Genomic DNA, 144,179 nt, shown 5'->3' with positions numbered 1-144,179 from the left:
CGGTAACACACCAACAAAACAGTGGCTGAATAATAGCTATGTATACCAAAACTGAAAAATAATAGACACAAAATATTCAAAAATTGAAAATAACATTAAAAACTGAATAAAGTGAAATTAATTGGTAATCGTGTTTTTGAAAAATTATTTGATGTTCTTTTATAATAATTTAATAACACGACAGATACAACAAAGAAGAATATACATAAAAAAGTGGGCAACAACAAAACTTTAACTGAATTGCCTAATAAGAACAGAATTATTTAAACAAATCTATATAAAAAGAGAAAACCGTGCCAAAAACAATTTTTGAAAATAATATTTCATAATTAAATCACTAAAAATGTCACCAAAAACTATTCCTTTGCAATGCCCAGTTTGTGTAAACAATGTGACAAAAACTCAAACTAAGGTTGGATGCGGCATATGTGGCTTATATTACCACCCCACCTGCGCAGGTATCTCAACGAAAATGTTTGAAGTTCTAAATAAAACCCATGCAACATTTATATGCAAATCGTGTTCTAATCCAGTACCCTCTTCAAACACTGACGTCGACATTATAAAACGCATGGAAGAAATGAAGAATTCGATTGAAAGCAAGCTGGACAAGAATAAATCAGATATTGAAGAACGCATGAATAGTGGTTTTTTGAATTTGGAAGCAAAAGTTGATCGCCTCATCGGAAACTTCCGCAATGAGGTCAGTGAAGAATTATCTAAAATGAAGTCAGATGTAAGTCACTGCTATTCTGTTGTAAAAGAAGTAGATCGAGCAACAAACGCGAAAATGGAAGCATTAATGTCTAAGAACAATGTATTAGAAAGACGATTTAATCGATCTGATATTCTTATTAATGGACTACCGAATAAAATGGATAAAATTCATGATCATGTCATTCGAATAGCTCAGTTGGTTGGTGTTCATATTTCAGTCTCCGATATAAACCATTGCTGTTTTATTAAAAACCGTAAATGTATTCTTGTAAAATTTAATTCAGTTTACATACGAGACAACATCATGAGAAAATACTATAAATCTCATCCTATTTTGCTGAAAAACGTTGTGGAAGAGGTGTTGGGTGAAAGCGTTGTTGGTGGAGATGTGGCAGGTGAAGTTGAAAAAGATATGGCTGAAGATGGAGTTGGTGCAAATAATGGTAGTGGTAAAAGTGAGGCCCGTGTGTATTTAAGAGATAATCTGTCGCCAGCATCGCTTAAGCTGCAGTATATTTGCCGAAAATTATTATTGCAAAAAAAAATACAAAAATTTAATTTGAAAAATATGGACATTCCAAAGGCAAAAATACAAAAACCGGATGGATCTGTGGTTTATCTTAATATTCAACAATGTGTAGATCTTCTTGACGGTGGTATTGGCGATAAAGATGCATCTGGCGATATGAATAAATAGGTTTAATTAATTACTTGATTTTCGTAAATATTATAATTATTTTGCAAACATTACTTGGTAATTGTATGTAGTTACTTGTTTGTAGTTAAATATGGATTATTATGTTTCATTTTTTTATAGTTTATATACCGAAAAGTTAAAAAAAAAAACAATTAACTACACCACAATACCAATATATGATACAATTATAGTTTATTTAATTTTTCAATATGATCTCGATATAGGATTAAAAAAAAAATAATAATTAACAAATATAAATTAGTCTACTATGAAGAAACACCTATTATTTGCACAAAACTAAAATTTATTATTTATTATGAATTTGATTGATAACCTAGGTGATATAGCTCTTGATAGTGGAATTATCAATTCAACATTGGACCGGGGAAATTTTAATGTTCTGCATTTTAATGCACAGAGCTTAGTTCCTCGTGAAAATGGAACTAAATTTTATGAAATTAGGAATTTGATGGAAAATTGTTTAGTTGATGCTTTTGGTATTACAGAGACATGGTATAAAAATTATGTTACTGATAACGCTGTTCATATTTCAGGCTTTAAAGTTTATCGTAATGATCGTTTGTATTCAAGAGCGGGAGGAGTGTGTTTGTATATTCGTGAAGATCTAAGGGCTAGAGTTGTTTACAATAGTAATGCTCATATGCGTGATGGTGAGAATTCTGTGGAGGCTATATTTGTTGAGGTTTTCATGAATGGTGGGATGAGCATTTTATTAGGAGTTATTTACCTTCCCCATGGGAATATATTGGACTGTGAGGATTTGTTAATGGATTTGACATCTAGGTATACCAATGTACTTATAATGGGAGATTTTAATACGGATATTTTTTCTAGGGGAAATTTAGTGAGAGAATTATGTGGTCGTACTTCGCTCTCGATTGTTCATAACTCCAGACCGACACACTTCTGTACACGCAATCTGACTACATCACTTATAGATTACTTTTTTGTCTCGAACATAGACTTAGTCGGAAATTCGAATCAGTTTCAAGTTCCTGCACTTAATTCTTATCATTCTTTGATACAGATTTCTTATAATATATCAAGTGTTGTAAATTCTAGTGAGTTTTTCTATAGGGATTACAATAGTCTTGATATGGAAGTATGTTTTTCGCGAATGGGATCCATTGATTTTTCACCATTTTATTGCGATGTAACCGTGAATGGAAAGGCTAATTATTTTAATGCTGTTATGAAGAGTTTCTTTGAGGACAATGTTCCTTTACGCCGTTTTGTTCGATATGATGTCAATTCTTGGTTCAATGACTCTCGTATTGGGAGTGCAAAACGTGAGAGGAATGCGGCTTATCGTGCCTATATTATGAATAAAACGGTTGAAAGTTTCCAACACTTTCGTATTTGTCGCAACAGATTGAAATCGATCATAAGAAAAATTAGAAGGAGGGAGTGCATTAATTATTTTTCTAACTGTAATCAGAAACAATTGTGGACGAAATTAAGGTCTGTTGGGGTGCTTGAGGATAATGGGATTGATTTCCCACTTAATTTGGATGATTTCAATGACTTTTCATGTATGTCTCAACCAACGTCAACTGATTCTGCATTTGATCCCATGTCCCTGCACAACGTTGAAGGCTTTTCATTCAGTAATGTAACTGAGAATGAAATATATGCAGCAATTAACCAAATAAAATCTCATGCAATTGGGGTGGATGGAATTTCTCTTAAATTTTTAAAGTTAATGTTCCCAGCAATATCAAGACAATTTACACATCTCATTAATTTTATTATTACCACCTCTGTAGTACCTGACACTTGGAAAGTTGGTAGAGTTATACCAATTCCCAAGGTTAAATATCCAAAGGATATGACAGATTATAGACCAATAAGTATTCTCCCAGTATTCTCGAAAGTTTTGGAAGTTATTTTGAGGCAGCAGATGTTGGATTATTTGGATACATCAAGAAGGATAAATGACTATCAATCCGGATTTAGGAAAGGGTATAATACTACAGCAGTGTTACTTGATATAACTGAGACCGTTAGAATAAATTTGGATAATGGGAATGTGAGTGCTTTAATATTTCTTGATTTTCGGAGAGCATTTGACTCTGTCAATCATAATATTTTGGTAGGAAAACTTTTTAATCAATATGGTTTTAGCTCGTGTGGTTGCAAACTTATTTATTCTTTTTTATGTGGCCGTAATCAATTTGTGCAAGTAGGGACTTTAACTTCACAGTCTAAGTGCCTTAATAGAGGTATTCCACAAGGTTCTATATTGGGACCTTTGTTGTTCTTGTTGTATATTAATGACTTGTTTCAGAAATTATCTTTTTTAAATTGTTATACTTACGCTGATGATATTCAACTTTTGGCAACTTCACAAATTTCTGATTTGCAAATGTTTCAAAACCGTATTAATGAGGATCTTGGACATGTAGTGGAATGGTCTAGGGAAAATTATTTTGAATTGAACCCTGTGAAATGTAAAGTAATGATTTTTTCGAGAAATTTGGATGTGAACTTAAGAATAATGATCGATAATGTTCCTTTGGAGATTGTGTCCCAATATAAGACATTAGGTGTTATTTTGGACAACGATCTTTCATTTAATAAACATGTAAATCTTGTTATTAATAGAGTTTGTTTAACATTACGTGGCCTTTATAGTGTGGCTTGTTACTTGCCATTGGCTGTGAGACTTCGGGTTGCTGTTTCCACTTGTCTTCCACACTTTCTATATTGTTTGGAGGTTTACTCGGGCACTTCTGCCGCAAATATTTTAAGACTACGGAGATGTTTCAATAGGGTAATTCGATATATTTACAGTCTAAGTATTCGGGAACATGTTTCGGAATACCAAAAACTAATTTTGGGATGTAAATTTGACCAATTTATAAATATGAGAAAAATTTTATTTTTCTATAAGACAGTTAAATATGGAAATCCTTCATACCTGTTACAAAAATTTGTTTTTGGTAGTTCTAGTAGAACGCACACGATGATTATACCTAGACACTTCTCACTCGTTATGAGTCGTTCGTATTGTGTGACTATATCTAGATTATGGAATACAATGATTTCATATGAGGATCGTAGATTTTCACATAGTTTGTCAAATTTCAAAATGATTTTTCTATCTAATTTATGAAAGAATTTTGAATCGATATTTTTGCCAGTCGAAGCTGACTATGATACACTCAAACGGGTAAAACTATTAAAAGAGTCAATATTTAACAACACATCATTTTGTATTGCTCTAAAAAAATTTGTTTAAAAGTATTTAATTGAATACGCTCTTTTTATAATTTTAATTTGTTTATTTTACCATGGGCTATCAATCTTTTTTTTTTTTTTTTTTTTTTTTTTTTTTTAATAATATTTAAGTTTGTGCAAATAATAGGGAATTTCTTCATATTCTTTTTTTTTCTTTCTTCTATTTCACTAATTTTGTAAGTCATATAAATGTTTGTATTAATACTTTTATTAATGTAATTAAATTGATTTAGTTGTAGTCCTGCTAATTTTGGCCCTAAGGGCTTGCGGCATTTTTGAAATATAAATAAATAAATAAAAAAAAAATAAAATAAAAAAAAAAAATCGGGAGTATTTTCCGAATTGGACTTAATGACCAATTACGGACTGATTGCTAAGCAATTATGTAGCGTGAATTCTTATTTCTGTTAAATTTTATTTGGATACTAAAATTTTGAAGAGATTTAAGATGATTTTCGGAAGTGGGCCTTGTATATGGACCGATCGCCAAGAAATGTCTTTCTATAAGAATCTAATTTTTGTGTTGATTTTTGTTTCATACCAACTTTAAGAGTTTTATGCTCAATAAAGTGATTTTCCCAAATCGGCCTTTTATGGGAGGTATGGTCAATTATGAACTGATCCGAAAAAAAATGTAAATGTCACTCTTTTTAAATAAAACTTATTGGTAGAGGAATTTGTGGGGATATTAAATTAGACCACGGGAGGAAATTTGTATGATAGCTAGGCGAAATAATGGACCCATATCAAACAGTTTCAATAGGCATTGGGACGCAAAAAAGTGTATATGCCAGATCTCATCGAAATACCTTCAAAATTGTGACTTGTACTTTGCACACAAGTTTACATCGACAGACAGTAGACAGACAGATGAACAGACATAATTTAATCGACTCAGAAAGTGATAATGAATCGATCTTGAGTGTTGGACTAATATTTTTGAATGTGGTGTTGTAGGGTACACAAACATGTTCCGTTGTGTTGTAAATGCCCGTCAGTCTGTCGGTTTTGTCCGGTATTCTCCAGTACTGTTCTCAAGATCAAAAGCATGATGTAAACATTTTAATTTACCATAAATATTTACTCTTATAAAAAAATGGTAGGTACTTGTACAAAATATTTTTTATTACATTTTCTGTTATTGTTGTTATTGGTAATGTTGTTTCGTTTTATTTCTGTTACCGTTTTAGCCTGTCTTAAATACCCAGAGTTGAAACCGCTTAGCACCAGTTCAAACTAGAATTCCTACAAATGTCTTATGTACATCGTACGAATAAAAACTCCCAATCGCTACCAAATCCAAAATGAAGAAATAAAATGGAATAAAATAAAAACATAAGCAAGACAACGTAAAATAATAATAAAAATAATAAAAAAAATGAAAGCTGTTTTTAATACTCTCGTACAAGTCTTTTAAATACGAAAATTAGTATTTTTTAATATTAAGCCAACAGCAAGGCGCATAAATTGCCAAGAGCTGCGAATTGTTGGGACAGAGCTTTTAACAAATTCATTCATTTTAATCGAAGTTACTTTTGGCGCAAAATTTTAATGATTCTTTTTAGGTACACTTTTTCTTTGGTTTTAGTTTAATTTACAAAGTTATTGACTATATAAGAATTTATGAGCTTATCGTATAAGAAATCGATCGAAGTGGAGCATTTTTTGTCGATTAATAGCTTATTTACAAATATATTAATGATTGAGATAAATTGATGTTTGATTGGAAATATTAGTGATCACTGATCGAGCTCCTTTTCCCAATTTATCTGTTATTTAAGGCCAGAAGAGTTCACAAATCGAGCTCTTTTACTCAGCAAAACAATAATTTGCAATTTTTTTTTTGGCGTTTTACAATTTTTCAGTTTTTGGGGCGAAATGAGAATCAAAAAAAAATAAATTTTGAGCCTTTACTTTTACCATGGCCATACAAAATTTAAAGTTCCCCAGAATTTCTAAATTCGCTTATTAGAACATTATGACAATATGACATGATATTAATCCTTATGAATCCACTAATAATTATGAGATCCCTTTATGAAAATGTAAGAAATCTTTATCTAATCTATTGTTATTTTTGCCTTGTATCAGTTTCGTTAATCGGTTGTTGTTCCAGCTAAGTAGATGATTGGTCTGCTGTAGTAGGTCCTAGGATAATAGGGCTGCCCTCTGTGTATTTGGTTTAGCGGTGGAGAATCTTGCTAATCTTTGATTCCTACCTTTTTTCCAGTGGGTTGCGGCTGTCTGACCTTTGCCATGATGTTATCCCCTTTTCCAGGGGGATGGTGGTCAGGGGGTTTCTTGGATTGAATGATTAGAGGGGAGTAGAAGCCACTTAATTTATAAACCTTGAAAATGTTTCGTCCTCTGCCAGGGATCGAACCTAGGGTGCTTGGTTTTGTATAAAAAATATTTTTGGTCAGAAAAAATGTGTTCCATTCAAATTTGATTGATGATTTATGATTTTTTGAGTTAAAAATCAGAAAAATCCTGTTGTCAACTAAACGGCTATTAACATATTATTACAATTATAAGAATCTTTTTAATCGATTTTTGATCGGAAGCATTGGTGATCAATCAAACGCTTATTTACAAATTATTGACAGTTAAAGTTTTGTAAGGTTTTTCAAATAAAAAAATCCGATTTTTGATCAGAAATATTAATGATCAGAGATCACGCTCCTTTTCTCATTTAAAAGCTTATTACAGAGTTATTGACAATTTAAGATTTTTTGACTTTTTCATGTAAAAAACTGATTTTTGTTTTGATTTCATAGCGTTTTTCATTTATATAAAAACTATTTTTTTTGGTGATCAAACTCTTCATTTCAAACTTCAAAGAATAAAATTTGTCTATAAACTTTCGCCGATTGGCAAATATTTCGCTTAATTTTCCTCAAACGAATTCATTCATTTCAATGCTAGACTGCATAAACAAATGGTCCGATCAATGTTTCTGATTTTTTTGTTGCTTTCTTGATTAGACAAGACAAAATAAGTGTCAGCGTCTAACGTAAGGTTTAGTACTTTGCAAGTCAATATATAAATAGACAAAAAAGCAAATACTCAAAAAATTATTGAAATAACCAAACACAACAAATTATACGAAATCAATAAAATCGTTAAAATATGATGGCTTCAATTAGACTTACTCGTAATACGAGTACAACCATATTACCAACAAAATAGACAGCAAGAGAATGAGTATTGGTGTCTTGATCGGAAGGTGGCGGTGGTGGTTGAGCTGACAGATGTTGGTGGGGGTGGTGTCGAGGGTGGTGTGGTTTGTGTTGTTTGTATTATTATATACGTAATGATCAGCATATTAAACACTTGTTTTAATTGTTAATTCAATAATCAACAAAATAACTTTAAATAATTGAACAAGAAGAAAAAAAATTATTTAAAATAACAGAATTATTTACCTAGATATTTATTAATACAAAATATTCAGACTATAAAATACGACAACTTGGCTCGTATGTGCAAACAACAGGTTCTTTATGGCCTGGGAATTTAATAAAAAATTATAAATAAAAATAACAAATTTATGAAATGAAATGAAACTAAGTAAATATTTGAAATAAAAAATGCCTTTAATTCTATGGCTGGCTGAGTTGTATTTGAAAACAAAGAACTCAACGTCATTCTATTCTCCTTGTGGAAAATTTTATAGTGGTTATGAAACTAGATTTGGGCGGTTGAGAAGTATTAAGGTTTAAGACTTAATAACACAGTATTAGAAAAGTGAAAGAAAGGGGTTCCAATATACATAGCAAATCTGTTAGAGTCTATAGAGAACGGAAATACTTAGTTTTTCTCGATCACTTCGTTTTAGTGAAATAACGATATACTTAAAGTTATAACTTCAAAACGTCATAAATATGTTTTTTAAAAACTAAATTTAAAATTGTTTCCTTTGTTTGACAAATATGGGTTTTACCTTTTGCACAGAAGAAGATTTGTAAAAATGGATTGGAAAATGGCTGAGTTATTATATAAAATAAACAATTTTAAATTCAATTTCAAAAGAACATACTTATGATTTTTTGATGTTGTAACTTTAACCCCCATTAACACGAAGCCTGGTTATGCCTTAACTAATAGTTATACTGTCGGTTAACTATTAGTTAACACATAACCAGCCTTCGTGTTACTGGGGGTAAGACTTTTGCTAATAAAAAAGTACTAAACGAAGTGATCGAGAAAAACTATAAATTCGGTTGATACTACGGATCTGTTCCCTCTGTGTATTATTTTTGTAGTTAATAGGAATATAAAGAACGATAGAACTTTCGAATGGGTTAACAGTCAAACGAACTATCATACTGCGTACACTTTTGGACATTTATGATCAGTATACTCTGGCATCCAATCGAATCACGCAACTTATAGATGACTGTTTTATTTTTTGGCTTATCGGGTTTGTTAATAAACAAAATTGCCGCATATGGAGTAAGACCAATCCACAACAGAACCAACATACTTCATTACATCCAGAAAAATGCACCGTTTGGTGAGGTTTACATGCTGGTGGCTTCATCGGACCTTATGTCTTCAAAAATGATGCCGGAGCTCGCGTTACTGTCATTAGAGATCGTTACTGCACCATGATCAATAATTTTATGTTTGAAAATATGGATGACATTGATCCGGGAGAGATGTAGTTTCAACAGGATGGCGCTACGTGCCATACGGCGACCGCAACTATCGATTTATTGAAATCAATAACTTGATTTCGAGAAATGGACCTGTCAATTGGCCTCCAAGGTCGTGCAATTTGACATCTGTCGATTATTTCCTGTGGGGCCACGTTAAGTCACTGGTTTATGCTGATAAACCAGAAACAATTGATGCATTGGAGGCCAACAATATTCGTGATTCGGTGGTCATATGCCTGAAATTATTTTCAAATGTAATCCCATGTAATTTTTTTGAGTAATATTTACTTTTTCGTTCTATTTTTTTACAATTTCATGTTCTTTATTGAAAATTTGTTATTTCCTGCATTACCACCATTTTCCAAAATTCTTAATTTTCCTTATTTGAATAAAAATAAATGAAACGATTATAAAATTCAAACCTTAAAATTGAAGGTCAATATTTTAGCATTTCATATATTATTGATCTAGTTACATAATTCTTTTTAGAATACAAAATATAAAAAGCTTTTAAGTTGGGATTTTTTTACATTAACATATGGCTAATTGTAACTCATTTATTTGCCATTTCATAGGCTAAAAAACCTGTGAATTGAATATTAAAAAGAATAAATTAATTATATGTATTTCATTCCAAAATAAATAACAAAGCTAAACAAATAGTGTCAAATAACAACAGCAAACAACAATTAAAATTCCTTTAGAGTTCTAAAAGGTGGCGTCTAAGAAACAGCCATGACTTAGTACAACCAGCCAACAATTCTTAGAATTCTAGTTATATTCTAAAGACATTTATTTTATAAACAAATATTATTGAATTGTACTGATTCCAGTGCGTATAAATGACCCACAATGACGATTGATCGTTAGTACATTGACAGTTACAAACATATATCGATAATAAATCACGTTTAAAGCTTCTGACGATCATTTATTTATTATTGTTGTTAATTCAGTTTGAGGATTAACAAACAAACAAAATAAATAAAATTTAATAAATTCTATATAGTTATTTAAAAAAAATATATCTTTTTTTTGTTTGTCTTTATATAAATTAATTAATATACAAAAAACTAAAATATAATAAAAATGCATAAAATTTTGTTCGCACATTTTAAGTAAGTGCGTACGTATGTGTCTACATATTTATTTGAAGTATTATTTTTATCATAAACACTGCCTGAATGTTTAATTATGATTTCAAGTTCACTGTCAAGACGTTCAGAAATAAAAAAACACTGCTTCAAAATATTGTTGTTGCTGCTGCTGCGACAGTAAGTTTAGAATAATATGAGTTTAAGAAACAAACAACTGCACACTTTTGTAAAATATTAATTAACAATAATCACTAACAACAAGCCGAAATTATCAGCAACATTAATATAAAGTGTAACAATATGTCATTGATGAAATAAATGCCTCACACAAATCATAATCAAGCATAAATATGTATTGTACTTGTCTAACATTCCTAGTTTTCAGGTTTAGTAGCACGGCCCTAGTTTAAGTTTAGTTTAAACGAAAATTTACTTTTTGAGATTAGCTGTCGCAACATTTTTGTTATTGAAAATTTACCAAATCTGTTACCCCACACGGTTGCTTAGATTTGATAGCTTAATAAAATTTCACGTGGTCAGTGCTGAGGTGTTTATACCCTACACCACGATAGTTGGGAGGGTTAGTGCTTATGTTTTTAACCAAAATATAGAATAACTTTCTCAGTCAATTTGGCAAGTAATTTTTTTCGGCCCAATCAAACCATTATTTCAACTAGCCCTCATACAGATGCCCTCAAGAAATAATAATATTTAGAAATAAATCACGCGACTTAATTTCAAAGCGATCGGTCCATAATTGGCCCACTTCCGAAATTCACTTTAACGAGCATAAATCTCTTACCAATTTCTGTATCCACATAAAATTCAACAGAAATAAGTTTAATATAGGATTAAATCACACGAACTAATTTGCACCAATACTCGGATGTGACCGACAATACTTTCTCAATTGTTTTGGATTGATTTGTATTCACATGGAATCGTAGTTGGAATGGGGTCTAGTGGGTGTCCTCGATCCTACAAAATTAAAAAAAAACACTAATAATTCAGTTTTTGGAATTTTGTGCCAACAAAGCGTCATATGCGAGAAGTTTGCTTTACTTCTTTAATTTGAAAAAAAGTGCCACTGAAGCACACCGATTGCTCACCAAAGCTTATGGTGACTTTGTTCCATCGGTTACAATGTGCAAGAGATGGTTTGGGCGGTTCAGAAGTAGTGATTTTAACATGGAAGATAACGATCGCCCAGGCCAGCCATAAAAGTTTGAAGACCAAAAATTAGAGATGAAGATTGTTGCAAAACTCTACAATAGTTTGTAAAACCATTCCAGCAATTTCAGAACGTTTTCGAGCAGCAGGATTCATTCAATAGCAGGGAAATTGGGTACCATGCGAATTGAAGCCGATAGACCATGAAAGACGATTTTGCATGTCCGAAAGGATGTCTGAACTCATTACTGGAGATGAAAAATGGATATAATACAATAACCCGAAGCGTAAGAGATCGTTTGTGATGCCCGGCCAATCTGCCGAATCGACACCAAAGCCAAATATCCAATGCACTAAGGTAATTCTCTGTATTTGGTCGGAGCAAAACGGTCTATCTATTCTGAAATCTGAACAGGAACCTGTAACGAATGCAACTGATATGTTTGAATAGAGCATTGGCCGAAAAACGACTAGAATATGCGGCCAGACATGAAACTGTAATATTTCATTATGAAAACGTTCGGCCACATGTTGCAATACCTGTTAAAAAGTATTTATAATGAAGGTGTTGCCCGCTTTATAGTCCAGACCGTGCCCCACCCGATTACTACTTGTTTCGATCGATGCAGAACGCTTCACTTTGGAACATAGTATCCGATATTAGCTTGAGTCGTCCTTGTCCTCAAAAGATGAACAGTTTTTTTTGCTCGGAATCCATATGTTGTCAGAAAAATGGGAAAAACTCATAGCTAACAATGTCATATGAGTTCATCGATATTTCGAATATTGTCCTAGTTCGGTTGCTATTTAAAATCGGGAAAATCTTCTTATAACTGACTGAGATATAAACAAAAACCACTAATACCTTGCTTGACATAAATATACACAGCCTCAAAAGTGAGTAACCACCAGTGAATTTTTTGATATTTTTAAGATCATAAAAATCATTATAGTACGACTTAAATTTTTTTTCAGAACCGAATATATTATTCAGCCCAATCATCAGCAAACCGAAACTTTTAAATTTTAATCGATGGATAGATTTTAGGATATGCATTATCTTAATAAAATCTAATAATTTGTGGTGTTTACTCATTTTTGAGGCTGGCAAATATTTGCTCAAAAAGGCGTAACCACTTTTTTTTAGCACAAATTTGTTTGACGTGTTTACTCTTACAATAGTTTTGTAAGATCAAACAGCATCAAATAAAATAAAACAAATTTTTTTGTTTTGAATAATTCTAAGAAAAATGAGTTTCTGAAATAAATAATAGAATTCAAATATATTTTATTTAGTGGTTACGTCTTTTTCGTCAAATATTTGGTAGGTGTGACCCTACCTTAAGTCATTAACATAGACAATATTGCTTTCAAATGAAATAAATTTCAAAGGCCTTACCAATGAATATAAAGAGATATAAATTCGGTCTGAAAACAGATTAAAATCGAGAAAAATATTTTTTTAATCGATTTTTCTTTTCAATTTTTATCTTAAAGTATGTATAGTCTAGCCGAATATAACACTCGTACTTGTTTTTTAAACATTTGAGTTTGAATTTTGACCTAGGGTGATATCAATAATTCAACATAGAAAATTTTATGTTCTAATATTGTGCAGAGTTTCGAAGTAAAGTGGAACATAAACTATGAATTTTATTATCTAATAAACTAACTACCGTAAAACTGAACCTTTTGATGATCGATTGATTATGTAGTTTATGTTATTTAGAAACACTAAAAATAAAAACCCACAAATCAACAAATAAATAATTACAACTGTATTAACAGATCGTACACATTTGTTTAATTAATTATGTATTTATATAGTTTTTACAAATAAATATTTAAACAATTTCATACTAATAGCAACTACAATATAACAACAATACCACGAGTAGTAGTAATAATAATTTTGTTATTCATTCGTTTAATGTTAATTATTCTTAATAAATAAATATGAAATAAATTAACCATGATACGAAGCAGGTGACTCTGAATGTTATTTATTTTGTGATGGTTATGTATGACTCTACTGTTGTTGTTGTTGTTCTAAATGATGTTGCTAGTTTTCTAATCATCTATTAAATATTTTTAACCAAAAAGGTTGCTTGCTCGCTCTGTTGTAAATCTTTTTGTTTATTTTTATTATTTTTTCACTACTTTATTTTGTGTTTTTTATTAGTAGTATTTTTATTTGTGTTAAAATTATTACGGAATGTTGTTGTAGTATTTTTTCGCCGTTTTCTTATAGCTGTTGTTGTTGGCTTTGTTAACGCCAAGTGCATGGTCTTTAACTGCTTTAATCTAGTCAGAGTCAGTTTTTACCGGTACTTCTGTGTGTTTGTTTTAGTTATATTTTTTGTATAATGCTTGGTTTTAATCTAATACATACTTGTGTTGTACTTTACACTCTTGCAACAATAAAATTAAGAAAAACCGTTGAATACATTTACATTCGTATTGCTTATTTTGAATGTTGGAGTTCGCAGCTAAAACGATTTAGTCTTTTTACATTGTTGCTGTTATTACAACAAATTAAGCTTAACAATTTTAAGGTAAAATGCACATTATCGATTGCTTTGTGAGAGTAAAAAGTGCGAGTGCACAGCGCATGTGCAACTTATAGGTTTGCTCACATGTAATTTGATGATCGATCTCAAACCAGGTTGTTAGGTGTTTGAAGCGGACAGTAAATAATGAATTAGTTAAGCATTTGAAAATAATATCTAGTATTTATTTATGTAGGTATTAGAGTAAAGAGAGGATTTATTTTTTTATTTACTTTAATGTTTGAACACAATTGCAAATTTTATTCTAACTTGGTAGTATATTGGTTACTATCCAGTTGGCCAGACAGTCATAGACGAAATTTTCTTCGATGTTGTCTTCAGGATATTTTATAATTTGTCGTCTATACACTGATGCTGAGGACAAGTATAAAACAAAGTTGCGTATTTTGTAGTGTTTTAAGCGACATTGTTTATTAGCTAACGACAAAATAATATTAAGGATGAAGTGAACACGCAATTGCATTTTGTCGCGTTTCAAGCTACATCCACCACAATATGAGCTGACTGACTTTGTCGTCAGTGAAACTATTTTGAGGACGATATGATCGACAATTGCATACAATTTGTAATGTTTCAAACTCTATTGACGTCCATTACAAATAGTTAATAATTTTAAAGGCGCCAAATATTAAATTATATAAGTATTATAAATAATTAATTTAATAAAAAAATTAAACAGAAATGCCCAATGTAGAAAAAATAAAAAAAAATATATTTTTCGACCAACGAATTAAAAATATTTTCGACGACCAGATTGTGGTAGTGTGCACTATATTTCCATTGGTGACAATATGAAGATTAGGTTGGCCCTTAATAAACGAAAGTTGGATTTTGGCCAATCCCACCCCCAGTCGGTGAACATTGGTAAAAAAAATCATAATGAAAAAATGTTAGGTAAATCGGTTGGGGTTAAGACTTGCCGCAAGCACTCTAAAGTTTTGAGATGCATTTAAAAGGAGAAAAGATGTATTTTTTCAGTTTTTTGTAAAAATTTTGCTATTAAAAAATTACTTTTGCAATTTAATTTAAAAGAATAGAAATGTATACGCAATTGTCGTTCTAATGAGACATAAAAAACAGAAATTGGTCAAAAAATGTTAAAGTTATTAAATATTCGCCAGGCCATTAACGTGTTTCAGGCAACTAGAACAAGAAAGGTAGGAACAACATTAACATATTTTGATAAATATTAAAATAAAGGCTCATTTTTACTTAAAATATATCCATATTTACTTGTATATGAGTTTTTGTCTTCGTAGGATACCGTTAACCTATTCGCAGGTATGATCAATAAAATAGACATTTTTTAACGACAGTTTCAAAACTCCATTTTTAAATTTTTAAAAATTTTCTTAAACAAATTTCAGAATTTTATGATCATCTCATTGAAATTTATTGAGAATATAATAGGGAATAAAAATATGAAAAAATTATGAAAATATCTTCTATAGTTTTTATTTTAGGTAAATCGGTTTTATTTTAATTAATCACTATAATTCTTCAATAATTTCAAACACATATTTTCTTAAAATTATCTTTATAATATCACGAAATTTGATAGATAGAGAATATCAATCAGAGTCACTTGTTATCGCCTAGATGATTGAATTTTAATCCTATGTTTTTCAATTAATCGAACGCATAAAAGTATTTGGTCAAATAAATATATTTTTTTATATTTCATTATTGTTTTGATATATTAAGGCCTTAATCCAAAATCTATTAAGTTATTCCATTTTGTTAAATATTAAAAGAATATTAATTAATCGAAAAAATACTTTTTATACCCAAAATCAATATTTTGTCATTCCGTTTGTAACACATCGAACTATTCATCGCAGACCCACAAAAGTACACAGAATAAATTATATTTGAAATCAAACATTTATCACACATTGTACTGGTTTCAATTATTTCATAATTGAATCAAGTATTCATGTACTTAAAAACAAAATTTTCTTATATTTTCTATTGAATTTTGAGTTTTGTTTGAGCAGTCATATACATATATGTTGATTATGCGGCAATCCTGATAAAATTTCTAAGTACATACTCTGAAATTATACTGTAAAATATGGCGAAGAAGAATCAGGTAACATTTGACCGTAGTCCCCATACAAGGTCCCCCTCAGAAAATGACTTCAACATTCATCATTGTCTTATAATAATTAATATCGAGATGAAATTGGACTTTTTTTTATATGATCGTAAATAATTCTACCAACTTTTGTGAGGATCGGTCCATTAGTGAACCTACGCCCCATATAACGCCTATATCAGACAAATATTTTATTGTCACATATTGATGCTGGGTATACAAGATTCGGCACAGCCGAATATAATACTCTTAAATAATTTTTAAACGAATGATAACACTAACTTTTGATTTAAAGCCAATATAAAAACAAATGTTCATAAAAATTCAAGTATGGTTTCTGTATATAATATATCAATTAGGCAATTCTTCAATACTTTTAAAGCTGATTTTCTAGAACACCGGCAAATACAAAACAATATTTTGTATACGACACCGAATTATTCTCAAATTATTATGCAATACTGATTCTATTACTTATTTGAGGTTTCCAACAATTCGCTGTATTGCCATTGCATAAGTTGTTCAATAAATAATTAATTATTTATGATAAACAAATAAATTTAAAAGGCTACAGATTAATAATTTATTTAACAAATAAACAAACAAATGATGCTATAATTTAATGATGAATAAAATAAATAATAAATTTTCATTTAAACATTTCCCATCGTTTAAAAAAAACACTTTAATGCATTAACATAAAATTATTGATTAAAATATAAAAATTACTTTAACAAATATTACGTGATAGAGTGTTTTCAAAAACGAAAAGAGAAATCTTAAGACTTTATTAAAAATTTGCATATTTTTTTTTAATTGTGTATTTTTAACAATTCTCAGTTTAATTATTTATTTCGTTTTCTTCTAGAATTGCCTCAAATTCGCTTTTTTTGTTGTTTCTTTGGGGATTGACGCATGCGTGCGTGTATGAATATATATAGAAGACGTCAATTATGATTGAGCATTGTTTGGATTTACTGTATATTTGTATATCAATCAATACTTGCTGTTTATCTTTGGAATATTAAAATATTTGCTACAATAAAATAGTCAATTAACACCAGCTGTATGGCCAAGTACAAACATAATGACCTAAATTACAATAAATCAATTTGATTTTTTCATATGTGAAAACATGTTAAATATATAGTTAAAAAGTTCTTTTTTGAACTAAATTGAAAACAAATTGTTTTGAAAGTGTTATATTAATACACTTGCAAAAAATATGATTACTATTTTTATACCTTTCACCTTCGAAGGGTATATTTAAGTTTGTCATTCCGTTTGTAATTTCCACAATATAATTTTTTTCCCTATAAAGTATATATCTATATTCTGGATCCTTATATATAGCGATTAAGCCATGTCAGTCTGTCTTTCTGTTGAAATCAACTTTCCGAAGCCCCCAAATACACGATTCATACATACACTATTCATACATCAATATCTCCGAAACAACCTCGATTTTTGACTTATTTTTGACCTATATCTGGATTACTAAATCATTAATATAGACGATATTGATATCTAATGATAGATATTTCAAAGACCTTTGCAATGACGTATATAGTAAGTTGGACCTACAATGGTTCAAAATCGGAAAAAATATTTTTTAACCCGATTTTTTTCGCTACATATTAAAAAAAGAATTGAAAAAAATGTTTAATTTAAAAAAAAAATTTTAAATAATTCGAAAATTTTTTTTGGGAAAAAAAAATAAATTTTGTTTACCTAAAAATATTTAAAATTTTTATTTTGAAGTATAATTTGGAGATATATGATTCGGCACAGCCGAATTTTATTGTGAATTTTTATAAAGTACAAAATCACATAAATTAACTTAAGGGCCTGATTCAGAAACATGAACTGAAAATCACTTAGTTTTTCAGTCTTTTTCATACAAAAATTTTAAAATTGCAAAATCTTTACGGTTCCAAAAATATTCGGTTTTTTAAATGGGCAACTGTTTTAGATTTACAATAGATGACGTATCTTTTGGACACAGTTTTTGCTTTTAATAACTTATGTCATTTTGAAGGGTACATATCTGTCATTTATTCTCACTTATTTATTGAACATTATAGTGTAAACAACAACGTTTTTTTTTTGCTTCGAAAATGTGGAATTTTGTACCAATGAATCGTCATTTGCAGAAAACTTTGCTTTACTTCTTTAATTTGAAAAAAAAGTGCCGATGAAGCACAAGAATTACTCACCACAGCTTATGACCAGCGGTTTCAACGTGCGGGAGATGGTTTGTGCGGTTCAGAAGTGATGATTTTGACAAGGAAGTTGGGTTTTCCGGATAATTTTATTTCCCGGGAATGAAAACATAACCGTAGAAGGATGACAAAGATTGCAGAGGGCAGCCAAACAAGTTTGAACACCGAGAATTAGAGGCATTACTCCTTGAAGACTGTTGTCAAACATAACAAGAGCTTGCAAAAGCATTGGGAGCAACTCAAGCAGCAATTTCAGCAGGGCAGCAAGATTCCCGGGAAATTGGGTACCATACGAAATGAATTCGAGAGAGACCTTGAAAGACGATTTTGCATGTCCGAGATAAATCATTACTTACGATTAAAAATAGATCTAACGATAACCGGAAGCGTAAGACAAATATCCATAGAACTAAGGCAATGCTCTATATTTGGTGGGTCCAAAAGCGTCCTACATATTATGAGCTTCTGAAACCTGGCCAACGCCCAGAATATACGGCCAGGCATAAAACCGTAATATTCCATCATGACAACGTTGTTGCAATACCTTTTAAAAACTATTTACAAAGAAGTGGTTGGGAATTTTCGCCTCACCTGCCTTATAGTGCAGACATTACCCCGTCCGACTACTATTTGTTTCGATCGCTGCAGAACGCTCTCTCTGAGATATGTTTCACTTCAGAACAGAGTATCCGGAATTGGCTTGATTAGTTCTTGGCCTCAGAAGATAAGCAGTTCTTTTGGTTCGCAATCCATATGTTGCCAGAAAGATGGGAAAACATCATAGCTAACAATGGCCAATACTTTGAATGAATTTATATTGTACAAATGTTTCAAAATAAAAGCTAAAAAATTAAAAAAATCTCGCATTTTTAAGTCATACACAAAATATATTATTCTTTTACCAGCCAGGACCAAATGTGGACTTTATTGGAAAACTTAACCCTCTAATGCATAAGCATGGCCAAGACACTCATAGCAAAAATGTAAATAAATGCAAATATAACTGATTTTTCATTTCAAAACCTCTTGTAACAGTTGAAAAAAAAACGTACTTAAATATTTTTAAAAGCTTTCAGAGTTTTTGAAAGCTTTTTGTCGAAGTTAATTTTACTGCGACTTCTACTACATACCAAAAAATGCATTTTCGAGGCTTCCAAATATCAGAAAGAGTAAAAAATTTTGCTTTTTCTCCACTTTTAAAAATAAAAGTAAATTTTTTACATTTTCTGAAATTTGGGAGACTCAAAAATTATTTTTTTGATATGCCGTAGTGTAAAATTTTTTTTCTATCGAAAAATTGTTGTCCTTCCAAATCGGCACACCCTAATATACATAATGCTTATATACACTTCAGGAGACTCACAAACCACTGTGCGTTGTATATTAAACATATTTATATTTATTAGAAATTAAGACTTTATTAAAATATCAATATCAAATGACCATTCACCAATTGTTTAATATTATTGCGATTTATGAATGTATGATAAAACTAATCATCTTTATATCCAACTGATTTATATAATTATCAAGATTTCCGCTTCTAAAAATTCAAGAAAAACTGTAAAGTTGTTAAAACTAAATTATAGACTGTGTTTTAAATAGCTGTGAACAAACAAAATATGTATATTGACAGAAAACCGCCTGCAAACAAATACAAAAAATTTCTAAACAAAATTAAACGTATTGAAAAAATTTGAAACAAAGTGAGATTTGTTGAACGGTTGTATATAATTTCTGAAAATTATATGTGAATAAAAACGGATGTTTAACACAAAAAACACCTTAAATAGAGGGAAGTAATCTCGTACAGTTGTGAGTTGGCCCAAAGTTTAGAGTTGTATTCTATTCATATTCATATATTGTAGATATAGATTTTAATATTATGTTCATTTGTGCTGTTGTATGATCTTTTTTACCAATACATCCGGTTGCGTGTGAATTTAATTGAAATATTGTTAATTTTCGTTATATGTAAAAAAAATAATTCTGAATTTGAACAAAAAACAAATCTATAGTAGATGCAAAATTAAATATGCAAAACGGTTTTTAGTCATTTATGAATGAAAACCCAATATGTATATGAAACACCGACGACTTTCAATTGTAAAATAAATAAAAAATAAAACAAAATTTTAATAAATAAAATGATAAAAAAATCATTCATTCATATCAAATTTGAAAGTAAAATATAATTTAAAAGTTTCAGCAAGTATCAATCACCGTTATTTATTTATTTGTTCATACATTTGAGTTAGGTATCTACGCCATAGTTTTAAGAATGTGATGATCTTTGTTTACAGGTTTAGCAAATAAAATTTGTAAATTATTAAACTCTATTTACAAATCAGTTTTAAACTTTCCACTCTAATTCTCGTTTTCTCAGTGTTTAGTTTAGTAAAACAAATGTGTACCACCAACAATTATCAAATACTAATTAAATTTAGCAACTATTTATTAATTTGCAATATCAATAATGTTATTAACAAACCAAAAGTTACCTTTTAAAAATTAGGGAAAAATTTAACAAATCTAACAACGTTTAGACTAAAAAGCTCATTTATCAAAATAATAAAATAAAAATATTAGCGAAATCCATCTACTACTAGTATCAAATAAACAAACAATACTTGTATAACAAATAAAATACTAGTGGTATTAAATAATCCAAAATAAATAAATCAAATTAACTTCATCATTTTAGCGTTTATTATTTGTTTACTTAAGTAAACAAAAAAAAGTGTAAGAAAACGATTTAACAATTAATCAAATTTTTTGTTTAACAAATTAACAACAATTGTTTAATGGACACTTTAGTTATTTCTTTTATTTTTTTGGATAAACAAACTGTTTATTAAAAGGCGTGGTTAAATAAATATATTTGTTTAATGGAATAATAATTAATTTTTGAAAATGTTTTTTTTTCACAAACTATTAATTACATTTTAACAAAATTCGTTAAGAATGATATTATACAATAATTCATAACTATCTTTATTACTTATGTCTAAAAATTGGGTAATGTTATTCTATGTTGAAATAAAAAGTCGACTTTTAGACTTTTTTCGATTTTTTAAAAAGATCGCCTTTTTGACTTTTGGTAATTTATGAAAAGTCTTTGGACAATATATGTGTATTCAAAGTATTGGTCATTGTTAGCTATGGTCCTTTCCAAGAACAAATCAAGGCAATATCGGATACTTTGTTCCAAAGTGAAACGTATCCCAGAAAGAGCGTTCTGCATGGATCGAAACAAATAATAGTTGGATGGGGGGGCATGGTCTGGGCTATAAAGCGGGTGAGCCAAAACTTCCCAACCACTTCATTCTAAATACTTTAACAGGTTGTCATGATGGAATATTACGGTTTCATGTCTGGCACGGTACACAGGTTTCATGAAATGGTCTGGTCATATTTCTGCATCTCATACATTCCCACCAAATACAGAGAATTACATTAGCGCCATCGATATTTGGCTTTGATATCGATTCGATCGATAGATCCACTTTTCATCGCAAGTAATGATTCAGTGCAAAAAATGATTTTCTTTTATAGCGTTCAAGCATCATTTCGGACATGCAAAATCGTCTTTCAAGGTCTATCGGCTTAAATATATAGTAGCGTATAGTAGCCAATTTCCATACCCCATTATGAAAAAAAAAGTCAACAATGTTTTTGATTTTGCAAAAAAAAGTCAACAATTTGATACATAATTTCAACAGATATCCAACTCGCATTCCACTAAGCGACCAAAAAGGTCTTCAAGGAAAAGATCTAAGCTTTCTTTTGAAAAAAGTCAAAAAAGTTTTTGATTTCGGAAAAAAAATTTAAAATTTTTTTATATTTTTTTAATGTTTTTTTTTCGAAAGATTGAAGATAGCTATCTAATCTATTTGGTACACATTATGCTAACAACATTAGGTAATAAGTTCTATGGATGAGAAAAACACCTATTTGGCCAACTCTAAGAGTTCTCTAAAGACCTTCTTGAAAAATTGTGTCTGAATTACTATCCAATAGGGCTGCATTTTCATCCCGATCAAAAGACATCGATTTCAAATGTTGCTTCACTTTACATAAAATCCCCCATATATAAGATTACGAAACGTGTGCAAGAATTTACTTATGACAGCCAATATTGAAAAATTAAGGTAAAAAAGTTACATGTAGAAAACAAAATTTGAAAACATTGTTATTTTGCATCAAAATGTGTAAAATATGTTTTTTTCTCTCGGAAATGTTAAATTCTTTCTTTCGTAATTTTTAACACAAATATCTTTAAAACTACGCACAATAAGGACTAACTATTACTAATATCAACTGAAATAACGCAACACGTAGCCTTTTAATAAAAAAACAAATAAATTCCAGGAAAAATTAAAAAAAAACCAAAAAAATAACTGGTATTAAAAAAAAGTCAGAATAATACTTTGGTGACCTTCAAATTGTGATTTAAAAAAATAAAATGCAACAACTAAACAAAAATTAAATTTAGGTACAATTTGTTGGGGGTTTCCCATTTCAATTTATACCAGTTTTTTACAATCTGGAAAACAAATTTTTCCAAAGAATGCGTATGCTAAATAGTATTGTCATACACTGTATGTTTCAAATAGGAACTTAAATAAGCTATTTCTATTACAAATTGTTCTTTATTTACTTTCTAAGGGATTAAAAATCACAAATTAAATTAAGAATAAATATTTTAAATCAATTTGGATTAGATTTGAATTCACAAATTTGAAATCATTCATAGGTTGAATGTATTTTATTATGAATTAATTAAAAATTTTGTACTTGTATATCAGGTTATGTGTCAGTCATTACTAAGGTATTCAATTAATCGGGTTTCTGGTTTAATCGGTTAATCGAGCAAATAATTAATCGAGGTTTAGATTTATTCGGTTAATAATCGGTTAATTTAAAATTATTCGATTAACCGAATAATTTCTTTTTTCATTTTAAATTGAAAATACTACTACGAATTTTGTGTACAAAAACATAAAAAATAGCAATTTTTGTAAACATATCGCATATTTGCTGCAACAACGCCATAACTCAAAATCTGTATTTTATGAACTGAGTAATACAAAATATGCGCTGTTCTATAATCGTTCATATAGTTTCATCAGTTTTCAAAAAAGGCAATTATTTTTTGTGTGAGAATGCTTTTTGTTGTAAACATCAAAATTAAAATTCATGTTTTCTCGTATATATGATAAGTAAAAATTTTGGTTAAATACAGATTAGAAAGATATTAACATCTACTATTCATATTTCTGAAATAGCATGATTTGTTGAAAATTTATTTAAGAAATAGTAAAATGTCATAAAATATTCAAAGACGTTTTTCTCGAAACGACTTTTTTGAATTATGACGTTGTTGCAGCAAATGTGCGATGTGTGAGTTTTTAGTGAGATCTTCCGAAATAATCTTTCATAAAAAGATTTTTTTCTTTAGATTTAATAAAACTGTTCTTGGAAAAAACTCTCTCGCTGATTGTATATGTTGGAGAAATCAAAAGCATGATAAAGAATATTACTTTTTGGAATGTTTTAGATATTGATTAATTTAATAGTTTCGTTTAATTATGATAAAAGACTCATTTCAAAAAAAAGTTTCGTCTATACATGTAAATGCAAAGTTTTAAATACATGTAAATTAAATATGTCAGTTGTTATACATACTCACTAATCATGTTTATTGGATGTTCAAAAATATCTAATTTTAATTTGAAGTTTGTATTTGAATTGAAACGGAAAAATAAATACAAAAAAATTGTTTAAAGTGCCAAAAAAAGGAATTTCGGTTAATCGGTTAATCGACACAAATTAATCGGTTTATTTGTTATTTGAAAATCGGCAATTTCAAATTATTCGAACAGTTAACCGTCCAAAATTAATCGGTTAACCGATTAACGGTTAATCGATTGAATACCCTAGTCATTACTAAACAATTTCTATGTAATGAAAAGTAAAATGCGCAGTATTTGCAAGTCATTACCAATAAAATTGGTGTAACCAAATTTTCGTGAAAAATTATTTTTGGTGAAAAAAAATGTAAAAGAGTTTGTATATTTTTCTCGTTCTTTCAGAACTGCCCTTTGTTTATATTTTTCTGCATGTAACATAAAGCGATTTACTTTAATACACAATACCAAAAAATACAAAAAATAGAGGTCATCAAAATAGGTATTTTTTGTGAGATGATTTCATTGTTGGATTCAAAATTCATTCCTCAGGTTTGGAAACAAGAAATAATCACTCGGGGCTAAATATGGAGAATAGGGCGGAAAAGGGAGCATTTCATAGTCCAATTCTTATAGCCCTGACAGACATAGGATTTGTATACTTTACTAGCGTAGTATACTACATGTGTGTCAACCTATACTATAATTAAACCATTAAACACTATGGTGTAAAGCTGGTTCGTATACTATGAATATGTACGTAGTATACATATCGTGGTATAGAAACCACATGTCTGTCCGGGCTATTAGACTTTTACCATTGAAACTGCTCATGTGTGTACGATTTTGTACATCCGATTGTGAGAAAACGCGGCAGCCATCTTTCGGAAATTTTTCTCATACCCAAGTTATCATTCAAAATTTAAACCACTGAGCCATGTAAGATGCCTATGACTTCCATAATCTCTAGCACTTTCGGGTGTAGACACCTCAACTGAACTATTGAAATTGATGGCGCAGAGTTCCCATAGTATTTATTAAGCTTAGCCTTTATTTGAGTGATGGAGAAATCCTCAAGTCACGCTGCAGTCTTCTATCAATAGCTGTCAAACAAAAAATAAATGACGCAAGTTGTTCAAATTTTGACAGGAGTCAACTGATAGATGCCCTTTGAGTAAATGAAAAAAAGCACATTTTGCTTTTAAAATTTCAATAATTTATGTTCGCGAATGATTTCCGAAAGTGTGCCTTATTTGAGAGCAATGAGCAATTATGGACCGATTGCCATAAAATTAGATCGTGTGATTTATGTCTATATGAAACTTATTTATGTTAAATTTTTAAAAGATTTATGCTCGTTAAAGTGATTTTCAGAAGTGGGCCTTATATGGGAACTATGACTATGATCTGATATACAACTTCTTATTTGGAGCTATAATAATTATTAAACATTTATGACCGATAAATTCCTATTGCTAGAGGACATTTGTATGGATACTAGGTGAAATAATGGACCGATTTCAGCCAGTTTCAATAGGCACTGACTGTCATTGCAAATGCATGTGCCAAATTTGATAGAAATATCTTTAAAATTGCGATCTGTACTTTTCCCACAATATTTTCCCCCGACTTGACTAGCAATAAATATGTTGGCAATAAAGCAATAACGCCGGCAGAATAACGGAACAATATTGCATTTTGCGTTACTTATGTTAAGGCTATAGCTAAGTACTCTGTTCAAAATTTCGTGCGAAATGCTGTCAAACTACATATCAAAAATATTTCGAATGAAATATTTGCAAAATAATTTCGCAAAATCAGTACTCTGTTCTTTTTGTGAAATACATCTGGCAACTTTATTTACACACGAAATAACATAAGCAGCACTTCTTTCGCACGAAATTAAACCCAACAGCTGATCATTTGTTGTATATATGTAAAATTTTTCGCACGAAACAACCATAATTTTTCTCAAATAGGGAATTATACATAGAGACGAGACACTCAGTTTTGTAAAAAAAAAACAAAAAATCATATGTCTGATACAACAATAAAATACATATTTTTTTTGTTGCAAGAGTTAGGTTTTTGACAACAGACTTAGGTTTTTGACAATGACGTCTCGTCTCTATGACCCCTTTCACACTAGGCAATTTAGTTGCGCAAGTCTCTTGTGTTTGTAGATGCCAGAGGTAATGTCGGGTTAAGGAGAAGAAAATTTTACATGCTGTTTTATTGTTGGGCAAAGAACTTGCGCAACTAAATTGCCTAGTGTGAAAGGGGTCTATGTTACCCTTGGTACTAAGATTATGGGAAAAAGTATTTACATATGTTAACAGGAGTCAACAATTTCTGCAAATAATTTTTTTTGATGATTTTAGTTTAGTTTTTTGAAGTTTTCTTTGAAATTTCAAACACAAATTGACAACCAAATTTGGCATGTTTTGTGCGCAATAATTGTCAACGAAAAACTGTTGACAATTATCGCCAGGTACGAAATAAATGCGTCTTCACTGGAGATAACATAATTCTGAAATTTGCTGCATAAAACGTAAACAGCTTATCACTGCCAATAAAGCAGAAACGCTTTTAGTGATACTAATTAAATATGTATCACAAAAATTGTCTATGATCTAATAAAAGGTACAGTTTTTATTAAATAGCCATTTTTTTACTTATTACAATAACTATTTTTTATATATTTTTTCCATTTTGTTAAATTACAAAGAAATATATTTTCTCAAAATAAATTTGTCGTAAACAATTTACTATTTCCCAATAAAATGAAATTCACTATTTCTTTGAATTACTCATTTAACATGATTATTCCAAACTAAATTTCCTAATGATATTGTTTTTCAGATTTTTGCAAAATAATTCTATTTCAGCCCGAAACCAACAATATTTGATGTGAAATGTGGAGAATGATAAAAAAAAGCAAAATAGCTTATCACTGCCATAAACACAGCAGAAACACTAAACATTACTTTTTATCTAAGAGAGATAAACAAAATTAAGAAGAAAATATGACTGTTTTTTTATATTTTCTATTTAACAAAAATCGCATCACATCAGGTTGACTCTTTTACGATTGTAGCCATATCTTCTTTTGGCACTGAGCAGCAAGAGATAAAGAGTAAGTAGTAAAAGATAGATGTAAAAAGATCTTGCCAAAGTAGACGAAAAAAAAAAATAATAAAATCATTGTATGATTGGCCAATTTGCACAAAAGAATATTTCTACCGTCAAGCCGAACTTTTACGAAACCCATACACTGACATTTTCGGCTAAAAAAACAAAAAGGTGAGAAAAAAGCTCATGCTCTTCTTACTCACACACTAACGGGGCAACAATAAACACGAAAAACCGTAATAAACTGTTTCAACTCTTTAGCGCTCTCTCTGTCTGGGCTTTGTTCAAACAGGATCTGAACGTATATTACGTTGTGACAAGTTTTAAACCAACATCAGTCCAAAGTGGTCGCAACTTAAAAAAACATCGCTCGCTGTGGTACTGAAAAACAATTCGAGACAGCAAATTTAAAAAAAACACACTAGAAAAAACCTTCAGAGTTAAATAAACCGAATAAAAAAAATTAAATAAATATACTACGAAATACATTTACATGTATTAACGAAAAAAATTAAGAGCAAAAAAGTTGTTTTTTTTTTAGTTATTTTGTTTAATAAATAAATTTGTTTACATTTTGTTTATAGTATAGTGTAAACGCATACTGCTTCACACACACACTACTACTTGTACGCCAAGAGCAGCAAAAAGTTTAAACTTCGAAAATACAAAAACAGTAACGAATATTTGAATTTTGTTGAACTCAACTTGCGAAGTTGAATTTAGTATTTGAATTTAATACCGTTTTGCAACGTTTTCGAGTTGGTCGTGTTTTTACAACTTGCTCTTCAAATTAAAACAATACAAAAAAAAAACTGTTCCGTGTTCGAAAATCAATTAAAACAAAACATAATAAAAATATATTTAAAGAAAATTTGAAAGCGGCTTTTTAAAAGAAATTCAATTTAAAACAAAACAACGTGAAATAAAATTTCCAAAACAAGTTTTATAAAAAATTCTAATAAATTATAAAAAAACAAAATAAATTTTTCTTAATAATTTTTTATTTTTGCAAACAAAATCAAACGGAAATGTAAATCACTCGCCCCCAATATTACTTGATATTAAAACTCAAATTTATAGTTAATATAAAAGAAATTTCGCCGTAAAAAGTTATTAAATAAATTGATACATAAAAAGTGCTACAAAATCTAAATTATTTAAACTATTTAAAACAATTATAAAATAAATAAATAAATAAATAAAAAAACAAATTAAACCAAAAATTCTAATTTAAAAACAAATATTCATACAACTTAAAGCTCTAAAGGAACACAACTCATTTTTAAAATTATACTACTTTTACAAAATATATAATTTATTTAAGGTAAGTTCGCCAACAATAACATTTAAATAATATAATAAACAAATCTGGAATAGTTTTTTTTTTAAGTATTTTCTCATTAAAAATTAATTAATTGGGTTTTGTTTCTCGTTCGTTTACTTTCAAACCAATTTAAAAGTGTAATTAACTTCTAATCTCATTGACTATAAAGGCATATCTTAAGAATTTTTGTCAAAAATTAAAAAAAATTCAAACAAAAAAATGTTAAAAACATGTTTAATTGTGAAGTTTGATTTGTTTATGCTTCGTTTAATTCTAAGTGAAGTGGTTTAGAGGTGACCAGATTGATAAAAGAGAAATAATTGAAAAATTTTGAAGATTTGTTTTGCGATTTAATCAAAATAATTTTAATATTGAAATGTAATTAGGTTTGAGAATGATTTGAGATCAAAATTCATAAAATTACTATTTTTGTGATTTGAATGATTAGAAAGATTATTGGATTTTATATTGAGAAAACTAATTTTTTTTCATTAAATAAAATTTTATTTTAGATTTGAGAATAATTTGAGAAAAAATTTTACATTTAATTGAGCAATATAAAGTATATTTCAAACATTTTCGAAATCATTAATAAATATAAGGCAAATGTAAAGTTAAATGAAGTTAATGATTCAAAAAAAATTTAATTTTATATTGGGAAAACAAATTTTTCAAATTTTATTTTAAGATTGAGATTAAATTCTTAAATCTAATTAAGAAACATTAAGTACATTTCAAACATTGTTTATTTGAATCAACCTCAAATTGAATTAAAATTATAAAATTCAAATTTAATTTTATATTAGAGAATAATTTGAGAAAATACTATATCAAATAGAAATACAATAAACCTATTTCAAACATTGTACAAATTAATATCAAACTTAAAATTAAATTATTATGCTTGATTTTATATTGAGAAAATAAAATTTTTCAAATGTTTTTTCTAATTTTTTTCTAATTAACAAATATTACTAATATTTCAAATATTGCTTATTCGAATCAACCTCAAATTGATTTCAAATTTAAATTTTATATTAGAGAGTAATTTGAGAAAATTTTATGTCAAATTGAGATATAATAAGCACAACAAGATATCAAACTTTATTAAATTTAATTATTTTTGTTATTTAAATGTTTCGAAAAAATACAATTTTTCAAAGGTCATTTCAAATGTTATTTTAGGTTTGAGAATAACTTCTAACATCTAATTAAGAAATATTAAGTGTATTTCAAACACTGTTTATTCGAATCAATCTCAAATTGAATTCAAATTTAATTTTAGATTAGAGAATAGTTTGAGAAAATTCTATAGCAAATTAAGATATAATATAATTTATTATTTAAAATTTGATTTTAAGAAAATAAAATTTTTCAAATGTTATTTTTTATTTTATTTTAGGTTTGAGAATAACTTTTAATATCTAATAAGTATATTTCAAACATTGTTTATTCGAATTAATTAAAATTCTTAAATTCAAATTAAATTTAATATTAGATTAAAGATTAATATGTGAAAATTTCAAACATTGTACAAATCAAATTTTGAAATTCTATAAATACTTATTTGATTTTACATCTTAATCTTAATTTCAAAAAATTTTGGTTGATGGTCTGGTTCTTAGATTTGTTCTTATTTACTATATTTTAAAAGAGTCTCTATTGACTCAAAATCGAAATATTAATAAAAAGTGGACTTGGCTGGTTTGCACGCTATGTTAACGATATGTTTAATTTTATATTTTCAAAATTTTGTCTTTATGAATGTTGGATGATTTCTATGATTGGATAATAATTTTTGATTAAAAAAACTAAACAAAATTGTTCAAAATGTTTTTCATATTTTAAATTTAAATTATGGCTTAAGAATAACAGTTGATATCGAATTAAGAAATAATACTCATATTTCAATATTTTTTTAAAATTTAATTCAAATGTGAAATTAAAAAATCTGTTCAGATTTCAATAACCTTTGAGAATTACATTTGATAAACAATGTACACAAAACATCACTTTACAGAATGAAATTAATAAATTTCAACATTACCCCACTCAACTAAAAAAATGTTAAATAAAAATTTTGAATTTTTTTAAGGTTTCTAAAATTTAGTTTAGTTTAACTTACAGTCTGTTTTTTGAAGTTTACTGAATTTCTAAACGACCGAATCGTCAACAAACAGATGTGTGACAAATTTGTATTTTCTAAATCAAAAAAGTTTTAATTTTTCATAATTTCTTATGTCAAAATTTCAAATATTTTATGAATTTCGTTTGAATATTATAATATTCTTTTAATAAAGACGAAAACAAAATTTTTTTATTTAAAAGTTTTATAAGTATTATAATTATAGCTGTTTAAATAAATATTCACAAATTTAATTAAAATTGGTTTAATTTTTTTTTGTGTTTTTAATCAAAAATTTAATTTTATTTGAAAAATGTGCGCAATAAAATTAGTAGTCAAGGTTTTTAAAGACTGTAGATTGGTTTAAAATGTCAACTGGTTTGAAATGCAGGCTAAATATGCATAAAGATTAATTGCAGTTTAAATGCCTAGATTGGGCAGTTAAAACAGGTTTAGCTGTTTAATGAAAAATATAGGATAAAGCATAACCTTAGGTGCAAAATAAAAAAAACAGCATCCTTCCTTTATTCCTTTTGAAATTTCTCTAAATGTAAGGGCAAGTTAGGGGATGTCATAATGTTTTTAATATAATAACAAATTCCAAAGGCAGCAGGGGTGTACAATTTCCACTTTCTTGTCTCTATTTAAATTCAAAATCACAGTAATTTCTAAAATTAAAATGTATGGGGTTCTTTTTTTTAAATAACTGTTCTAGACCTTTATCATTTTTTCTAAAACATTAACTTTCTACAATAGACAATCTCGAATTGAAAATAATAATAATAAAAAACACAACAATCCCCATAGTCTCAAAGATAAAAATCTACGAAAGTACTAAAATTCCCATAAAAAACGTTCTAGCGGAAGTTTTCAAAACAACAAAACTATATACAAATATTGTTTAAATTTACTACTAGTAAGTAAGTTAGTATTATAATAATCATTAATAATATATATATACAATATTTTTATAAATTTATTTGTTAAAACAGTAGCTGCCATTAGAATTTTCTCACAGATAAATTATAGTTTATGAACAAAAACAAACAAATTACTTTAAACAGATAAATTAAAAAAAAATAAAAACACAAAAGAGTTAAGTTTTGCTTGAGTAAATAAACAAACAAAAAAGAAGATTAATTTAATAAAAAGAAATTATAAGGCCAATTTAAAGAAGTTGTTGGCTTCTTGTGTTGTAGACTTTTATTATAATTATAAATAAATTAGGGTTCTTATGCATTCTTTAGAATTTTTTTTTTTTTTGTTAGAATTTAGAAACTATTTAGTTAAACATAATTAGCAATAATGATATAATCTAAATTAGATTTTTTATATTGTATATTTCTATTATTATTGTTATATTGTTTAATATTATATATTAGCTTTGACATGCAAACCACTAGTTATTTAATACAATTAATAAACGTTGAAAAAAATTTATCATAAATAAATTAAAATGTTAGATTTGCGCTTTAACAAAATTAAGATCATTTAAAAACTAATTACATATAGACAAAAATAAAACTAAGTTTTGCTTAGGATTAGCTAAAATTTACTAGATGACATAATATGTCAACAATATTATTGTTTACTTTCTTCGAATCTGTACACAGAGAAAAACAGTTTCGTAGTAGCAACCGAATTTGTTGCCAATCGAATGATTCGTTTGCCCACATAGAATTTTTCGGCTCTATCAACAGAAAATCAGTTAATAAAGATGAATTTCGGTTTAAGCAAACCAAAATTTTGTTACCCCTTCTAAAATTTGGTAGTCACAACTGTAAAATTCATTAACTGAGGTATAATCATTCGATTGGCAACAAATTCTGTTGCTACTACGAATCTGTGTAGAATGTATATAAAAGTTTAGAATTGTGTTTTAGTATTTATTGGAATCTACTGATGTGTTTAAATTTTTGGCTAATATTTCTCTAACATTTCATTTTAAATAATTAAATTCCCCTGTTTCCTTGTTTATTTGTGTTCACTGCGTTTTTTATCTGATAACTGGTGAGAGAGAAAAAAAATGAACACAAAATTTAATTGAAAAATGTGTGGAAAACACACTTTTGTGTTGTGTATTTTTTTTCTATACTCAATAACAAAAGTGAAAAACACAGAAATATATGTATATTATTAACCTTCGCTTTACCAATACCCACCCGGGTGACCACATCGTTTTTATTGGATTAATATTTTTTTTAATTTTGTTTCGATTTAAATGAAATTTGTACTCACTGAACAAATTTTAGAGTTCTATAGAATTTAACAGAAATATTTTAAACTTTTTATAAGGTTTTTTAAATTTTTTAAAATTTCGTTCGTCGCATATATTTATAGAAGTGTAGAGTCACCCGGGTGGGTATTGGTAAACCATGAACATAAAAAACCTTTGGTAAAGCGAAGGTTAAGCTAATTGTAATTTAAGGTGACCAGAGCCGTAATTGATTTAATATTCTGAAATTACTAATTGTCAAGGCGAATTTATAACAGGTGGTGGCAGTGTCCAAAGCGAATTTATATACCAGATGGTGTTGGTGGCGAATTCAGGCAAATAGGAGCGAATTAATTAATTTTTTATATATGGAGTTTGACATTCTGATTGTTGTGAATGTCAAACTCCATATATATACAAAATTATTGAATTCGTTCGTATTTGCCTGAATTCGCCACCAACACCATCTAGTATATAAATTCGCTTTGGCTGAATTTGCTTATAAATTCCCAATGACAGTTGCGAAATCAGGCGAATTCGAGCGAATTAATTAGTTTTTTATATATGGAGTCTGACTTTCGGAACAACGCTCTCATTGTTTGAAATATATAAAAAGTTAATGAATTCGCTCGAATCTGCTTTTGCCACCAGCATTTATAAATTCGCCTTTCTACTATTAATCTCAGATATAAGGGAATTAACACAGCACTAGTTACTAGAGTGTTTGCTTGTTTGTTTTTTTAACTGTTGATGAATCACTGGACCATTGGACACTCTGACATGGGTCACTGAACTTACCTAAACGAACTTGTTCCATTCCCATTTGTATATAAAAATTAATTAAAGATTTTAGCGTATTTAGATCAATTAAATGATATATCCACTTCGCAGTGGAGAATATTTAAGTCCAGTTTAGCCGATGGTTTTTAGAACCTAAAATATTGCTTAATCTAAGACTTTAATGTGATGTGTATATAACGAAAGTACATTTCGTTTTAATTGAAAATACGGATACTTTTCTTATCCGAAGGGTATTGAAGGGTTAATTTCCTTAAAAATATTATCTTTGGAAATCAAGAAATATTACGAAAGTTCAGTAAAAACCCAAATAGAAAAAACAATCAATTCCTTACATACATACATATATATTCAATTAAATGTATGACATATGTCCTATGAACTCTTCAGTAAAAAACATAATACAATGGGATTTTGGTGACAATTTTATTGCAAATGTCGACCCATTTTTATCACAAGGGCATTTAAGGGATCATTTCGATTAATATATTTTTTTTTTGGAAATCAAGTATTTCTAAAGTGTCAGTAAACACAAACCGCTAAACACTTCATAATATCGGATCTGGGTGACATTAACTTTCAAGTTTGAATTACATTTAAGTTAAAATCAAACTCGTTTTCAATTTTCAAATGTGTGACAATGATTTCATAAACATTTGTGAATAATAGCCTTCAAAACAAAAATGATTTTTGAAAATTATTTAATAAAATGGTTTATGCAATTTATGCAATTTCTTTATCTTCAAACCTTATTCCCAAATGGAATTAAATAATAAAATCCCAGCTAACTTTCATGATTGATATCAAATTGCGATTCCGTAAAAATGCAACATTTTCTCTAATATCAAAAGTTTGAGAATGATTTATTAAACATTTGAGAATAATAGCCGTCACAACAAAAACGATTTGATAAATATGTAAGAATAATAACTAGAGGAATAAAATGGGGATTATATTCCAAATTTGATAAAATTCATTATTTAAAAAATATTCTCAATCTCCAACCTAATACATAGTCAGGTATATTTCAAATGTAGATAGCAAATTTGCTAACATATGTAATATTAAATAAATGTTTGTTATTTAAAATTTTTTGTATTCATAAGATTTTATTGAAAATATTTAACAAGTAATTAAAATATATTTAAAGTTATACATATAATTATACCTAATATTATATACTAATAATTTTCAATTGTATTTACTTCATATTTTTATTAAATTCTAATTGAAGTTTAAAAAATTGATATCAAATTAAGAAAACACAATTGAATTAAAAATATTAAATTTAAGCCTCTGTTTAGGTTTGTGAAATAATTAATTTTGCAAATTTTTGTTTATTGAAATATTTTGAAATTTATTAATAATACGTATGAGTAATATTTTTTTCTTAATAAATACAGATTTATTTAAATAATAATAATAAAGAAGTCTGCAAATAAGTGCAAAATTGTAATTTTCTCCAAATTTAAATTTAATCTTTATTATTATTTGGTATTTTGACACTTGACAAGTGCTTTCGAAATTAAACACTCACGACGTATGAGTAATATTTATTTGTTTAAAATATTTATTATTAAAAAGAAAAACAATTTTGGGTGGTTTTTGCTTGTAGTATTTATTTAATATTTAGAGTTAAATTATATTGTAGCTATTATTTTGTATAGAAAATGTTTAATGCTAGAATAATATTTTTGACCAAAGGCATAAATAAGTGTGCAAAATAAAAGTATTTATTTATTAAATCAAGAGAACTTTTAAATTTTTCTAAATATAAATCTAAAATAAAAAATGTATGTATTTAATCATATAAAAATGTCAATTTCTTAGTATAAACTGAGGCTTTGTAATACAAATCCCATCTTACCTATAAATTTGCGTTTAAAAAAGGTCTTTGCTGACATTGTAAAAGGTTTAAAAAACCAAATTTTATTTAAATCTATTACAAAATTCATTGTATTATCTTAACATTGCCTGTAATAATTGATTTTAGAAAATATTTAATTGAAATATTTTGTTTAAAACAATTTTCTTCAAAACCATTTTATATTCCACCTTATTAATAAATAGCGCATTATATAGTCTGTGATTCACGTTTTAAAAGTTTAAATTGTTTACCATATTTTCATTACTGATTATTACATTTTTTTGTGTAAAGTACAAAAGAAAACAAACTCTAATCGATTATTTAAATAAACCTCAACTAAATTTAGCAATAACTCATGTCTACTGCACTACAAAATATTGATTTTAAAAATTAACATATTTTTGCGAGACATTTTTTTTTCGCTTTTTTTCAATTTAGAACAATTTTTTTTGTAATTTATTTTGTTTTCGGTTTAACCCATGAAGGAAGTGGACAATTAATTAACAACACAAGTTTGTATAGTACAATAGTAATTCATTGATAAAATGAAAAATTATTTCAGATTTTGCTATTAAATATGCATATGGAAACAAGTTTCATTCATAAAAGTAGTAAGTATATATTTTTTTTGAGGAAATACGTCATGTTAGCATTGTTCTTTTGTTTTAAATAAATTTTGTTTTATAAAGGTGTGAAAATAAAATATTATTTTTTTTAGTTTGAGATTAAATTTATGTGAGAATATGATGATAATTTTGATTTGTCTTTTTAAATACAAATTAGTTTTTTGAATATAAAAAAATATTAAATTAGTTAACAAAACAGGGTTTCATCCATAAAAAAAACTATTTATATCATATAAATAATGACCACCACATACCTTTTACATTACCCATTAGTTTCCCACTACATCATGTTTAGATAACCAAAGCTTATTAATTCAATGCCCACTTTCTCAATCCTTAGTGTTACATTTGTAACCACATAATGTAACAATTTTTAAATTATCCAACAAAAAGGGATTAAAGGCATTTTCTTTCATTTGAAAAATGTTGCACTTTTTCTGCCCTTTTTGTGTTGTTTTCCGCCAAAAGGCAAAACTGGAAAATTAGTAACATTTAATTTAAAAATATCACCCTAAAAAGGCAATAAATGTAACATTGTTTGCTTTAATTTTATTTACGGAATCAAAATGTCACCTTTTAATTCAACTGCCATTGAACAACTGTTACAATTTCCATGTTTTTTGCTCTACTGTTATTATAAAACTGGTATTATTTTGCAAGGCTAAGGACAGTATATTATGTAAAAAACCCCATTCCTTCATTATGTGTTTATATTTAAGAGATTTTTTTTAAAACTCTTCCATAAATAAGTGTTACAAATTATAAAGTTTAACACATTCGTGTCCCACACATATTGTGGCTTATTAATGTTTGGTTTCTGTTAACTTTTGTTTAAACATTTAATTGGTTAATCATTAATTAATAAAACTTTTAAAAGACACACCTCCATTGTTAACCAATTCACATAAAGAAAAACAACCTACACACTTATTTTTTTTTACATTGTTCAAGCAAGCTTCAGCAAGTGCGTCTTAACCTACTTTAAGCCACCAATAAAAACTGGACATTTAATAAAACATCATAAAAAAATATTAATAATTATTAAACACATTAAATAAATCTGCTCTTAATTAGTTAAAAACAAGCAATGCCACAAAAAAAGGCAGTTAAAGTGTTAAAAGCATTTTTAACATAAAATTGTTATTAAGAAAAAAAAATTCCTTAATGAAATAAATAAATGAATGAACACAGAAATTGTGACAAACAGCAAATAAAAAAGAAAGCGGACTCTGTTGTATTTAAAAAATTTTAATAATAAAAAATATTATGATTATTATTAATCATCGTTATCATCTGGCAAATGATAAGGCGAAAAGATCTTCATTTTATTTACAGACAAACAACTGACGTCACATTAGGCCACATAAACCTCTGTCTGTCTTAAGATCAGGGGAGGATGTTTATGTCAAAATCAATGCGACTGCAGCAGTGTGTTAAGAAAATATTTGTGCAAAACAGCCTGCTGCTACAAATAATCAAGTTATCAGCTTTTATCTGAATGATTAATAACAAGTGTGCTGTATTATTTTTATTTTAATACAATATAATGCTTAAAAATAATCATATTTTTTATCTCGTGTTAAAGGAAATTGTTTATTTGTTATTTAAACAAAGTTTGTTTTTTTTTCTTTAAATAAAAATAAAAAAACATCTTCTAATAATGTCCTAAGAGTTAAATTAATTTTTCGTTATATTAATGTTAATTGTTTAAGACAATTTATTTGTAAATTCAATTAACAATTTAGTTTGTAAATAAATTATTGCATGTATATATATTTATATGTAAATACGGTTCATGAAAGTGCCAGACACTTTTCGTTTCTTCATTTCCTAATGACCGTCTAGGAAATGTTGAGTCATGTACACGAGGTTTTAAAAAATGTACACAAAATTCTTGTAGTTCGAAGGACCATACGAATAATGTTGATCTTGGTAATTGCGGTAGCTCTATAATGTAGACAAGGTATGTAGGGTTCAGGTTGATGCAAAATTTCCCAACTACTTCATTCTAAATACTTTTTAACAGATATTGCAACATGTGGCCGAGCGTTGTCATGATGAGATATTACGGTTTCATGTCTGGCCGCATTTTTCAGCCAATGCTCGCTTCAAAGGAATCAGTTGCATTCGGCACAGGTTCCCAGTGATGGTCTGGTCAGATTTCTGCAGCTCTTAATAGATAGGACCCCTTTCTCCCAATATTAAAAAACTGAATGGATATTCGCTTTGCAGAAACAAACTCGAATATATGATTTTTGACTAATTGAGGCATATCAACTATTTACATGTTTTATTTTATGAATTACTGAAAGCATTTCCATTACATTACGCAAAATGAAATAAATTTCCTACTTTTATTTTGCCATGAGTGTAATAAAAGTATTAAATAACTGTCTAACTGCAATAAAACATTTCAAATAATAGACTTTAAAAATAACAATTTTAATGTCAACACAAAACTGATTCACTATAAAATAATTGTTTAAAACAAAATTGTTGTTAATGACAATTTATAAATAATATTTATTTATGCTCTCAGAGAACTTATTACATTTAAATTAAATAAATAAAACGTACAGTAAGTAAGTACTTTAAAAATGTTGTGAAAGTTTTTAAATAATTCAACAGAAAGAATTTTGATAAAATGATAACTCTAGGAAAAACAAGAAAATAGAAATCAAATGTTGATAACAATATCAATATCAGTTCACAAGAAAATTTACAAATCTTGTGTAATAAAATAAAACAATGAAATATGTAGTTTGTTAGTTAGATTTTAAAATAATTATGAACAATTTACGGCTAAAATGATTACTTCTTTGTAACAAAATATTATTTTTTATAATATTGAGTTATAAACATCAAAGTTTGGCATCATTTTCAGATCCATATAAATTACTGACGTCATTTGTTAGCAGTATCTGTCTGTGAGATCTCCTTTGTGTGCATTTTTCTGTTTACGTCTCACATCTTAATTATTTAAACGTTTTATTGTTTCAAACCGCAAATGCTACCTATAAAAAATTCACGTTTTTTTTAAACCAAACTTGTGGTTTATTCAGGTGATTGTTAATAAAACAAAGAAATTATATAAAAAAATATCAATTTGTTATAAACCAAACAAAATTTACTAGTCTAAAATGTTGGAAACTGGATTTAAAATAGTTTAAATTTTATAAGATGAAATAATTAATTCATCATATAAAATGGGAAATGACTTAATTAACGTCAATTGTGTCAAGTATTTAGAAAAGTTATTATAAATTATACGACTTAAGTACAATTAAAAGGTTTTTGACATATGAGTTAATTTAGTTCTTCAGGAAATAAATATAAATAAATGAACTTTTTTTAGTAAATAAACTATTTATTTATTAATTACATTTATACGCTTATTTACATATTTTATTTAAAAACTAAGATTATCAGGCTGTTTGTTTTTGTTTATTTCAATCCTTTCCCTCTCTACTGTACAAACAAGGTTGTATAAAAACGTAGTTTTTGCACTAAGACAGAGTTGTGCATTGGAGGAGTTCAGTATTTAGGGTGAGTGGAATGACAACATTTCAAATGCAAAATTGTTAACCTTGAATTGGAGAATGGAGTTGATTTCGGCCAAACTCATTTAATTTGTGATCAGACTTACAAATATTATTATTAATAGAAAATTTCTCTGCAATTTGCTTAGGAGCCTCAAAAAGGTGTTTTTTAACATGTGTAATATTTTTCTGTTAGAATATATATAAAATACATTTTTGCAGGTTCCCCTGTACTTCACATATTTATCTCTTTTTTTACTAATAGATAACAATTTGAAGTGGCTTGTTAAGTATTGTGGAAAAATCACTTTTTTTAAATTCACACAGAACTTTTTTCTGCCATGTAATTGTTAAGATTTATAATTAGTATTTTATATTTAAATTTATGTTAAAAAGATACGACATTCAGCGGAACCAAAAAAAAGTACCTTTATTATCTTGAATTGTTTGAATTGAAGAAATCGAAAAAAAGTGTGGCAAAAATTTTATTTATTTGATTGATTAAAAGTAAAATGTTAAAATTATTAATTATAGATAATGACAATGCGAAAAGTAATATATGTATGTATATTTGAAATAGAGAAATAAAAAAAAATCACCCAAAATAGGATTAAATTAAATATTTTTAAAGAACTAATATATACAATCTCAAAATAAAATAAATTTTATATCTTAAACATTCCGTTACACGCGTCTAGACTGGATTTTAACATATATTGCAAAAAATTTCAAAATTATGTTATATCCAGTGAAGACGCATCTTTTTCGTATCTGGAAATAGTTGTCAACAGTTTTTTGTTGACATTTAATGCGAACATAAAATGTCAAATTTGGTTGTCAATTTGTGTTCGACATTTCAAACAGCAAAAGATATTACAAAAAGATAAAATAAAGTAAATCGTTTTTTACGTCTTTTAAATAGTGTGTTAACATAAATACGTTTTCCTATAGCCTTTGCATAAGTAAACCAATAAGATATATTGTTCCGTTATTCTGTCGGCGTTTTTGCTTAATTGCCAACATATTTATTGCTAGTCAGTCGGGGGGTTAATGAATTCACTAATTCCTTTGTACTTCAAATATATTAAATTAATTTCTTTCAGAATTAATTCTTTCTTTAGTCCTCATTGAATCATTAAAGGTTTCTTGAATTCAAAATAACTTTTAAAATGTATTGAATAATTAAATTTTTTTTTGATTCAAATCATTCAATTCAATACATAAATGATTAAAAGCAAAACAAAACTGAATGATAAAAATAGTTTAATTCAATCTGTATTAGATTTGAAAATCACAATCATTCAAACGTTGAATGCATATTATTATGAATTAATTCCATTATGAATTTGTTCAACAATGAATGAATTCTATTTAAAAAAAAGTATTTTAGTGAAGCTTAATAATTGGATGTTGGGACTGGATTTATGTAATGAATGGCTGACATTATTAATTCCGAATTAAGATTATATTGAATGAATTAATTCGACAATAAGCCAATATCCGATATAGCAATATCCTATGTTCTCTGATTTAAATTAAAGAAATCTGGATCCACTAGGATTTGATGTCCGATTTTTAATTTGTACTACACGATTCAAACAATGGAAAGATGGTACGGTGGAACTCCTGTGACATATTTGCTACTCTCAGATTTACAAGATTTGTTGTATAACAGATTTTTCTGTATAAAAGTTTTACATATTGAAAATAGTCTGTTTCTCAGTTTCGTTTATAGAATATTACGTGTATAACAGATTTCCAATACAAAATTTTGCGTATAACAATTTTTTCTAGAACATTTTATATTTAATAGTTTTTTTATATATAACAGTTTCTTTATGGAAACGTTTGGGTACACCAGTTTTTTTAATATACAAAATTTCTTCTATAACTGTTTTGTCTATGGAAAATGTTATGTATAACAGTTTTTCTATAGAAAATTTCGGATATAACAGTTTTTTTTATTGAACATTTAGAGTAACGGTTGTGTAGCTGCAATATTAGTTTAGCGGTTACGGTAACATGCATATCAAAACTAGTGTTTATAAAAAACCGACTTTTTAAAAAACCGGTTTGTCGGTTAACCGAAAAATGGCCTTTTTTAAAAAACCGGTTTTTCGGTTAACCGACATTGAAAAAACCGGTTAAACCGGTTAACCGTCATATATGTGTAGAAAACATAAAATGTACAATAAAGTATATACAGCTTTAAATTTTTTAATTTTTAGTAGTCAGGAATGGTTGATATTAAATAACTATAAATATACAAAAGTGCTAAGTCCATTTATTTTGTAAAAATTTCAAAATTATTATCTCAGTCAAATAGAAATGAGTATAAATATGTTACTAAATATAAAATACTTGTTTTAATTATTGGTTTATTCATTAAATTTCAACCAAAAAATGTAAATCACTGTTTTAATTTAATATTTGATAACTTTGAAATTTATTTTCACCTCTACTTTCTGATATGAAAGACAAAATGTTCCAAATCCCAAAAAAGGACCTATAAGATGTAGACGCACTTCCTCTTAGCTGTGATTATTTGTTATTATAAAATGGTCAGATTCAGATTTCATAAATATTTCAAATAATGAATTTTCGAACGTTTTTTTTTAATTTCGAACGGGATTTAATTTTAATTTTTAATAGTTTCATTATGTGCAAAAAAGTTTTTAAGTAAACTCATCGTCCTCTATTATTTAGAATCATTGTAATTCTTAAAAATATTAATCTAAAGAGGTTTGTATTGTAAATCAGCAGTTTAGGTTTCAAATCAGACCAATAATGTGTATATAAAATGCACAAAAACGTTAGATTTATCAATTTTAGTCCCAAATTTTAAAAACCGGTTAACCGAGTGATAAAAACCGGATAAACCGGTTAACCGAAAATCAACATTTTAAATTAACCGGTTCGCAAAAAACCGAGATTTGGAAGAAAAACCGGGTTTTCGGTTAACCGGTTAACCGGTTTATAAACACTAATCAAAACTGACTTTAAATTATGAATCGCTAAAAAAAAGAATATTTATCAATTTTAATTAATTATTACTTGAAAAAGTCAAATACAATATTAAATTCACAAGAAGAATATGGCAAAAATCTTATCTTAAAAAACAGTAAAAGAATCAAAAGAAAATACACTCGAACATGTCCAATCAGATATAAAAGAACCTATAGTTAGTATATACACAGAACAGACGTCGCGTCGAGAGGTCTACATTTATACCACAAAAATAAAAGTTAATAAATAAAGTAAACATTTTGTTTAAATATAAATAAACATGACATGATTGTTAGTTATTCATTTAATAAAAAAAAGAGTTAGAATAAACGAAATACAATCTTAAAATAAAACCCAAACACGTGGACTTAAGTGAGGCCAGATTAATGACTTATCTTAATATTAAAATAAATATATAAAAATTATTTATATTTAGAGGGTATTTCTAATCTTTAACAGACAATAATATTAAAAGTCTTCGTATTATCATTTCTCCTTTGAGTGGTTTTTAATATTTATTTTTATAGTAGTATCACGTGCCCTTTTGGCCCTGAAAAGAAAGCGTTAAAGAATTGGATTTTAAACAGTTTTCAAATTCCAGAAAAAAAAAGTTTTAATTAAAATATTTAGTTGAATTGTTATAGATAAACATGGTTTTTTGTATTATCAAACTTCCTGTATGTCTCGTTTCTATAAAGTTTAAATTTAAAGGTTTTTTTATTTGCTATATTTTTTTTTTAAATTTCTATCAAATCAAAATTAACTGCAATCACTGTGTTTGAATCTCATTAAGTTTTGTACATAGTTGTTGACTGTATGACTAGGCGTTTAAATTGTTTTATTAACACGATTTTTTTCCCCCAACAATTTACATTTTTTATGGTTTTTATGGTCTGATTTTGTTTATTTGTTTGAAAAACAGTACAAAGTGTGTGTTTGTTTCAACACTTGAGTAGACGATTTTATACTGAATTGAATATGTATTTGATAATCCTAATAATAACATATTGTATGTTTAGGGATTTCAAGTTTTTGTTATTTGTTTAACTACTTATATTATTTTATTTAATGGTTCGTTTAATCAATTTCATATTAAAGTTTTGATTTTAAACAGCCACTGCCAATTGATTACTTATTTATTTATAACTTGATGTTTATATCAAATATAATATGAATGAAGACGGAAAAACCCAATTATGTTATTACTTATTTTGATTGCAATCTTTAAAATATTAACTTTTGTTAAGTATTTCATTAAAGGGGTAAAGTATAAAATGTTAATTTTGTGATTGGCAGCAAGAAAATAAGAATCTAGGTACTTGGAAAATATTTATATTTGTAACTAAACTATAGCAAAACAGACATGGCCCTATGAAGATATTAAAAGTGCTGAACATTACATAGACATAGAGAGAAAACATGTTATTGTTTTAACATAGTTTTTTTTTACTAATACATTCTCACCACTTAGGTTTTTGACAACTGAGTTAGGTCTCTGACTGGAGAGTTTCCGATCTATGTGTAAAGGGAGAGCCGAATATGATAATTTTCTTTCTCAGTTGCAATCCGACTGAAGTTAGTTGACATTCGTGTTGTTTGCAAGTCAATAAACGATCATGTTTTGTCCCTGGTGGCTATGAATGCCGACCACTGATTTAAAGCAAAGAAAAATACAGCCTGTCACATTAGTAAATTTATTGTAAAGTTGCGTACGCCTTTATCTTGTCCAGATTACCAAGCTGATCGTATATTTACATACATATGTATGTGCCTGATACTGTTCCATAAACAGGCTACTAAATATTTAATTAAACATACGGCATATATAAATAATAATCATTTGGATTATCAACCTACTTTCCGTAATAATTAAATTTATAACTTAATCCCTTCCTCCCATAAAGAAATTGAAACAAAACTGCAATTTTCATGTGATTTTTATGGCACTAAATCAGTAATTTTTTTATGAATGAAGTGGTTCAAACGTTAATCTAATAATTTTTTAATAAAGAAATTTGAAATTGGATTAGGTAATAATAATAAAAAGAGTTTAAAATCAAGTTAAGTAAAAAGTATAAATTGTTGAAAAATTTTCCAAAATAAACGATTTTATTCAAATAATTCAATTCAATCATGTGAACAACAACAAATTTATTAAACAGGTTTCATTATTTGTTATTTGTTTATTTAACAAAATTGTTTATTGACAGTTAGTTAATTTTTAGACAAAAAAATAAATTTGAAACGATTTATTGAGGGTTTGATTTGAAATCCGGCTTTTGGAGAATTATCAGCATTTTAAAGTATTTCTGTCTTGTTTTTATTATAATGTTAAGATTAATTATGCTTTGTTTAATAATAATTTAATTATAATCGAGTTTTTAGATTTTTAAATTAATTTCTATCAAAATTATTGCCTACCGATTTTTTTTTTTGTGAAATATTAACAGTCATTTGTCAATATTGTTTTAATTGAAAATTTAATGTTCAGAATTAAAATTTTTAAAATTATTTCAAAAGAAAAAAAATTAAGGGGGAGTAGACATTAATAAACATGTATAATATTTGATGAAGAAATTAATTAAGTAATTTGTAAGACTGTCTAGAATTTTATAAATGATTCCAGGGATTCCTTAATTAACCATAGGTCTCCACGTAGCAATTTTTATTGCTAAGCACAAGCAAAGACAGAACAACAGCACAGCCATTGCAGATTGCGGTCTAGACATCGCAAATTGTATGGGAGCAATCAAATTTGACAATAGAGTAAGATATTTGACATTACAGAAAGCACTATTTAAATAATAATAATATTTTGTATAGAAAAAGTAGGCGTGGCTTTTTATTTTTGAACAATTTATTTCAAAACAAATAACATATAAATTTTTAAGTGTATGTCTACAATTTTATAAGAATCAATATTAAAACCTCATTCAAATTATGATTTCCTTTCTCAATAACAAAAATTTGATAATCTAGGTACTTGTAATTATTATAAGCTAATCAATAATGACATGTACTTTTTTCATTTTTTTAATTCATAAAAAATTTTGTTTTTTAACCAACTTATAGGCTTATAAATAAAATTTTAAATAAAACTTATCTACAACAAAACTATTTCAATTACATAAAACAATTTGCTGTCATCTAAAGTATAGACCACACTTAACTAAACATTGGACTCGTACTCCAAAAAATTTAAAACTTCTCAATATCATAATATATAAACCAAATGGCCCCATTTATTAGTCAGTCCAAACAAACAAAAAGAAAAAAAAAACACCTTAAACGATTTTAATCTAAGATACTACAAAAATTTCAGCACAAAAAAAATGGCCATAAATTAAAATCGTTGTTTTGATATTTATAAAGGAAATACACAATGAAACAAATATTTTATATGAAATTTTTAACACGTTATGGCAGAGATTTGCTTTAACTTTGTATAATTAAAAATTTATTACCAAAAATCAAAGATTATTAGAAAATAAATGGTCAAGCTAAAGGAAATGCCGAAATCAGCTTATCTCTCACAATTTAGCTACAATTTTGATTAGGGAAAGCAAAAAAAAAACAAAACTTTGATAACAGTTTATTAACTTAAATGGCTGGGGAAACCCTTAATCTTAATAATATTTTTGTTTTTAGTTAAAAATTTTATAAAATTCTGCTAATTTTTCCATTTCATTAAATTTTCCTTTAAAAACAATTTTACACCGGAAGTTTAGCTAGTTTTAGTTTGCGGTTTTATTATTTACTTAATGTATATAATAAAATATATTTTTTTTTATACTAAATTAATGTTTTTAATAATTAGTTAATTTAAAATTGTTCAAATACTTTGTACATTCTAATCTTTAGCTGAAGGTCTTTTTGGTTTTATTAAATAATTTGTTGAAAATTATTAAATGCAATATTTTGCATTAAGGTTTTAATGCAACAAAACAAAAAATATATCTATATAATTTTCAAGTTGCAAAACATGTATTGAAGAATTTGGTTGAATTAACCCTTGCAGGGTCGCACTTTAATTGTTTGACTCATTGCTAAGTATACAATTTTCTTTTTAAGTTAAGCCAATATGTTCGGCTCCTGGTGGCTATGAGTGCCGCAGTGCCGCAGTGGTAAATTAGTAAATTTATTTATCTTATTTTATAATTTTAAGAATTATAAAATTTCCATTTTAAGTTGAACTTTCGAAATTCTCTAATAATTGGATTCCTGAAACATTTATTAATAATTTTAAGAGTCACTGCTTAAAGTTTAGCATTAGGTAATGCATAAAGTAATGAGTGGTTACAAACAACATAAACAGTTTTAAGTAATAATATTTAATATCCATTGCCTTCTGGGAATTGTTAAAAAAAAACTAGTTACTCGTTCAAACTTCCAGCTTTTTTCAAAAAATAATATAAATAGGGACATGGGGCAGAAAAAGGGCAACATTTTTGCCAGAAAAGAAAAGTATGTCTTAAGGTGTGCCCTCTAAGAAATGCATTTTAATATTTTTCTAAGAATAATTTTTAGAATTTCCTTTCCGTAGCACAAATAATTCTATATAAATATTGCATTTTAAGTTCGAAATTCTCTAATAATGAAATCCTAGAATCGTATATTAATGATAAAATATGCAATAACTGAGGGTTTAGCATTAGTTAATGCATAAAGTAATGAGTTGTTATAAACAAATTAAGAATGATTCAAATACATAGATTTAATAATATTTCAAGTAATTGCAAAAAAAGCATTGTCAGTATTAAAGTTATATCACATTTTTTAAACCGTAATACAAATTAGATCAACAAATACAACATCAGAAAGCTTTTTTCAGAAAATAACATAAAAGGGCAACATTTTTGGCAGAAAATAAAACGCAATAAGGATTATTATAATAATAATTCTCTGTAAATATTCCATTTTAAGTTAAACATTCGAAATTCCCTAATAATGGAATTCCAGAAGCATGTGCTGAAACTTTGGGATTAGGTATGCATAAAGTAATGAGTTGTTTTAAACTAAAATAAAAATATTCAAATACAATTAGTGTTTATAAAAAACCGACTTTTTAAAAAACCAGTTTGTCGGTTAACCGAAAATTGGCCTTTTTTAAAAAACCGGGTTTTCGGTTAACCGACATTGAAAAAACCGGTTAAACCGGTTAACCGTCATATATGTGTAAAAGCATAAAATGTCCTATAAAGTATACACAGCTTTAAAATTTGTAGTTTTTAGTTGTCAGGAATGGTTAATGGCTAAGTCCATTTTGTTTTGTAAAAATTTCAAAATTATTATCTCAGTCAAATGGAATTGAGTATAATTTTTTTACTAACTATATGATACTTGTTTTAATTATTGATTTTTTCATTAAATTTCAACCAAAAAATATAAATCAATTTTTTAATTAAATATTTGATAATTTTGAAATTTATTATCACCTCGACTTTCTGATATGAAACAGAAAATGTTACAAGTCCCAAAAAAGGACCCAAACGCACTTCTTCTTACTGTTTATTTGTCATTATAAATCATAACAAATATGTAAGTAATAAAACTCCATTATCAGATCTCATAAATATTTCAAATCATGGATTTTAGAACGTTTTTTGTCTCTCCTGTAATATTTCTGAAAAGGACTTTGTACACTAAGCTAACGAAGATTTATATTAACTTCTAGAATTATGCGGAATTTAATTTTTAATTTAAATTTATTCTGAAAAAGTTTTTAAGTAAACCCATCGTCCTCTACTATTTAGAATCATTGAAATTCTTAAAAATATCAATCTAAAGAGGTCTGTATTGTAAATCATTAGTTTAGGTTTCAAATCAGACCAATGATGTGTGTACAATGAATATAAAAAATGCACAAAACCATGAGATTTCTTAAGTTTAGACCTAAATTTTAAAAACCGGTTAACCGAGTGATAAAAACCGGATAAACCGGTTAACCGAAAATCAACATTTCAAATTAACCGGTTCGCAAAAAACCGAGATTTCGAAGAAAAACCGGTTTTTCGGTTAACCGGTTAACCGGTTTATAAACACTAAATACAATGCTGTAAGTAATATTTTAAGCAATAGAATAAAAAGAATTGCCGGTGTAAAATTTATTTGGCAACATTTTTTTTCCTTAATAAAAATTAGAACAAAAACTTCAACATCTTCTTTAAGCATAGATTATTAAAAAATAATTCATTCAAACATTCAGCATTTATTACAAAAAAGAAAATAAAGAAGGGCATGTTGGCAGAAAATCGGCTATATTTTTCCTAGAATAGAAAACGCCATAAGGAATTATCATGTCTTAAGGAGTGCCCTATAAGAAAAACATTTTACCCTCTAACCTGCAAAATTTAAAAAAACTAAAAAAAAGTTGTCCAATAATTTTTTTTAGTGTAATAATGACCCAATAAATTCAGAATAGCCCTCAGAAACTAATTTGCAAATTAAATTTAGGAACCAGGTGGAAAGCTACCATAACTAACAAATTTTTAACTGTTGCTACAACTACTGCTTCAAAAAAGTGTATGTAGCGGTAGCAGTAGAATTTGTCTTTTTTCGTTTTCTTGTAGTCAAAAAAGAAAATCTTCAGTCATAACACCAAAATTTGTAAGAATTATTCGATTTTATTCGTCTCAGATGTTCGTGTTGCTAACAGAAAGATCGTGTTTTCTGTGTGTATAACAAAAAAGCCGAACTTTTGTTTACAACACGACCAACTTACAGAAATATACATTCACAACAACAACACATAATATACTTTTTTGGATGAAGATTTTTATTTTTGACTTATTTTATTGCTACCTCAACTGCTACTTAGCTGCTACTTCAACTGCTACTTAACTGCTACTTCTTCTACTACCTCAACTGCTACTTCTATTACTACTAAATTTTAAAAGTAGCAGAATTAATAAAAAACTAATGACTGCTACATCAAAACTTTTTCTTTTTTAAGGTAGCAATAGAAAATAAATTACTCTGCTACTTTTAAATTTTTCTTTTATTAGTACTACTACAACTACTGCTACCAAAATGTGAAGGTAGCAGTAGTAGTAGTAATTATTGACTCCGAGTTTTTATTAATTTTTTAAACTAGACTACTTGTGTTTTTTCGTTGCTACTGCTACTTGTAGTCTAGTTTTTTAAACACTGAAAAAAACTTGGAAATCTATTAATAATTGAAATCCAGAAGCATTTAAATAAGCAATCGCTAAAAATTTAGCTTTACTTAATGTATAAAGTAATGAAATATAATTAAAATAAGAACAAATCAAATACTCAGGAAATATTTTAGGCAATCAGAATAAAAACCTATATTTTTTCCATTTTTTCCAAATTTTCAAAATTATTTTTGCCTAACCCCTTAAATAATTTCAGTGTGAGTAATTTTCATATTTGTTAAAATAATTATGTACTAAACGAGTGAGCCACACTTTTCTTTGTGTAATATTTTGTTAATTATAACTTCAAAATGTTTTCAAATTAATTTCTTATAATTATTTATTGTTTTTTTTTTGTTTCTTAAATAATTAAACAAGTAAATTAAGCATAACTTTTAAGTTAATGGAAGATTTTAAAATAAAAACAAATTGAGAGCTTAGTTTTTCATCTACAGCTAATGAGTATTTTCAGCTCTGTAAATAATTGTTGTGTCAGTATTTTTAATAATTTTGAAAATATAACGTTTTTTTGTTATATTTAAAGCTTACAATCTTTGTTAGAATGTCAGTTAAACACAAAAATTATTGTGTTGGTTTCTTTTTTTCATTATTTACTAGTACAATTTTTTGCAAATTCATACTCATAAATTGAAAATTTGGGTAAAGTCTAAATATGATGTTTAGTAAAAATACCAAAGTACTTACTAAGGTTTGGAGATAAAAAATCTAACAGTATAGTTTTGAAAAGGTCAACTCTTTTAAAGTAAACTTCTGCTTTGACAACATACTAAATAATAATAAATTAAAAACTACAAATTCTAAGAATAATTTAAAATAAATATTGTATATTTTAAACAAAAGGAGTGCCTTTGATAATGATAATGTTAGATTTTGAAGAGCAAAAATTACATAAAATATTTCTATTATCTTTGAGAACCATGAATCATATTAAATAAATATTTTGTTTTATATAAATAAAAAACTATTTATTTTTAGTATTTGTTTTTAAACTTTCTAATTAATTAAATTGTTTAAAACAACAAACATTTTGGATAATAATGTATTGTATTTTCCCCCCTTTGGTGTTACAATAATAAAAATAATCTTATCGTAATACATTTCTGGGATTTTTGTATTCTTTGTGTATTTCCTACAGTTTATTCCAAATATTTATTTCTTTTTTTGTTTTAATTGCAAAAAAAGTATTTATAAGACAAGTACGTCTGTGTTTTTAATTTATAACGTTGAACTTTATTTAATTATAACAGTACACTTATAGAAATATTGATATTTAGTTAATAATTTTGATTCATGACGTTTCTAGATGCAATTTTTTTTATTGGTATCATGTTTATCAGGCGACAATTTACAATTTGATTTTCAAATACAGTAAAATATGTTTAATAAAGATGGTTAAATATTGGAAAATTTTAGGTGGATTTTAAATTTATAAATTAAAGATTAATTTGTACTACTTTGGCTTTTTAAAATAATAAAAAAAATTTAGTTAAGGTTTTAAAACTTTAATCTTGAGCTCTTCACTCATAATTACCAGAACTGTCACAGAATAGGTGTCAATTTACTCCTGCTAGTGGTTCTCAGAGTATCCCACCTCGTATGTAATTCTATGTTGGATCCATCTCTCTTAATTTTGAAATAAATAAAATTTAATATTTAATTTTCGTTTAACGAGTCTCCACTGTAAATGCATAGTAACATACAAGTACTTTTTTTATTGGAAAACTCAACGTAATTAGTACGAGTGTGCATTGGTATGGCATCGCAGGCTCTCTCTCTCGCTGGTTGACTGGTTGTACGGCTAAATTGATAAGATTTTTTGCTATTGATATCTCAAGTGGTTGTTTAACTTAGATTTTTTACGAGTTGTTTGAATTTGAATTTGCTATTTGTATAAAATCAAAATCGCACACTTTACAATTGGCCGGTGAAAAAAAAACACACACACTTACTTACACCTTCACTTTGGCTATAAAGCCAACAACTACACAAACAAATTATTAGAATAAACTGTTTTTTTTTTATTTTGAAATTCAAAACCAATTCGGAGATAATTTATAGTATTGTGATTATTTGTTAGCCATATCGGTGTAAATCATTTCTTTTTTTATTCGGTATCATTTCTGTTTATTTCATTCAATTAATTTTGCCCGTTGTTGTTGCCCTCACTTGAATTTTAGTAGAGCTGTTTTATTGATTAGGGCCGATTTTAATGGAATAAATTTGTTTAAAATTCGCATATTGTCGCAATTTCTTGGCATTGTGCATTTGGCCAGCTATTAGGGTGGCAAACGGTAGTGAGAGTTTTAAAATTCAAACAAATTTATATATAAAAAAACAAGAAATAAATACAATATTAAATATAAAGACCAACACCAAGTTTTTTAAAAGAAATTAACATTTTTGGTATTATTAAAATTATATGTGCATAAAACAAAAATTCCAAAAAAAAAAGTTTAAATAACAACGAAGTAACAAGACTAAAAGAAACTTTAAGTTTCTTTTGGGGTTTTAAAACGCAGATTGCTGAAAGCTGGTGTGTTAAAATTTTTAATTAAGTAAGATTTACAAAAATAAAAAAAAAATATTTTTAAAAATTAAGTCATAAAAATTTATAAATAAAATGTGTGGAGTTTTAAACAAAATGTGATAATTAAAAATAATAACTATTAGCTAACATCACAGAATCATAATTAAGTGGATTTTACAAAAATTGTCTTAACAAAATAAGGAATATATTTCAAAATGAACCAGGAACTTAGGCAGGACTCGAACCCAGCTACCTCTTTGAAATGTTACTATTTATACAAAATTTTTAATGAAATCCAAAAATACAATTCCACAATATTTATATTTTAAAGGCCTTCTTCATAATAAATTTGTTAATTTATCATAGGTTTATAATACAAATTTTGTATGGAAATTGTGTTTTATTAATTTTTTATAAATTAAAAAATGTATTATGAATATGGAGTTAAATCCTTTCTAAAAATTCAATCATAAAACAATTATTATTTAATTCCTTTTAAAATCATCTTTGTTGTAAAGCGGCTTATTAATTTAAACCTTTGAAAATCCGTTACAATTTCACTATAAAAAAAACATCACGCTTAACCTTTTGACATGTTGATGATAAAATTTTTGTTTTTATTAAAAGTGAATTAAATTACAATTGTTTTTGCTTTTTATTAACATATTGCATTTTAACAAGTTCAGCGACACGTTTAAACACTACAGGCCAGCGATGTAAAATTTAGTACTATTGGTAGTATTTGTTTTACATAAGCGACATATTAGTACTTTTTTTTAATATTTTCAAAAATATGGCCCTATAATTAGCAAATTTACTTTTTCTCTACTATTTTTATACAAATGTAAGACATTTATTTGAGCAAAGTTCTATTAGACCTCTTATTATTATTAAAGTTGCTCCAAAACATGGTTGGTTAATGTATAAATATAAATATATAATCCAGGGGCATAAAAGCATTTGCTTTTATCAATTTGGTAATATTTGTCTTCTAAACTCTAGTTCATATTGATTCAATTCCTCTTCGATTTAAAATTTTTCAATCCAAATCCATCAATTATCATCTTTCAAAAACTACTTGAAGAACCTCAAGAAGAAAACTAATTATTCTTTTGACAACTGAGTTAGGACTTTGACAGGAGAGTTTCCGCTCTACCTTCATAGATAGACCTAACTCAGTTGTCAAAGACCTAAATGGTTAGAATGTATTATTAATAAAACTATGGGAAAACAAAAACAACGCTCATAAGTGTGATTATTTTTAGGAATTTTGTTGTTTCAGTTTTTTTCTAGTTTCCGCTCTATGGAAACCACAAATTTCAAAAAATTTAGTACTTTCTTTCTCAAAAAAAGTACTCATTTCAAAATCTCAAATTTACCAAGCCTGCTACAGACATTGTCTGGCTGCATTCTTCCCACAAATGATGAGTCATTGTAATCAACAAAATGAAAAACAAAAATACTTTTTTAAGTACAATTTAACAAAAAAAAACAAACTTGAAATTGAATTGTTAAAACACACGTGTTTTATTTTGGTCTGTACTTAAGAAAAGATAAATAAAATAAAGTAAGAGTGCAAAAATTTCAACGAGCTGAATTTTAAATACGTTATATTAATGAGAGAAAAGGGCTTCACATTAAAAAATAATACATATTATTTAATATCAAATGGAAAGTTTTGCGCAGCAGAATTAAATAATTAAGATAATAGCTATATTTTTGAGGAAAGCGAAGGATCTATTTACAAAAATTAAGATATTTAATTTAAAAGAAACGAAATAGAGCAAATTTTAACGCAAGAGAGCTGACTTCACTTTAGACTATTTGCTAGAGCAGTGGTCGGCATAAACATTATTGTCTATTGTAATCGGACCAGCTATTCATTGAATAGTTTATTTCAAAAACCAGTCAAGCAACAACTTACTTCGAGTAAATCAAAATCAAAACTTCCTAGCTACCTAAAATTTACTTTAACAAAATTTATATTTTTTCCTATGAAAGTTATACATTTATGTAACTGTTTGATAACAAATAATATCTATAAAGTTTGCACTTGACTGGTTTCTGAAACAAGTAACAATCCACTATTGTAAATTTCATACGAAATATTCTAATTTTATTAGGAACTTCAAAAGTTAAATGACAAATGAACTTTTTAAAGAGTTTAACATGATATTCATATATACATATTTGTTCTGAAATAACTATTCCTCATCATACACTCGTTCTACAGTACATTCTGCTTCCGTTCTAGGCCAATATTCGCATACAACTCATATACAACCAATTAGGGTTTTAGAGCTTTTAAATGTTTTATTTTTCCCACATTTATTGAGATCTACAATATTTATGAAAAAATTAGATTATTATATAGAATAAAACCTGTCAAGCGCTGTCACTTGACTTCTTTCTGCACTAATCATGGATTTCTCGGCTTTGCTTAACCTTAATAGGGGGCAGTATTTAATTTTTTTTTGCATTAAACAATGTATTTACCTTTACAAAACATTAATCGCCCAATAACTCAATTCTGGATTTTTTGTGGCTTGACTGGTTTTTGAAATAAACGATTCAATTGTGATTTATATTAAATTCTATGAACTTGTATTGGTTAAAGGTAAATAGCCGATCAACATCTGCCCTGTACAGTTAGGAATAATCTAATAAATAACATGATATTTGAATACACACACGCAGAGAAAAAATATAATTGGGCATGGTTACTGTAACCATTTAAATAGTGTTTCAAGATTTTTAACAATATTATAGTCACAGTAACTATTTACATGATTGTGGTAACCATAATATGGTTAATTTATGATTCACATGATTGTATCAACCATATATATGGTTACAGTAAACAAGTATATGTTTGTGACAACCATATTTATGATGAATAATTTTATCATAATATGTTGTTCTCAGATTATGATGAGCCTCAGATTTTGATGAGCCAACATAATATGATTCATATGAATAGTTGTCACAAACATATATTTGTTTACTGTAACCATATATGTATATGGTTGACACAATCATGTGAATCGTAAATTAACCATATTATTGTTACCACAATCATGTAAATGGTTACTGTGACTATAATATAGTTAAAAAAACTTGTAACAATATTGAAATGGTTACAGTAACCATGCCCAACTATATTTTTTCTCTGCGTGCAGATAATTTCTGATTTAACTCAGATAAAGTAAAAGAGAGATTAGTAAATATTTCGAAAAATTTACAGGATCGGAAACAAATAATATTGTTAGTAAATAGGAATGCCAATTCCGAAATGTATATAAATCCCAGGATTTACTATTATCCCGGGATTGATCTTATATATTTTCATAAGTATTTCTACATTTGTTGCCTGTAAAATTACTGAATTGTAAGTTAAAACTTTTTGCCTATTAGTTGACAATTTGTGGAACAACTTTATATTTAATACTAAATCAATAACAAATTTATAATACACAATAAATAGCTTAAGGAAAAACATGTTTTAAATTAACCGTATCTTAAAATCACCTTCTTATACTCAGGCACCCTTGAAAAAAAATATGTGTTATTTCAAGAAAAAATAAACAAACATAATTCCTTTAGATCTTAAAGAAATACGTACTTGTCCAATTTAAATTGACAGCAAATTATTAAATAATATTGATTGCGATTATAGAGTTTTATTGCTATTTCTAATCAATCATACACCGAGTGAGTGAATGAATGTATTTGTATAACAAAATAAATAGAAATAATAATAAAAACAACATAAATGCGTCTAATAGTGACAAATAAATAACCGCTACTTTGTTAGTAAATATTTATTTAACACAACAATATTGGAAAAAAAAATAAAATGAAAACAATTAATGATCATAACTTCTAAACGGGCTTTAGAAATAAAGTATTGTAACTAGAAAAATACACACATATGTACAAATATTACACAATAAATTTCCCATTTTAGTATAATTAACATTTAATTGTTCAAAGCAAATAGAAAAAATGCAATTGCTAACAAACTTTTACATATGAAATATTTGAATGTGAGCTCAATTTTCTCAAACACATGTGACTGATAATTTGATATTTTAAATAAACTGCTTACTAGTTTTCATATTTAAATAATAAGATAAAATATAAAGATATGAATAATTTTCGTAACTACTCATCAAATTACAAAGCAGAAGGTGTTATAGCAATTACTAGAGTTGAAGAAAATTGAATTTTTTAATCAAATTAAATGGATTTTCCATTGCTTAAAAAATGCAATTTGTTTATTTCATAAAATGGCACGTGTTGTTAAATAAAAATATACCGTAAATTTAATAGCCTATTGTTTTAAACAATAAATATTTTTATGATTTTCTAAAAATTTTCGTATGTGAACATTTTTAATATGTTTTTATGATTATAAAGGTGGATAGTGTGTGAAAAAGTTTGTTGAAAAGCTGTAATTAAATACATATTTTTTATTATTTTGTTAAATAATATGAATATTAAATAATTCTAAAGCTACAAAAGCAAATGCTACGAGTACAATTATATGTAAAATGTAGATTTTTTTTTAAATACACTCAAGAAAAAATGTAGCAGGTACAGGTTCATTTCGAATCAATATTTCCAAACCATTTTTTTAAATTTTAGTTAATTAAGTTACTAATTTAAAAACCCAGAAATACTTTTTTAAATAACAGCAAATGTCAATACTGAAATATTCCAAAGTACTATTAACTTTAAAATGACTTTACCGAAATTATAATTTTTAGCGTTCTCGTTATATTTAAACCAGTGGTCGGCATCAAAAAAACTTGAGATATGATGCTATCAGATCAGCTATTACTAATATTTTATTTTCTTATTTGATAAATTTTATTAACTTCGTTGATATTCGAGTTGTTTACAGCTAAATAACAGATCATGTGTAGCACCTGGTGGCTATGAGTGCCGACCACTGCTTTTAACCCTTGCTTGGTTAAAAAGAATTCCAGAAATCATTTTTAAAATGTCAATACTGAAATATTCTAAAATAGCATTAACTTTAAAATAACGTTACCAAATTAATAAACTTTAGCATTCCCGTTATATTTAAACCAGTAGTCGGCATAAAAAAACATGGGAGACCAGCTATTAATGGTGAATTTTGTTTCTTATTTGATAATTTTTATGAACTTTGTTGACAGCCAAATAACCGATCATGTTTAGCCCCTGGTGGCTATAATTGCCGACCACTGCTTTAAACCTTTGCTTTGTTAAAAATTATTCCAGGAAATCGTCTTAATCACTTAAGTTAACAATTTAATATCTCAGTTTATTAAAGCAAAATCTATATAAATTTTTTTCTCTTAAATTTCATTGTAATTTTTGTTTCACCTGAAACTATAATTAGGTTTTTTTTTTATAAAATAAAACTTAATTTTGTGTGACTTCATTAATTTGTATAATTGCTATAATTTGATTTAATGGTTTTTATTATTATTTTTAATATAATTGAATAAAACTAAACAGCCACAATGATTGAATTAATTAATTTTGCATGTTTTAGAGTAAATTGATTATATAAATTTTTTGGGTTTAAATTAGAGTTCCTACGCGGGAAAAATTTCCCGGGAATTCCCGGGAATATTTTTTTGATAATTTTCGGGAAATGTTTGTCGGGAATTTTCGGGAATTTCTTCATAAGTTTTCTTCTAAAAGTTACAATTTTCAGATTCGTTTCGATGGCCAAATTTGTTGCTAATTGAATCATTTCATTATATCCATAGATTTTTGTGGTTCTAGCAACAGGCAGTTAGTTGGCAAAGAAGTATTACGGTTGAAATAACCTATTTTTTTCACTCAATGAATCTAATTCAAAGTTTATACTCTTAAAGGAATTATTAAGATGCCTAACTTTTAGAGATATTCAATGAATATTATTCATATTTAGAGAAAGTAGTAACAATAATAGTGGTTCAAATTTGTTTATCTACAATCAGATATGAAAAATGTCTCTATCTACGCGACAATACCGATAAAATGTCACTATTAAATTAGAAACCCTATGCTGGACCAACATTTATTTTATACTTTATTCGAAAAAAAAATTTCTGGTTTTTGGTTTAATTTAGTGTTGAAAAATTCCCGGGAATTCCCGGGAATGAAACGATTTTTTAACTTCCTCCCGGGAAAGAAAAAAGTCCGGGAAATTAGGAACCCTAGTTTAAATAGCTAGCTATATATGTATAAATATGAAAAGATCTAATAGCACAAGCTTTTTAAAGTATTTATTTTTATTGTTTAATAACAATAACATATTTGTTATAGAACAAAATTGATTTCTTTTAACTTGATTATAAATTCCAAAAATTTTGCGTTACGCTTCAATATTTTTTGAAAAATGATAAAAGACCTTATTAATGTTATAGTTAAATAAATAAAGAAGTAATAGTTTCAATACACAGAGAATACAGATTCGTGATAGCAACCGAATTTGTTGCCAATCGAATGATTCTACCTTAGATACCGAATTTTACAGTTGTGACTACAAAATTTTAGAAGGGGTAACAAAAGATTGGTTGCTTCAACCAAAATTCTTTTTTATCAACTGACATTCTGTTAATAGAACCGAAAAATTCTATGTTTGCAACCGAATCATTCGATTGGCAACAAATTCGGTTGCTACTACGAATCTGTTTTCTCTGTGTACAAAATAATAAATAAATAGTTAAGTGTTACACGTCGAACCTTTACACCCAGCGAATTCAAAGAAATTCCACTTCATTAGAATTTTGAAGGAATATTGATTTAGTATTATTGGCAGTAGTTAGTAGCAACTAATGTTTTAGATGAAGAAACTTTTATTAGCTTAGAACTAAAAAAAGCAATAGAAATTATAGCAGAAGTGATGCTAAAAACTATGGCAGACTGTACTAGCATACTGTACTGTAATAGCACTAACAAACAGCTATAACTACTATTATCATCCCTATAATTTCCACAAACTTCAGCACGTGAATTCATAATGAAAATTACAGCAAACCATGTTTTTAAGCATATTATTATTTATATAGTTTTTATTATTAACAATTATATTTGGGTATAATCTTTTTTTGTTTATAATCATATAAATTGATAAACCAGAAAAACAAAATGATGACAACAATATGAAAACTAAATAAATAAATATTTTGAACATGAACTTGAACTATTATAACTAAATATTATTAACAAGTCAACGGCTTTTCAGTTGAATGCTTTTTGCCATGATTTTGGCAAGACAAATTTTTTAAAATTATAAATTATATACATATGTATAGGAATAACAAAATAATAAAAATAATAATAACAACAAACCTATGTATACATGCAATTTGTTTAAAAATTTTTAAACAAAACAAAATATTAATAATAATAATAACTACAAAAAAGAATATACCGCCAATTAGGGCTAACGAAAACAAAAAAGAAAATGAAAATAATATCAATCAAAAATATTATGACGTTTTCAATTATTTCGTGAGTGTAATTTAAATAATAAAAAAAGAGGTTTTAATAAAACTCCATACATTATTGTTTTGGTGATCATTCATTGTTAAGTTTGATTTTTTCTCTTTCTTCTTAAACAAAAAAGTATAATTTTATTGTAATAATTATTTTTAAATATTGCCGATTTATTAATTTATTAATTAATGTTTTTTGTTTTTCTTTTTCATTATAGAATAATAGCAATTTATTGTAAATAAAACCAAAAAAACACACACATACAAAATGACTGGGTTTACCAATGGAGGTTTTGAAAATGATGAACCTGTTAAGGTAAGTTTGATATAAATTATGATATTTTGAAAAAAATCAAATCAAAAAAATAAGTAGAACAATATTTAAAAGCAACTAACCCACTTAAATATATGAAAAATATAATAATAGTAGAAATAGCAATAAAATTTATGTGAAATAATGTAGTAGTATAAATAGAGCTTTTTCATAACATTTCCACTATAAACTTGTAGTAGTTTATTTTGTGAAACCAGTAGCATTATTGTCGGTCTAAAGTAATTGTTATATCTGTAGTAATAGCACTATTTACTTGTAGTAGTTTATTATGTAAAATCAGTAGAAGAATAGTAGTAGCAGTAGCAATAGTATTTTTTAATAAAAACTGAAGTATTGCTAATAGTTTTGATACAAAAAAACTAATAGCAATCAATATAGTAGTGTAATTGTAAAATCATTTAACCTGCAGTTCCCGCAGCAGTAACAGTGGCTGTAGTAACAAAATAGTAGCAGTAGCTTTATTAGTGTACTTGTAAGATTAGTAGCATAACATGCAGTTTCGATAGCTTTCAGCTGTTCTAATATTTCCGCTATTAACTTGTAGTAGCATTATACTTACTGTTGTCTAAAGAAATTAATGTATTTGTAATAATAGCATTTCCTTGCAGTAGTTTATTATGTAAAAACAGTCGCAGAATAGTAGCAGCTGTAACAATTGTTGTACTTTTGATAAATTCAGAAGTAATGCTTATTGTTTTGATATAAGTGGTTGTAGTAACGAAACTAATAACAGTCGATATATTAGTGTAATTGTAAAATTACTAATATAACCTGAACCTGCAGCTTCAGCAGCAGTAACAAAAAGTACACATAGCAATGCGAATATGTTGTAGAACTTTAATATATTTTAGTATTTCCGCTATTTACTTTATTCGTATACTAAATATTGCTCAAAATTTAGAACATTCGTTCTAAAATTATTTTCAAATAAAACGAAGATATTTTTCTACATGTCGAATATAGTAATACTAAAAGTTATAGTACATAATAATAGTTGTTGCATTTAATAGTCTTTTTAATGCTATAAATATCAGATAATATTTCTATAATAATGAAAGAACTATAATTTAGCTCTTTATATTTTTATATTTGCTCAAATCTTATTTGAATGATATTCGGCTTGGCCATACTTCCCTCTCTTAAACTACTTTTAACTGGCCTGCGATTTCAAACACAATTTTTTTTTCTTCTTTTTCGACATTCAATTTTTAATGGCTCGTGTTGAAATTAATGTATTCTGTATATTCTCTTTTCTTATATATATTTTATTTACCTCATAACCATAAAATAAAATCCAGCTTAAACCAAATCACGTGAATATTGAGTGTATAAAAAAATTGGCTTTAAATTTTTTTGTATTTTTTTGTTGTTGTTAACGATTATTTGAGCCAATACAACAAAGTTTATATTAACCACTTGTTATTTCAGCTTTTATCTTTTAAAGAAAGTAGAAATTAATGTTTGTCATAAAATACGCATCAAATGAAAAAAAAAATAATAATTTCAATAAAAAGGAGGTGTGGTATTTTATTTAAATTACGAAAAAATCTTTTCCTTAGGCTATTTATTTCATGAATTATAATTCAATAAGAGTTTTTGACATGTTTTTTGAGGTAACATTTTTTTTTTGTTAAGAATGGTTTTGTTTTTTTTTTGCAGAAAATTTAAATAAAAGTTTTGTAATAAATACATGCAAATGTATAAAGTGACATGAAAAGAAATGTATAATAAGGAAGAAGATAAAAAACATTAATATGGTTTTGAAACCAGAAATATAAAAAAAAAATCAGGGAGATACAAAGGCAGAAAATAGGGTAAACAAATAAATGTAAAGGAATGAATTTAAATATGGGTTATAAATAGTTAAATGAAATATTTTTAAAGGCAGTAGTATTAATAGCAACAGCTATTGTAGTAAAGTACTTTAATATACAATATTTACTAAGAATATATTAATATTATTAGCAGCATTAGCGCTAATAGCAAATTATCATAGTTAAGGTTTACATAATAATAAATTTACTATGAAAGATTATTGGTAGCATAAGCTATAGATACAAATTTTGCAGCATCATTGGTGAATGATACATATTGTAAAATGTAAAATTTTGAAGATAAGTCTAAATATAGTATTAATAGTGATACTAAATAGTTGGTATTACTATTGCTAAAATATTAGTAGCAAGTAATATTAGTAACATTTCATAAAGTAGTAGTTGTACTAGTGCAATAGTAATGCGAATATATCGTAGACCTTTAAGCAGAAGTAATATTTCTAATATTTTTATACTTATTTGTAGAAGTTGCTTCTCTAAAAACAGTTACAAAATAGCAGTATCATAAAAACATAAGTAGTAGCTTTATATAAGATGCTGTAGTAGCAGTAACTATATTGGTGTACTTGTAATATTAGTAGCATAATATGTAGTTTCAGTAGCAGTAACATATTATAACAATAGCAGTCGTAGAACTTTAAGCTGTTCTTGTATTTCCACTATTAAATTGTACTTACAGTATTATATTTATAAATATAACAGGTGCTATAGTATTAGTTATATTAAAAATAATATTGAATCAATAATATAAAATTCTAACCTTAAGACTCTCACAAAGCTCTGTAAAAGTAATATTAAAATATGTATTGTATGTATGTACATTTATAGAACTATAATTTAGCATTTATAACAATCTTGATGGTGCATCTTCCTTTATGAATTTTAATTAATTTTGTAATAATAATAAAAAATTCATTTGGCACTTCCATCACCACCAACAACTACAATTTGCATAAGTTTTGTACTAATAAAATACAACACTATAGTAGACTTAATGTCTGCTTCCTACCGTTTTAGGAAATCATTAATTTTTCCCATAAAGCTTTCTATTATAATTCAATAACAATTTGTTTGTTTTTTTTTCACATTTCAAACTTAAAATTGTGTAACGAAATGGAAATAGAATAAAATAATTTAAATAGACAGTTACACTAATCACATCTTTCAAAACAAATCTGTAGTAGTTGTTACTAAGAAAAAATAAATTCAATTTAAATGCTGTTCATAAATATTACAGTTGAAGGTAAACTATTTTATGAAGTTTTTTTTTTTTAGAAAATTAATTATAAAGAGATAATAATCTGGAGATCGCTCGCTAGCTCGTTCGTTGACATTTTCAGTATAATTTTTTGTTTTGTTTGTTTGAGTTTATAATAATATTTAAATTGACATTAACTAACTTAGACAATAACATGATTTATTTAATTAATTAAAATATTCCAATAAATTTCATTTAATCTTTAAGTGTAGTTAATTATTAAATAAAATGTCAAACTAGGTATTTATTATGTATGATATTTAAATAATTTATAATTTGTAGTTAAATGATAAAATCATTTTAGGCATTTATTTATTGAGGAATATTTATTATTTTAACTGAATTTGGAACATTTCGAGAAAAAACATGACTAGTAAAAATATGTTGACACATAAATATTTATAACTTATAAATAAGTAATAAAGAATATTTATAGCGAAACGTATAAGGAAATTAAATAGCAAGCAATAAGGCTATTTTCTAAATAATAGAAGCTGTATTAGTTGTGTTAACTATTAGTAAGACAAAATATGTTAATATTATTAGCAAAATGTAGAAATTTCCTAAAATATTGACTGTATTAAACATTTTTAAATTTTAAGGAGAAACATACTTCTATTTTCCTATAGTAGTATTAGAAGCAATTACTATAGCAGTAATAAAAGCGAGAAAAGGAAACCCTTATAATAAATATTGATAAATATAAGTGCTAATATTATTTGTAGCAGTGCTAATATTATCAGCATCATCATTTTGGAAGGAAAATATAATAACTTCCCGAAATTGTGACTATTCTAAACTGTTGGATTTTGTGAAAAAGCCTCAAAATAGAATGATGTAGGTAGCAGCAATAGTGATGCTAAAGATTTGGCATTACTATTGCTAAAATATTAGCAGCAATATTTAGCTGTAGTGGTAAAAATAAAGCCTATAAAAAAACCTTAATTTAAAAACCATTTCCTCAAACTGTGACTATTGTCTGTTAGATTTTGGGGAAGTAAGTATTACTAGTACCAGTTGCTATATTATTAGTAATTAAAGCGCGAAGAGTAATAATAATAAATTTACTAAGAAAGTGCTAATATTATTGGTAGCCTAAGATGAAGGTTGAAATTCGGCACCAGCATTGGGGTGCGGAAATGTTGAGTATTATAAACTGTTATATCTTGCTTAAAGTCTTTGCATAGTATGACGGAATTAGCAGCAATAGTGAAGCTAAAGATTTAGTATTAATATTGCTGAAGTATTATTAACAAAATTTAGCTGCAGTAGTATAAATAAGCCAGTATTAAACTTTAATTTAGAAATAGTGTCAGTACTTTGAAAGCTTCATTTTCTTATAAGAATCTGGTTAAAATAAGGTTTTTAGTTACTTAATCACTATTTTAATATTTACAGAATTAATATACAATATATATCAGCGGATCTTATCAGTTTCAATTAGTTTTGATTTTATAGTTGTTTATTACGTCTTCATTTGGAAAAATTTCCTTTTCTTATCGTTAAACACTACAGAAACTTAATTCAAGTTCATGAATTATCACAAGTATTTACAATTTAAGCTATAAGGAGTTATCTTTGTATATTGGTTTCATGATTTGTTGGTTACAGCGAAAATTAATGGTAATTATATATTATAAAACATCTAAGGTCTATTAGCATACCTTCCCAACTATCAACCAAATATCACAACACACAATACTATCACAAGAACCCCTTTTAAGTCATGTCAATAGAAATCAATTTATTCTTAAAATAAATACCAAAAAAAAAAAATAGCACCAAATCAAGATTACAAACTTACAGCATCTTCAAGACATAAACTTAGCTTTTTCTTAAGAAAGCAAGCAAAAAAGATACAAAAAAACCAAAGACAAGACAATGTAAGACCAGGCATATTCTGTTTTAAACCAAAAAAATATCAAAGAAAAATTATAAAAATAAAAATTAAACATAAATTTGCCTCAGGCTAAACTGACACAAACATTTGAAAACTACTCAAAGACAAGACAATAAATAAAGAGTTTGTAAAATACATATTTAATACACAAACAGAAATCTTTTTTCCTTCTCCACAAAACGTTTTTACAAGCCAAACTTTAATAAACAAGATTTGATATCAAATTGGCCACAAATTTAAAAAAAAAATAAATAAAAGTACATAAACAAGTGAGAGACACACGACAGACAGACAGACAGACAGACAAATGGACAGTGCAAATCCAGGGGACGGACATTTTTATGTTTGCCAGCCAGTCGAACGAAGTCAGCACGCATTTCAACACGAGTTTAAAAGAAAAATTTTAAAATAAACTTTGAAATTCACAAATCTCGTGCTTTAAGTCTGCCATGACAACAACAAACAAAAAAATGCTGTAAAAGAGGGGTTTGGCTGGCTGAAAAGAAAAACTTGTATTATAGTTAAACAAATGCTGGCTGGCTGGCTTATGTTTGTAATCTTTTAGGTTTATTGTATGTATAACACAGAACTCTTAATATATGTATGAATAAATATTGCAAATAAAAGCAAAAATGTTGCAAAAGTCTAAACATATTTTTGCGGTCAAACAAACAAACTATGAAAAAAATTAATAAGTCAGCTACTTACACAATCTGCAGCACTGTCTGTATGCTTGCTGCCTGCACTCATGATATGTTTCTAAAAATAAACATTAAATACGATACGATACCAATAAACCAAAACCAGCTGGGTATTTGAGATTCATTCTAAGGAATAAACCAGATTTTAAATATTGTCACAGAGAAAGAATTAAATCTTTATTAATTTTAAAATATACAGAATAAAAATCATTTTCAATTAAACCGCCTTCAATAACATTCTTAATTGAAGTTAATTACAAGTTTGCTTTAAACCACATTAACAGATATTTTTTTAATATAATTTTTATTATGTTAACCATTTTAGTGATAAAATAATAGATAATTGTAATAAGATTTTAATGCAATACTTTTGTTAAAAAGAATTTCTTTAAACTCGCGAATAAATCTTTTAAAAGCTCTGCTTTATTCTTGAACCCTATTCTATGCACATTCTATCAGACACAAATGTTTATAAACATTATTGCATACAAGCAAAGTGTCTCCACTCAAACATATTACATTAATGTTCTGCAACATTTTTGTAAGATTTTGATTTTTTGTTTATTATTGAAATCGTTAATATAAACAATAATCTACCGTACATTTTTTTCCTGTTTATTTTATTTTCAATACATACTTGCTTTATAAATAAGTAATATGAAAAAAATGTTTATAATTTTTTTTCTAAATTTAGTTTCTACTGGTTTAAAGTGGTTATTATTAGTTTTTGGTTTTTTGTTTAATAAATTATTAATATTTTCTGCTCTCACTCTCGGGGACTCTCCCTGTGTTTATATTGGTGACTTGTTTGTTTAAAAACAATTTTTTTTATTTAATTTTTTCTCTATTGACTTGAAAAGTTTCAACTAAATACTTGAAAAATGTCCATAAACTTGTTGAACACAAGTGTTTAATTTTTGCATATATTTTGTTTGTTTTTATTTTTTATATTTTCATTTGCCAGAGTTTTAAAGAAATATTTTAAATAGTTTTTTTTTTATTTTGCCTGACCAACATATTAATGACATACATTTAATGAACAGGTAGTTAAAGCGGCTGGAATTTTTGATGGCTTAATACTTGTGTTATTGGGTTAACAATTGGAGGATTGTTTATTATTTTTGTTAAAAGCCCTTAGGAATTTATTTATTTTTTGGTAAACTGGGTCAGGACCCTAAATTAAACGATTCATTACAAAGTGTTTAAATATTTTTTTTAAAGAGCGATCCGTTTCAAATAAGTTTTGTTGTTACTTAATCACTTGTTTCATATTTACAGAATTAATATATTTTAGCTGATGTAGTTTAAACTGGATGTTATCAGTTTTAATTAACTTTGATTTTATACTTGTTTATTACGTCTTTTGTATATGAATTGTTTGTCATTTGAAAAAGTTTCCTTTCCTTATCACTTAACAATATGGAAAATTAATTCAAGTTCATGAATTATTACAGGTATTTACAATTTAAGTTATAAAGAGTTGAGTTTATAGATTGGCTTAAAAGTCAACAGATATTTGAAAAATCACTATTGAAATAAATTTGAAGTATTCATAATTTTCAAAGTTTTCTAAAATTTAAATAAGTTCCTATATTCAATATTCTATTTAAGGTTGATTTAAAAAAAAACATTTCTAAAATTTTATGAATTTTATTTAAATTAATGAATTTCAATTTTGATTAATTCGTTTTTTGTTATCAAATATTATTCTAAAATCATTCTAAAACCTAACGACAAGCCCAGCTTATATAATTATTTACAAAATTATTTCATGTTTTAAAAGAAAACTATACAAATAAGTAATTTTAAATTTGAGAATTAAGCTTGAGAACAATTTGAGAAGCAATTTATATCCCAAGTTGAGAAGACCATTCTCAAACGTTTATGAAATTAATCTTAAATGTTTGACATTTGAGAATGGGTTTACTTTCGAATTATTCTCAATTTTATATCAAATTTTTAATGTTAGCTGGAAAGAGATAAAAAAGATTATAAAAATTGTTTACCTCATATTAAAAATGTACGTTTGCGACACTTAAGGGTTTTATTTACAAAATTAAACCACCAAAGTACTTAAATTGAAATGTTTCATTATTTTCATTCTAAGGGCCTTATTGTCTAAATTCTGTGGACAACTGATATATTTTTATGGAATTTTTATGCCGGGATTTAGAAAATAAGTATTTTTTTGGATGAATAATTAAATATTTGTTCGGTATCAAAATAATATTCAAAAAATACTTTTTAAACCATTCATTCTAGAAAATTCTGTTATACACAAAACTGTGCATAGAAAAAGTGTTATACGCAAAATTTGATATAGAAAAAACTGTTATACAAAAAATTTTCTACAGGAAAAACAATTTTACAAAACAAATTTTATATGAAAAACTGTTATACATAAATTTCTTTAAAAGAAAAACTGTTATACGCAAATGTTTTTATAGAAAAACTGTTATACACAAAATTTTGTAAAGTTCTCTACAGAAAAAACAGTTATACAACAAAAATTTTATAGAAAAAATTGTTATACATAAATATCTTCAAAATAAAAACTGTTATACGAAAATATTTTTATAGAAAAAAGTGTTATACACAACATTTTGGAAAGTTTTTTATAGAAAAAGCTTTTATACAACAGAATTCTATAAAAAACTGTTATACATAAATTTCTCCAAAAATAAAAACTGTTATACGCAAATGTTTTTATAGAAAAACTGTTATACATAACATTTTGGAAGGTTTTATATAGAAAAAACAGTTATAGAAAACAAATTCAATATAAAAATCTGTTATACATAAATTTTTCCAAAAGATAAACTGTTATACGAGATTTTTTTTTTTTGGAAAAAACTGTTATACATCAAATTTTCGAAAAAAATGTTATGCACAAATGTTTCTATAGAATTTTTCTGTTATACCAAAAATTTTGGAAAAAAAAAATTTTAAGCACAAATTTGTCTAATTTCAGTAGAAAAACCTGTTATATGCAAAATTTTCTAAAGAAGAAACTGTTATACATAAATTTCTACAATAGAAAAACTGTTATACGAAAAATTTTTATAGGAAAACGAATTTTCTATAGAAGAAACTGTTATACATAAATTTCTACAATAGAAAAACTGTTATACGAAAAATTTTTATAGGAAAACGAGTTATGTTTATAGAAAAAAATGTTATACACGAAATTTTCATTAGAAAACACTTCTGTACACATAATTTTTCATAGAAAAACTGTTATACATAAAGATTTCCTATAGAAAAAACTGTTATACACATCTCTAACTTTAATTTTCTTATAATTTTAACCACTTTTTTCACAATATGCTTTTATATGAAAAATAAGCTTTCCTTTTCAATAAATTTAATGGTGAAATAATGTACAATATACAATATTATTTTTTAGTTTGTATTAAATATCTTTAAAAAGGGTATTCAAATTCGTCTTAACCCTGTAATTGTTTTACTTTTCTTGTAAAATCACCTTCCCTTTACGCTCGGACAACACTACTTCCCTCCCTCCAAAAACAATTGTACCTTGTACACTAGCACAACACAAAATAAGGTGTGATAAAAATGACATAAATTTTTTTATTAAAAAAAAATCTTCCTCTACATTTAAATTTTATTTTGTCTCTTAACTAAATACAACCAAGCAAATAAACAATATTTTAACATTAATATTTTATGGTTTTATCAAGAAATAACAGTAGTAGCGCCAAGCAAGTTTGTTTAATTAAATTCAGTCGGGGAAGCACCCAAAACGCTAGCTGAGCTTTGCTTAAACTTAATTAAAAAAAACAACATTTTATATTTGACACTAAATGCGAAATTTTGTTTTAAAATGTGGGGGGCAGGTGATAGATAAAATACAATATTAAAATTATTTAACAAATTAATTTATTAAAACATGCAAGTAATATGAACATTACGAAACTAGACCACTTTGACAAATAGACCAAGTTGTGTGTTCAAAAAAAAAACATGAAATAAAAATAAAAATGCATAAATTTGTAAAGCATGTGTTAAGGTATTTAAATTACGAGTACTTTATAGAAAAACTGTTACATTACAGTAGAGCCAACAATCAGTTAACATTTAGAGTAATGTATATTTGCGTGTATATTTTGATATTATGGATATTGGAATTCAATGTAAACTGTGACTCAGCATTTTTCTTTCTTTGGTATTTATAGCCTGTATTTCCATATTAGATTTTACACAAAATATATGTTAATTTTATAGAGAGAGATTTGAATAAAACCAATGCATTATCAGACACTCTCCGACCACATGTCATTATTAGCCAGTTTACACGAGTTACATTTTGCGAGAAATTTTTTTATTCATTAAAAAATCGAATCTAATCTTTTGGTTGAACTGTTTTATTTTCATATTACACATGAACATATATATTTTGTGTTAAATGTAGATTTCAAATTAGACTAAGCACATTTGCCAACTAAAATTGAAATTTACATTTGATGGCAGACAAGAACATAACATCGACAAAAGTTGTCCACACAAGACAAATTCATGAGCTAACAAGAAATCGTTCGCTTAGTGAACTACAAATTTCAAATCGTCCTGTTTATGCTCCAAAAATATTTGCAGTAATGTTTCTAAATTTAATTCAAATATTTTACACTTAAAAATAATTTTTAAGTATTTTTTTATATTTCATTACTCTTTTTTAAAAAATCTCATATAAAAGGATCTTTATGGATTTCACAAACGTTTACACCATAACACTAAAACAATTTTAACGACATAATCTTTGATAGTGACCTACATTTGTGTTTACCTTTAAAAATTTCTTTGTTGTTTTAATAAATTTTAATAAAATAAATACGTTTTAAAACACTAATAAAGGTGTGTTTTAGCCGTGTAATACATGTAATTTTTTTATTCATATAAAAATGGTCAGTTTTGTTTATTCAATGATATAAATCTGAATTAAACAAAATTAAAACGTGATACGTTTTAAAACTTAAGGTGGGAGATTATTTTAAATCCGGTTGATATAAAAATGGTTTAAAGAAATCTTAAGTAATGTGGAAATAAAACAAAGAAAAAAATTAAATAAACATGACTGCAAATTAAAAATAAAAGTTTTACAAGCTATAACATGTGTAAACACTTATATAAATAAATAACAGTTAAAAATTTTCCCACAGAAACATAATTATTTAAAATAAAGGAGTGGAAAGTATAAATTACATTCATAATATTTCCTAAAGAATAATTCTTTGGTGTAATGTAAAATAAATAACCTACTTCAATTAATTTCAGTGTAACTCAATGCAACTCCTTATAGAACTTTATACCTAAAAACTATAGCCTACCTTAAGGCTGTTTAAAATAAAATTAATAACTAGAGACGCTATTTAGGGAACCAAAGTTTTCAAAACAATTGTTTTTAATTATTATATTTGAAATTTTCTAGTAATTACATTTTGTCAAAACAAAAATCTGATTAAAAATTACGATAACACTTTAATATTATTGTTATTTTTTGTTTTTGTTTTATTTATTAATTATGATTTGTTTATTGCTTATAATTTCCAAATTACTGATTAATTAAAATATTTGAAACATGTTTTTTTCATTTTCTCTGTGATAATAATGATTAGTGTTTTTTTTATTATTGTTTTAGCTGTAATTTTGTGATTGTAAAAATGTAGTTTTAACATTAAGTTATTTATAATTTACAACAACAAATTTTACGTTTAGTTGTTTAATAACTGAAATTGTTTTATAGTTATTATGGATTATTATAGAAAGGAAAATTTTTGTTTGGGTTTTATAACATACATACACAATAAAGTGATAAGCGTGTAGTTAACACTAACCATAGATCTTAATTTCAAAAATTATTACTTAAAAAGATCACGTTTTCTAGCTATTCCTCATTCGTAGTTAAATTTAAGGAAATCATTTAATTTAGATACAATTTTATAAGAACATTTTTTAAATAAATATATGTAGCTTCAGTTAATTACATGTTAACACTAATATTTATAAAAAAAAATTATATTTCGGTTTATATTAACAACAAAAAATAAGAACTCAATTGAGACCATCAGCGCAAAAGTGGTGTAACCCACAATTTAAGGAAATTCTGAAAATGGAAAACAAACTAAGAAGTATTCATTATTATCGTATTGCCAAAACAATGGAAACTTAGGTTTAATTTTTACAAACATTTTCTGGTCCCTTTAGTGATTCAGAAAAAATTCCCCATGTTGTGAAATTTTTAGATGGAATTTTGTAAACAATAAACAGCTGTTACAAACTAAATCAACTATTGTGAATGAAAAGTTCGTGGGAATATCACGATAGCAATTTTCCCTTCGAGTGAAATGGATATTTCATGGGAACATAAATTTCACATGATTTGCCGATAGGGGTGATTGTCTTTGATTCATCCGAAAAGAGAACAGTATTCATTTTCTAATTCGACCCGATTAAATGTTGTTTTTCAAATTGTATACGAGCTCTAGTACATCTGACGATATGCCTAATTTGTCATTTAAACCGTTTGAGGGTTAAAAATCTAATTTAAAAATTCTGAATTAATATAAATAAGATAATAAAAATAACCGTTATTAACATCCTTCTGGAATATAAATATTTTTTAAAATAACTTATTACAAATTCCATATAGTTCGACAATAAATCAATATGTATTTATTTAGTTTACTGAGGTTGCATATAACTTTATTTGCTCGGCACTGTATAGCCCCTGTTGACTGCCTGCAGTACGTGAAATTAATAGTAAAGAACTACTTGTGCTCATAGATACATTTCAATGTGTATAAGTAGTAAAATTTATCATGGATTATGCTCGTAAATAGCCTAGACTTCAAATATTTGCAAAATTTTTTTCTCCACTTTTTTTTTGGTAACCAGTCTGTAGTAGACAACATAAATAAAATAAAAAATCAATTAGCATTATTTTTGGTTATTTTAAAGGTATTTTGGAGTGTAGTGTGTTATATATATTTTTTGTCTAACAAATATTTGGTAAATATAATCATGGCTAAATTTGGCAATAAAAATATACATACATATTTGCATATTAGACTTTTGTTTGATAAAAAAAAATATAAACCTGTCGTTATATTATTAAAAATGTAAAATAATTGAGTTAATAAAAAATACATTAATTGTAATTTTACTTAATTTGTACACCATAAATAACATTATCTTAAAGTAATTAGTTTCAAATACGTTTGTTTTACAGAAACAAAAAGTTTCCTAAATATTGTTTGAATTTTATACATAAATTAAACTTAATTTAATAAATTTTTATTTTTGTTTGTATAATTTAAGCCAAAAGCTGGTTACGAGCCAGACACAGCCTCACTCAGAGAGAAAGTTATACTCAATCCGGCTGAAAAATGGCGTATATTGAAAAATATTAGCATAATTTCGTTTGCTTTTATGGTACAATTCACAGCGTTTCAGGTAAATAAATTTATTATTGATTTATAACTATTCCTCTTCTTTTATTTATTAAGAAAATTTTAATTTAATGTTATCTCGTTTATCTTCTTTTTTTTTTAAAAAAAAATAGGGTACGGCAAATTTACAGTCATCTATTAATGCAGAAGATGGTCTGGGTACCGTGTCACTTAGTGCCATTTATGCGGCTCTGGTGGTTTCCTGTATATTCCTGCCTACTTTAATTATTCGTAAATTAACCGTTAAATGGACCTTGGTATTCAGTATGCTGTGCTATGCCCCCTACATTGCCTTCCAATTGTATCCTAAGTAAGATATTTTGTTTAAAAAATTCCTGGTAGCATTTTTTGCTGACTGACTATTTTTATTAATAGATTCTACACATTGGTTCCTGCTGGTATTCTAGTCGGTTTGGGTGCTGCTCCTATGTGGGCCTCCAAAGCTACATATTTGACACAAGTCGGTCAAGTTTATGCCAAAATTACAGAACAGGCGGTGGATGCTATAATTGTAAGATTCTTTGGCTTCTTCTTTTTGGCCTGGCAAACAGCTGAATTGTGGGGAAATCTTATTTCCAGTCTTGGTAAGTTCAAAATTGAATATTGAGACAGCTTTTCTTCGGATTAATTAATTTCAAAATATGTAGTAATAAATCGAATTTAACTAATTTATATCTCTCTCTATTTTAGTGCTCTCTAGTGGTGCCCATGGCAGCGGTGGCGGTGATGCCAACAGTACAATTTCCGAAGAAGATCTCAAATACTGTGGTGCCAATTTCTGCGTTAATGGCGGCGGCGGTCACACCAATTTGGAACGTCCTCCAGATCATGAAATCTTTGAAATCTCCATGATCTACTTGTCTTGTATTATTGCTGCTGTGGCCATTATTGCCTTCTTCTTGGATCCCCTTAAGCGTTATGGTGAAAAACGTAAAGGTTCACAATCGGCTCAGGAATTGTCTGGCATGGAATTGTTGTCGGCCACTTTCCGTCAAATGAAGAAACCCAATCAACAATTACTCATTCCCATTACCGTATTCATTGGCATGGAACAGGCTTTCATTGGTGCTGACTTTACACAGGCCTATGTATCCTGTGCCTTGGGTATCCATCAAATTGGTTTCGTTATGATTTGCTTTGGTGTCGTTAATGCCATCTGTTCGATATTGTTTGGTTCCGTGATGAAATATATTGGCCGTACTCCCATTATTGTGTTGGGTGCTGTCGTGCATTTCACTTTGATCACCGTAGAGTTGTTCTGGCGTCCAAGTCCCGACAACCCTTTGATCTTCTATGCCATGTCCGGTCTCTGGGGTGTGGGTGATGCTGTATGGCAGACACAAATCAACGGCTTATATGGTCTGTTGTTCAGACGCAACAAGGAAGCTGCCTTCTCCAATTATCGTCTCTGGGAATCGGCAGGCTTTGTGATCGCTTATGCCTATGCCACCACATTGTGTGCACGCATGAAGCTTTACATTCTATTGGCTGTTTTGACTTTGGGTTGCATTGGCTATGTCATTGTGGAAATTCTCTACAGAAAGAAGGTAAATTAGAAAATTATTCTAGACCTTTTACATATAGCCATAAAACTAACTTTTATTTCTTTTAATTTTTATAGCAACGTAAGGTCAAGAAGCAAGAAAAGGCTGAACTTGCTGAAAAAGAGAAAGAAGCTGCTGCTAAAGCTGCTGCCGAGGCTAATGTCAATGGCACACCAGAGGTTGAAGAAACCGATGATGAATTGGATGATCTCGAAGAAGATATTGTAGTCACACATTTCTAAACAAATAACATTTCATTAAAACACACACACACGCCCCCTAACAAATCTATTGTTGAAAAAAGCTGTTTAAAGCTTTTGTTATAACAAACAAGTTACCTATAATACAATATTGACAAGATCAAAGCTTTCATAGGCTTAAAGCTTTGTTTTTAGTAAAGTTGTATTATTACAAAATTTTCATTAACATTTTTTTTGTTTTTTTCATAAAAATCTAATGAAAATTTAAGAAAAAAAAGTTTCGAAAATTGTATATAAGGAGTGAGATCGAAAAATTCTTAACATACATATATGTTTATAAAAAAGAAACCACTAAACTTACAGCTTTAATTTTTTTTTTATTTGATTGAAATTATTATTACAATTTACAAAAAAAATTATTTTTATAGTTTTAATCACTAGTGATGAAATTTTGAACCTTTTTCGGAAACCCTTCCATTAACGTTTTTATAGTGCTTTCTGTCACTTTGCTCGAACATGTAGTCCATCTCCGTTTAAAATCTACCACACTTTTGGACACCTTTTTTGTACTCTTCAATTCTCTTTTAACAAGAGCCCAATATCTCTCCACTGGCCTTAGCTCCGGGCAGTTTGGAGGATTTGCCTCTCTTGGTACAAATACCACATTATTGTTCTTGTACCACTCAAGGGCTTGTTTGCCATAGTGACAGGATGCCAAGTCAGGCCAAAAATAAGTGGACACATTATGAAGTCTTATGAATGGAAGCAGCCTTTTTTGTAAACATTCCTTGATGTAAATTTCGGTATTTATAGAGCCCGTTGTAACAAATGAGTGGCTTCTTTTGCCGCAACTGCATATTGCTTGCCATACCAAGAACTTTCTGGGAAATTTTGTCTGCTTTTGGGTCCTAAACTTTTCTTCAACATTCCCTCGAGCATCAGCAACATAAAATTTTTGACCTGGAAGTTGCGAAAAATCTGCCAGAACATACGTTTCGTCATCCATTATGCAGCAAGAATATTTTTTTATAAAACTTGACTTCAATTTCCGTGCTCTGTTTTTGGCCTCTAAATTTTTAGTAGCGTTCCTGTCAGGAACTTTTTGAGCCTTGTATGTTTTTAAACCTGCATTAGCTTTAACTTTTCGTACCAAATAGTCCGAGCACTGAGCTAACCGGGCTGCTTTCCTACCGGATGTGTTGGGAGCTCTTTTGAAAATGCGTTCTATTTTGTTGGCTTTAGAAACATCATGTGGACCATTCCTTCTACCTGAACCAGGTTTTCTATCAACTGACAAGTTCTCCCGGTACTGTTTAATAACATTGGAAACAGTTTGACGGCAGACCTTTGTATGCTTGGCCAACTTTTTGTAAGACCAAGTTGGGTTTTGTTGAAAATATTTAATAATTTCAGTACGCACTTTTTTCTGGTCACTCATTTTAATCAGATTAACAAAAAAATTAATATAATTGACATTACACATAATAACTGACATGTTTTTCAAAGGTAACTTGATCAAAAAAAAATTCAAATAATACTTGGGTTAAAAAATGTAATGGAAAACGTGTGTTAAGAATTTTTCGATCTCACTCCTTAAACTAAAAAATCTGAATGAAACCAGAAACTTTTGTTAAATATTACTTAAGAACTAACACGAAAATGAAAAAACAGCAATGTTACCACATGAATGTGAACACTTGTCTGTCCATTAGGAAAAAGTTTCCAAATGTTTCCAGAAACAACAAACACAAAAATTAAATGTAGTGAAAATAGTAAAAAATTCTCTCTTCCTAAAACACTTATCACCAACTCTCTCGCTATCTCTCTAAAAGTTTCATTTGTTCACAAACTATGAAATGTTTAGTTTTCTCTTAAATATCATCATTATATGCTCAGTATTATGTTAAGTTTTAAGAAGTTTTTATTATTTCTTTTACTTATTTCTTTGCTATCTACTACTACCATTATTAGTTCATGTATTATCGAAGACATTTTCATTTTTATTCTATTTACTATTTTACTATTTTTACTACACGACTCTACTTTTAAATTCATTAGTTTAATTATTCATTTTATTTTATTTTAATTTGTTCTCTTTTTCTTCGTTTTTTCTTAAAGCTTAAATCTTATTTTGTTTTATCTGTTCTAAAATCGTATGAAAAATAGTAGTTTATTTAAGTAGTCATTAATTTAAAAATTTTATTGAAATTGTGTTTTTGTTGTGATCGAAAATACTTTTAATTCATATAAAAAAAAACATATTTTTATTAAATGAAAAAAGAAGTTAATTAATAAAACACAATTCACAAAATAAAAAAAAAAAACCTTAAATGAAGAAACAATATTATAAAATAATATCTGTATGAAATTGTCACATTGTGAATTAAATATTTTACATGAAACATGTAAATATTTAAGGACAAAAAAAAGAAAAGAATCATAAAAAACTTTTAGTTTAATTATACCTATTAATATTATTGTATTAATTAATTGTATTGTAAGAAATAAAGAAAAATTATTTTGTTTTTAGTTCAAAAAAATATTATGCGTTTTATTAAGAAAACTAGTTTAAAATTAAGAACAGAATTAAATTCTGAAAACAGAAAACAAACTTGAAAGTATTCATTATTATGGTAATGACAAAACAATAGCTTAGACCTTTTAAGTTTTTAAATAATCAATCGTCTACTTTTAAATATTTTATCATTCCCTTATAAACGCATCGATAAAGTTTCCTTCGTGGTATAATTTTGAGTTCGTATTTTGCGATCTACCATTGAAATTACTCGGTTACAACCCTAGGAGTTTATTTGGGGTCATTGTTGTGCTGGAATCTCCAAAATAGGGGCAGCGTACGTTTTCCATTCATAATATCTTTTAAGCTCCACTATAATATTGCCACTGCCAAACTTGAATGCCTTATTTGTGTACTTGAGGTTCAGTCTCCTTCACTTCTGCCGTCTTAGAAATGTTCTCCCATCACTGCCTCTTAAATTGTGTTTGGAATCATCCGAAAAGAGAACCATTTCCATTTCTGTCTCGACCATTTTGAATGTTCTTTGGCTAATTGTGTGAGGTTATTAACAGTTCGAAAACTAATTTACAATTTCAGATAATTGTTAACTCCCCGGCGTGTAATTTTTGTGAATTTCTTGCTAAAAATTATCTTGTCAAGGTCCTCCTCTCAAATGTTGAATATCACAAAATCTTTTTATAAATTTTGAAACTGCTGATTTTTTGCTTCAAGTCAACACTAAAATTATTGTGGCTTTTTAATATACTACCAACTATTTAAAAAACTCATTGCGAAACAAAAAATCACAAAAATCTAAAATAAATAAAAAAAATTTACATCCGAATTTATACAAATTCACTAGAGTTGTTGTTGCGAATGCTACATCAAATGACATTTTTTCTTTACCCACCAACCAATTGTAGTAGGGAATGTAAGAAAAGATAAACTGACTGTTTACTGTTGGTGTTTTGTTTAAGCTTTGATATTTTTACAAATAAAGCTTGAGTGTCTGTAAATCTCATTCACTCTAGTGTTTTATTTGTAATTTATATGAAATGCGCATAGGAACTAGCTTATCCTCCAACAATAAATTTCAGTGAATTTATCAATTATTGTGAATTCAGCACACTAATTCTTAACAAAAAAAATAATTTTGTATTCCCGTATAACTTTTTGATAGATTGTTCGAGCTATTGTTCTTAATTTAGTACGCAAAAGTGCTAAGTCCCTTTTTGGTAGATTTTTCATTTCATAAAATAAAAAGTGAGAAATTCGGGAAATATTTGGACCCTCTGATATAAAAACTGGAGCAAGGTGGGTAAAAATTTTGAAAATTTAATTTTCAAATACGAATATATCGTAACCTATAAGAGATAATTGATAGATACTGTAATGGTTTTTATAATGCTTGACGAGGAGATTCTTTATTTTGTAATTTTTTTGAAATCGGAATCCAAACGAGGGCATCCCAAAGTGACCCCTGGCCGCAGCCCAGATGGGTCCATGAGGTCCAAACTCAAAACTTGAACTCGACAAGACTTTCTCTTTGCGCATGTCAAATTTCATACAAATTGGGCTAAGCTTTTAGAAGTTAGAGATTTATTTCCCTCTATATTTTTTCAATACTACTGTGCGGCCGACTTCAAACTGCTCAAATTTCAACAATGTTGTGAAATTCATTTTCAAGCTGCATGAATACGCTGACATGTACCGTTTTTGTTTTTATTCAAATATTATAATGAACTCTTAAACATGGTTTAGGTGTTATTTAAAAAGGAAAGTGCATTTGAAAATTGCTGGGAATTATTATCAGAGCAGTCCAGAAAGGGTTAAATGGTATGGATTCCAAAATATTTTCAGCTTACCCCACGTCTTAACAAGCCATTGTTTTCATCGTAAAAGAACAAAACGTCGGCAGAATTACGGACACAAATTTGTTTATATTCTTTGGTATGGGGAAAACGTGTCATTATTCAATTTCATAGTTTCTTATGTATTTTTTTTTTTTAATAGAGGTCTTTTTGTGTGAAAATGGCATTTGATGGCAGACAATTGTTCTGACAACGTTGTTCGGACAAAAACATCGACAAAAGTTGTCCACACGAGACAAATTCATGTTAGGACAAGAAATTGTTCGCAGCATGAACAAATGGATGCTTTTCTTTGGAAATAAACACATTTCGTTGGTTTAGTGTGCAAACTAGGGTTCCCGATAAATTTGTTTCGGGAACTTCATTATAAATTTTCTTCTTAAAGTTACACATTATTTCTGCACATATAAAATAGATTCGTTGCGATTTGATTGATTCGATTATATCCATAGATTTTTCGATACTAGCAATATAAAAAAAATCGTTTATTTAGAACAAATTATTTGATTTGCTATGAAATCGGCTATCACAACCCTAACTATGGGTCGATTATGGATGTCAACCGAACTTCAGTACAGTACTATTTAGGCAACTGACAACGCAACTGAAGTTCGGTTGTCACCCATAATCGACCCACAATTATCTCTGTGTGACAAAAACAGAACAAATTTAATTTAAAACAAGAAAATTATATTTTCTAGTATTTCAACTTAATACAATTTTAAGTTCTTTAAGGAATTATTAAGGTGCTTAATATTAAAACCTCGAAAGTTATTCGTATCTGGAGAAAATAATGACAATAACTCACAGAAAAAACTATATTTCAATTCAAACATTTATCATATATTGAACTGGTTTCAATTATTTCATAATTGAATCAAGTATTCATTTGCTCAAAAACAAAATTTTCTGATATTTTCTATTGAATTTTGAGTTTTGAATTTGATAATTTTGATTTTTGAATATACAATTTTCGTTATTGGTTGAACTTTAAATACAAAAATTATTGAATAGATAATTTTGGTAATTGAAAAAACAAAAAATAACAAAAATGTGTTTTCAATTACGAAAATTATCTATTCAATAATTTTTGTATTTAAAGTTCAACCAATAACGAAAATTTTATATTCAAATATCAAAATTATCAAATTCAAAACTCAAAATTCAATAGAAAATATCAGAAAATTTAGTTTTTGAGCACATGAATACTTGATTCAATTATGAAATAATTGAAACCAGTTCAATGTGACAAATATTTGAATTGAAACGGTTTAAGAAATAGTTTTTTCTGTGCTAGTTTAGATTTTTCCAGATTTAACTTAGTGGGACCTTTTAAATTATTTGATACATTTTTATACATTATTGTTATTGTTTACCTAATTTAGTATTAAAAAAATTCCCTGAAATGGAACAGATTTTTTAATATTCCCCAGGAATAGAAAAAATACGAGAAATCTCTGCTAAATTATTTTTGATAATCTTTTTTAACTTTCCAATAGAACAAGGTTATATTATTTGTATTTGATGAAAAGAAAACATAAATATTGTTCTTAGGTTTTATTAAATTTCACAAATGTTTAAAAAAAACTATTAAGTACATACTTAAAACTAACTTTCGTTTATCTTATAGCTAAAAATTAAGGAAAAAAATAAATAAAATTTAACATTATAAACATTAAAAAATATTTTCGTTAAAACAGAATGCACTGGTTGTAAGTAACGAAACACACTTTTGAAAGCATTTGAAGGAAATTAAATCTAACAATGCAGACTTACATAAATGAAAAATACTCGTACATTGTAAATGAATTCAGTCATAATTTGATTAGAAAATAAATGCAAACACTTGTAGTTTTACAGAACAATGGGTTCATCGTCAATAGATTTTGTATTTTTGCGACGGCGTGATGACTTAATTTTCGACAAGACACTGTAGGCTTGTTGAATCTCTATGAAACGTTGATTGGCGGCTGCCTTTTGTGTCTCATCTTTAACCTTGTCGGGATGATATTCTTTCGAGAGTCTTCGATAGGCTGACGTGATTTCCGATTGCGAAGCAGTAGCACTTACACCCAAAACCTTGTAGGAATTGCGCTCACCATCTACATCCATAGATTCAAAGATTTCCTTCCAAGTTTCATACCAGCCATGATGTTGGGCATAGTTGTAGGTGTCTTGCAAGGCCTGAGCTATATCCGTCCACCAGGCAGAGGCTAAGAAGTTTTGGAAAGCTTCGTGTACGGGCACTTCATTGCCATCTTCATCGGAAATGGTGCCGTTGAAGTAGAGGAAACAACCCCAGAATGAGAAGTAAATGCACAAAGCACCGGTAAATTTCAAAGTTCTCTCCAGTTTACCGCGTCTTTTGGGTGGAGTGCGTAACCATTCCTTGGAGAAGTGATCGAAAATAAGAGCTGAAGCCAAGGCGGTTATAAGCAGGGTATAGGTTTCATCATAAATAAAATAGCGCACTGGATAGGAAGCAAATGCGGCTAAGAGACAATGCCACAGCACACCCTTTTCACGGCCTATATTGCCAACAGTCCAAACACCCAACGCCACAAAGACAGGTATTAGCCAATGTAAGAAGCCAAAGTCTATACCCATAAAAATAGTCTCCGGTATAGCCATCTGATATAGTTGACCAAACAGATAACCAATCATTACTTCGCCCATAAAACGTTTACCCGAATAAGGTGGTTTACGATAGTGTTGTAGTTTCTTAACAAATTCCTCTATAAATTTTGGATCTTCATTGGCATCTCGCACATAACTGGGTATGTTGAAGATTTCAAATACCCAGCCCACACCAAAGTAGCCACCCAGTGTGCACCACCATATAAAGGCATGACGATCACGATGCAAATATATGTGATGTAAACCAAAAATGCCACCAAACAGCCACAGTATATATGCAGTTACCAGGGATTTCTGTGGCGGCATTGAATTGGCCTCGAATTTGTGGCTTTTGCCATTCTGTTGTAATTTACCATTCATTAGGGGAATTTGATCTTTAATTTTATCTTTGGTCATTTTGATCTGTAAACAAGAAGCTTAATTATAGATATTTCTTTTTTTTATAAATCAAGTTGATTTTAAATATTTACATTTCTTGTGGAATTTTTTGTTTCAGGTCTTTAATTCATTTAATGGATGAACACTTTCTCTTTTCACGTATTCTTTCTAAGCCACCAACAAAATCACGTATGTACACCAACAACAACTAATGTAAAGTATGAATGTACTTATTTTAGCCTTTTAAAAGACACGTCAGTTTAGGCTTAAATTTGTTTTTTTTGTGTGTTTTTAACTTAATATTTCAATTAGTTTTTCTTTAAGTTATCCAAATGTTTATCTTTATTTAAAATAATTACTTTTTTAAATATTATAATTCCATATATTTTGTTTAGGTTTCTGTTTTTCGTTGTTCTGCCTTGGCTGTTTGATTTTAAACTACGATCTGTGCTTAAACCTTAAAAATGTGTAAGACAACCTGAGTCTAAATCAGGTCAATAAAGAAATTTGTTTAATTTTAAAATACAAGAAAGAGAATATTCTCTTCTTCATGGTACATCTACTCTTTTAAACCAGGTTTTGTACAATTTTCTCTCTTAAGTTATCGAAATAAATACTAATGTGGGTTCGTGGCTTGACTAAACAGCAGCCAGTAGTTGGCAACTCCTAACAGAGAATTCTGACGTCTTGTAATTTAGGGTTATTAATTCAGACTGGATGATTTGTTATCAATCAACACAAAGTAAAAAGTGACAGCTTTGTAATTCTTGGAGAAATTTTAATAAACAATTAAATAATTTGCTAGTGAAATAAAACATAATTTAAACAATTCAATGGCCAAATTACAGTATAGTGGTGTTATTGTCACAATAATATTAGCACTGACAAATAGCTCCCATGCCATACAGGCACGCAGTGACCGTGAACAACAAGTTTCTGGAGCTGTGGCCTCATCCCGTACCGCAGACAATACCAATGTCTATCATCATTGGGGACCCAAGGTTTTATGTTCCATGTTACCCGATGACTTTATCGAGTGCAACAAACCCATTGACCATAAACTTAATAAAACTGCCAAAGAGGAAAAAGGTTTTGGTTGTTTAAAATTCGGTGGTCTTAACTATGAAGATGTGGAGCATACGTCTGTACAGTGTACTGTCTTCCCAGACATTGATTGTCATGGCCCTAGAACATTTCAACGCGGTGGTGTACCTTGCATACGTTATTCCGAACATTATTTCCTCACCACTCTGCTGTATAGTTTGCTTTTGGGTTTCCTAGGCATGGATCGTTTTTGTTTGGGACAAACTGGCACTGCTGTGGGCAAGCTCTTGACATTAGGTGGCGTAGGTGTTTGGTGGGTGGTCGATATTATTTTGCTGATTACCAACCGTTTGACACCAGAGGATGGCAGTAATTGGAATCCTTATGTCTAGCATAGGTTTTTGTGGAAACGAGAAGGCGGTACTGACAGTGTTGATAGATTCTAAGAAATACGATTGTGATGTATATATTTTGTATGTATTATAAATATCCTTTATAATTTTTGCTAAATATCTAGTAGTTAAATATAAATTAGTTGTTTAAGTTGTATAAAAAGGAAATAATAATTATGTTAAAGTAAAAATACAGGAAATATTTATGTATAAAATATTTTGTAATTATTTTAAACAGAACCTGGAGCAGTAGCGACAGGGTACATGTGTTAGCTGACTAAATAATAGTAGTACTATATTATAGGTATAATAGATTTTTTCGATTTTTAATTAAAAAAAAAAATAAATAAGCAAATGTTTATAAACACATTTTATGGAAATTTACTTAAATAAATAACATTTTTATATTAATAGTAGTTGAAAATTACTATAAATTATCTAGAAAGTTTGTAAATGCATTTAATGGAAATTTAGTTAAATAAATCAATTTTAACTTAATAGTCGTTAAAAATGACTAGAATGGAAAGACCCAATTAATAAAGTTTATTTTAAATTTATTTGGAATGAGAAAAACAGCTTGTAATCAACTAGTTAATTTGTGTTTAAAAATAAGTCTAAGTATTTCGAATTTATTTATGGATTTTTTATTATATATCGCAGAATTCAGGAACCAGTTTTTTGAAACATATTCTAGAAAGTATAGTATTAGAATTCTTTGAAAAATATTTTTAGATACGCGAGGGTCTTCTGATAGTTCTTCAATACGGTTTCTTATCGGGAAAATTTTATAATTCATAATTTTTGTCATATAGAACCGATAAAAAAACATTATTTCCGATAGTTTTTCTCGATCACTTCGTTTTAGTGAAATAACCTTATTTTTAAAGTTACAACATCAGAACACCATATATATGATAATTTAAAACTAACATTAAAATTGTTTCTTTTGATTGAGAGATATGAGTTTTACCTTTAAAACTGGAAAGGATTTGTAAAAATTTCTGATCCCCAACTAAATCAAAATACTGTCAGCTACATATGAGGAGCCGCAGAACAAAAGGTACTTTTTCGCACATTTCAAATTTTTGGGAAAATGAGTTTTATTTATTTCACCCCCTTAAAAACAGCATGAACCTGGAAATGGTAACAAGTTTCTTACTTAACAATAGATACATCTAACTGCCATAAGTCACCACATTAAATGTTAAGGATGTTTGATAAAAATAATTTTAATATCGGAAAAAGAACCTTTTGTTAAAAAATAAAAAAAAGTACGTTTTGTTAAAAATAAAATCAAAAAGTATGTTTTTATGCGTTTTTTAACGATAATATTTTAAATGAATGTTTTTAATCCTGATCTAATATACTATAAACAAATTACACATTGAAATTAAATATTTTTTTTTTCGTTTTATACTAGTGTTGTACGTTTTGTTAACCACAAATTTTTTTAGAACACATTTATTATTAAAAAAATTGCTGACTTGATTGTTTCTAAAAGATTTCAACCGAAATATTACAAAAATACCAAAAAACAGTGTTTGAAAAGATGCGAAAAAGTACCTTTTGTTCTGCGGCTCCTCATATGTAGCTGACAGTATTTTGATTTAGTTGGGGATCAGAAATTTTTACAAATCCTTTCCAGTTTGAAAGGTAAAACTCATATCTCTCAATCAAAAGAAACAATTTTAATGTTAGTTTTAAAATATCATATATATGGTGTTCTGATGTTGTAACTTTAAAAAAAGGTTAAATATCAGCCCAATTATGAAAAAAAATGCAACGGGAGTTTTTTCCCTTTTCTTATTTTGAACATTGAATTTGTATATGAAACATGGGAAAAGGGATAAAAACTCGAGATTTTTTTTATGTACTCCAAAACAGATTTGCTATATGAGAACCCCTGCAGCATATTTACTCACTTTTGTATCATTGTATTATTAAGTATTAAATCTTAATGATAGTCGCCAGTTGCCATTTGTAATAGCATTATGGAAACTGACAAAGAATAAATATTATTGAAAAATTTAATGAAATTTGTTTTGGGATAGGCTAGTTTCCATACCCATTTCACTGGCTGCTTACGTCAGATCTTCACCGATTCTATATACTCTATGATCACTCATGGCATACAAAAATGTCTTAAATTAAACTGGAAAGTTCAAGACTAAATAAAGATAAAGAACATTTTAATTGAAATACATAAATTTGGAATTTCCATAATGATTGATTCAATTAAATTTCAGAACTTCAGTTATAAACCCCTACATTTTAAATTACACTTTATCAACACTTAGGTATAAAACATAGAAATTACTTTCCGTTCAAACATCCATATTTATTTGACTATATAACTTTATTGAATTAGGTTTTACATATTTTATAATTGAAATTAAAACTTTGTATTAAAATAGTTAAGTTTATACTTTAGGTAATCCAGCTGAAATTGCACTTTCAATGCCGCAATGATCCTCACCGCGTAAAATCTTAAAGAAGCCATTGTTACCCCAGTCAGTATTCCAGGAATTGGCAATCAACCAGTAGGGGGTATTATTCTCAACACCCCAACCTAATATACGAATAGCATGACCACCCAATTCACGACCGTGAACATGTTGGTAGACACCATCCTTGTACAGTATTAAATCTTCATAAACAGTAAAGGCTCCCTCAACAGGACCGTTTGTCATAATTTCCTCTTGAATGTCACGAACATTGCGACCAACCGAATAAGATTTCGAACCGAAATGTTTATCTTTGTTATAATCAATCTTATACGATTTCTGACATTGATGTTGGCAGCGTGGAGTCTTGCCGTGTTCGCCATCACAGGCTGGACGAGTGCCATTGACATGATGTTCACATGGAGCGATTTCATAGGGACGACAACCTTGATTGCTGTCATAAGGACCACCACTTACAATACCCTTACGTGTCCAATAGGCCCAGGCGGCACCAGGGAAACCACCATTACAACCGAAACCACAAGTGTGGCAGCAAGAAACCAAGTCATCGGCAGAAAAATGGAAATGTATCGAAGCATTGGAATGTATGCAAACCTAAACAATGAAACATGAGATAAGGAACATTTGTTTAATGAATCTAGATTAATATACAGTAAAACAAAACATTTATAAACAAGAGAGAAATTGATAAGTACAGATTTGACAAAATCAACAATTTGCGTTGTTGTTTTTATTAATAATCAGCACAAATACACCCTCCAATTGAGTTTATTGTTCTTTGAACAAACCGCAACAAGTATTTGAATGTGTAATCAGTTGCATATAATATGGAATGCATTTGTTCCCAAAGATTATATTTTACAAATATATATAATGTAATCAATTTACCACAAATGTATTTGTAGTTTCTCAGTTTCCATTCTTGTCAAAACAAAAACTTTCCAATTCTTTCAACACTCTGACGCTCCAACTTACCCGATCAGACATAGCCTCCACAGCACCGAAAGCCCAGCAGGAGCCACATGAACCTTGATCCCTGACTTCTGAAATAGTAGGACAATTTGGCCAAGCCTTCCTGGCATCAAATTCTGCTGGTATATCAACATCAGCCAATCCAATTACTTCTCGCAACACCAACCTCTTATCAGGCAATGCAAACTTATGAGCATCAGGATGTACACCCATTAAGCGATGAATGTGGCTCCTTGGCACGGATTTAGCGAAATTTCTTCCAACTGTCCATGTTTTAGCCTTACTACGCACAATCTCTATAAACTCATCAGACAATAGGTCATGTTCGGCATCAAGATTTGCAATCACCTGACCTACGGTTAGGAATACCACACAAATTACAAGGAAATGCTTACGCATTTTGTTTTCTAATTTTTTAAAATTATTTTAACAAAGAACTTTAACGCTGAACAACTATTTGATGATTAATTCAAGTCAAGCCAACAATAGCAAATAACAATAGAACGTTGTCGTTTTGGTTGAAAAAAAGAATTAAATCGAATTACGATTGCAATTACCAACAAAAACAACAAGAGAATAACAATGGCCGAAAGTTGTTGCGTTAACAGTTGCAAAAAAAAGTAGTAGTAGTAGCAGAAACAATCCGGTTCATCTGGCACACAATCAAACTCTTTACACACGCATACACCGTGTATTTCTCATGGGTTTGAACATGGTGTAATTAATCAAACAGCTGATTATTTTTTTGCTCGAGTTTGTTTACAACTTCAATCTTGTCAAAATTTTTTTGCTGTAGTTTGTATACATTATGTCACTTGTTTTTGACACTATAAAAGTTATTTGTTTTTGTATTGTTGTATTTGTTGCCGTAACGCATACACCTTATAATCATTACGCCATGGGTTTGAAGAACCTCCACTTCTCAGTTGGTAAAAAGTTAAGTCTTTGTGAGAAATGCATTACTGGCAGTGTTGCCAGAACTCTTACAGAATAAATGCTTCAAAATATCTAAAATTGCTTATAAATCATAAACTAAAGGCTTTAGAGGGAAAATAATGAAAATCTTCTTCTTCTTCTTCTTTGACACATGAAATAATGTGTCATAAAAAGTGACCCGAGACACTAAGTCTATGTTGCATAATAATGAAAATCTGTGATCACTCATATTTCCCACCAAAAATTGATTTATACCTATAAAGAAAATTTCAAAATATCTAAAATTGCTTATAAATCATAAACTAAAGGGTTTAGAGCGAAAATAATGAAAATCTGTGATCACTCGTATTTCCCACCAAAAATCGATTTTTATAAAGAAAATTTCGAAATATCTAAAATTGCTTATAAATCATAAACAAAAGGGTTTAGAGGGAAAATATTGAAAATCTGTGATATTTCCCACCTAAAACCAATTTTTATAAAGAAAATTTAAAAATATCTAAAATTGCTTATAAATCATAAACTAAAGGGTTTAGAGCGAAAGTAATGAGAATCTGTGATCACTCATATTTCCCATAAAAAATCGATTTTTATATATAAAATCTCGAAATATTTAAATTGCTTATAAATCATAAACTAAAGGGTTTAGAGCGAAAATAATGAAAATCTGTGATCACTCGTATTTCCCACCAAAAATCAATTTTTATAAAGAAAATTTCGATATATCTAAAATTGCTTATAAATCATAAACAAAAGGGTTTAGAGGGAAAATATTGAAAATCTGTGATCACTCATATTTCCCACCAAAAATCAATTTTTATAAAGAAAATTTCAAAACATCTAAAATTGCTTATAAATCATAAACTAAAGGGTTTAGAGCGAAAATATTGAAAATCTGTGATCACTCATATTTCCCACCAAAAACCGATTTTTATGAAGAAAATTTCGAAATATCTAAAATTGCTTATAAATCATAAACTAAAGGGTTTAGAGCGAAAATAATGAAAATCTGTGATCACTCGTATTTCCCACCAAAAATCAATTTTTATAAAGAAAATTTCGATATATCTAAAATTGCTTATAAATCATAAACAAAAGGGTTTAGAGGGAAAATATTGAAAATCTGTGATCACTCATATTTCCCACCTAAAACCAATTTTTATAAAGAAAATTTAAAAATATCTAAAATTGCTTATAAATCATAAACTAAAGGGTTTAGAGCGAAAGTAATGAGAATCTGTGATCACTCATATTTCCCATCAAAAATCGATTTTTATATAGAAAATTTCGAAATATCTAAAATTGCTTATAAATCATAAACTAAAGGGTTTAGAGCGAAAATAATGAAAATCTGTGATCACTCGTATTTCCCACCAAAAATCAATTTTTATAAAGAAAATTTCGATATATCTAAAATTGCTTATAAATCATAAACAAAAGGGTTTAGAGGGAAAATATTGAAAATCTGTGATCACTCATATTTCCCACCTAAAACCAATTTTTATAAAGAAAAATTAAAAATATCTAAAATTGCTTATAAATCATAAACTAAAGGGTTTAGAGCGAAAGTAATGAGAATCTGTGATCACTCATATTTCCCACCAAAAATCGATTTTTATAAAGAAAATTTCTTATAAATCAAATTGCTTATAAATCATAAACTAAAGGGTTTAGAGCGAAAGTAATGAGAATCTGTGATCACTCATATTTCCCACCAAAAATCGATTTTTATAAAGAAAATTTCGAAATATCTAAAATTTCTTATAAATCATAAACTAAAGGGTTTAGAGCGAAAGTAATGAGAATCTGTGATCACTCATATTTCCCATCAAAAATCGATTTTTATAAAGAAAATTTCGAAATATCTAAAATTGCTTATAAATCATAAACTAAAGGGTTTAGAGCGAAAGTAATGAAAATCTGTGATCACTCATATTTCCCACAAAAAATCGATTTTTATAAAGAAAATTTCGAAATATCTAAAATTGCTTATAAATCATTAACTAAAGGGTTTAGAGCGAAAGTAATGAGAATCTGTGAAAATATTGAAAATCTGTGATCACTCATATTTCCCATCAAAAATATATTTTTCTAAAGAAAATTTCGAAATATCTAAAATTGCTTAAAAATCATAAACTAAAGGGTTTTTAGCGAAAGTAATGAGAATCTGTGATCACTCATATTTCCCATCAAAAATCGATTTTTATAAAGAAAATTTCAAAATATCTAAAATTGCTTATAAATCATAAACTAAAGGCTTTAGAGCGAAAATATTGAAAATCTGTGATCACTCATATTTCCCACCAAAAATCGATTTTTATAAAGAAAGTTTCGAAATATCTAAAATCGATTATTATAAAGAAAATTTTGAAATATCTAAAATTGCTTATAAATCATAAACTAAAGGGTTTAGAGCGAAAATAATGAAAATCTGTGATCACTCATATTTCCCACCAAAAATCGATTTTTATAAAGAAAATTTCAAAATATCTAAAATTGCTTATAAATCATAAACTAAAGGGTTTAGAGCGAAAGTAATGAGAATCTGTGATCACTCATATTTCCCACCAAAAATCAATTTTTATAAAGAAAATTTCGAAATATCTAAAATTGCTTATAAATCATAAACTAAAGGGTTTAGAGCGAAAATAATGAAAATCTGTGATCACTCATAAAATTGCTTATAAATCATTAACTAAAGGGTTTAGAGGGCAAGTAATGAAAATCTGTGATCACTCATATTTCCCACCAAAAATCGATTTTTCTAAAGAAAATTTCAAAATATTTAAAATTGCTTATAAATCATAAACTAAAGGCTTTAGAGCGAAAATATTGAAAATCTGTGATCACTCATATTTCCCATCAAAAATATATTTTTCTAAAGAAAATTTCAAAATATCTAAAATTGCTTATAAATCATAAACTAAAGGGTTTAGAGCGAAAGTAATGAGAATCATGAGATCACTCATATTTCCCACCAAAAATCGATTTTTAGAAAGAAAATTTCAAAACATCTAAAATTGCTTATAAATCATAAACTAAAGGGTTTAGAGCGAAAGTAATGAGAATCTGTGATCACTCATATTTCTCATCAAAAATCGATTTTTATAAAGAAAATTTTGAAATATCTAAAATTGCTTATAAATCATAAACTAAAGGGTTTAGAGCGAAAGTAATGAGAATCTGTGATCACTCATATTTCTCATCAAAAATCGATTTTTATAAAGAAAATTTTGAAATATCTAAAATTGCTTATAAATCATAAACTAAAGGGTTTAGAGCAAAAATATTGAAAATCTGTGATCACTCATATTTCCCACCAAAAATCGATTTTTATAAAGAAAATTTCGAAATATCTAAAATTGCTTATAAATCATAAACTAAAGGCTTTAGAGGGAAAGTAATGAGAATCTGTGATCACTCATATTTCCCACCAAAAATTGATTTTTATAAATAAAATATCAATATTTCTAAAATTGCCTATAAATCATAAATTAAAATAATGAAAATCGGTGATCACTCATATTTCCCACCAAAAATCGATTTTTATAAAGAAAATTTCGAAATATCTAAAATTGTTTATAAATCATAAACTAAAGTGTTTAGAGAGAAAATAATGAAAATCTGTGATCACTCATATTTTTTATTCCAAAAACCGTTTTTTAAAGAAAATATCAATATATCTAAAATTTTTTATAAATCATAAACTAAAGGCTTTAGAGGGAAAATAATGAAAATCTGTGATCACTCATATTTCCCACGGATAACCGATTTTTATAAAGGAAATCAAATATCTAAATTTGCTCAAAATCATAAACTAAAGGCTCATATTTCCCACCAAAAATCGATTTTTATAAAGAAAATTTCGAAATATCTAAAATTGCTTATAAATCATAAACTAAAGGCTTTAGAGCGAAAATATTGAAAATCTGTGATCACTCATATTTCCCACCAAAAATCAATTTTTATAAAGAAAATTCAAAATATCTAAAATTGCTTATAAATCATAAACTAAAGGCTTTAGAGCGAAAATATTGAAAATCTGTGATCACTCATATTTCCCACCAAAAATCAATTTTTATAAAGAAAATTTCAAAATATCTAAAATTGCTTATAAATCATAAACTAAAGGGTTTAGAGCGAAAGTAATGAGAATCATGAGATCACTCATATTTCCCACCAAAAATCGATTTTTAGAAAGAAAATTTCAAAACATCTAAAATTGCTTATAAATCATAAACTAAAGGGTTTAGAGCGAAAGTAATGAGAATCTGTGATCACTCATATTTCTCATCAAAAATCGATTTTTATAAAGAAAATTTTGAAATATCTAAAATTGCTTATAAATCATAAACTAAAGGGTTTAGAGCGAAAGTAATGAGAATCTGTGATCACTCATATTTCTCATCAAAAATCGATTTTTATAAAGAAAATTTTGAAATATCTAAAATTGCTTATAAATCATAAACTAAAGGGTTTAGAGCAAAAATATTGAAAATCTGTGATCACTCATATTTCCCACCAAAAATCGATTTTTATAAAGAAAATTTCGAAATATCTAAAATTGCTTATAAATCATAAACTAAAGGCTTTAGAGGGAAAGTAATGAGAATCTGTGATCACTCATATTTCCCACCAAAAATTGATTTTTATAAATAAAATATCAATATTTCTAAAATTGCCTATAAATCATAAATTAAAATAATGAAAATCGGTGATCACTCATATTTCCCACCAAAAATCGATTTTTATAAAGAAAATTTCGAAATATCTAAAATTGTTTATAAATCATAAACTAAAGTGTTTAGAGAGAAAATAATGAAAATCTGTGATCACTCATATTTTTTATTCCAAAAACCGTTTTTTAAAGAAAATATCAATATATCTAAAATTTTTTATAAATCATAAACTAAAGGCTTTAGAGGGAAAATAATGAAAATCTGTGATCACTCATATTTCCCACGGATAACCGATTTTTATAAAGGAAATCAAATATCTAAATTTGCTCAAAATCATAAACTAAAGGCTCATATTTCCCACCAAAAATCGATTTTTATAAAGAAAATTTCGAAATATCTAAAATTGCTTATAAATCATAAACTAAAGGCTTTAGAGCGAAAATATTGAAAATCTGTGATCACTCATATTTCCCACCAAAAATCAATTTTTATAAAGAAAATTCAAAATATCTAAAATTGCTTATAAATCATAAACTAAAGGCTTTAGAGCGAAAATATTGAAAATCTGTGATCACTCATATTTCCCACCAAAAATCAATTTTTATAAAGAAAATTTCAAAATATCTAAAATTGCTTATAAATCATAAACTAAGGGCTTTAGAGGGAAAATAATGAAAATCTGTAATCACTCATATTTCCCACCAAAAATCGATTTTTATAAAGAAAATTTCGAAATATCTAAAATTGCTTATAAATCATAAACTAAAGGGTTTAGAGCGAAAATATTGAAAATCTGTGATCACTCATATTTCCCACCAAAAATCAATTTTTATAGAGAAAATTTCAAAATATCTAAAATTGCTTATAAATCATAAACTAAAGGCTTTAGAGCGAAAATATTGAAAATCTGTGATCACTCATATTTCCCACCAAAAATCAATTTTTATAAAGAAAATTTCAAAATATCTAAAATTGCTTATAAATCATAAACTAAGGGCTTTAGAGGGAAAATAATGAAAATCTGTAATCACTCATATTTCCCACCAAAAATCGATTTATATAAAGAAAATTTCGAAATATGTATCTAAAATTGCTTATTCTTAAATAAAGGGTTAATTTCGGTAACTAACTATAATAAATACATTTTGGGTAATTCTGGCACTACTTTCTCTTGGTATTTAACACCCATACACATTTGTTTAAAATGTGCAATGAGAAATATTTTGTTAGCAAAGACATATTGCAGATCTGTATGATGTGACAATTGCAAAAAATTCTTGAACATATATTTAAAAAAAAAAATTCTCTTTAGCAACAGAGATTAATTCAGCTCGAAATTTACATGCATAGATTATGTGCTACAAGCAGGAACGTATCATGTCATATTTAGCCTTAAAATTAATTGATTAAGATGACTTAAAGATCTAGGTGTTATTAAGAAATAATACTGATTGCATTGATTTTAAAATTTATCTAAAAATACTAAGCTATTTATATAAAAGATAAAGAATAATAGTTCAAAGTAGAGACATATTTGTCCATCATGGCATATAGCGAACATATTTGTATATTTAATCTAGACTTACAATACTTTAATATTCAAAAGTTCAAGTTGTTCAAAAATAACTTATTTATAATTTCAGCCTATTAAGTTATAGACAATTTTTTTTAATTGTTTCTTAGCGGGCCCTATATATTTCCAATACACCTCTGTTAAGGAATATCTTCTAGATATGTATATATACATACATATAAGTATGGTACATACAGAAGTATTTTTATTTGGTCAATTGTAGTATGTATGTATTTTTGAAACAGCATTTGGTCTATCTCCTACTGTACCAAACATTCAGTAGATATTTTGCGATCAATCTCAGTGGTAAACGCGCGTTGCACTTACAGAGACCAAAGTGGTGACACTTTTAATTATTATTTATTTTTGTTGGTCTTTTTTTAGTCTTTTGCGCAAAAAAAAAAGGAAAAAACAGCAAAGAGATACAAAATAAAATCGTATACGTACCGTTGTCTTGTCTACATAGTTTATTTATATTCCCAAAATGAAAAAAACAAACTAAAACAGAATTGCATGTGTGAGACATTAAATTTTCCTTTTTATTTTTGTATTTAATATTCGTGTATAAAGTTCTGTGCATACAAGTTTGAAAAACCAAAAAAAAAAGAAAAAAGGCAATTGTAGTGCAATTTCGAAAAATAAAAGTAGAAGGAACTTTGCAGATATTTTTATTTATATTTACATACGTACGTACGTACATACATACATAGATAGACACACACAAACATACACAAATAGTGCAATTTCTCAGATGCAAACATATTGTGTGTTTGCTACAAGTATCGTCGAGAAACAAATTGTTGTGCCGCATTTTAATGTAGAGGAGTTTTTAGACTTTTTCGATAATTAAACATTCAGTCGAACAGACGACAGATACAGAACAAGAGGTGAGTGAAAAATAGCAAGAACATTTTCTTTATATAACGGCCACATTTTAAAAATTCTCATTATTTAATAAACTGGCTGTTGATCTGATTTTCTTATTAATTTATACTGAAAACATATCATAATCTATTATTGCAGATGAATGCCGAAAAGTTAAGACGTTTACAGGCCCAGGTCCGTATAGGGGGCAAAGGTACACCACGTCGCAAGAAGAAGGTAATGCATCAATCTGCTGCCACAGATGATAAAAAATTACAAAGTTCTTTGAAGAAATTGTCCGTTAGCACGATACCCGGCATCGAGGAGGTTAATATTATCAAAGATGACCTAACAGTTATACACTTTAATAATCCCAAAGCTCAAGCATCTTTGTCGGCCAATACATTTGCCGTTACCGGTCATGGAGAGACCAAGAAAATAGTGGAAATGTTGCCAGAAATCTTGCCTCAATTGGGTCAAGACACCGTCATGCAATTGCGTATGTTTGCCAATACCATGTCTGGAAATCAGAAACAGGGTAATGCTGCTGCCGCCACTACTCTTGATAATGTTGCCGAAGAAGATGATGATGTTCCCTTGTTGGTCAACGATTTCGAAGAGGTCGCCAAAATGGAGGAAACTAAAAGTCCTAAAGCTAAAGCTGATGCTAAAATATCTGAAGAGTTGGCTAAAAATAATAATGAAAATGGCATTTTAAAAGAAGAGAACAATGCAAAAAAAATTGATAGTTCGAAAGATGCTGCTGAAAAGTTGGATAAGAAATCGAAAAAACAACAGAATAAACAGCAGCAACAGTCGGCCAATGGGGCAGCTAAAATTAAATCAGATGTGGGCAAAAGTGAAAATAAGCAACAAAAGCAAGCGAAACAAGAAAAGACAAACAAACAGGAAAAAACTAAATCAATTGCTGAGAAAAACGACGATAAACAAACTGCAGCTAAAAACGAAGTGAAACCGGCTGAACCGGTTAAAGACGATGTAATGAAAGAAACGGCAATAATAAAAGAAGAACTTCCCGTACAAAAGCAAGAAGTTAAAGTTCAAGAAAAAGCTGTTGAAAAACCGCAACAGACTCCAGAGTCGAAGGAAATTAAAGCTCAACCGAAAGCAGAAGATACAACAAAAAATCAAAAGTCTAGTAAAGAGCCAGTAAAGAAGACTGAAGAGAAACCACAACAAAAGCCCACAGACAAATCTTCGAAACAAATTGAAAAGCCTACGGAAAAACCTAACGAAAAGAAGAAGGAAGAAAACGCCAAGGATCGCAAGCCTCAAGAAGCTCCAAAGAAAGATGAAGCTGCTAAGACCAAAGATATGAAAAAGGAACAAACTAAAGAACAAAAACCGCACCAGACTTCCAAAAAAGAGGAGATGTCCAAAACCAAAGAAGTGAAAGAATCTAAAGAAACAACAAAAGCACCGGATAAACAAAAAGACTCTGATCAAGCGAAACAACAAGCTAAAGCCAAAGAACAAAAAGTGGAAACCAAACCAACAGAGAAGAATGGTGCACAAATAGCTGAAGCCCAGTTAAAACCAGAGCAGAAACCCATAGCCGAAGTCAAAGTGGAGAAACCGATCAATGAAGCTGTCAAGGCAGAAAATAAAGATCTTTCAACTACCAATGATTTAAACAAAGTTCCTGAGAACAAAACTGATAAGAAAGAGGAAGCAAAACAAACAAATATTGTGGCTGAAGTACCTACCACACCTACTACACCAATTCCAATGGAAAAATGCACTGAGTCAATAGCACCAGTCATAATAGACAAACAAGATAATAAATCACCTGAACCAGCTGCCCTGAAACAAGAAGAATCCAAACAGTCTCAAGTATCAAGTTCAACAGCTCCTAAAGAAGCTGAACAACCTATTGCCACAGTTAAGCCCAACGAAGAACCTAAAGAGCCTGTAATAAAACAGAAACAAGCTGAAGAAAAACCTAAAGAAGAAGAAACTACTGCCCAGTTGTCAGCACAACCTGTGACGCCTTTAGAGAAATCTCAGGGAAAAATGGAAATTAAAACTTCTGGTACTGATAAGACTAAAGAGCAAATAGTTGCACCAACTAGCCAACCAAGTAAGCAACCATCACCGAAACCAGCTGGTGGTAAAAATACATCAACGACTGCACCTTCTACAATCAATAAAAAAGAAGAGTCTAAAGGTAAACCCACAACACAGACCGGAGTCCAAGCAAAGCCTGCAAAACCTACTACTCCAAAACCAACTCTACAAACAAAGCCAGTAACACAAGCTAGGACTCCCGACAAAGCCGTTACTCCAACGAAACCAGGAACTCCAACCAAGGCCGCAAGTCCTCAACCTAAAACTCCATCTATACCAACTAAAAAATCATCTTCGCCAACGGCAACACCTCCAACCTCACCTATTGAAGGAAATGTCGCAATATCCATGCTAGCAACTGAAGGTAAAACTTCCACCGATGCTCAAAAGAAACCTGCCACGGCACCAAAACCTGCGCAAACTAAGAACAACCAGCAAAAACCAGCGAATGCTAATCAAACAGCAGACAATAAAAAATCTCCAGCAGCTAAACCAAAACAGCCATCACCTGCGAAAACTGCTTCTGGTGCACCAGCTCAGCAAGAACAAAAGAAACAAGTAAGCTCACCTAAGGCTGAAACCAATAAACAACCTTCGCCCCACAATACGTTGAATACTCCTCAGCAACAGCCTGCTAAACAACCATCGCCATCTAAGCAATTAGCTCCAGCTAAACAAATATCTCCAGTCAAACAACCTTCGCCGGCAAAGCAAGCAGCTCCACCAACTACTCAAACTGCTCAAGAGCAGCAATCGAAAGCATCGACTCCTCAATCAGCAACCCAACAAACGAAAGGCAGTACACCACAACCAGATGCTCAAAAGCCAATAGCAACTACACCACAACCAGATGCCCAACAACTGAAAGCCACCACTCAGCAGACCACAGCTCAAACCCGGAAAGCCAATACTCCACAACCAGTTGTTCAGCAGCAGCAAACTAAGGGCTCAACTCCACAACCAGATGGTAAACAACAAAAAGCTACAACTCCACAGCCGACATCTCAAGGCCAGAAACCAGTTATTCAGCAGCAGAAACCTAAAGCCACAACACCACAACCGGATATTGAACAACAAAAAACTACAACTCCCCAGCCGACAACTGAACCCCAGAAAGCCAGTACTCCACAACCGCAGCAACCTCCCAAAACTACCACTCCACAACCAGCTGTTCAACAACAAAAATCAACTACTCCACAACCAACAACTCAACCACAGAAAGACAGTACTCCACAACCAACCGTACAACAGCAGCAACCACAACCCAAAGCTACCACTCCACAACCAGATGGTCAACAACCGAAAGCAACTACTCCACAACCGACAACTCAACCACAGAAAGCCACTACTCCACAACCAACTGTTCAACAGCAGCAACCCAAAGCTACCACTGCACAACAAGCTGGTCAACAACCTAAAGCAACTACTCCACAACCAACAGTTCAACAGCAGCAACTCGATTCTCAACTCAAAGCAGCTTCTCCACAACCAGCTGGTCAAGAACCCAAAGCCACTACTTCTCAACCAATAACTCAACCGCAGAAAGCCAATATTCCACAACAACCAGGTCAACAATCGATGGAACCAAAGTCAACTAATCAACCACCTACTCCGACAGCAATTCAACAGCCCATTCCTCAACAGCCAATTGCTCCACAACAGAAAGCCACTACTCCCCAGCCACCAGCACAAAAAGCGCCAACTGATCAGCCACAACAACCAAATATTCAACAGTCAACTACACCTCAAAATAATCCTTAATTATCACATTTTTTGCATTTTATTTTAAAATACTTTAAAGTCACCTTGTCCTGTAAAGCATTTCTCACTAACAACTTATTTCATTTAAATCGTTATTTTAAAGTTTTTCATACTTTTTTAAATAAATCCTCATCTAACTAACCCCTGACCTAGTTTTGACAGAAAAAAAATTTTAAAAAACCCCTCAACCATCCGACCAACAAATTTTATAAAAATATTCATTTTCAGTTTTTAATTTGGATGTATGAAATTATGGAAGTAAAAACTAATTATTCAAAAATAAATAATGGTTAATGGTTGAAACAATTTAATGAGTTTTTTTCTAATTCATAGATCATTTAGGTGAACATAGTTAGAGATTGATAGATATCATTTACCACCAGTTTTGGGTACTAGTGTAGTAAGATCAGAGCCTAAAATTAATTAATTAATTGAATTTGATTCTTGATTAATTCAGATTTAAATATATTTTCCCTATTCATCCCACAAAACCGTTCCCTAAGAAGCAGTATGGAATGCAATTTATTGACAGAAATTTAATGAAATATTTGTTTCTATCATCTATTAATTCTTAATTAAATTATTTTTTTTTTTACATTTTGTGTTCAAACACCTAATTTGGATAATTTTCATGTTATCCGAACAAAGTTTTGAACATATTTTGAACCAAAACTTTTTAGGGGATCAACCTATTGTGTTAATTTTATGGACATATAAGTTAGCTATTAGCAATAACTTTTAGTTTAAACCCTATTGTGATTTAATTGATTTTAAACATCGGACGGACATTTTTTAAAATATTTTTTGGTTGAACCGATTTTTCCCATTTCAATACCAAACTTATCAAAAAACATCATTGGAACATTTTCATCCCCCAATGATGATTCGTGACTCCTCGAGACAGACGGACGGACATAACTAGATTATCTTTGAATTTTATATGGACCCAGAGTATATACACTTTTGTGGGTCTATGACTAAAATTTCGATGTGTTTCAAACGGAATCACAAAATCTGTTTGGTGGTAAAATTTTGAAAATGTGTTCGTCCAAAATCAGAACATGTTTTCAGTGACTGCGCTCTTAATGATTCTTAACAAATCCTTCATAGATACATTGGAATAATAAATCGGTAAATCGATAGAAAGTTTTAGACTTGTATTGATTGTATGGTAAAGTATACGATTGATCGTCATTGGCTCCATTTTGGTATGTTGGTTTTAAAGGCATGAAATCAAATATTTTAATTATAAAAGTAATGTTAAAGATATCAACTCTATAAGTCATAAATAAAAACTCATGTAATGACCATAGTTTAGATAAGTTGAAAAAGTAAACAAATAAATTAACAAACAAACCTTTATTTATAATTCTATGGAAATTATGGGCATATCATTTTATATAATACAAATAACGGAAACTTTCAAACTTCTACATGAAAGATTACTAATGTGCTGTTTTTCTATAGCGAACGAGTGCTTTGAGTGGAAGTTTTACATGTATTTTGTTTTTGTTACAATAACAGAACATGTTAAATTTCCACTCAAAGTACTCGTTCACTATAGAAAACAAGCACATAACACAAAAACAATATACATACACAAATTCATGAGGGATGTTTTGTAAAAATTCAACATTTGTGGAACTTCTGGACAAAATAGTTTAAGAAAACTTCAATACAAAATAGCTTAAGAAATTTCTAAAAGGAGGTTATCAATAAAATCAAATTGGAAATTTTATCTCGACCGTTAGCTAATATGGCTGGTGTTCTTGGTTGCTATCACTCAGCGAAAAAACTCTTATATATAATTTGCAAAAGAACGTTTTAACTGGTCGAGACTGAAATGGAATATTGTTCTCTTTTCGGATGAATCCAATTTAAGAGCCAGTTATGGGAGAACATTTGTAAGACGGCCGAAGGGAAAGAGGCTGGGACCTAAGTACACAAATAAGACAGTTGTTGTTGTAACAGCTTAAACTATACAACTTTCTTATCAGTTTGTTCTGCATCGCGGTAAAGACCAAGGCATCCAGTTGTGCCAGAACTACTCTTGTTTTCCGGGCAGGTTTTCCTCAGAGTCTGCTATTGGCGGTGGGCGACCTCCTAGTAGGACATTTATGCAATGGCATCTCTATGAATGTCGTTCATATCTGCCGTATACGAATTGCGATCCAATGGATCTTGCACATACCTTTGTATGTTCTCCTCGTATGCACGAAGATCCTTCCTGAATGCCCCGAGGGAGGTACCAGTTATGTGATATTGATTATTGGATGACTCCATCGATGACGTCCCAGGGCGCACTATTCCGTTGTGTTCCTTTACTGGAAGAACATTTATGTCCTTGCGTAGATGGTGTTCCGAGGTGATTTGCATGCAGACTGTGACAGTTATTAAGGCAGTTTTGAATATTTCTTCACTGGGTAGCACTCAGCGAAAGTGTCCACACATATCTGCTGCCGGCTATCGCTTTGAGAACCTTGTTTCTACTTCGCAATTTGTGCATGAGCTGAGAAGTTGAATAGCCTAGACTACGCTGGAGATAGCTGCCATTATGCTGCAGTCGTCCGCATACGATATCACTTCCAATCCTTGTGGATGTGCTGGGATTTTAGAGATGTAGTAGTTTAGTAGGAGTGGAGTTCCGACCTGAGGAACTCCTTGTTTAACACTACGGCCGATATCGCAAAGACTAGCCTCAATAGTCTTTGCGATATCGGCCTGTACTATTGAACCTCACTTGCGCCCTTCCCTGGTTTGAGGATTGGAATGACTCTACCCTGGAATCAGACTCCTCACTGACAGTTTAAAAATTGTTATCAGGTACTTATCTCCCCGCTCGCCTAGGAGTTTTAACATCAGCATGGATATTCAGTCTTGGCCAATCGCCTTGGATGGTTTGGCTGAATTGATGACCTCTGCAAATTCAGTTGACGTAAAAAGCTGTGCTGTATCCGAGACAGGAAGGTTGTGTGTGCGAACAACGTCTAGACAACTGTGAGGTTTCGCAGAACTCTCGCTCTGCTTGGTGTACATTGGAGGGTATTGTAAGATCAGTGATGTCGGTCCAGACAAACGATTATTGGTAAGTGGTATGATCCTAGCGAAACAGCTGCTTGTAAGGTTGCGCCTGGAGAGTTAAAGCAATAATAAGTGTGGAGGCATCGTTATTCAGTGTACAGAAGATGGATTCGTCGATTTGACCCGTAACGACGCACCTCTCTGTTCTTCGCCTAGGTTAGAGCACTAGAGCTGATGATGCACGTTAAAGTCCCCTAGGTCACAAAATACGGACACAAATTAACGCTCAAATGAAGCTTTATCAGATGCGAATTGATTGAATATTTAATTGGTACATCGTCGCTTTGAATTTTGTTAATTATGTACTTAGTTTTTGTTTTAATATAAGTAAATGTATATATTAATGAAAAACTAAAAAATACAAATTTCATAAGATTTTTTTTTGGATTTTTACCTATTAGTTAAACATTTGAATATGTTTACATTGTATTATCAACCACTGTTTGTTAAAGAAAATCAAAATTTTGGCAAAATACATCGAATATTATTCCATTAATCTAAACTCAATTAAATACAAATTACCAAAACATTTTATTTATTCTAAGAGGCACTTAAATGCAAAACAATAATAATAAATAAATATTATTAAACATGACACAACAAAAACAAAGATAGTAGTTTGTATACTCATTTCCACACTTATTTTCAAAATCTACTCGTATCTATGATTGTTTTGATGATTCAATAGTTTTCGTCTCTCCATTGTCGGTATTCAATTTGTAGACAGAGTAGTTTAAGAGGGTGGCAAAACCCAACCAAGCAATGTATGGAATAAACAAACAACCGGCAACTTTATTAACATTATAGAATAAAACCCCGCAGGCCGATGCAGTTGCAGTTAAAGCAATGATGTCAATTAAACCCTACAAAGAGAAAAATTAGTACGAATTTACACAAAATAGTTAAGAAATTACATCATACATACCCCTTTGAGATTGTGTTGTCCAAAGAAAATTGGACTCCAGGCCCAATTCAAAGCCAGCTGTGAACCATAAGCTATTAAGGGCAATTTAGCATCGCCACTAAAACCGCCACCATCTTTCCATACCAAATACGAGGCATAACCCATGCCCGAATACAGTGCTGTCCACATTGGAGCAAAAATCCAATTTGGTGGTCGGAATGAAGGATGTTTTAATGTTTCGTACCAGGGTTTAATATTTTTCTTGGTAACAAACCCTCCGGAAATGCCTCCCAAATTGGGGAGCACTATAGCTCCAGCAATTTTCAATATATCACTCATGTTTTATCTTTTAGTAATTTTTTTTTATAATTTATCGACAATAACAAACAACACAAGTATATACGTATGTAAATGTTAATAGATGTGTTTATTCTTTGAAATACGAAATCTGACTGAAAACAAGTTGGAAACATTTGGAATGCGCTCTCTAGGAATTTAGTTGAGTTTATGCGAAATTAGAAAAGTAAGTAGAGGTGTGTGTTTGTATTATATACTCGCGTTGTATCTCTTTATATATGTACATATTTACTTTGTATAAATGCGAGTACTTTAACATACATATCGTTTATTGTTTATTTATTTATTTATTTGCTAGACTTTTTAGGGGTATTCATTTCATGTTGCTACTTATTTTCTGCTTATTGAAGCATGCAAACGAATTTACTTACATTCCCACGACTGCCGGTTGTACGCACCTAAATGACCCGAGTTCACTCGGCCAAGGGCTTTCAACTCAGCAATCGCTGCTGCTACAACAACAACAACCTACAAACCGATGACAGAAAAGTATGCTGAGCACTTTTTATACCCTTCACCATTAGTGATGACATTTGTTTTTACCAAAAAATAAAATATGGATCGTTATAGATTGCGGAGTAGATATAGCCATGTGAAATTAACTTTCCGAAGCCCCCAAATAACTTACATACTTGATTCAAACATCACTATAACCGCTATAGACCCGGTTCGGTTGCTATATAAAATCGAGACAATTGGCAAATGGCTGAGATGTAAAAAAAAGCCAGAATAATTTTTGAACTATTTTTGATGTATATCTGGATTACTAAGTCATACTAGGGGTGTCAAAAGTGAGTAAATAACACTGATTTATATTATTTTTTTTAAATAATGAAAAACATTAGAGTCCTTTCTAAACCTTTTCCAGAACCGAACCAAATATACGGCCAAATCTGCAACAACCCGAAACTAAAAAAAAATCAAATAATTTACTGGTGTTACTGACTTTTGAGGCTGTGTGTAGGTAAAACTGTGACCAACCATACGTGTACATCATCTAATCATCTAAATCAGACGACTACCATCTCAGACAATAGGTTAAGAATTGAATTGTCTAATTCTTAAGTAATAAAGAGTAATTTAAATATATATTTTCATATCAGCCTAATACTATGCAGCACACTGCTCTTGTTATTAATGTTTCCAGCCCTAAAATATATGCTACAACACATACACTTAAAATAATGGCAACTAAATAAATATAAGCAGCTGTTTAGCAATATTGAGTCATGTCAATAAGGGTGGCAATATGGTTGCCATATCAACGGTTATTTTTCAAAGTGTTGAAACAAAACAGAAACTTTATTACAAGTGGTAAAGTTTTCTGTGAATAAAAACAAAAATGACATTGTTATTCGACACAAAAGTGGAATTTTTAGATTCGGATGCTGTAGGCACTATAGGATCATGGCATTCTCATGAACCTATATTTGCTGTGGCCTCATATAATCAGGAGAGAGGAGGATCTGTAACAGTCTTTGCGGATAATGTAAGTTTTTCTTAAATACTGTTATATAAACAGTAATACTAATAAAGAGTATTATAAAGGGAGAGCCTCAACGTGATGTTAGCTATCCTGTTCATTCCACATCACAATGTACGGCCATGGCTTGGCATCCGGAGAGGGTACTTTTAGTTACCGGTTGGGAAAATGGTGATATACATGTATGGTTTGCCGGCCATCGTGAGTTCGCCAGCGTAAGTGGTCCCCACAAGGCAGCCATAACAATGGTGGAGTTTAGTGAAAAGGGTGGACGCATGGTGACGACAGACACGATGGGTCTCTTAACAGGTTGGCGTTGTGATGGACAGTATCAGTTTTTAACCATGTTCTCTCATGATTTACGTGATGTTCTAACACTGATTACATTTCGACGAACTATATGCAGTGAATTGCGCGAAGAAATGGTGAATTTAGCTAAAGCTGCGGTAGCTGGAGATGAAAATGCATTGGACACTTTAACCAATTGGCGGCCCCGTACAGCTGTTCGTACAGCCACCCATACGGATATAAAGGATAATTATTGTTTTTATGTGTCCACACATGATGGTCGTTTGTATTACATAAATCAAGGTGGCACATGTGCAGAGGTATTGAACAATAACTCGATTCCCATTACCCAGATGTTGTGGCATCCCAAGAAGTAAGAGTTTTAAAACAAATTCAGTTAAATTTTAATTCACAGTTTAATATTTTTAAAAGAGATGCTGTCATTTGTTTAATGGACGATATGTCGGTTATTATGTATTTAGTGGAATCTACAGGAATATTAACAGAACTGGATCGTGTCAAGCTAAGCTCTCCGGTAACTGGTAAAAAAGGAGCTATAACCTGGACGTCTTCAACGTTGGCCATAATTACTGGTAAGTTGAATTAATCATTTGTTTACTTAATTAAATGATGCAATAACTTACCAACTTTTCAAGAGTTAAAATAGCAACAAATTATATACCATAATTACAATATATATGGTGAAATAACTGCTGTGGCTGATAATTTAGGAAACACTTATATTTTTAAAACAAAAACTGTTTTATTCTTTGTTTAGCAATAGATAAGGCAGCAGTTTCACTTTTAATGCTTTTACTCCTTATCTTTTGGTAATAGAAAGGGGCTAACTAAATTATTCACGCCTTTAAGTCTATCAATATAACTTTTATTTTTAACACAAATAAAGTTGGAGACAAACAGAGATTTTCTATGATAAGCTATTCTAACTTTATACAATGTATAACATTTTAAATCCTGTTTATTTCTGTGATTTATGTTTCAGTTTAGCTAAGGGAAAATATAAACTTTTTTTTGAAAACCAAAAATTTAAGAGGTTTTTTTCAGTTGGAAAAACTAGTCCAAGACCAGAGGTCATCAATAATCTAAAATTGTATCCTTTTCCGTATACAATTTGCTAAAGAATATTTATACTGGTAGAGGCAGAAATGGAATACTCTGCCTCTTTCTTAAGTAAAAGGGACGATTAATATAAGACTATGTTTATAAAAGTTGGACAATTAGCTATACAAATATACTAGAGTTCTTCACGGGAATTCCCGGAACGAGAAATCCAGGGAATTCTGCAATATTTTCAGTCCCGAAATCCGGGAATTATTTTCCTTAGTTTTATTTGATGTTTTTGGAATTTGACTTTCTATAAACGATGCTTAAAGTCCCAAAACAAATAGAGAAGATTCATACAAAACATTTAACCCAAATAGACCAATAACATGTTCATTATTCAAATTATTCCAAAAACTCGTGAATGTTCAGGGCTGTCACGGAATTCTATTCCGATCGAAAGTGGAATTATTTTAGTATTTAGCTTTTTCACAAAGAGTAAAACTAAAATTTTTGGAATAAAACCACCTTCGGTTAAATTTAATTTTGTTTAATATTATTGGATTTTCTTCAAGTTTTAATTAACATCATTACTTAATTTTTGATTTAATAAGCAAAACATTGTCAATTCAAAAGTGTTCAAAATTAATTCCGATTTCCCGGGAAATGAAAAAATGCGGGAATAGAAAATCTCTAAAATATACACAAAATTACAAATAAATTTTTTAAAATATATCCCAAATTTTAATTATTCTGAGAAATCCAGCCACCATGGTCCCATTCTGGATTTTATATATTTATGTTTTTAAACGTTCATTATCACAATGTACAGTTATGTTTTTAATCTTTACATTTCAGGTGATCTTTCCGTACGCATTTGGGACATAGAAAAGAGCGACAACTATTTGCTAAAAATGGATTTACCAAGCACCAAACCCTCCGTAGAACATCAGACTACAGCATCCCAATTTTTCAGTCACGATAGCAACGAAAACAGTTCTCTGGCAAATCACTTAAACGGTACTGGCGGTACTATTCTTAGACCCATGAAAAGTACCCATAATTCCAATGAGTACTTCACTTGTATCACTTATATAGCTGACAATCAAGCTATATGTGCTGGTACTAATTTGGGTAATCTTTATACTTGGAAACGTACTTCTGGTTATATTTCGACTACACCTGAAAATATGTGGAAACTTACTAATGTTTCTGCCGTTAGAGGTGCTATTAAACAATGTTTGTGGGGTTTCAATGAGTTAGCGAAACCTTGTATTTTGGTGAATTGTGTTTCTAATGTGTATGTCTTAAAGGAACAACCATTGCTTTCTCAACACACCCGTGAAATATGGGCCGTACAACAGAGTGCTCGCAATATTTTCTTAGAGCATGCTGATCACAGAAATTGTGTTGTGCAAGCGGAATTCAGTGTTACGGTTCTGGCTTTGAATAATTCAAATTTGGCATTGAGTAATGGTCGTAGTATATCCACATATAATATAGATAAAGTCGATCGTATACCAGAATTTGGCAATAGCCTTGAATCTACTTCAAGTGACTCATTGAAAAATGATAAAATTACAAATCTCAGTGTAAAATTATTGCAGACATTTAATGCCGAATGCTTGGCTCTTTGCATTAATCATCAGAATATATTTTGCCTAACGGCTACTGATGTCAGTGTGTATTCCATAGGCGGGGTCGTGCTACACAAGATCCAAGCTAGTACTACGGAAGGAAAAATTATTGGCATGGATCTTACATCGTGTTATTTTTCAATATTTACTATGAATGGTTATATTAAAACCTTTGACATATCTAGACATGATCCCAAAATTTTATTCCCACCCAAATCGGCTTACGACCTCTTTGAAGACTTCGGTGAAGTAATGCAGGTTAAATGTAATGCCAGTGGCACTCACTTGGCTTTAGTTATTGCCAATCGCAGTTTTATTCCCAAGCCAGTACTATATTGTTGGGATTTCGAGAAAAATGTCTTAATGGAGCAAGATTTGATTGATAAGGAAAAGGAAAAAAGTTCCTGTATACCAGTTTCTTTATGGTGGGACATAGATGAGCCACGCCTACTGGCCCTGGAAATTAAAACAATGCAACAGAAGGTAAATTCAGATAAAGCTAAAACTCCGGAGAATTCTAGTCACTGTGTGGAAACTAGTGTTTGGGTGATGTTTTATTCGGAAAAAAACAAGTTAAATGTATTGGAAAACATAGATTTAGATGTAGGAGAACAATTGCTTAATATATGCATACCTAATGTGGTAAGATATTGATAATTTGTCTTAGTTTACCACCATTTACACCAATTCTTTTAAGGTAACCATTGACATTAATTTGATACGCGAGAGACCTTTAAGAGATTTTATTGATCTTAAAGATTGTGATCCTTCTACCCGTAAAATGGTTTTAAACTTTAGCATGCATGTGTCAGAAGGTAATATGGACTTGGCTTATCGTAGCATTAGATCAATTCAATCAAAAGCTGTTTGGTCGAATTTGGCCAAAATGTGTATTGAAACCAAGCGTTTGGACGTAGCCAAGGTGTGCTTAGGTCATTTGGAAAAGGCTAGCTCTGTGCGAGCAGTCAGACAAGCCCTAGAAGACGATGATTTGGAACAAGAAGCCAAAACGGCTGTATTAGCTGCGGAATTGGGCATGACTGAAAAGGCTCAAGAATTATTTCGTAAATCTGAAAGATATGATTTATTAAATAAACATTTGAGATCGTTGGGTAAAGTGGATGAAGCCATTAAGTTGGCTGAAACGCATGATCGTATAAATTTGAAGAACACATACTTTCAAAAGGCCACAGAATTAAGGGAGAATGGTGATATTGCAGGTGCTTTACAATTCTATGAGAAAACACAAAATCCGGTGCAAAATATCACAAAAATGTTGTTGGAAAATCCAGCTTCAATGAAGGTTAATTAGGATATAAATCAACATGCAAATTCTCTAGATATTCGTTTCCAATTTCAGCGTTACATGCAAAATACGACTGATCCAAAAATGCTTAAATGGTGGGGTCAATATGTGGAAAGTTCAGGAGATATGGATGCTGCTTTGATCATATATCAAAAAGCAGAAGACTGGTATTCTCAGGTAAACTTTTTAATACTAAAAATATAAACATGTTCACAATTTATTATTAATATTATCCACAGGTCAAGATACTCTGTTACTTGGGAAAAATATCCAAAGCTGATGCTATTGCCCGTCAATCTGGAGATCGTGCTGCTTGTTATCATTTGGCTCGTCATTATGAAAATGTTGGCAAATTTCAAGATGCTATAATGTTCTATACCAGAGCTCAAACCTTTAGCAATGCTATACGCATATGTAAGGAAAATGACTTTCAAGATGAACTTTGGACAGTGGCCAGCTCCTCCCGAAGTCGTGAAAAGGCTGTAGCGGCAGCTTATTTCGAAGAATGTGGCTCTTACAAAAGAGCCGTCGAACTATATCATCGAGCTGGTATGCTACATAAGGCATTAGATATGGCTTTTGAATCGGAACAACCTGATATATTGGAAATAATTGCCTCTGAATTGACAGCAGAATCCGATCCCGAGTTAATACAACGTTGCGCTGAATTCTTTATGAGTGTGGAGCAACACCAGAAGGCGGCTTTTCTGTTAGCTAAGACAAAACAATTGAAGAAATCCATACAAATCTGTGTAGACAAGGGAGTACCAGTGACCGAAGATTTAGCTGAAATGTTAACGCCCACTAAAGGTGAAGTCGATGAAGAATCACGCGTTTATATTTTGACCCAATTGGGAGAGGTGTTGCAGCAACAGGGTGATTATCATACAGCTACAAAGAAATTTACTCAAGCTGGCGATAAAGTAAGGGGCATGAAAAGCTTGCTGAAGTCGGGCAATACCGAAAAGATAATCTTCTTTGCCAATATGTCGAGACAACATGAAGTTTATATAATGGCTGCTAACTATCTGCAGGCACTTAATTGGCAAGATGATAACAATATATTGAAACATATTGTTACATTCTACTCCAAAGGTCAGGCTTACGATTCATTGGCAAACTTTTATGCCATCTGTGCTCAAATAGAAATCGATGAATACCACAATTACGAGAAAGCTTTAAAGGCCATGCAAGAAGCTCATAAATGCTTGGAAAAATTGGGTGGTCATACCCAGCAGGCCATTAACAATCTACAGCGGACTATGGTTGAAGTCAAAAACATTTTGGATTTACAAAATGCCTTAGCAAATGGTGAAAATCAAGCGGTAATATCTGGATGCCGTAATATGCTGAGTATGTTTGAATTGATTTAATTAATTTCAGGTTAATAGTTTATTTTTGCTTATTTTTTAATACCTAGTCAAACCAGAAATGCCGCCTATACGTCAATCGGATATTATAGCTTTAATGGTACGAGCTCTGACCTATACCAAACAGTATAATGAAGCGGCCAAGGCATTGAAAGAATTGGTAATGCGTGAACCAAACTGGAGCTCTTCAGGTGTGCTGGAAAAGTCATTGGTGCAAAAAATCGCCAACGAATGTAATCTAGATTTTAATATGATATGGAAACCAATGCATGGCTCAGCAGCTATTAGTGGCGAAGACAGTGATGATGATCACGAAGACATACAGGAAGTTTTACGTTAATTTGAAATTTAATTATATTATAAGTGTAATTTTGTAAAACTTTAATGTTATTATGAAAGGTTACGAATATGATATTTGATCTTTGTGATAATAACTCTCTAACATTAGTTACGATAAAACATGCATATATTTTTTAAAAATATAATTGCTATAAAAAGTACTTAAAATACTTATAAGTACATATTCATATACAATGTTAAGTTTCTGATTAGTTTGTGAACGTTTTAAGCATGTTTAATTAGATGCCTAAACTTAAATGTGGGATTCTGTTTGGAATTTAATACTCGTATATGCAATAATTAGATAAATTTTGTTGACATCACTGTAATATTGAAACAGGTGTATGTCATCACATCATTAAAAAAGTTTGGCATAAGGTACAATATTGAAAACAATTATTTTAAATATCGGATTTGTTTCAATGGCATATTATGGAAAATAATGCACGAATTTTTTCAGTAGTTGTAGAATTCTAATCCTTCTAATTTCAATAATTACTGAAAAATAATGTATATAAATAAAACAAGAAAGGCAGTATAGTCGATCAAGCCCAACCATATAATACCCTACAATGAGTAGATGAGGAAAACTAGCCGTATATGGGAGCTATGACGAATTATGATCCGATCGTCATGAAGTTATTTGTGTTGAATTTCGCTACATCATTTTTAAGAGATTTATGCTCTTTAATGTGATTTTCGGAAGTGGACCTTATATGATAGTATGGGGACTAGGTGAAATAATTCACCGATTTCAACCCGTTTCAATATTCTTCGTCCTTGAGCAGAAAAAACGTATGTGCCAAAAACAAATATCTTCAAAATTGCGACCTGTACTTTGCGCACAATGTTTACATAGCCAGACGGACATTAGCTTACATGGGTTGCTCGAAACTTAGCGAGTTTACTCGAAAGACTTGTGGCCTATTGTGATACTCTTAGAAATGTTCACGACTGCTGTGAATTATACATTGATTAGATTAGTAAATGAACACATCTCTGAGAGATGCTAGATCATAAAAGTAAGCGAGGCAGTCCCATAAAAGGTTTTACGTTAACCAGTGTATGAACAATTAAATCATTTCGACAGAAATACGTTAGAGTTAAGACCACGCTTGACGCAAGGCTATCATGTTTTGAGATTTAATTCCCGGATTCTTCTCGCTGCATAGATATCTGTCTAAAAAATGGTGCAGGTGTCGGGCTGATCTGAGAAAATGTTTGAGCCCGTGCAGTTTCCGTCTTTGATATCGAAGCGTCCCGATGCGTTGTCGGTATTCTAATCACACAGGTCCTATCAAAATTCGGTGTAGGTACTATATAATCCGTTCCTGCTCTTAAACATGATTCCTGGCAGTCCGCTATCCGCCAATCGACGCCTAAGTCAGCTAGAGCATCGACTATTGAGGATATACATATTTCCATTATTATATCCAAGAAAGATCCCATCACATACTCCTTTCTATCATGTGTCTGGTAAAGACGACCATTAAATAGACTCAGAAAACGATTCTGAGTCGATCGGTAGACTTATATTCTTGGGCGTAAACATCAGCACAAACATAATATACCCTCCGCATTATTGTGATATAGGTTATAAATATTTAAAAAGAATTTAAATACAAAATTATAGGGTAACATAGATACGAGACGTAATTATCAAAAACCTAACTCTCGCAACAACAAAATACATGTTAGTAAAAGTAGTTTGCTGTTGTATCAGACGAATGATTTTTGTTTGACAACACGGAGTATCGTCTCTATGTATAATTCTCTATGTACAAAACTTAAACCCATCCAAATACAGCAGTCTAATTCGATTCTTCTATAATTTGTTCACATGTTATGAAGTTTTAGAAATGCTAAAAACTTTTTACACATCCCACCTATACTATGGCAGGTAACCACATCTTTTTATCTACTGAAATGAAAATCACAAGTCCAAGACTAAAAGAAAAACATGTTTAGAGCAATCCCAATAAGAAAGGAGAGAAACGAATGAACAAAATTTAAATTAAAAAAGAATGTCCGGTTGGTGAAGATTGTCAGACGGACAACTTTTACACATGAGTAGAGTTGTAGTATTAGAAAGATACTTATCGGCCAAAACTAACCAAAGAGAATAGCAAGATCAGAGACAAAGTTTAAATGAGAAAGTGAATGCTGAAGTGAGTGTGTGAGTTAAAGATAGAAATTGTTTAGTTAAAATTACAATACAAATCTTATTTAACAAATGATTAGACAAGAAAAATAAAGTATCTACATACAAAAGGTGGTCATTACAACAATTATTTCATGCGTTTTTTAATTTTTTTTTTTTGTTTTTTTTTATATAGATACGTAAAGTTTTCTTTGAGTGTATTGGATTTAATAAGTGATTTGTATGTATGACTGTGTGTCTAACTAACTGACAAACGGTGTGACTGACTGGCTGATTTTATGTGATTGTTGTTGTTATTTTATTTTTGTATTTCCACTTTGCTGTCATTCATCTTTATTTGTGTTTTACTCACTTGCTAAAAGTTTATTTGTTGCTGTATTTCACAGTAGTCTGCTCGTTCACTTTTGCTATCAATTGACTGTGGCCATACATTAGGATTTCAGTCATTTTTTGAGTTCCAAGCTGGAACGACGTGTAACATAAAAAAAGTCTGTTCCATATATTTTGGCACAGACGAAGGAAAACGAAGAAATTTTAGCTTTTTTTTCTTTTGGAAAACACGCGATTTAAACTTCACTTTAAGTAAAAGTGATTAGTGTGATTATTTAGTGTTGTATTCGGCTCTGATCGTTTGTAAATTGGAATTGTTATCGTTGTGGACCTCTTATAAAGAAACGCAAAAAAACCAACTAAAAAAAATATCGAATATTGCAAAACGGGCTATGAATTTATTAGAGAAGAGGGCAACGACGCGATATTAGATACAAGAAGAAAAAAAATCGTTAAAAAGAAACGCACACCTTAAAATCAATGAACCTTTTCTGATTTTATATTAACATCATCTGCTAAAGGATTATTATACCTACATATTGATTTTTCAACAACTTTTAGTTAAAATTTTTAGTTAATTTTTATATATTTTTTTTTTGTTTGCAAAAAGGTAAGTTTATAATTTTTGTAATTAAACATAAATGAAAAACTGTAAAAATTTTAGAGGTTTCGTTTCGTGTTTTTACAAAATTGAGGCCATTAAGAGTGAATTTGTGTACATACGTATGTACAATGTTGTTGTATTGTATATATTTATTTTTTTTATTATTCATTTCTATCTTTTCCTGTGATCTGTCAGTTGTATGCGAGTGTTTTTAGCAGAGATGGAATATTTAGTACTATTGTATTTCGGTACTTTTTTTTTAGTTATAAAGCTAACGTTTATTTTATAATGTAACTTAATCAAGCAGAGTAACAAAGTCCATTATCATAAAACAGGCCAAAGTCTGTTAGCAAAATAAAAGTATAAAATGTAAAGTGTAAAATAAAAAGTTAATGCTTTTTGTTGCTAAATATTTTAAAATGTTATGTTCATGTCCATTATGTGTATTTTTAATAAGCAAATTTCCGTCTCTGGTGTAGTTTAGTTGATCTGTTATTGCTTCATTCTCTTTTGTTTGTATTTTGTGCGACGGTCAAGGTTAAACCTTAACAAGTTTAAAGTTCGGTTTTTTTTGATACAAAAATGTATTTACTAAATCAAGTTTTAAAAATCATGTGTAAAAATAGCTATTAAAAACTTATGTACATATTTATTGTATACGTAAACTTTTACAAACTGATGGCGCGTGTACAATTGCAAAATTAAACTTTTCAATTGTCAAACAATAACAGTAATATTTCATGATAATAGACGTTTTCTTTCTCATATATAGTTAAGAAATGCAATCTCTCTCTTTTAATTTTCCTTAAACTCTGGAATAAATTAGACAAATTTTTCCAATTAATAAACTCTCTCTTCTCTTTTGATTTAATTTATATACATGTACGTACTTTTGTACATGTATGTATATATGAAGGCAATAATAAAATTTATTTTAAATTTAATAAATGTAATTATTTGTTATTTAGTCTTTCTGAAACCTTAAAAATTATATAATAAATATTTATTTAGTATTTTTCCAATTTACATAAATTTTTACGTACTCAACGCAAAATTCACCCTATCAGAGCAACAACTTGTTGCGTTTTTTTAGCAAACTGAAAAATATTGTATATAGCAGGGATGGTAAAGTTGATTTTGGTACTATTAGAACCTAAAAAGTGCATTAGTACACCAATGAATTATTTGGTACAATTATTCTATTAATCCGTATTGCCTACTTTAATGTACTTTTTTCGTATATTGTGAGTGACAATACAATGGAAACTTTTATGCAAATTTTATTCTGTAATTTCAGTTTTCATAACCTTTTACAAAATATATATGGGGAATTCCATAAATATGTCAACAGCGACTGAAAAAATAAAAACCCTTGAAAAGCTTAAAAAACTCTAAAATTTTATTATGTGAATGTATTTAGATCTTATTATAAAAATAACAGTTTAAACTGAATTTTTGAATTTAATTTGTATGTAGTACTTTCTGAAAGCGAAAATATATTTTGTACCTACATATTTGTTTTTTTAGTTTTTGTATTCATATATTTTATCTTATAGTAATAAAATTCTGTCGCGTACGGTATGTCACGAACGATATTAAATATGACGGATTAAAGCAAAAAATATTTGGTTTAGTGTTAGAAAATAAAAGAAGAAAAAAACCTCCCACGATGTCACGTACGATATGCATACAATTATTTCGCTCAATATTTTGGATAACAATGTTTCGAATAAACTTATTTTTTTTAATCTTATTTTTTGCAAAATCTATTCCACTATAGGCGTACAGAATGTCACGTACGATTGCCCATATGTATATTTCTAAGATAAATTAAAATTTACAAGGTTTTCTATTAAAATATAGTAAATATCAAGCATTAAAGTTTAACAAATATATAATGTTGGTATAATTTCATAGCATTGACAAAACAAAGGGATATTGTTTTACCATTATGTATTTCAATATTTATTTTATTTTCATAATTTTTCGCACAATAAGTTTTTTTTATAGTTTAATAGTTAGTAAAAATGGCTTTTTTGGAATTTAGTTCTCGTACTGTTGGCCGAAGGGCAAACGAGGTTGGTCTTGGTAGGCAACCGCATAAAGTATATATGTATACTTTATATATATACTTTATATTCTGGATCATTCTAAATAGCGGAGTCGGTTTGACCATGTCCGTCGGTCCGTTTGAATGTTGAAATAAACTCTCCAAATAACTTACAAACATTATTGATAGAGTAATATATCGGATATAGTATTGGTTCCGTTGCTATTTAAAATCGAGAAAATCGGCAAACTAATTTTTGAGATATGAGCCAAAACACACCATTACCTAGATTTAACATTTATTCACTTAAAATTGTTTTTCATGAAATACAAAAAAATACTACAAAAGTTTCCATTGTATTGCCAACACCAAAGAATACTGCAAGAACCATTTCTAAAAAAGTTTTTGAAAAAACCGATTTATTCCAAAAATTTATAAAAACACAATGATTCAATTTATGCTTGAAATATTTCTCTGTAGTTAATCGATTTTTGGATAAAAATTTAAACCTATATAGTTTGGTATATTTATGTACATTTGTGCAAAAAGTACAATTTTGAATGCTATTTTGTGAATACAGATTTCAAATTCCATTCGCCATCGCTGGCACTTATTATAAACAATATTTATTTAATTTTTTATAATTTAGTCTACTCATGCTTACACGTACACTAAATGCTAGATAGAGATAATAATATGTAGACTAGACCGCCTCCTTATTATTTAATATTTCAACGATTATAAAATTTTCGATTGTATGCATGCATCAATGCTAATATTTTGGTTTTATAACAATAGAAAAATTATCTCATAAATACGAATATATTTATTTGATTAAAATAGCAAGCAAATTGATACATTGTACATACTTTGTACTTATTTTGAATGTGCATCCAAAAAACATCACCGACTCCTCGTTATACGGATTATTAAGCTTGAATTGATTTTGTGGGAAATTAAATTTAAAAATTTTTTATGTATTGCAAAACAATTTTGAAGTTTTTCAGATTCATAAAACCAATACATTAAAGCTAAAGAACTAACTTAAAAAAATTGTTATTCAATAAAAACAATTAAAATTTGCGACAGAGCTATTATAATGAACATGTCTAATCAGATTTTATACTACTCGTATTTACGTAAAAGTTTTACGGTAAAACCACTGGTGTGAATGTCAAAACTGTATTTAAAACTAAATTGCATGTTTTCAATTTACATTCATTGTTTTCATTAATAAAGTGTGCTTCATAATACATTCTTATGTCAATCATTAAATTAAATTGCAATATTTATATGTATGTATGTACAAATAAATATACATATAAGCATTTCTGTACAAACAAATCGCATGCAGCCAAAACGGAAAGCTATAATTAATTAATAGAACGCATAAGTGTTATTACAAACAAGAAAATTAAATAATAATAATAATAATAATAATAATAAAAAACTACTGTTGTATTCAGAAAATTTTGTTGAAATAAAAGTTTAGTGCCCTTATCAACTAAACACTTTAATATTTGATACAGGTTTTGTAGTAATTTAGAAAAAAATGCTAAATAAATAATGGAAATAGATAATATTTACGAAAATATTTGTATAATATAAATAATTTGTGTTCTTAATAATTTTATCATTGTGTATTTATTAGGTATCTTATCTAAATAATTTGGAATCACATTTATTAATATATACATTATTAATATATACCATTTAAATTTGTTCTAATATCGAAAAACTCACGATTTTATTCACGAGTTTAATTTTTAGAAAAATTAAAAAAATTGTATATCCTTACATATTCGTATCTTTCGAAGCTGATGTCGGATTATATTGATTTAAGATTAATTTGAAAGATACTTATGTTCTCTTTAGATTTCATAATTTAAAAAATATGTATTTTCACAAAAGCATTCTTGCTGCAAATGAAATTTTCAAATACGTTTTTGGATATGTTCTCAACATCACAAAAAAACATACTAATAAAATTTTCAAAATTCGATTTTCATTTGAAAAAATTATTTGTATGAAAACATGCAATAGATGAATTTTTTCAAATAATGATTTATTATTGTTAAATATAAGAAATTATGAAAAATAGTAGGTTTTAATTAAATTGTTTCTAAATTTTACGTGGACAACATTTTCAAAGGTGCATCTGAAAATTGCATTTGCATCCGACGAGTTTACCTAATATGGTTAAAATCGGATGACTGATGGTCAAAAATTTGTGTTTTTTCTGAGCTCTTTGGTGGAAAGAATTAATGATACATATTCATACATTTTCATTTATTATACTTTATTGGAAATTAAAAAAAAATTATCGTAGGTCAAGTTCGACTTTATAATACCATATATGTATCTATGTATATAAATACATACATAGCTAGTTAATATATTTATTTCTTTATGGACAAGTTGTTCTTAAAATATTAAATCATAAGGAAATTTCTAAACTATTTGGTTGTTAGAATGATAAAAACTAACTTTTTAAAACAATTTTCCCCTAGACAAAACTATAAATAAAATCTAGTTCTAAAAATAATTTAAAATCTAGAGTTTTAAACATGCCGTTTAACGAGCTTTAGGTGCATCAGGCTGAGTGTTTGCTAGCTACACTTTTCTTTTCGTTCGTACGACAAAATACATATGTACATGTTTCTCATGAATGTCAGTTTAAAAGAGAAAACAAACAAATGTAAACAATAAAATAGTAATTAAAAAATTGCAAAACCCGAGGTTAAATTCAAAACAACGCTTATAACTTTGAGGTTTATTTGCCGATTTTCAATAAAAAATAATAATTTGTGACGATAGTTGTGGTGTAAAAATCATGTTTTCTAAATAAATTGCAAAAGTGACCTCCGACTGACTGACACTAGCACAGTTCCTGACAGAGATGGAAAATATTTACTTAAATTTTAAATTGTTAAAAATTTTTAATAAGTTTGTTTTTGTCGTTTATTTCTATTTTGTACAGTAAATTTAATAAATTTTTATACACTTTAGTTTTGTCGTACTAAATAAGGTGTTAAACCAAGAATAACATGAAGGAAAGGCTCTCACTTGTTCAACAACAACGTTTCTCTCTTCTAACATACAAGTACTATGTGAATTCAACAGACTTGTGTGAGATTAAAACTTCAAAAATTGCAATTCTAAAAAATTTTGTGCAGGCGGAGAGACTAGACCTCAAGTACAAACATAAGACAGTCAAGTTTGGCGGTGGCAATATTATGGTGTGGATCTGTTCTTCAGGCCAATTCATGTCATAAAATATATACAGATCTATGTATATATCCATACACTGAGTAAAATATACCTCTATGAGAAATGAGACACGTGCCTGGCCAATCACAAGATCCCAATCTCATAGAAAACCTTCGATATTGTAGAATCTACAATGTAGATCTCAAATCCAAAAAAAAAATCACAAAATGCACTAATTCGGGAGAGTACGTCATTCTTACTTTTCCATCCTTCAATCTTACACAGATTTTATAGTAATTATTTTCATTCGTATTCTTATTTAAAAGTATGCCCTTTTGTACAAAATATTCTTTTATTTTTACTTTAAATGATAAGTGTTACAGAATCTTTATTAAACTATTGAAAAATTAAAAAAAAAAACAAGTTTGTGATTATTTTAAGAAGAAATTCTTTAAAAGTGAAATGAATTTGTTGATACGAATACATTAAAGATTATGTGATAAACCTGAATGAGATAGATAACATTGAAATATAAATTAAGTAGTCAAATATAAAAAAACCTGTTAAACGCATATTACGATTGGGGTGAAAATAATAGCTAGATACGAACAACTTGTTAAATACAAATAATGAACATATGAATAGATAAAGTAAAAATAATATACAATACATAGATTATGTTGAGATAGTGGAGAATACAACCTAAAACAATTACAATTGCTATAATTGTGATAATAAGCTATTTAAGAATATTTATATTATCGTCATTGTTACATTTTTCTTATTTTTTTTTTGTTGTGAAAATGATAATAATTAAAAACACATTTTTTATGAACTTTAATCTGTAACATATCATTAATATAATTAAATAACTAAATTTACCCAAGAAAACGTAAGCTAAGTAATAATGAAATTATATAGAATGCGACTTGAAATTAATTGCAAAGACTTTTAATATTATTGAGTTTCAATTAATAACATACTTGTTTGTTACATAATTTATTTTAAATACCAATAGTCTTTCTGTTTCTATGCTTAAACATTTTATTAAATAAATAATTTCAATTCTCTTTTAGTATCAATATTAACAAACAAACATTGAAGTCATATAACAAGATAATTTTAATAGCATTTGATTAAATTTTTACTTTTAATAGCATTTTATTTTCTGTTTAAACTTTTATTTAAAAATTTATTTTTTGCATTTCCTTTCTGTTGTTAACCTCTAATTAACTAAAATTTGCTATATAATCATTGTAGACGTCATAAAATATACTTAAATTTGTTAAGTGCAATTAATATTGTTCAATTTTGTTGGGATTAACAATTTTCAAAAATAATTTTTAACGGAAATAACGGTTCAATTAAAAATGGTATATTGTTATGGTTCTAATAATTCTATGTGGAGAGAAAATATTTTTAAATATTAGACTAAAGTTTAAAGTAAGCCAGCTTGAGTTTTACAAAGTTAAACGTTTTGCAAATGTATACCCATTAAACCGGAGACAACGTTCCTAAAGTCTACCGGTTAAAAACTAACGATAACGCTAATTCGAATTGTTTGGGTATGACTTTGAACAATAAAAAAATATTTATTTATTGTATTAAACTTAAAAGATTGCAACTATCAATCTTTATTAACAAAAATTGTTTATTTATAAAAATAACCTTTTTTTCGATTATTTCGGTGACGGTATTTTATAGTTAACGAAAGGGAATCTAAGCGTTATCTTAGGTTGGCAACATTATTAAATAATATTTGATATTACTATTACATTTTTTTAGTTTAATTTTAAAAATTTATTAAGCGATGTTTGCACTAATTTTAAAAGAACTTATTTGGATTGAGTATCTCTTATCAATTAATTTATTTCCCCGGACACAAATTTATATTATTGACTAGACGTTTTTGTATGGATCAATGTTTCAACTTGTTTGAGGTCAAATTGTGAAATATCAGATAATTTCTTATTAATATAATAACAAGAATCAAAATTATAATTACATACAGTGGTTGCCAATACAATGGAAACTTTTATAAATATTTAAATAATAGGTCCAAATTCAAAATTAAAAAAATGCTGAAATTTAATATGTTTAAATATATACTCTAGTAAATTTGAATTTATCTTAAAAATATATATTTATATTTGGTAAAATGTCATGTTTTTGATAACTGAGATTACGGAATATTGTTTTTAAAAAAAGCTTCCATTGTGACTCACTATATATTGATACAAATTAATAAAATTAAAAGAATAAATGTGGTTAATACCTGTGAGAAATTTCTTATTCATAATGGTAATTTTGAATTATTTGCTATAATTCCACAATAAATGGATTTTACGATGAAACTACAAATATTTATATAAATATTACATACTATATTGTCAAACTAAACATGAGTAATTATTAACATACAATTTTAAATATTATAAACATTTTCCTAAATACCCTAAATTTCAGAATTTATTCATAAAAATGATGTCGGAAAAAATTTACCGAGAATTTTCGCGAATTTCTTTTCTTTTTAAAGTCACAGTATTATTTCTACACTGATGAAATAGATTCGTTTTGATTTGTTCTCAATCGATTTATATTAAGATATATTTTCGGTACAAGTAGCATAAAATCAGTTGACACAGAATAACAACAATTTTAATAATCGAATCATTATCACCTCAACTAAGATTTTTAATCATTCGAATAATAAATTCGAATTCAAATATTTTCTCTGTGACAAAATCAGAAAAAATTTTATTTATAACTGGAAAATATTTAATTATGTATTTAGGGCAAGGTCTAAGTATTTTTTTTAGCAATTTCAAATGTTTAATTTCTCAAAAAATTACCAAAATTTTAATGTTTACTTTCTTCTCATCTTTCTTTCAACAATATATTTTGGGATCATTGATTTATTGAAATCAAAAAAGTGTTTTGAACTGCTCTAAGACACTGACAATTTAAAACATTGTAGGCTTTAAGGAAAGAACAGCTTGGTCAACCACATACATACATATGTATATAACTTTTTTTTACATATAGCGTCACTTCCTCATACAACAAGTGTGTGTCGTCTATTTTTAACATTTTCTCTACTCTTCAATTAACAAAAGGTTAGATCAAGTATTTTCTACTATTCTTTTATTTTGGAATTTGCAAAATATCTGAGGTAATAGAAAACAATTGTATGAAAATTAGGACTTTTGACTGCAAAAAGCTGACGTGGCATTATTATTGCGTATGGCTGGCAGTCCACATGATTTCAACTTGACGCACCTATACTATTCCTATATAAATAAACATTTGAAATACATATATGTATATTTCTACATACAAAAGCACTTACCTATTTAGATAGATATGTATAGAAGACCAGCATTGTTAATGGTATGAAGAAAGAAATAAATTATATTCAGAATTCAAAATCCAAATAAAATTAACATTTACATTCCCGCACTCGTAGGCAAAGACAGTTTTTTTTTTAAATAGTTTCTAGTAATTGAATTTTAAATAAAAATGTTTTTTAATACTTTCTTTTTGTCTTTCAGTTCAAATCCCTTTTAAAACTCACATACACAATATTATATTATTAAAATGGCCAGTGAGAAGGTAGAAGAAATTGTTACTGGTGATGAACCCTTTTTGGGCACACTTGATATAGCACTTCTGGTAGTACTGATAGCGGGAGCAGCATGGTATTTCATGCGTAGTCGCAAGAAGGAAGAAGAACCAATACGTTCCTATTCCATACAGTAAGTATTTTACAATAAATTAACTTTGAAAAGACAAATGAGTTCTAATTATTTATTTCTCATTTTTTGTAGACCTACCACAGTTAGCACAACGACTAGTGCCGATAATTCATTTATTAAAAAATTAAAGGCCTCAGGTCGTAGTCTAGTCGTATTTTATGGTTCTCAAACTGGCACAGCTGAGGAGTTTGCTGGCCGTTTGGCTAAAGAAGGTATACGCTACCGTATGAAGGGTATGGTAGCCGATCCTGAAGAATGTGATATGGTAAGTTGTTTTACTAAACGAAGTAAGTATCTGTTATTAAATATTAATTTGAATTTACTTTTTTGTAGGAAGAATTACTTCAATTGAAAGATATTTCCAATTCGTTGGCTGTGTTTTGTTTGGCCACCTATGGTGAAGGTGATCCCACCGATAATGCTATGGAATTTTATGAATGGATTACAAATGGTGATGCCGATTTAACTGGTCTCAATTATGCTGTAAGTATTGCGGGAACAAATTTAAAAATCATTCTGTATAACATACAGTGCAACAACAATGCCTCGAGTGAATTAATCCTTAATTAAATTTTCAAAATCAAATTCATTATGAATTAATTGATTTGTACTTCAAATGTTCTAAAATTCACTATAAATTTTTTCAAATTTTCCTTAATTCAAATCTATTACAAAATAGCTTTAAAAAAGTATTGAATAATTTAATTTTTCTTTAATTCAAAGCTACTATTGTTCAATTAAGAATTACGATTTTAGCGAATTAATTAATTCGAAGCTTTGGTCTATAGCTCCAAAATATAAAATAATAATCCCAATTGAACTTTTTCGCGTGTTATCTAAATCATATTAATTTCATTTACGAAAAATGTAATTACTAAAATACGAAAAAACGAAAAATGTAATTACAAAAAACCTTAAATATATTTGTTTAGGGTACAATGAGCAAATTGACCATAAAATAAGCCTCATTGGCCGTCATTTGAACTTGGCTTGGCTTTTCTAGTTGAAGTTTAAACAAATGAAGTGTCAAGAAATAATTTCAACTCAAAACTATTTTTGTAATTAATTGCCGCTTGACATAAAGGGAGACCTTTGAACCGCTGATCTTAGGTTATTTTAATAAAAATAAAAACTTTTCACCTTAATGGATCTTTTCTATGTTTGTCATTTTAAAACACACATAAGATTCAAAGATTATACTAATATTTGTCATTATAAAAATCACAAAATTTACATTAGAATATCAATGTTCATATATTAGATGGAAAAAAACTACACTACACTTCATTACATTTTAATTTAAAATACGTTTTATTATGAGAACTTTTTGTGATTTTTACACAACACGTTTGGCGATGCTTAGCATAACCTTTGAACTAGGCTTATTTTAATTAAGTATAATTTTAAAACTCATTTTGCAACATTTTACTTTATACTCATATAAATGAATGAAGTAATGGTCACTCAGCAATATTTTGTTTAATATTTTTTCATGTTAAACATGAAATATTAAATAAAGTTATGTCATTATGAGATGACTACAAAAATTGTGATGACTGATTGAATTAAGATGCAAATAAAAACATTAGTAATATATACGTACTTTTTTAAAGAAAGAAAAGGTCATTGTTCTAGACTATTTTAAATAAACTATTTGAAACTAGTTTAATGACATACGAAATTTAGCATGGCATTCATAGTTAATGATAAGATTTTATTTAATTCAATTAGTTCATGTACATATATATACATATTTTTATACGTCGTGTTTCGTTTTATTTGCTTTCAACCTATATAAATGATAACCACTGTCTAATGTTAAATTTTAAGTTTATTTCTATATATTTCAAGCACACGTCAAACTAGGTGAACACAAAGTCTACTAAAATGATTTAATAGCATTTTATATATAAAAACTCAAGCATACAACAGCCACTTAATTTGAATTAGAACCGGGAAATAGAACAAACCTATTACGATATGATATTGTATTAGTTGTGGTTATATTAAAAAAAAATAATTTATATTCGTGTGTACACCATTCAGGTAAATAAAGTACAAAGCAATACACTTGGTTTGTGAAAATAATGATGAAATGTAAGCAATTTTCGAATAACTAAATGTCAAGTAAAATATTTCTAAAATTTATTCAAAAACTTGCTATTTATTGGTTCACTATTATTTAGATTTTTAAATATATAATGAATATTGATAGAGACCTTGCCTACTTACATATTTCATAATGGTTATAACTTAAAAAACAATTTAGGAAATATTTTTGATACATATTTAATTAAGTAGTTCTAATTTAGGGATTATGTTGTCGGCCTAGTCACGTAAGCCAAAATAAAGAGACATGAAATACGAGAAATTTAAACCCTACACCGAGTATATAAAATGTGTTTACCCATATACATATATTATTAAAAAATAAAATGTAGATCACTTAGACTCTTTGTAATTGAAGTCTAGTTTAGATCAATCCTAATGCCATAGAGAAATTTGTGTAGACCTACATAAATTAAACATTTATGGCCTATACTCATATTTCGGGAGAACATTTTTATGTGGGCTAGTGATATATTCTACCGATATCAACCAATTTCTATAAGCTTCGTACTTGGACCTAGCAAAATGACCATCAACCTGTACTTTGCGCACAAGCCTAAACCGTCAGAGAATTTATTCCGATTCGTTCAGTATATTTGGGTGGTAGACCAATATTTTTGGGCGTTACAAACATAAGCATAAACGCATAATACCCTCCCCACTATGGTGGTATTTTGTAAAAAATTGTCTGTGTTAAGAATTCATTGCGATATTTATATACATTAAAACATTTTAAAACTAAAATTCCAAATCCTATGATAGAAGAGCTTATAATTTCTCTTCAAATTAATAATGTTTTATGTTTTTACTTTAAAATACATACAGGCAGATGTTTCAACATTCATATCTTCTTTTAAATCAAACATAAATCATAAAAAAAGAACAAATAAACAATTTCATGGTTAAGCAGTTAATAAACTTGAAATCTACATTGTCATAATTAAATTTCATTACAAAAACACATAGTCATAGTGATTAGTCAAATGAATACCATAAAGATAACGGTCAAATGGGTACATAACAAGGCGTATCTAATAAGGTGACGTCGAAAAGCCAGCTGACTATTTTTTGCTCAATTTGTTTTTTCACTTCTAGCTGTCAAAGTTTGTTTACATTTCTTTATTAATTTAAATTAACGTTTTTGTTTCTTTTAATAAAAAATATAAAATAGTAGAAAAGAGAATAATTGATAATATAAAAGTGAATGGAGAACTTACTGAAAGTAAATTTCACGTATTTATTTATTTTCACCCCTGTGTTTGATTTTTGCAGTCTGCTGTTGTTTAGCTGTTTGACAGCTAGCAAATAATTTTACAAAAACAAGGTACATGTTGTTTTTGGTAAAGTTGTATTTGTTGTAGAATTGGGTATACCTGTAAATAAATTTGCCTTGGTACATAACAAATTTGACAACTAGAAACAAAAACAATACCAAAGTAAATTAATAAAGTAGCGACAGTACTACAACAAATACAACATTTACAAAAACCACAAGCAATTTTGTTTTTGGTTTAAGGTCTGAGCTGTCAAAGTTGCCTGTTGTTGTTTTTGCTTTTGGGCTTGTTGTATTTTTCGCCACAACAACCACAAGTGAATTGACAGTTCAGACCAAAGTAAAAAAAATAGTCAGCTGTTCTACTGAGTCTACTTTATTAATTTACTTTGAACAATACGAAAACATTGTCTAAATAAATACGACTCTGTTTATGTTAAACTTTAACAGAGATGTTAAACACTAAACTTAAAAGACGGGGTTGTTTCTTTTAGCAACAACGTGCATTGTGCTACTAATACAAAAGCAGTGCAGTTTTTTTTAATAAAGTGCAAAAATAAGTAAACAATTGCATAAACAAATCTTAGTAAAAAATTTAATTGCAATTAAATGAATTATAATTAAATAAACGTGTAAAAAATTAACATTAGAACAAGATTAAAAAATATGTTGATTATTGCGTAATATTTATTTTTTGCACTTTAATAATAATAAAAACAAAATGTTAACACGCTTAAATTCCCTTAAATGGGGTACTAAAATAATGATACAAAGATCATCATCAACAACAACGTCATCTTCAACTTCATTATTAATGAAATGCTGTAATAATAACAAATCTGTGATATGGAGCAGACACCAGGCAGTAGCGGCTGTATTATTAGATAATTTGTGTAATAATAATCTAATATTTGAACAATTTAAGAAACGGGTACGAGTACCCAAGCTAAAATAGAAACAAAATTCTTGTCTGTTACTACTTTGGGGTTACCTGACCTTGACTATTAGATTTTGCATTGAGAAAGTTGTAAAAATAGTACCCATCTAATTTGTAACCGGAAATGAATTAAATATTTGACTATTTTGTGTATTTTTTCTAGGTATTTGGTTTGGGTAATAAAACTTATGAACACTACAACAAGGTGGCCATATATGTTGATAAACGTTTGGAGGAATTGGGTGCCACTAGAGTGTTTGAACTTGGTTTGGGTGATGACGATGCCAAGTAAGTAAAATGTGAAAATTTTAAATAACTAAGTATGTATTAAACAATTATTTGTTTTTAGCATTGAAGATGATTTCATTACATGGAAGGACCGTTTTTGGCCTACAGTCTGTGACTTCTTTGGTATTGAAGGCGGCGGCGAGGAAGTACTAATTCGCCAATTCCGTTTATTGGAACAACCTGATGTACAACCCGATCGCATTTATACTGGTGAAATTGCCCGTCTACACTCTATGCAAAATCAACGACCTCCATTTGATGCCAAAAATCCCTTCTTGGCTCCCGTCACTGTCAACCGTGAATTGCACCATGGTGGTGGCCGCTCATGCATGCATATCGAATTGAATATTGAAGGTTCTAAAATGCGTTATGATGCTGGTGATCATGTTGCCATGTATCCTATCAATGACAAAGACTTGGTTGAAAGATTAGGCAAATTGTGCCAAGCTGATTTGGATACCGTTTTCTCATTGATTAACACCGATACCGATAGTAGCAAGAAACATCCCTTCCCCTGTCCCACCACTTATCGCACTGCCTTGACTCACTATTTGGAAATAACTGCCATACCCAGAACTCACATTTTAAAGGAATTGGCTGAATATTGTACCGAAGAGTCTGATAAGGAATTTTTGCGCAATATGGCTTCAATAACTCCCGAGGGCAAGGAGAAATATCAAAGTTGGATTCAAGATTCTTCCAGAAATATCGTACATATTTTGGAGGACATTAAGTCGTGCCGGCCACCGATTGATCATATTTGTGAGTTATTGCCACGCTTGCAACCACGTTACTATTCGATTTCGTCGTCCTCCAAGGTAAGTTTTTATGTTCCTATGCTAAACTTTATATAATTTATATCTTAAAGAAGAATTTATGTTGTCCTAAGCTTGAAATAATGGGTTTTCTAATTCTATGAATTTTACATCAATGCAACGCAACACTATCTGACTATTGTTGAAACAAGATATAGGCCGGTTTTGTATTAAATTTTAGCAAGTTTTAAATAATTTGTCGTAGATAAGTCAGGATAAGAACAATTGTATAAATATGTATAATAGGTATCAGACTTACCTTTCGCTTTGACGATTTGTTATTTGTTGATTTGTGTTGCATCTTATGTTGCTATTAGTGGCAGAGCAATACACTTATGACCATTTCATTTTTAATTTAATTCTGGATTTAGATATTGCACTTTTTCAGCTTTTTACTATTTTAAATAGAGATAAAATGGCTAAATGAATTTCACATTCAGTGAAACAACAAAACCTCACGAGTTTTTCTTTAATTTTTTAATAACAATGATGATTTTCTACTTTTTAAATTACACTTTTGCATTTTAGTAACTTTTTTCTTATTTGGAACTTCTAAAAAATGTTTCTCAATGTTCCTAACATGATTGAGACTCCAAGTGGAGCTAACACACAAACACAACAAACGACGCGATCCGGTAAATTTTATGCAATTTTCATTTGGCATTGATTTTTGTATATACAAACAAGTCACGAGTTTTTCTTTAATTTTTTAATAACAATGATGATTTTCTACTTTTTAAATTACACTTTTGCATTTTAGTAACATTTTTCTTATTTGGAACTTCTAAAAAATGTTTCTCAATGTTCCTAACATGATTGAGACTCCAAGTGGAGCTAACACACAAACACAACAAACGACGCGATCCGGTAAATTTTATGCAATTTTCATTTGGCATTGATTTTTGTATATACAAACAATTTATATTTATTAATAACCACTTATTCAATATTTTCACAACATTTAAGATTAAAAACTCAATTGCCAAACATTTACTCGTTAATAGAAACAAATACACCGAAAAATTACGCGAAACTGATCTTTTGCATAGCTTTTGCCAAGAATAATAAGAAAAAGGAAAATTAATGTCAAAATGGCGGTAATATTTAAGAGAATGAAAGCATTAGTGATGATAAACATTCGATAAACAATTTAAGTAGTTTGATTAGATGTTATCGAAATTAGTAGTGATATGTTACAGGAAAAGGAAATCAAGGAACATTCGATAAACAATTTAAGTAGTTTGATTATATGTTATCGAAATTAGTATTGATATGTTGCAGGAAAAGGAAATCAAGGCATTTAAAATAAAAAAGTAACTTGCATCATTTAATAAGAAATAATAAATAATCTTACTAAATAAAGAATTATAATTAAAAAATAAGAAATTAATTATAATATTAATTTAAAATCATTAAGCAATAATTGTATTAAAATTTTTTCCAACTTTCAGCTCTATCCCACAAATGTTCACATTACTGCTGTGTTGGTACAATACAAAACACCCACTGGTCGTATTAACAAAGGTGTAGCCACCACCTTCTTGAAGGAGAAACAACCATCATCGGGTGAAGTTAAAGTGCCTGTATTCATTCGTAAATCACAATTCCGTTTGCCTACTAAACCCGAAACTCCTATTATCATGGTTGGTCCTGGTACCGGTTTGGCTCCCTTCAGAGGTTTTATACAAGAGCGTCAATTCTTGCGTGATGAAGGCAAAGTTGTTGGTGATACCATACTCTATTTTGGTTGTAGAAAGAAGAGTGAAGATTTCATTTACAAAGAAGAATTGGAGGAATATGTTGAAAAGGGTACATTGACATTGAAAACAGCCTTTTCACGTGATCAGGAGAAGAAAATCTATGTGACACATCTAATCGAAGATGATGCCGATTTGTTATGGAAGGTTATAGGCGAAAATAAGGGTCATTTCTATATTTGCGGGTAAGTTTGTTAATATAATTTTATGAAATAAGTTGTATCAGAATAATTTGTATAAATTTATTTTTTAGTGATGCTAAAAACATGGCTGTAGATGTTAGAAATATTTTAGTTAAAATTTTATCAACCAAAGGCAATATGAGCGAAGCTGATGCTGTGCAATATCTTAAGAAAATGGAAGCACAAAAACGTTATTCGGCCGATGTATGGAGTTAAATGAAGAAATTATCATGTTCATCCGTTTTAAGTCATTTTGGGCCCTGAAAGCCTTACAGTAGAATCTTGTATTGTTTTGCCATGGCTCTTTAACACTGAAATACACACATCATTCCTAAATAATACAAGGAGCCATCATTCATTAATAAGCCCGGCGGCTTGTGTAATTTTATCAAAATTCTACTTCATGACTTTACTTCCATTTTGTATGTGTGTGCTTTTATTTAACAATTTAAAACTATTAAAACAATTTTTTTAATTTTTTATTTTAATTTAAAATTAAGTGTATATTTTTATTGTAAAAAAATAAGAAATTAAAAAAAGCTCTTCCGGTTTGGGAATATTTTCCACTTTTTTAAATTGACCATCATTAAATTAAACCATTATTTAATTGAATAATACATAAATTTTTGCTTTAATTTTGAACAAGTGTAAAATACACATGATACTATTTTTATAACGCAAAGATTTTTTATTAGTGTTTGAATGTTTTATTTTACATAAATAACTAAAAAGAAGAAATGAAAAATAAATTTATATATTTTTATAAAAATATAAACAAATCAAGTTGTTTATTTTTAATTTGGGGGATTGAGTTTGGATAACATTTCTTAATTATATTAGATAATTTTATAAAATGTTTAGCTTGATTTTGTGTTGGTCTGTAACATAAAATAAATAGTTATAGATTTTTGCCTTGGGCCTTAAAACAATTATGGAGCAACTTTAAATTTGTTTGAAAATATGTATGTATGTATGTATATCGATTTTATTTTTTTACTTTGAAATAATATAAAATTTTTTACCGCTTTATATGTTCAAATATTTTTGTGTGAATTTTTTCAATTTAATAATCAGGTATATCACAGATTAAAATTAAAAAGGTAAAAAATTTAAAAAATTTAAATATTTTACATTTAACCCCCATTAACACGAAGCCTGGTTATGCCTTAACTAATAGTTATACAGTCGGTTAAAATTATTTTTGTATGAAAACTGTCAGTATAACTATTAGTTAAAACATAACCAGACTTCGTGTTACTGGGGGTATGAGTGACAAATAAATATTTATTTCATAAGCTTTGTATTCTAAAAAATTTAAGTTGAGCCTTAAGGCATGTGAAGTTTTTGTAGTTGAATGTTTTCACTTTCCTACAAGTTATGTGACAAACCGGAATATGTTTAATTCTGTTGTCATTCAAATCGAAGAAAATTACCCTCCGTGTTGACAAGCCATCAATTGTATTGAATTTGTAGTGTGGGCAGGAAGATAACAGTGACAATAAATATCCAAACGCGACAAATTCATGTGTGGGAAAGAAATTGTTCGCTGAGTGGTTCAAATCCACACAGAAGGACATGAACAAATTTGTGTTTATAATAATGGCTTGTCAAGACGTGTTTTATAAATCAGCCTCTAAAAAAAATAACGTGAAAGTTATATGAAATTCATCTGCAGCAATTATTAAAATAATCGATTTATATTGTCATTTACCATCACTATTTCTAATTAGAACATTCTGAAACTTGGCATTACTTTTTTTCTCACTTGTTGATATTAACACAGATTCGCACAGATTTTTTACATTTCGTTTTACATCGAAAATGGATACATATTATTCTGCTTTAAGAATTCAAAAAAATCAGTTCTTATCCGAATTTCAAATAATCGGGTTTGTCATAGAATCCAATCGTTGTCGGTCTTGAAAACGACAGAAAAAGTCATTGGTCTCGTGAATTCGAAAGTTATCGGTTTTATATTCGATCTAGAATTAAATTCTTTATCGATTAAATAAAAACTTACATTGGATTACATTATATTCATAAGTCAAATGTACCTTTTTTGTCGTTATTCTATTATGACAACCTCGAATTTTATATTGTACTTGACAATATCTACAAAAACTTTTATTTATGTTATTTTTTTAATTTTTCGCCGAATTTTTATCGTGACGTATCACTACTGATCACTATCATACTACCTACTGTTTAATTTTTAAGCTAAATTTCAGATATGTATATCTAAATATTCATAAAATTTATTTAAAACGTTTGAATTTCTTCTAATACCTTTGAAAGTTAAATTTTTATTATTTTTATTAACTATAACTAAATTGATACAGTTATTTATCTTTATTTATACTATTATATTTTTCTATCATTGGGCTCAGTTATAATAGTATAATAATAAATAAAAATAAGATATCGCACGGTAAATTACACCAAAGCAGCCGCTTTTATGAAAAAACAAAATTGTTTTTAAGAATTTCGGAATTTATTTAGTAAAAGTCATCCATTAATTGATTAATTTTCATTTCGATCTAAGTATATAAGTTCCAAATTGTTCACTACATTGAATTTTAATTTTTTCTTCACGAAAAATCATGAAATTTCAGGTTTTTCTATAGAAGAATTTGTGTATAACCGTTTTTCTCTTTAGAAACAATTATGTACAAACATTTTTGTGTTTCTATAGAAAAAAATGTGTATATATAACAATATTTTCTAATTGGTTCCGGTGAAAAAGGTATTATTTGAGTATTATTTTAATACCTAACATAAATTTAATTTTCCATCCCTGATTTCTCATAAGAACTATATTAAACTTGGCACCATTTTGCAATTTATTTGCTCTTTCATTGATAACGACCCTGTTTTAATCAGTTATTTATGTTATCGCGCGCGTTTTGCATCAAAAAGTGCAAGATTGTGTAAATAATGTGAAATGAATATAATTTAATTGAAAATTGATATTACAAGTGTGTAAAAAGTGTTTAACACAATGACGGATCGTCGCAAGGATATGTGGAAACTGTTGTACAACTTGGTAAATCGCAATGAAACTGAACTCAATGATGTGTTTGTTTTTGTCGATGATATCTTGTGCAAAGAACCCAGTTTAATAAGATATTCCGTGAAGGAGAGCACCAATCGTTTCCAAGACACTTTCATATTGTGGCTGGTGAACAAACTAGTAAAGTCCTTGAAAGTTGAAACTGATCAGGATTATGAGTAAGTAGGGTGGGTGCATATTAATAATTTTAGGGTTAAGCCGGTAACGTCACCTAAATTTGGTTGAAAGTTTATATTTGTTAAATGCATCTATATTAACCATTTGTAATAAATTTATATTGATAAGTGCTAGTGTCGTTGGCTCTTATAATATCTTACAACATTTCTCTGTTTTCATTGTAGAATTCACGAAAAGAATCTAAAAGTTCAGCGTAAATTATTGAATTCATGCTTGATTAATCGAGGCGTTTTATTTGAAACCTTAATAAAGGCCTACATTTCAGCCATAGATCAATTATGTGAGGAATATTCAAAAGTGGATCTCTCTTGTCAAGAGGAAGTTGAAAGTCAGCTACTTAAAATAACAGCATTCACTTCCACCGATGACTGCTTAAAAGAAATTGATCCAAATTTTAGCTTTCCGCCCATCGAAGTTGACATAGACGATGTCGATGATTATGTGCAGGCATTATTGCAAGTTTTACATCATGGCCTATTTGTGGGTTACACCAACTACTCCTTAACATTTGAAAGTTCCCTACTGACAGTGCTGAAAGCTTTAAAGGAATGCGAATTTTCTACAAAACTATATTGTTTGCAATATTTGGGTAGAGTCTTTGAAAAGGTGCCCACGCTAAACACCAACCTACAGTACCTTTATGAGCTTAGTCTAAGCGCCTTAACAATGATGTGGAATTATATGCCCATTTGGTTGAATAATAATTGTTTTGCCTTGGATACGTTAGGCGAGTTTGTAGAAGAATCTTGCAGTTTTTTGAGAATATTAAAGAGTTTACAACATCAAGTTGAACAAAAAGATGTACTCATACGTCACTGCTTTCTGTTAATGGAGTACATTTATGAAATTCATCAATGGCAACGTTTTCGTACAGGACAACATGTCCATAACTTGATTGACGTTTTTAAAATGCTGGTAGAATTAATGTTTCAATTAATTAATTCCTCAACTATGATCAAAGATCACCAAGGAAAGTTTTATAATCTTTTTTGGCGTGTAGTGGAAGATTATCCTTTTGTTTTGCGCCTTTTGCCAGCCTACTTGCAAAACAATAAAGAAACCAACAAACTGGACCAATATTTTAAGTTTATTGAATTAAAAGTGTTGGAATTTTTTAAATTGGAAGCATGGAATATTTCACAATTTGAATTAGCCAAAGAATGTTTAAATAGTTTAAAACTATGGGAACATTTAAATCAGCATCAACAACAATTGCAGGAGGCAAAAAATGTGGATACTATACAACAGTTTATAGAAATAATACAATTCAAACTACCAACAAATACTGTACGATTTGATAAATGGCTAAAACCTTTAGATTTGTGGTGCTCAAAACTTAATCATTCCAGCCGAGTGTCGACTACTGAAATGGGTGAAATAATAATAGCTAGCTTTTTACTACAGTCCAGCATTATAGTGACACAATTGCCGTCTCAAATACAAGCTAAATTATTAGAAATTGTTTTGAAACCTATAAAGAATTTTAATCCCATGAAATTTCTTAAATATGATTCCACTAATTTGGAACTCACCTTGGATATGTTATGTTTTGTAGATAATTTGAAAAACGAAAGTGTTATCAACAATATCAAAAACTCTTTAAAGACTGTAGGCAAGCAAATATTTTTGTCCAACAAAGAACAAGATAATTTAATATTAAAATTTACCGCCTGCCTGCCCAATTTTGTGGCCAAGCAATGGCTCACCATGGAGTTTGTAATGAAAGAATTCCTTGTAGCCAATCTAAAAATTGAAGAGGTCTATACAAATTTGCTAAAATTGTTAAGCTGCTTTAATGCTGAATCAAAAGAAGTGGTGCTAATAAAGAAATTTCCTTTTTCTAAGAGTATTTGTGAAGTAAATTGTACACAGTTACTAGAAATTGAAGTTTTATGTTTAAAATGTTTCAACTATTTGCCAGCATCACAAAAACTAAAAGATTTTTTGGAAAAGCAAATGAATATTATCTCTGTTGAAAATGTGTCCTCTATAGTCACAACTAATCAAAGACTACCTACCGACATGAAATTACTACTGATACAACAACTTTTTATAAATAAAGAATTACATCTCATAAACAATCATCTGGCCTATTGTCATATCACTTCAGAAGAATGCCTTAAATCTATATTTTCCATAACGGATATGACAAAACTGTATATGCCAACAGTATCCTCGGTATTGGCGGAATTCATACGAAATGAACCGGAATTTATTCATCAACATTCGGCTGCTGTTTTACGCAAAGTAGTAGAATCCTTAACGTCTTCTCAAACTTCTCAACATCAACGCATAATTTTGGAGATTATTGGTTGCAGCACCCAAAGTGGTTTACTTACGGAACATTGGCTTTTTCATTTCTTTAAAATGACATTCTTTTATCTTCTGCATTCCGAATCGAAGGTGGTGCATGAGGCCATACTAATAGGTTGCGAAATGTGCAGTGCTTATAATGTCCAGCCTATTCAGCTGTGGAATTGGTATAAAAGAGATGCTTTGAATTTAATTGTCAAGCTCATGATTTATGTTTATCTAACAAAAGGGGTGCGAATGACCAGATCATTAAAGGCGGTAAGTGAATTTCGAAAATTGTTTAGTAAATAGTTAAAGTTTCAGTTTGAAATTTGTTTCACTTGTAAAAAAGTTTTCATTTAATAAAAGGATAACAAGCAAAGGAGCTATATTCTGCTGTGCCGAATCTTATGTACCCTTCACCTAATTATACTTCAAAATACAAATTTTAAATATTTTTAGGTAAACAATTTTTTCCAAAGTAGTTTATTTAATTTTTTTTTCGAATTATTTTTTTTTTGAATTTTTAAAATTTTTTTTGGAATTTTTATCCCTTTAACACCTATAGAAGGTCTTCAAAAAATGAAATTTATTGTAAAATCTGATTTTTTTACAGAAAGTTGGACCTACAATGGGTCAAAATCCGTAAAAATATTTTTTAACCCAATTTTTAATAAATTTAATAAATTTTTTCACTAATAAATTAAAAAAATTTTAAAAAAACAATTTCGAAAAAAATTTAAAATTTTTCAAAATTTGTGTTTTATGATTTGGTGAAGGGTATATAAGATTCGGCACAGTCGAATATGGCTCTCTTACTTGTTTGTTTTTTTTTTTTTAATTTCACTGAATAAAATAAAACGTTTATCACAGAACACAGAACAGATTTTGCATTTAAAACATTTTTTTTCATTAAAAATTGTTTTTAATATTCATCTTAAAGTATACTTGGTGAAGGGTATATAAGATTAGTCATAGTCGAATATAGCGCTCTTACTTGATTTAAAAGCTGGCGGATTTTTTCCCATCTGCAACTAATCTCATTATTATTAATTTTTCTCCTTTAGTTTACCAAAATGCTTGGCTTTTCCTGTGTGCAGGAATTCATTTGTAAATACTATCGCCTCTTGGTCACTATGATTTTGCCCTACTGTGTTAAGGCTCCTCTGTGCAAAGGACTTATTGTCAGTATATCGAAAATAACGCGAAAACCAGTACCAAATTTATTTGTTGTATCATTTCTTCGTATTTACACTCACATTTATTTAACCGAAGACTCAGAGATTGGCAATGCCTGTATTGAATTTATTGGAAAATGTACTGGCGCCAGTTTAAGTAAATTAATGAATACCGATGTCAAGGTAGATAATTTGAAAATACATAGTCGCTAAAGTATAAACAAATGAAAATTTTCTTTTATCCTAACCAGCAAACTGTTTCGGAATTTCTTGTTTACTTCAATCGCAGTCCCACTTTTGTCATGCAAGCATTTCAGTGTCTTCTCCCCAATGAGGTTGGTGCCAACTGTTCATCTGCTGTAAATAAATCTCTTAAAAGTCCCACCCACGAATTTGCCAGTTTCATAACAGATCGTTTTCTGGGTGTTATAACTTACTTTCAAACCTGTTTGGCAGAACCAAATTTCGAAAAACCTCTAAAAGAAGAAACTCTGTATAGTTTGGGACAAATAATGCGTTTAATTGGTCCTAATAATGTTACACAATTTCGTTTCAAAATCATAGCCATGTTAAGTTTTGTTTTAACACTCAATGATCGTAATTTACAAAACATTTGCCTGAAAATATGGAATATATTCTTGCATATTGTTAATACACAAGAACTGGGTCCTTCACTTAGTCGTATAGTGGCCTCGTTGCAGCCTTTAATGGCTACTAATACCCAGGAGGTTAATGATATATATGACTACTTGATATTGAAAAACGATAGTTTGTTGGGTGTTTATATACCGGATCTGTATTTCTTGGAGGACATGCCAGAAGTCAAGCCGAACATAAGGCAATATGTGGCCCGGCAAACAGAGATTTTAAATATAGAACGTAATGGTGTGGCCGACAAATTGGGTTTTCTCTACAAACAAGTGTGTAATGAAAATCTGCAAGTGCGCATTTATGGCTTAAATTATATGAGATCATTTATAGCCAAATATAGGTCTGAAATAAACAATATGATTTTGGACACGGTACCAGTGGATCCCTTAATCGAACAAATTGTAGATGAACTGATGAAAGGCTGCAGACATGATGACCGTAATATGAATTTAGCCTCGGCCAAGTGTTTGGGCGAACTGGGTGCCATTGATCCCAGTTATATGTCTTCAAATTTTTCCTTTATGAATTCAGCCGAAATCTCTTTAAGCATACACACCGATGATTTTGCTAAAATGGCCTTAATGGAACTGTGTAAGGCCTATCAGTTTCAAAAGGATACAAAATATGTGGACAACTTTTCTTTGGCCATACAAGAAACATTATCAGTGTTTGGTGTGTCGCCCAAAGAAAATAAAAAGCTTAATGTTTGGGATGCTCTACCCACAAGAATGCAACAGGTAATGGAGCCATTACTCAACTCTTGCTATACTGGATCCAGAAGAGAAAGCAAATTAACAGAGCATCCTTTGTTTGAAAGTAGTCTTTGTCGCAGCTATGAGGATTGGTCATTTGCTTGGGCCTGTCGTCTTATAGAAATGGTACAAACAGATGAAACCAAACATTTATTAAATTCCTACAAGCCCAGCATTAAAAGAGACACTAATATGTTGGCCATATTTTTCCCCTACATTCTGCTACATGCCCTACAAGAGTGTCCTCCGGAGAAAGTTCAGCAAATCTATGAAGAATTTATGGCCGTTTTCAACTTTTGTAGTCGGGACAATACCTCCCAACAAGAAATGGAAGTCTCCGGCTATAGAGAATTTAAATCTAGCAAATATTCTGCCGAAAAAATGCCATCAGAATCCGGCAATTCTGAACAATTTGAAACCTCTGAAACTTTAACACAAACATGCACCAAATTATGTTCAGAGCAAGTGGATTTTTTGCAAAGATGGATACGAGAATGGCAAAAAGTCAATATGGTGGGTGGTAAATTGACCCAAACCGATGATCGTTTTAAGAACATACAAGGTTTCATTAAGAAATTCAATAAAGCTTTAATATCAAAGGCCAACTATAATTCGGGAGAGTACGCTAGAGCCTTAATGTATCTGGAAGAATATATTGAAGAACAATCCACGGTACGACTGCAAGAACAACTGTCATTTCTTATCGAGATACATGGTAAATTAATGGATTCGGATTCGGTAGAGGGTGCAGTTTATATGAAGAAATCAAATCTTTCTTTGGAAGAAGAAATTCTCGTTAATCGTTTGATCGATAAGCCCGAAGAGACTATAACCTGTTATGAGCAATTGTTGTCGAAGGACGATCATCAAATAAATCAGGATCATATTAAAGGTATTTTGTTAGATGTTTTAGTTTACTACCCGAGTATCACTCTACTAAAGTTTGTGAGCTCAGCGACAGCTGTATCAACCAAACATTTTTTTACTGCGACAAACAGACAAATTTTTTTCTTTTTTGATACAAATTTTTCACTTTAAAATTTCTGAAATTTCCCTAAATTTTTTTTCAGTAAAAATAATTTTTACCAAAAAATTTCACTGTAAAAAATTTTCTCTAAAAAAATTCACCAAAAACTTCTTACCAACAAATATTTAAACTTAAAAAATTAAAAACAAAATACCTATAATTTCAGGTATGATTGATTGCTATTTACGTATGGACAATCCCGAAACTGCACTACTTATTACCGATGGTCTTTGGCAAAAGTTAGCCGATCAATATACTGACGACTACTTCAAAGAATGCAAATCGGAATTGCTATGGCGTTTAGGCCGTTACGACGAACTACAGGAGTTATTAGAAGATTCAGTGGTTAGGCGTAAAACAACCAACTGGAATATACAATGTGCTGAATCATTTTTGCTTTTCCGCCAACCAAACGATACACAACAACAAACATTTGAAACATTCCTAGAACAACTGGATGTTATACGCTCCAATGTGGTCAGCTCTATGAGATCATGTTCTGTGGTCACCGGCAATTCCTATACACATTCCTATGATGAAGTCATACGATTACATCTTCTAAATGAGCTGGAGAATAATAAAGAACTAATCAATCAAGTGAAAAAGTATACCTCCGGCAATAACATGGAAAGACAAGAAGCCAAAAATACTGAGCTATGCCTCAAAGAAGTACAAGAATTCTTTGTAAATTGGGATGCTCGCTTAGAAGTGTTACAGCCTATAGCACGTGTTTTAGAGCCGGTGTTTTGTTTCCGCCGAAACTTGCTATTGGAAACCCAACGAATTATGCAACAAGACTTGTCTTGTGCAAAGAATCTCATAGCAAAAGTTAATGATGGAATCAATGATCATTTGGTGAAATTATGGTTGCGTACCATACATATGAATCGTGAGGCTGGTTGCTTACAACAAGCTCAAATCTCCATTATGAAGGCAGAACAATATCAGCCGGTTACACTGTTTTTGGAAAAGGCCAAACTTTTGTGGCAAAAGGGTAATCAAAGTAATTGTTTTAAGTTGCTGGAGGAAAACATTAAGGTTTTGGAAAATAGATGTGAAGGTGATCTACGAAAACTGGACACTGCTAGTCGTCACCTCTATGCTGAATCGAAATTTCTGCAAGCTTCCTACAATGCTGAATCCATGAATATATGCTCTGAATTGAATTTACGTTACTTTAAAGAAGCTGTGACTGGCAATCGCACTAGTGAAAAATATTTGGTACACTATTCCCAGTATATGGAAAAGATTTATGATTCTTTTACCCGCGAGCAAAAGGAATCTGAAAATGGCTGTCGTTTACTATTGGACATAATGCTACACTATGCAAAATCCCTAAAATACGGCTATGCCAATGTGTATCAGTCTCTTCCGCGCTTGCTTAGTATATGGTTAGATTTCACTTCACAATTGGTATCAATGACCGACTCCAATCAAACCTCAGACTCTGGCCAGGCGGCAAAGATTCATTTATTCCAAGAATTGGCCAAGAAAATGAACGATATGATTAATAATTGTGTTAATATGTTGCCCATTTCAATATTTTATACCGCCTTCTCTCAGCTACTTTCACGCATCTGTCATCCTTCTGCTGATGTCTTTAATAATTTAAGAAATATTTTCATTAAACTCATCGAACATTTTCCCCAACAATCCTTGTGGATGCTATTGCCCACCTTTAAATCCTGCCACAATTCACGTATAAAAAGATGCCGTCTCATCTTTACCGATGCTCGTCTCAACAAACCCGGCTTTCAAAAGTTACTCACTGATTTTAATATGTTGGCTGAGCGTTTAATTGAGCTCACCGACAAAGACGTGACCTTTGATCGCACTTATGAATTGAGTACTTTGGTGCGTCAACTGCCCAGGCTTTTTGAGGATAGTAATTTTTCGAAAATAATGTTGCCTTTTGAAAAATTCATGCAGCCTTCATTTCCCATCACTTCGACTGCAGAGTCTTTGAATTTAAATACATCTGCATCGCCAGATACCACAGTAAATTCATCATCTGTGCCTAGCAATCCCTTTCCAAGTTGCTGTGTTTATTTGCGCGGCATTAGTGAAGAGGTTGTGGTGTTAAGATCGGCTGCCAAGCCTAAGAAAATCACGATTGAATGTAGTGACGGTGTCTTGTACAATGTTATGGTCAAGCCGAAGGATGATTTGCGCAAAGATTTTCGTTTAATGGAGTTTAATGGTTTAGTTAAGCGGTTTCTGCATCAGGATTCAAAGGTGAGCATGAACAACAAGAGTCAAATGCTACTTTTACTTAAACTGTTACTGTTATCATTATTACATTTTTCTTATTATTCTAAAGGCCCGCCATCGCCGTCTACGCATACGCACCTATGCCGCCATACCTTTCAATGAAGAATGTGGTTTGGTTGAATGGTTACCCAACCTTAACTCCTTTAGAGGCATTTGCGTGTCCATGTATCGCTTGCGTGGCTTGGGCATACCAGATCGAGCACTACGACAATGTGCTCTACCAAAAACAGATCCCATGGAAAAAAAGAGAGCTATGTTCACCGACGTCTTACTGGCACGACATCCACCCATCTTTCAAGAATGGTTTAAACAACGGTTTCCCTCGCCACATACATGGTATCAAGCCAGAAGTTCCTATGTGAAAACTATAGCTGTAATGTCTATGGTCGGTTATATATTGGGTTTGGGTGATCGTCATGGCGAAAACATACTCTTCGACGAAACGAATGGTGATGCTGTACATGTCGATTTCAATTGTCTCTTCAATCAAGGTGAATCATTTGCTTATCCAGAAATTGTACCTTTTCGTCTAACACACAACATGGTATTCGCCATGGGACCTTTGGGTGTGGAAGGACTATTTCGTAAATGTTGTGAAATTACTTTGCGTGTGCTCAAGGATGAATCGAAAACTTTAATGTCGGTGTTAAGGCCATTTGTTTATGATTTGGGTGCCATAAATCGTTTGAAGGGAAAAACTCCTTCCGGCTTGGAAATAACAGATCCAAAAGCCATTACCGATGTTAAACGTATAGAAGAAAGATTGCAGGGTTATGTGAGTATTTTTACACTTAAGAAATTTAAGATAAAATATAATTTTTATTAAATATTTCAGGTTAAAAGAACTCTGGGTAATAGTATGCCTTTGTCAACTGAAGGTCAAGTTAATTTTCTTATAAACGAAGCTACAGATATTGATAATTTGGCATCGATGTATATAGGCTGGGGTTCCTATATATAGAAAAACGGATGTATCCATAAATTGTTATAAATAAATAAGAATAATGTTTTGTTACTTAAAATTAAAACTACATATTTTCCACATCAACTCATCTACACCACTACATTGAAGTACATACCTACATAACGTTTTCAAAGCAGCCCATTAATATTCTTTCATTTACTACAACAACTTACCTACATATTTCGTAAACTAACTACATATACTTCCAGTACAAACAAAGCGTTTCTAAATTAGTTGTATTGGAAAAAACACGACATTTATTCGTTTATAGTAACTATTCGATTCTAAATATGCTCAACTCCTAAACAAACAACTTAACTAATAATTAACTCCACTAACAATTATATTCTCCATCAATTTACACTATTTAACACAATAATCACTAATAACAACTTATAAGAAAACAACTAACCCACATACGGGAAATTCGGTAATATCGTTCGTTCGCAACGAAAGTTTTAAAAGTATACGTTACGGTTTTAGGAACATTTTAATATTTACAAAAAATTAAAGACTATATTCGTTAACAAAGAAACGTCTCGAGTTTTTTTGTAATATAAACCTAGACAACAGTTAAAATCATATGAATATATGCTTTTTTGAAAACTCAAGAATTTTTCTCAACACTAAAACAAACTCTTCAATTAACAACACTAAAATTAAATATAAAAATTCAAGACAAGCAAATAACTAACTAACAACAATCAAATCAATCATTAACTAAACATTAACAATTTCTAACATATAATTAGCAAAAACACTTATAACTAAATACTAACAAGATTAATTAATAACAATAAAAAACTAAACGTTTAATACGGTTACGGTAATTCCGGTATTGTAGTGATCGTTCGTTCGCAACGTTCGTTTTTAAAGTGTTCGTTACGGTTACAGGAACTTTTTAAAATTTACTAAAATGATAGACTTTAGATTCGTCTAAAAAAATAAACGTCGCGAGTGCTTAACCTAAGACTACAGTTTATTACTATTGCCTACAAAAATTACGACTGGAACTTGCAATAAAACTCAAGACTATTTTTTGAAGACTCAAGAATTCCTACAAGACTGAACTGAAGACAATTTGT

General features: G+C 29.0%; 9 protein-coding genes across 11 annotated transcripts; 6 read left to right on the top strand and 3 right to left on the bottom strand.

Moving 5' to 3' along the window:
- The first annotated feature begins 27,646 nt into the window (after nucleotides 1–27,646).
- Nucleotides 27,647–77,019, top strand: LOC135958472 (UNC93-like protein). 2 transcript variants are annotated; one of them, XM_065509379.1, is made up of 7 exons: nucleotides 27,647–28,639; nucleotides 60,220–60,317; nucleotides 73,365–73,499; nucleotides 73,609–73,805; nucleotides 73,871–74,079; nucleotides 74,186–75,042; nucleotides 75,117–77,019. In XM_065509379.1, exons 2-7 carry the CDS (start codon nucleotides 60,270–60,272, stop codon nucleotides 75,279–75,281), a joined length of 1,611 nt encoding a protein of 536 aa, XP_065365451.1. In that variant the 5' UTR covers nucleotides 27,647–28,639; nucleotides 60,220–60,269; the 3' UTR covers nucleotides 75,282–77,019. The 2 variants fall into 2 exon arrangements, with proteins under 2 accessions (XP_065365451.1, XP_065365452.1); XM_065509380.1 differs by lacking the exon at nucleotides 27,647–28,639 and adding an exon at nucleotides 52,402–52,548.
- Nucleotides 77,020–81,167: 4,148 nt separating this feature from the next.
- wus (TM2 and DnaJ domain-containing protein wurst) lies at nucleotides 81,168–82,917 on the bottom strand. 2 transcript variants are annotated; one of them, XM_065508489.1, is made up of 2 exons: nucleotides 82,733–82,917; nucleotides 81,168–82,678 (listed from the first exon to the last, which is right to left on the bottom strand). In XM_065508489.1, exon 2 carries the CDS (start codon nucleotides 82,656–82,658, stop codon nucleotides 81,480–81,482), a length of 1,179 nt encoding a protein of 392 aa, XP_065364561.1. In that variant the 5' UTR covers nucleotides 82,659–82,678; nucleotides 82,733–82,917; the 3' UTR covers nucleotides 81,168–81,479. The 2 variants fall into 2 exon arrangements, with proteins under 2 accessions (XP_065364561.1, XP_065364560.1); XM_065508488.1 differs by having other exon boundaries at nucleotides 81,168–82,664.
- Nucleotides 82,918–83,398: 481 nt separating this feature from the next.
- Nucleotides 83,399–84,239, top strand: amrt (amaretto). Its single transcript, XM_065509381.1, has one exon. The coding sequence runs from the start codon at nucleotides 83,474–83,476 to the stop codon at nucleotides 84,074–84,076; it is 603 nt and encodes a 200-aa protein (XP_065365453.1). The 5' UTR covers nucleotides 83,399–83,473; the 3' UTR covers nucleotides 84,077–84,239.
- A 2,174-nt stretch (nucleotides 84,240–86,413) lies between these two features.
- Nucleotides 86,414–87,976, bottom strand: CtsB (Cathepsin B). The gene is made up of 2 exons (XM_065506710.1): nucleotides 87,517–87,976; nucleotides 86,414–87,135 (listed from the first exon to the last, which is right to left on the bottom strand). The coding sequence occupies exons 1-2, from the start codon at nucleotides 87,910–87,912 to the stop codon at nucleotides 86,497–86,499; spliced, it is 1,035 nt and encodes a 344-aa protein (XP_065362782.1). The 5' UTR covers nucleotides 87,913–87,976; the 3' UTR covers nucleotides 86,414–86,496.
- A 7,076-nt stretch (nucleotides 87,977–95,052) lies between these two features.
- On the top strand, nucleotides 95,053–99,720 carry uncNacbeta (uncharacterized nascent polypeptide-associated complex beta subunit). Its single transcript, XM_065507306.1, has 2 exons — nucleotides 95,053–95,588; nucleotides 95,725–99,720. Exon 2 carries the CDS (start codon nucleotides 95,725–95,727, stop codon nucleotides 99,412–99,414), a length of 3,690 nt encoding a protein of 1,229 aa, XP_065363378.1. The 5' UTR covers nucleotides 95,053–95,588; the 3' UTR covers nucleotides 99,415–99,720.
- A 3,287-nt stretch (nucleotides 99,721–103,007) lies between these two features.
- Tspo (Translocator protein) lies at nucleotides 103,008–103,859 on the bottom strand. The gene is made up of 2 exons (XM_065507552.1): nucleotides 103,421–103,859; nucleotides 103,008–103,358 (listed from the first exon to the last, which is right to left on the bottom strand). The coding sequence occupies exons 1-2, from the start codon at nucleotides 103,736–103,738 to the stop codon at nucleotides 103,158–103,160; spliced, it is 519 nt and encodes a 172-aa protein (XP_065363624.1). The 5' UTR covers nucleotides 103,739–103,859; the 3' UTR covers nucleotides 103,008–103,157.
- Nucleotides 103,860–105,098: 1,239 nt separating this feature from the next.
- Nucleotides 105,099–111,336, top strand: rempA (intraflagellar transport protein rempA). Its single transcript, XM_065509957.1, has 8 exons — nucleotides 105,099–105,245; nucleotides 105,305–105,900; nucleotides 105,960–106,120; nucleotides 107,448–108,868; nucleotides 108,924–109,529; nucleotides 109,587–109,709; nucleotides 109,772–110,885; nucleotides 110,953–111,336. Exons 1-8 carry the CDS (start codon nucleotides 105,099–105,101, stop codon nucleotides 111,240–111,242), a joined length of 4,458 nt encoding a protein of 1,485 aa, XP_065366029.1. The 3' UTR covers nucleotides 111,243–111,336.
- A 2,511-nt stretch (nucleotides 111,337–113,847) lies between these two features.
- On the top strand, nucleotides 113,848–131,491 carry LOC135958934 (NADPH--cytochrome P450 reductase). The gene is made up of 8 exons (XM_065509885.1): nucleotides 113,848–114,342; nucleotides 123,148–123,351; nucleotides 123,424–123,616; nucleotides 123,685–123,834; nucleotides 127,834–127,958; nucleotides 128,020–128,776; nucleotides 130,225–130,715; nucleotides 130,784–131,491. Exons 2-8 carry the CDS (start codon nucleotides 123,194–123,196, stop codon nucleotides 130,926–130,928), a joined length of 2,019 nt encoding a protein of 672 aa, XP_065365957.1. The 5' UTR covers nucleotides 113,848–114,342; nucleotides 123,148–123,193; the 3' UTR covers nucleotides 130,929–131,491.
- A 2,144-nt stretch (nucleotides 131,492–133,635) lies between these two features.
- On the top strand, nucleotides 133,636–143,158 carry mei-41 (meiotic 41). Its single transcript, XM_065506724.1, has 7 exons — nucleotides 133,636–133,940; nucleotides 134,124–136,530; nucleotides 137,319–137,612; nucleotides 137,681–139,724; nucleotides 140,026–142,094; nucleotides 142,180–142,905; nucleotides 142,966–143,158. Exons 1-7 carry the CDS (start codon nucleotides 133,711–133,713, stop codon nucleotides 143,089–143,091), a joined length of 7,896 nt encoding a protein of 2,631 aa, XP_065362796.1. The 5' UTR covers nucleotides 133,636–133,710; the 3' UTR covers nucleotides 143,092–143,158.
- The last annotated feature ends 1,021 nt before the right edge of the window (nucleotides 143,159–144,179 follow it).

Source organism: Calliphora vicina, chromosome 4 (genome assembly GCF_958450345.1).
Source record: "Calliphora vicina chromosome 4, idCalVici1.1, whole genome shotgun sequence".
Lineage (NCBI taxonomy): Eukaryota > Metazoa > Arthropoda > Insecta > Diptera > Calliphoridae > Calliphora > Calliphora vicina.
Note: the sequence above shows the minus strand (reverse complement) of the source record. Positions and strands in the feature narration are given on the sequence as shown.

Bases quoted from the DNA above. Each gene is read 5' to 3' on its own strand.
- wus (XM_065508489.1), bottom strand. From the start codon at position 82,658: ATGACCAAAGATAAAATTAAAGATCAAATTCCCCTAATGAATGGTAAA.
- mei-41 (XM_065506724.1), top strand. From the start codon at position 133,711: ATGACGGATCGTCGCAAGGATATGTGGAAACTGTTGTACAACTTGGTA. The intron at 136,531-137,318 runs GTAAGTGAATTT...TTTCTCCTTTAG, and splicing joins TGACCAGATCATTAAAGGCG to TTTACCAAAATGCTTGGCTT. The intron at 142,095-142,179 runs GTGAGCATGAAC...ATTATTCTAAAG, and splicing joins TTCTGCATCAGGATTCAAAG to GCCCGCCATCGCCGTCTACG.
- uncNacbeta (XM_065507306.1), top strand. From the start codon at position 95,725: ATGAATGCCGAAAAGTTAAGACGTTTACAGGCCCAGGTCCGTATAGGG.
- rempA (XM_065509957.1), top strand. From the start codon at position 105,099: ATGACATTGTTATTCGACACAAAAGTGGAATTTTTAGATTCGGATGCT. The intron at 109,530-109,586 runs GTTAATTAGGAT...TTCCAATTTCAG, and splicing joins AAAATCCAGCTTCAATGAAG to CGTTACATGCAAAATACGAC. The intron at 110,886-110,952 runs GTATGTTTGAAT...TTTAATACCTAG, and splicing joins TGGATGCCGTAATATGCTGA to TCAAACCAGAAATGCCGCCT.
- CtsB (XM_065506710.1), bottom strand. From the start codon at position 87,912: ATGCGTAAGCATTTCCTTGTAATTTGTGTGGTATTCCTAACCGTAGGT. The intron at 87,136-87,516 runs GTAAGTTGGAGC...TTCATTGTTTAG, and splicing joins TGGAGGCTATGTCTGATCGG to GTTTGCATACATTCCAATGC.
- LOC135958934 (XM_065509885.1), top strand. From the start codon at position 123,194: ATGGCCAGTGAGAAGGTAGAAGAAATTGTTACTGGTGATGAACCCTTT. The intron at 123,352-123,423 runs GTAAGTATTTTA...CATTTTTTGTAG, and splicing joins ATACGTTCCTATTCCATACA to ACCTACCACAGTTAGCACAA. The intron at 123,835-127,833 runs GTAAGTATTGCG...TATTTTTTCTAG, and splicing joins TAACTGGTCTCAATTATGCT to GTATTTGGTTTGGGTAATAA.
- amrt (XM_065509381.1), top strand. From the start codon at position 83,474: ATGGCCAAATTACAGTATAGTGGTGTTATTGTCACAATAATATTAGCA.
- Tspo (XM_065507552.1), bottom strand. From the start codon at position 103,738: ATGAGTGATATATTGAAAATTGCTGGAGCTATAGTGCTCCCCAATTTG. The intron at 103,359-103,420 runs GTATGTATGATG...TTCTCTTTGTAG, and splicing joins GACAACACAATCTCAAAGGG to GGTTTAATTGACATCATTGC.
- LOC135958472 (XM_065509379.1), top strand. From the start codon at position 60,270: ATGACTGGGTTTACCAATGGAGGTTTTGAAAATGATGAACCTGTTAAG. The intron at 73,806-73,870 runs GTAAGATATTTT...TTTTATTAATAG, and splicing joins GCCTTCCAATTGTATCCTAA to ATTCTACACATTGGTTCCTG. The intron at 75,043-75,116 runs GTAAATTAGAAA...TAATTTTTATAG, and splicing joins AAATTCTCTACAGAAAGAAG to CAACGTAAGGTCAAGAAGCA.